We start from the raw sequence: 133,567 nt of genomic DNA, 5'->3' as shown, positions 1-133,567 counted from the left end.
ACAGGTAATCTATGGTAACAGCATTTAAATTAGAAAATATGTATGAAATAAATATTACCCATAATCTCACTTTTCAAAGATAACTACGTAACATTAAGTTCACACCTTTCTGATATTTTTAAATAATAAAATCGGCCATAAAGATACCATGTGCTGCAAATTTTTTTTTTTTTTAAGTTTTAGGTTTACAGTAAAATATGAGGAGATGCAGATGTTCGTCTATGAGGAACATAGAGTTCCACTATACCACCTGCACCCCCACATGCATGGCCTCCTCCACTGTCAACCTCCAGTACCACAGTGGTACATTTGCTACGATCGAACGTACACTGACAAATCACCCGAAGTCCATAGTTTACACTAGGGTTCACTCTGGGTGTTGAACATTCTATGGGTTTTGGCAAATATATACCTCTTTGGCAAATACATGATGACAGGTATCCACCACCATAGTATCATACAGAATAGTTTCACTGCCCACAAAATCCCCTGTGCTCCGTCTATTCATCCTTCCCTCCTTCTCCCTGAGTCCCTGAAAGTCACTGACCTTTTTACTGTACTCTTAGGATTGTTACCAAGTCCAAGCTGCACCGCAGGCCAATAAATCAAGAGACGTTCTTGGGGCAAGAAATAGCGACTTAACCCAGAAAACCAGCAGACCGAGAAGATGATGAATGTGTGTCCCAAAGAACCATCTTGCCTGAGTTAGAACTCAGACTTCTTTTACACTAAAAAAAGGGAGGGAGTAGGGTCAAACACTTCCTGGTTCCCCTCAGCCTCTGGAGGGGGTATGTTAATTTCTTCTTCCTGCAGTCATTCACCGGTGGGCCTGGTCAAGATGTTTCCTGTGAGCTGAAGAAAGGTATTTTAGCTTAATACACATTACCTGGGAGGCAGAGGTTCCCAGAGATGGTCAATTATGTATAATTTAAGCTTATAGGCAACATCCCTTTAGTGATTAACTTGTAATAGAATACGAAATTTCTTCCCTATTACACTTTCGCCTTTTCCAGAATGTAACATAGTTGGAATCATTCAGTATGTAGCCTTTTCAGATTGGTTTCTTTCACTTAGTAATATGCACTTAAAGTTTCTCCATGTCTTTTCATGGCTTGATGGCTCATTTCTTTTTAGCACTGAATAATATTCCATTGTATGCATGTACCACCACTTATTTATCCATTCAGCAATTGAAGGACATCTTCGTTGCTTCCAAGTTTTGACAATTATGAATAAAGCTGCTATAAGCATCCCTGTGCAGTGTTTTGTGTGGAAATAAAGTAAGTTTCTCATTTGTATAAATATCAAGGAACACAACTGTCAGATTTTATGATGAGAATATATTTAGTTTTGTAGAAACTGCCAGACTGTCTTCCAAAATGGCTGTACCATTTTGCATTCCCACCAGCAATGAATGAGAGTTCCTGTTGCTCCACACCCGTCAGCATTTGGTGTTGTCAGTGTTGTGGATTTTGGCCATTCTAATAGGTGTGTAGTGGTAGCAACTAGTTTTTAATTAAAACAACATATAGTCTCAAAAAACTACTGTTACTGAACCAAACTTGGGTCTGTATGCAAACAGTGAAGCCAGTCTATTGATACCAGGCTGTGGTGAAGGAAAGTGCAGGGTTTACTGCAAGGCCAAGCAAGGAGTAGAGGCGAATAATGCTTAAAACACTGGAATTCCCCAATGGCTTTTAGGGAAAGATTTTTAAAGACAGGGTGAGGGAGAGGATTGTGGGGTGTGGAGTAATCAGCTCATGGACATCCTTATGATTGATTGGTGGCGAGGTAATCAGGAGTCAACATCATCAACCTTCTGGTTTCAACCAGTTTGGGGTCTATGTGCTTGTGGTCAACATGTAGTTAACTTCTTCCACCTGGCAGAGGTTTCAGGATTTGCGAAATAGCTCAAGGATATGGTTCAAAATGTTATCTATAGCCCTTGCGAAGGAACTAAAGGTCCTTGAGTTTGTTTAGTGGCCGAACAATTATTATTTTGCCTTGCTTGACTGTTTCTCTTTGTTTTTGTATTTTCTCACTTCTCTGATTAAATTTGCTCTTTGGAACTTGGGGAAGGCCTACAAGGCTAAAGTTTTCTACAAACAAGAGGCAGGCAGAGGACATTGGTGGGGGCAGTTCTCTCCTGGGAAGACCCTATCATAGGGTTCTGCTCAGATATATTACTTGTACATCAATGTTCATAGCAGCACTATTCACTACAGCAAAAAGATGGAAACAACCTTAGTGCCCATCAACAGAAGAATGGATAAATAAAATGTGGTATACACATATAATGGAATATTATTCAGTCAAAAAAAGAATGAAGTTCTGGTACATGCTACCACATGGATGAACCTTGAAAATACAAATGAAATAAGCCACATACAAAAGGACAAATATTGTATGATTCTGCTTACATAAAGTATCTAGAATAGGCAAATTCATAGACAGAAAGTAGAGATTGCTGGGGACAAGAGTGGGGGAAGGCATGGGAGTTACTGTTTAATGGGTAGGGAGTTTCTATTTGGGATGATGAAAAAGTTCTGAAAAGAGATGATGGTGATGGATAAACAACACTGTGAATGTGCTTAACACCACTGAATTGTATACTTAAAAATGGTAAATTTCATATTATATATATTTTACCAGAATTTAAAAAAATAATAAGCTGGGTTGAAGTGATTGTTGCATAACTCTGTAAATTAATAAAACTCAAAGTCTCAGCAAGGTATTTCTGTTATTTATTGTTTGTACCCTTTTGATTATTTTTTGTTTGATGGAATAATTCCATACTTCATCAGAAAGAAAAACAGAATACTCAGGATATTTTTTTAAAAGAGAGACTAATAACTATTAGATATAAAAATGTATTACAAAGCTAAAACATGAAAACTTTTTAGTACTGGCTCCAGAAAAAAAAAAAAGACTCAAGTGTATATACTAATTTTTTCACAGCACTTGTGAAAGATTGGAATTTTCCATGATTGTTCTTGGGCAACTAATTAACAATTTGGAGGAAAAAAATGTTAAACTCCTAAGACTGCATATTAGGACAATTAAGTATAAGCCGGATTCACGATTTAAATTTTAAAGTGAAAGTATCAAAGTAGTTGTAAAGAAATGATAAGGGAATGTTTTTTATATTCTTTGGGTGAGAAGCTATGACACCAAAGGCAGAAATCATCAAGGAAATAACTGACAAATTCAACTATAGAGACAAATTTTGAAAAAAATGCTATAAACGAAGTGAAAGACAAATAAGCTGGGCAAATATACATGGTACATGAATGAAGAAAAAGGGTAGTCTTAATTTATGAACTCCTCTTATGTGTTAATTTAACCCCATTAAGAAAAATAAGCTCAGTATATGAAGAACCAATTAAAGATGAAATACACAGAATTTATCAAAAATGTTTTCTCTCTACTCAAAATCAAAGAAAAGCTATATGATAACATATGTAATATCATTTTGACCTATAAGTTTGGCCAGTGTTTAAAAGGGTAATGAGACCCAGGACTGGAACAACTTGGAAAAATTTTTTATACAATTCTGGTGGGACTATAGTACATAAAATCTTTCTGAAGTCCTCATTGTATCAAAAGTTAAAAATTTTAAATTATCATAGATTTTAATCTTGTACATGATGTATATACATGAATGTTCTCACATTACAGCTTATATCTGCAAAACACTGGAAACAGTCTAAAACTCTTTCAATAGATGTAATTAAGTTGATATGTAAATGGAATTTGGGGAGACATTGAAAATGATAATGTATACTAACTCCATGGGGGAGGTGTCTAATGAGTTGAGAAATGAAAAAATGTAGATCACACAAGAGTATGTAGAGTGTGATCCTATTTTTGTAAAAATTATGCATAAAGACTAAATACTGAAATGTACAAAAAGAAGAAATATACACTCTTCCCCCAATAAACTGACACAAAATAAACTCCCTACTGCCTTATGCATAACAGCATAGAGTACTGTGTGCATGGACTGTTTCTGAAGACCGTGCAAAGTTCAAAACCACATTATTTTCTATTAATTTCCTCTTAGGAATAAAGGAAAAGTATAGAGGATGTTTTTTAAAAAAACATATTGCATATTTTAATTTAAATGTTGCTTTAAATTTTTTTGAACTTCCACTAAGGTTTCACTCTCTTCTCAATCAACTACCCAGCATGTCCTAGTGGTTGTTTGATCTTCCGAGCATGTTGTAATATCCACTTCCGTTCCAACAAGCACTGGCACCAACAGTAAGTACATGCTTGTATGGCACTGTTATTGGATGTAAAGAGATTTTAACTGTTATAATAGTGACTGTTTAAAGTGGAGCAAATATCCCAAACCTCATAAATAACAGTGTGGTTAGCTCATAGATATTGACAAAAAATTTTATTTTTGTTTACGTGCTCAGATGACATTCCCATGGGTCATAGACCCTAGATCATATGATTTTATCAAAGAACTTGTATACTCTGTTATATTAAAATCCATTGGTCTTTCTTGTACTTTGAATGGATCATTTATCCAGGCATGATTTTGTAACATCATGCCCTGGTCTTTGAAAAACACTGGCTTACTGAGTCATAAAGATCTTTGAAATGTTGATACATTTTATTACAAATAGTATCAAATGACCATAATAATATCACCACTGGTCTCATCAGAAAAGCTTTAATAAGTATTGGGAAGCAGAATCAGGTTTTTGCCAAAATTCAAATTTTTACTTGAAAGCTCCTTTTATCATTGGGCAAGAAATATAGTCACTTGTTTTCCTGGAAATGACAGCTCACTTCATTCATTTTTGAGAAAATGTCTGCCAAACACCCGGCCTTTGTTTGACTGTCAGCCATTCAAGTAAAAATGTTTCATGAGAAAAGCAGCTAGTTCAGCTCACGACTCAACCGCACAAGTGGTTTTCCTGGAGACAACGTCTTGCTTCTGTGTGTGCAGCAGAAGTACTTTGTATGTACTTCCCGTTTCATCAGACAGAATATTAAAAAGACATGCGCTCAAAGGTTGAGACAATACAATTAATCGTTTTTACTGCTCCATTAAGGTCATTCTTAAGTGAAACTGGCACTTCTTTCCTGCAATTGCGTGAGAGCGCAGAAAGCAGTGACTGCCAGGGAATTCCCTGATGGTCCAGTGGTTAGCACTCCATGCTTCCACTGCAGGGGGACATGGGTTCCATCCCTGGTTGGGGAGCTAAGATCTTGCAGGCCGCAGCGCTGCCAAAAGAAAAAAAATAGGTAGTGACTTCCAGTGCCGCTTGGTGCCACTGTCTGGAATCCTGCTGTGGCACCAGCAAGCTCCCCCACCAACTGCTTTTGCACCGTCAGTGCAAATGTCAACTCAACGAAATAGGAAAATAATGCCGAAGTGTTGTTATTAAAAGAGCCTTGACCTCCTGGATCCCATGCAAGGGTCTTGGAGACCCCAGGGGCCTGTGGATCACACTGTAAAGCACAGTCACTGTGCGCCATTATCACACCTAAAATATTTTAGAAGTTTCCTTAATAGTATTCAAATGTCCAGTTGTTGTTCATATTTCCAAATTGTTTCCATGAACATTTCTTCAAATTTTAAAAACTCAAGATCCAAATGAATCCACATCCCACGATTAATGTCTTTTAATACATAGGTCCCCCCCTCCATATCTTTTTTTGTTTTTTCTTTGCCATTTATAGGCTGAAAACACTGGATTGTCTATTCTGAAGAACTTCCACACAGTCTGGATTCTCCTGATCACCTTAAATTTTAATTATCAATTTTCTGTTACTTCATCTAGACTCAGAACCTTAGAAGGTCAAGGTTTAAGAAGAATTTTTGGCCAAATTCTAACAGCAATTCCTTACTCCTTGCCAGGTTTTAGAACAATTCTTTTTCTGAGTGAGAGGTTCAGGTTTTTTCCCCAAGCATCATTATTTTCTACTCCTTTATTCAGCATTCCTGCCATCAACATTTGTCAAGCACCTGCTGGTGGCAGGCACTGTGCTTGGGCACAGCTGTGAGCGACCCATAGCTCTCTCCCCTTATGAGCTTACATTCTACTTAGGGAGACAGGCAATAAACAATAAGTAAAACATAGAGCATGTCAGATGGAGTTCACTGCTAAGAGGGTCGTATCAGGAGTGTCGGGGTGTGTGTGCATTTTTGAGTAGAATGGCTAGAGAAGACTTTACTCAGCAGGTGAGGTTTGAGCCAAGACTCCATAATCACGTATTAGGCTCCATAATCCCTATAATCATGATTCCAAGACTCCACAATCAGACACCTACCAGTGGATGTTCCTTTCCTTGTATTATTTCCAGTGTCTGACAACACCACTCCATCTGGTCACCAATTTCTCCCAGCCAGTCGACCTGCCTCCCTCTTTTATATACCTGAGATGATGGAAAGGAATGATATCTAATCACAGCCTTTCCCTCCTCATTTGGGGCTCTGAGAAGTGGCCTCTATTTTTTTTTTTCATGGCAAAATTACACAGACTTCCCTGGTGGTCTAGTGGTTAAGACTCTGTGCTCCCAACACAGGGGGCCCGGGTTCGATCCCTGGTCAGGGAACTAGATCCCACATGACGCAACTAAGAGCCCGCATGCTACAACTAAAGGGCCCACATGCCGCAACTAAAAAAAAAAAAAAAAAAGACCCCATGTGCCACAACAAAGATCCCATGTGCTGCAACTAAAACCTAGCGTGAAATAAAAAATAAATATTTAAAAAACAAAACAAAATTACAAAGTAGGGAGCCTGCAAAAATTCTCCTTATTTGGAGCAAAGTGAATATCTCATGCTATCTTTCCTTTGTTTTTAACATAAATTAACTCTGGAGAACGGAACCAACCTGAACCTTGAAAAATTTAGTTATCTTAACTGAGTGTTTGACAAGGCCATCTTTCACCTCAGTGAATGAAGCGATCTTACATGGTTAATGGCTTAGAAGTCTTCATCAAGGATCCTCCGGGCATATAAGGACTGTCTGTCTCATTTATTGAGGCCTTTCCAGCACTGTGCTTGGTATAGATGAGGAATGAATGAATGACTGAGGCAAGTAGTAACGACGCTTGAAACCCAGCTACTATCAGTATCATGCAGTTCTGTAGTCCTGTCCACCTGAGCGTACCAAGTGCTTGCCTACGCATCCTGCATCCTGCTGGAGTGGGTAGCTTCCAGCATCGTCCAACTTTTCAGGGCTGCCCACCTCAGGGGAACGGTGGTGGCCCCGCATAACACCAAGGTAGGTAGCTGCTCCTTCAGTTCTTCTTTCCTGCTAGCCGGGTCTTGGGACTGCAAAGAACTCCAGCTAGTTCCTTGCTATATCTCCTCCTTGTGGAGAGACACCTAAAGAATATCCTGTTCATCCCACCTTGGGGAAAAAAAAATCATAGTCATTTGGAATCAGGTTTATTACTGGGTGCATTGTTTTTTATAGAGAATTTAGAGATAATTTCATACAAGTCAGAAAGATGTGGGTTTGAGTATTATTGGACAAAGTATTATTACAAAATAAAGCAACTGCATCAAAGCTTCCCCTATTTTATGAGTAGATCCATACACAGAATAGATCAGGAGGCTATTGGTCCAAATACCTGTTTACAAACAGAAAAACAAAAGCCTGGAGAAGCCAACAAGTTTTAATTCTGAAAAAGATAATCTGTCTATGGCTTCAAAATGATAATATGACTGTTTTAGGGGGTCCCACAGACCATGCTCAGGTTCAGTTTTTCCTTAGAAGGACTCAGAACTCAGCAAGCTGCTGCACTCATGGTTACAGTTTGCTGCAGTGAAAGGACACAGATTAAAATCAGCAATAGAAAAATGCACAAAGGCCAAGGTCCTCGAGATACCAGGCACAAGATTCCATCTGTCCTCCCTCAGTGGTGTCATGCATACATCGCTTGATTCTCCCAGCAATGGTATGTGACATCACACATGGAGTATTGCTCACCAGAAGCTCAGGCAAGCCTTGGTGTCCAGGGTCTTTATTGCAGATTGGTGCTATGGGCATGTCTGACTGCCCACACGGCTGACCTTAGTCTCCAGCCCCTCCCCAGGTCGAGCTGATACCATGTGGACCGAGGGCCCCAGCGTAAAGCATCTGGCTGGTTCAAGGTCTCCAGGTAAAGAAAAACACTCTTATCAGACAGGATATTCTACCAGCTTAGAGGTTAGAAGTTACCTCACAAGGGCTGGGCAACAGTCAAGCCTTCCTTTGGAAGGTACAAGGTTTAGACAACCCACACTTGCTAAGTTAACCCTTTACTGCATAAGGCCCTACACTGCTTTTTTTATGCCATGGGAAATTGGTTTTGTATTTTGTTTTTCCAGGAAAGCAATCCTGAAGAACACTGAGGTGTTCTTCATACACAAGCTATCATTTCTTTGTGTCCAGCCATGGGTCACATTTTGCTAAATAGCTTGAAGGAAGTTTATTTCTGTATCAGAAGTAGTTGATATCTCAGTGGGATTTAGAGGTCATTATGGAAAAGGAGTGGCCTCAATTACCACTTGACTTTGCAGGTCTTCTTATCAGGAGGTGCAGTCTATTTCCCTGCCTCTTGAATTGAGGCTGGCTTTGTGACTTGCTTGGCTACAAAGCTATGAAAATCATGATATATTGGCCCTCACAGATTCCTGCTTTCTCTTAGAATGCTGTTGGAACACGAGAAACCACGTGGAAGAGAGCAAGTTGTCCTTCTGAGTCCCTTCTAGACCAGCCTACAGCCAGCTGACGCCCAGATATATGAGAAATTCCAGTTGAGATCAGAAGAGCTGCCTACCCAACCCCCCAAATTAACCAAAAATGCACAAGTGAGACCAGCCACGACCAGAAGAATCACCCAGCTGACCTATAGACTCATGAACAAGAATAAATGTTTACTGGACTTCGCTGGTTTTCCGGGGGTTAAGACTCCATGCTTCCAGGTTTGATCCCTGGTTGGGGGAATTCCGCATGCGGCCAAAGAAAAAAACAAAACAAGACAAACAAAAAAAAGAATAAATGACATGAATAATATCAATGTTTTCTTAGGTCAGTCTCCCAAGGCAATAGAAATAAAAACAAAAATAAACAAATGGGACCTAATCAAACTTACAAGCTTTTGCAAAACAAAGGAAACCTTAAACAAAACAAAAAGACAACCTACAGAATGGGAGAAAATATTTGCAAAGGAAAAGACAGACATGACAAGGGACTACTTTCTTTTTTTCTTTTTTTAAATTATTATAATTCTTTTTAATTTTTTTTTATACAGCAGGTTCTTATTAGTTATCTATTTTATACATATTAGTGTATATATGTCAATCCCAGTCTCCCAGTTCATCCCACCACCACCACCCCGCCCCTTCTTTCCCCCCTTGGTGTCCATACGTTTGTTCGCTACATCTGTGTCTCTATTTCTGCCTTGGAAACTGGTTCATCTATACCATTTTTCTAGATTCCACATATATGCGTTAATATACGATATCTGTTTTTCTCTTTCTGACTTACTTCACTCTGTATGACAGTCTCTAGGCCCATCCACATCTCTACAAATGACCCAATTTCGTTCCTTTTTACGGCTGAGTAATATTCCATTGTATACATGTACCACATCTTCTTTATCCGTGGGATTACTTTCCAAAATACACAAACAGCTCATGCAGCTCTATATCAAAAAAACAAACAACCCAATCAGAGAATGGGCAGATCTAAATAGACATTTCTCCAAAGAAGACATACAGATGGCCAAAAAGCAGATGAAAAGATGCTCAACATCACTAATTATCAGGGAAATGCAAATTAAAACTACAATGAGGTATCACCTCACACCAGTCAGCATGGCCATCATTAAAAAATCTACAAACAATAAATGCTGGAGAGGATGTAGAGAAAAGGGAACCCTCCTACACTGTTGGTGGGAATGTAAATTGGTGCAGCCACTGTGGAAAACAGTATGGACATTCCTCAGAAAACTAAAAATAGAGTTGCCATATGATCCAGCAATCCCACTCCTGGGCATATATCCAGACAAAACTATAATTCAAAAAGATGCACACACCACTATGTTCATAGCAGCGCTATTCACAATAGCCAAGACATGGAAACAACCTAAATGTCCATTGACAGATGGATGGATAAAGAAGATGTGGGGGACTCTCCCTGGTGGCTCAGTGGTGAAGAATCCGCCTGCCATTGCAGGGGACACGGGTTCGAGCCCTGGTCCGGGAAGATCCCACACACCGTAGACCAACTAAGCCCGTGTGCCACAACTACTGAGCCTGTGCTCTAGAGCTCGCTTGCCACAACTAGTGAAGCCCACACACCTAGAGCCCGTGCTCCATAACAAGAGAAGCCACTGCAGTGAGAAGCCTGTGCACCTCAACAAAGAGTAGCCCCCGCTCACCGCAACTAGAGAAAGCCCACACCCAGCAACGAAGACCCAATGCAGCCAAAAGAGTTTAAAAATAGAATGTATATATATGTATAACTGAATCACTTTGCTGTATAGCAGTAATTAATGCAACATTGTAAATCAACTATACTTCAATTTTTAAAAAAAGAGATCAAATAAAAGAATAAATGTTTATTGTTTTATGCCATGGAGTTTTAGGTGCTTGTTAAACTACAGCAATAGCTAACTGATACAGGGGGGTAGTAAATGGAGGAAAAAAAGTACTTTTTGAAATAAAAGTGTATTAACACAAATCAGAGAACTGTCAACCAAACATTTCTGGTTCTAAGGAACGTGGCAATGAAGCCTCAGCAATACTTGTTGTTTAGTTAAAAAAAAAAAACACACATATATATGGAATTTAAGAAAAAAAAATGTCGTGAAAAACCTAGGGGTGAAACAGGAATAAAGACACAGACTCACTAGAGAATGGACTTGAGGATTTGGGGAGGGGGAAGGGTAAACGCTGACAAAGCGAGAGAGAGGCATGGACATATATACACTACCAAACGTAAGGTAGATAGCTAGTGGGAAGCAGCCGCATAGCACAGGGAGATCAGCTCGGTGCTTTGTGACCGCCTGGAGGGGTGGGATAGGGAGGGTGGAAGGGAGGGAGACGCAAGTGGGAAGAGATATGGGAACATATGTATATATATAACTGATTCATTTTGTTGTGAAGCTGAAACTAACATACCATTGTAAAGCAATTATACTCCAATAAAGATGTTAAAATGAAAAAAAAAAAGGGGGTCTTTCATCATTTTACTTGTCTACTAGATCTTTAAAAATTTTTTATTAAAAAAATTGTTTTAAGTGTAAGAACACTTAAAATGAGATCTACCCACTTAACAGATTTTTAAGTGCACTGTGTACTTATATACAAGCACAGTGCTGTACAGTAGAGTTCTAGAATTCATTTCACATAACAGAAATTTTATACCTGTGATTAGCAATCTACTGGATCAACACATTAATTCCAAAAATGCCGTTTTCTTCTAATACTTTTATGATTTCATTTATTTACATTTAAATATTTTATCTCTTTGGTATTTACCTTGGATACGGATCCAATTTTATTTTTCTCCCTGATAACGTGTTAATAAGTCCATTTTTACTACACAGACTTAAGGTGCCACTTTCATCATACATAAAATATTTGTGTGTATTTGGTTATATTTCTGAACTTTCTATTCTGTTCCATTAGTCTTTCTGTCTATTCATGCAACAATACCACACTTTTCATTATTGTGTCTTTTGGTATGTTTAGTTATCTACTAAGATCCAATCCCCCCTCATTAATCCCCTTTTTTATTTATATTTTTATTAATAGACCTAATTTTTTCAGAAAAGTTTTATATTTACCAAATACTGAGCAGATAGCAGAGTTCCAAATATGCCCCCACAAGAGTGCACAGTTTCCATCTACTTTTTTTTTTTTTGGCTGCATTGGGTCTTCATTGCTGCACGGGCTTTCTCTAGTTGTGGCAAGCAGGAGCTACTCCTTGTTGCGTTGTGTGGGCTTCTCATTGCGGTGGCTTCTCTTGTTGTGGAGCATTGGCTCTAGGTGCATGGGCTCAGTAGTTGTGGCTCACAGGCTCAGCAGTTGTGGCGCACGGGCTTAGTTGCTCCACAGCATGTGGGATCTTCCTGGACCAGGGATTGAATCCGCGTCCCCCAAATTGGCAGGCAGATTCTTAACCACTTCACCACCAGGGAAGTCCCTATTTTTTTTTAAGATTTTTTTGATATGGACCATTTTTAAAGTCTTTATTGAATTTGTTACAATATTGCTTCTGTTATGTTGTGGTTTTTTGGCCGTGAGGCATGTGGGATCTTAGCTCCCTGACCAGGGATTAAACCCACACCCCCTGCACTGGAAGGCAAAGTCTTAACCACTGCACCTCCAGGGAAGTCCCTCCATCTATTATTAATTAACATCTTATATTAATTAGTATGGTTCATTTGTTATAATTAATGAGCCAACATTAGTATATTATTAACTAAGGTCTGTAGTTTTCTCAGATTTCCTTAATTTTACTGAATGTCCTTTTCTGTTCCCGGATTCCATCCAGGATGCTACATTACATTTAATCTTCATGTCCCCTTAGGCTCTGCTACAGACTGAATGCTTGTGTCCCCATAAAATTCATATGTTGAAACCTAATCCCCAATGTGATGGTATTTGGAGGTAGGGCCTTTGGGAGGTGATCAGGTCAGGAGGCCAGATCCCTCATGAATGTGATTAGTGTTATAAAACGGACCCCAGAAATCTCTCTTGCCCCTTCCACCATGTGAGGACTTAGCAAGAAGACAGCTGTCTAGGAACCAGGAAGCAGTTCTTATCAGACACCAGATCTGCCGAAGCCTTGATCTTGGACGTCCTGGCTTCCAGAACTGTGAGAAATAAATATTATTTAAGCCAATAAATATTGTTCATGGGTTGCTGAAGTCCATTCAGCAGCCTGAATGGACTAAGGTGGGCTCTCCTTGGCTGTGGTTTTTTCAGACTTCCCTTGTTTTCGATGACTTTGACAGTTTTGAGGAGTACAAGTCAGGCATTTTGTAGGATGCTCCTCTATTGGTACATGTCTGGTGTTTCTGTCATGGTTAGACTGAGGTTATGGGCTTTGGGGAGGAAGGCATCAGAGGTAAAAAGGACCATTTTTATCATACCATATCAAGGGTATTATATTAGTTTCCTAGGGCTGTTGTAATGAAGCATAACAAACCAAGTGACTTAAAACAACATAAATTTGTTTTTTCACAGTTCTGGAGGCTAGAAGTCTGAAATCAAGGCCTTGGCAAGGACATGCAGCATCTGAAACCCATAGTGGGGAATCCTTCCTTGCTTCTTCCCAGCTTCCTTGACTCACTTGAGCTGCAGCACCTCAACTGCTGCCTGCATGGTCACGTGACGTTTCTCTCCTCACGTGTCTGTGTCTCTTCGCCTCTTCTTATACGGACACCAGTCACATTGGACTAATGGCCAGCCCTACTCTAGCAGGACCCTGTCTTAACTAATTACATCTGCAAAGACCCAATTTTCAAATAAAGTCCATTCTGAGGTCCTGAGAAGGACATGAATTTTGGGAGGATGCTATTCAACTCGGTACAGGTACATACCATCAATGTGGTTTTTGACTGTTGATGTTGACTTTGATCATCTGGCTGAAGTAGCATTTGCCAGGTCTCTCCACTATAATGTGACCCTTTTTCTTTCCCCCTTTCTGTACTGTACTTTGGAAGGAAGTCACCTGGAAAAGCCCACATTTAGGGAGTGGGAAGTTATGCTTCCTCCCTTGAGGGTGGTGTAGCTGCATAATTTATTTGGAATTCTTCTGAATGGGAGACTTGTCTCTTTTCCCCATTTACTACTTTATTCAATCAATCCAGTTACACGTAAAGCTGTATCAGAAGTGTTAACTCGTACCCCTGTGGGAAACAACTTAACTGATTAGAGTACAGTGCTTATGAGCCATTCCTTTTGCCTTTAGTCTAATAAACTCCATTCATTTAGGTCAGCACCTGTTTCCCCCACCCTCTTCAGTGAGGTCATTTCATACATTTAGAAAGATAGAGTTAGACTGTCTTGTCACAGTCTGCATTCTTTCCTGGGATCCGCCAATCTCCTAAATGATTTTTTTAGAAATTTGCCTGGGGACTTCCCTGGTGGTCCAGTGGGTAAGACTCTGTGTTCCCAATGCAGGGGGCCCAGGTTTGATCCCTGGTGGGGGAACTAGATCCCACATGCATGCCACAACTAAGAGTTCGCATGCCGCAACTAACAAGCCTGCATGCCGCAACTAAAGATCCCGCATGCCACAACGAAGATCCTGCCTGCTGCAACTAAGACCTGGCACAGCCAAAATAAATAAATATTTAAAGAAAGAAAGAAAGAAATTTGCCTGCACTAAGGTTCACTTTTGGTGTTGTAAAGTTCTATAGGTTGTGAAAAATGCATAATGTCGTGTATCCACCATTACAGTATCATACAGAATAGCTTTACCACCCTAAAAATCCCTTGTACTTCATTTATTCATCACCAGCCCCCTGGTCTCAAATCCCTGGCAACCACTGGTCTTTTTACTGCCTCCCTAGTTTTGTCTTTTCAGAATGTGACATGGTTGGAATCAGGGTGTAATTTTTTCAGAATGACTTCTTTCACTTAGCAATGTATATTTAAGGTTCCTCCATGTCTTTTTGTGACTTGACAGCTTATTTCTACTTTTAGCTGACAAATATTCCATTGTATGAATGGACTGCCGTTGCTTTACCCATTCACCTTTGGATGGACATTTTGGTTGTTTGGTTGTTGACATTTTAGTTTTTGGAGATTATGAAAGCTGCTATAAATATTTGTACGCAGGCTTTTGTATGGACAGAAGCTTTTCACTCAATTGGGTAAGTACCTAGAAAGACGATTGCTGGATCACATGGTAGGATTATGTTTAGCTTTGTAAGAAACTGCCAAACTGTCTTCCAACGTGACTGTACCATTTTGTATTCTCACCAGCAATGAATGAGAATTCCTGTTGCTCTGTGTCTTCATCAGTACTCGATGTTAGTTTTTAAAATTTTAGTCATCCTAATAAATGTGTAGTGTCATCTTGTTTTGTTTTAATTTGCAATTCTGTGATGACATATGATATTGAGCACCTTTTCATATGCTTATTTGCTATCAGTATATCTTCTTTGGAGAAATGCCTGTTCAGACCTTTTGCCCGTTTTTATTTTTATTTATTTATTTATTTATTTTGTGGTATGTGGGCCTCTCACTGTTGTGGCCTCTCCCGTTGTGGAGCACAGGCTCCGGACCCGCAGGCTCAGCGGCCATGGCTCATGGGCCTAGCCGCTCTGCGGCATGTGGGATCTTCCCAGACCTGGGCATGAACCCGTGTCCCCTGCATCGGCAGGCGGATTCTCAACCACTGCGCCACCAGGGAAGCCCAGACCTTTTGCCCGTTTTTAAATCAGGTTGTTTGTTTTCTTATTGTTGAGTTTTTTTTTTTAATAGATCTTTATTGGAGTATAATTGCTTCACAAAACCGTGTTAGTTTCTGTTGCACAACAAAGCGAATCAGTCATATGCATATACATGTCCTCATATCCCCTCTCTCTTGAGCCTCCCTCCTATCCTCCCTATCCCACCCCTCTTGGTCACCGCAAAGCACTGAGCCGATCTCCCTGTGCTATGCTGCTGCTTCTCACCAGCCAACTATTTTACATTCGGTAGTGTATATGTGTCGATGCTACTCTCACTTCGCCCCAGCTTCGCCCTCCCACCCCATGTCATCAAGTCCATTCTCTATGTCTACCTCTTTATTCCTGCCCTGCAACTAGGTTCATCAGTACGATTTTTTTTCTTTTTTTTTTAGATTCCATATATATGCGTTAGCATACGGTATTTGTTTTTCTCTTTCTGACTTACTTCATTCGCTATGACAGACTCTAGGTCCATTCACCTTACTACAAATAACTCAATTTCATTTCTTTTTATGGCTGAGTAATATTCCATTGCATATATGTGCCACATCTTATTTATCCATTCATCTGTCGATGGACATTTAGGTTGGTTCCATGTCCTGGCTAATGTAAATAGTGCTGCAATGAACATTGTGGTACATGTCTCTTTTTAAATTATGGTTTTCTCAGGGTATATGCCCAGTAGTGGGATTGCTGGGTCATATTGTAGTTCTAGTTTTAGTTTTTTAAGGAACCTCCATACTGTTTTCCATAGTGGTTGTATCAATTTACATTCCTACCAACAGTGTAGGAGGGTTCCCTTTTCACCACATCCTTTCCAGCATTTATTGTTTCTAGCTTTTTTGATAATGGCCATTATGACCAGTGTGAGGTTATACCTCATTGTAGTTTTGATTTGTATTTCTCTAATAATTAGTGATGTTGAGCATCTTTTCATGTGCCTCTTGGCCAACTGTATGTCTTCTTTGGTGAAATGTCTATTTAGGTCTTCTGCCCATTTTTTAACTGGATTGTTAGTTTTTATGATATTGAGCTCCATGAGCTGTTTGTATACTTTGGAGATTAATCCTTTGTTGTTTCGTTTGCAAATATTTTCTCCCATTCTGAGGGTTGTCTTTTTGTCTTGTTTATAGTTACCTTTGCTGTGCAAAAGCTTAATTATGTCCCATTTCTTTATTTTTGTTTTTATTTCTGTTACTCTAGAAGGTGGGTCAAAAAAGTTCTTGCTGTGGTTTATGTCAAAGAGTGTTTTTCCCTAAAAGTTTTATAGTGTCTGGTCATACATTTAGGTCTTTAATCCACTTGGAGTTTATTTTTGTGTATGGTGTTAGGGAGTGTTCTAGTTTCATTCTTTTACATGTAGCTGTCCAGTTTTCCCAGCACCACTTATTGAAGAGGCTGTCTTTTCTCCATTGTATGTTCTTGCCTCCTTTGTCATAAATTAGGTGCCCATATGTGCATGGGTTTATCTCTGGGCATTTTATCCTGTTCCATTGTTCTATATTTCTGTTTTTGTGCCAGTACCATACGGTCTTGATTACTGTAGCTTTGTGGTATAGTTTGAAGTCAGGGAGGCTGATTCCTCCAACTCCATTTTTCGTTCTCAAGATTGCTTTGGCTATTCGGGTCTTTGTGTTTCCATATGAATTGTAAGATTTTTTGTTCTAATTCTGTGAAGAATGCCATTGGTAGTTTGACAGGGATTGCATTGAATCTGTAGATTGCTTTGGGCAGTATAGTCATTTTCACAATATTGATTCTTCCAATCCAAGAACATGGTACATTTCTCCATCTGTTTATGTCATCTTTGATTTCTTTCCTCAGTGTTTTATAGTTTTCTGAATACAAGTCTTTCACCTCCTTAGGCAGGTTTACTCCTAGGTATTTTATTCTTTTTGTTGCAATGGTAAATGGGAGTGTTTCCCTAATTTCTCTTTATGATTTTCATTTTTGGTGTATAGGAATACCAGAGATTTCTGTGCATTAATTTTGTATACTGCAACCTTACCAAATTCATTGATTAATTCTAGTTTTCTGGTGGCAACTTTAGGATTTTCTATGTATAGTATCATGTCATCAGCAAAGAGTGACAGTTTTACTTCTTCTTTTCCAATTTGTATTCCTTTTATTTTTTTTCTCTGACTGCTGTGGCTAGGACTTCCAAAACTATGTTGAATAAGAGTGGCAAGAGTGGACATCCTTGCCTTGTTCCTGATCCTAGTGGAAATGCTTTCCGTTTTTCACCATTGAGTATGATGCTTGCTGTGGGTTTGTCATATATGGCTTTTATTATGTTGAGGTAGGTTCCCACTATGCCCATTTTCTGGAGAGGTTTTATCATAAATGGGTGTTGAATTTTGTCCAAAGCTTTTTCTGCATCTATTGAGATGATCATATGGTTTTTATCCTTAATTTGTTAATGTGGTGTATCACATTTATTGATTTGCATATATTGAAGAATCCTTGCATTCCTGGGATAAACCCCACTTGATCACGGTGTATGATCCTTTTAATGTGCTGTTGGATTCTGTCGCTAGTATTTCGTTCAGGATTTTGCATCTCTGTTCATCAGTGATATTGGTCTATAATTTTCTTTTTTTGTGATATCTTTTTCTGGTTTAGGTGTCAGGGTGATGGTGGCTTTGTAGAATGAATATGGGAGTATTTCTCCCTCAGCAATATTTTGGAAGAGTTTGAGAAGGATTGGTGTTAGCACTTGTCTAAATGTTTGATAGAATTCGCCTGTGAAGCCATCTGGTCCTGGACTTTTGTTTGTTGGAAAATGTTTAATTACGGTTTCAATTTCATTACTTGTGATAGGTCTGTTTATATTTTCTAATTCTTCCTGGTTCAGTCTTGGAAAATTGTACCTTTACAAGAATTTGTCCATTTCTTTGTGGTTGTCCATTTTATTGGCATATAGTTGTTCACAGTAGTCTCTTATAATCCTTTGTATTTCTGCAGTGTTGGTTGTGATTTCTACTTTTTCATTTCTAATTTTATTGATTTGCGTCCTCTCCCTTTTTTTTCTTGATGAGTCTGGCTAAGGGTTTATCAATTTTGTTTATCTTCTCAAAGAACCAGCTTTTAGTTTATTGATCTTTGCTATTGATTTCTTCGTTTCTATTTCATCTATTTCTGCTCTGATCTTTATGATTTCTTTCCTTTTACTGACTTCGGGTTTTCTTTGTTCTTCTTTCTCTAATTGTTTTAAGTGTAGGGTTAGATTGTTTATTTGAGATTTTTTTTGTTTCTTGAGGTGAGATTGAATTGCTATAAACTTCCCTCTTAGAACTGCTTTTGCTGCGTCCCAAAGGTTTTGGGTCATTGTGTTTTCATTGTCATTTGTTTCTATGTATTTTTTTTTCTTCTTTGATTTCATCAGTGAATTCTTGGTTATTTAGTAGTGCACTGTTTAGCCTCCACGTATGTGTGTTTTTTACAGGTTTTTTTCCCTGTAATTGATTTCCAATTTCATAGTGTAGTGGTCAGAAAAGATGCTTGATACAATTTCAATTTTCTTAAATTTTCCGAGGCTTGATTTGTGACCCAAGATGTGATCTATCCTGGAGAATGTTCCATGTGCACTTGAGAAGAAAGTGTATTCTGCCACTTTTGGGTGGAATGTTCCATAAATATCAATTAGATCTATTTGGTCTATTGTGTCATTTAAAGCTTGTGTTTCCTTATTTATTTTCTGTTTGGATGATCTGTCCATTGGTGTAAGTGGGGTGTTAAAGTCCCCTACTATTATTGTGTTGCTGTCGACTTCTCCTTTCATGGTTGTTAGCATTTGCTTTATGTATTGAGGTGCTCCTCTGTTGGGTGCATAAACATTATAATTGTTACCTCTTCTTCTTGGATTGATCCTTTGATCATTATGTAGTGTCCTTCCTTATCTCTTGCAACAGTCTTTATTTTAACGTCTCTTTTATCTGAGACGAGTATTGCTACTCCAGCTTTCTTTTGATTTCCATTTGCATGGAATATCTTTTTCCATCCCTTCACTTTCAGTCTGTATGTGTCCCTAGGTCTGAAGTGGGTCTCTTGTAGACAGCATATATATGAATCTTGTTTTTGTATGTATTCAGCCAGTCTGTGTGTTTTGGTTGGGGCATTTAATCCATTTACATTCAAGGTTATTATCGATATGTATGTTCCTATTACCATTTTCTTAATTGTTTTGGGTTTGTTTTTGTGGGTCTTTTTCTTCTCTTGTGTTTCCCGCCTAGAGAAGTTTCTTTAGCATTTGCTGTAAAGCTGGTTTGGTGGTGCCGAATTCTCTTAGCTTTTGTTTGTCTGAAAAGCTTTTGCCTTCTCTATTGAATCTGAATGAGATCCTTGCTGGGTAGAGCAATCTTGGTAGTAGGTTTTTCTCTTTCAGCACTTTAAGTATATCCTGCCACTCCCTTCTGGCCTGCAGAGCGTCCACTGAAACATCAGCTGATAACCTTATGGGGATTCCTTTGTATGTTATTTTTTGTTTTTCCCTTGCTGCTTTTAATATTTTTTCTTTGTATTTAATTTTTGTTAGTTTGATATATATGTGTCTTGGTGTGTTTTTCCTAGGGTTTATCCTGTATGGGACTCTCTGTGCTTCCTGTACTTGGGTGACTATTTCCTTTCCCATGTTAGGGAAGTTTTCCACTATAATCTCTTCAAATATTTTCTCAGACCCTTTCTTTTTCTCTTCTTCTTCTGGGACCCCTATAATTCGAATGTTGGTGCGTTTAGTGTTGTCCCAGAGGCCTCTGAGATTGTCTTCCATTCTTTTTTCTTTATTCTGCTCCTCAGCAGTTATTTCCACCATTTCGTCTTCCATCTCACTTATTCATTCTTCTGCCTTCATTATTCTGTTATTGATTCCTCCCAGTGTAGTTTTCATTTCAGTTATTGTGTTGTTCATCTCTGTTTGTCTGTTCTTTAGTTCTTCTAGAACTTTGTTAAACATTTCTTGTATTTTCTCAATTCGTGCTTCCATTCTATTTCCGAGATTCTGGATCATCTTTACTATCATTACTCTGAATTCTTTTTCAGGTAGATTGCCTATTTCCTCTTCATTTATTTGGCCTTCTAGGTTTTTACCTTGCTCCTTCAACTATGACATATTTTTTTGCAGTCTCATTTTTTTTTTTTTTTTTATGAGGGGGATTGTGTTTCTGTTTTATGGGTTGTTTGGCCTGTGGCTTCCAACACTGGAGTTTGTAGGCTATTGGGTAGAGCTGGGTCTTGGTGCTGAGATGAGGAACTCTGTGAGACCTCACTCCAATGAATATTCGCAGGAGTCTGAGGTTCTCTGTTTTGCAATGGTTTGGACTCGGAGCTCCCACCACAGGAGCTTCCCCCCCGACTCCGTGTTGGCAAATCAAGATCCCACAAGCCGCGTGGGGTGCCCCCCCAAGAAAAAAAGAGAGAAGAATAACAAAGTAAAAAATAAAATTAGACTAGGAAACTAACAGATATGTTAGAAAGAATGTAAAAGTAAAAATACAGATGAATCAACAACCACAAGGTATGTCAGTATCATAATAGTAAAAAAGAGGAGGAGGGAAAAGAAAAAAAAAAAAAAAGGAGGGGGGAAAGGCCTTGGCTGTGGAGAGTGGGGCCTAAGAAAGGGCGAGGTTTGGGTGATGGGCGGGGCCAATGCTCAGGACCTACAGGGCTGGAAAACCCTGGGGGCTGTGGGCGGTGGGGCTTAGGCTCCAGGAACAGAAGGGGCCCAGGCGTGCCCCCCACCCCTGGTCTCAGAGGGCAGGGCACCTCACCAGGGAGCCCAGCAGGCTTCCTGGGCTCGAGTGGGCAGGGCAATCATCCTCCACTCCTCTCCTGCTCCTCCCAGAGGGCCCCTCCTGCCTGCCTCTCCTGATCCCCCCGGCCTCCCTCCTATGCTCCCAAGGACCCACGCAGCCTGGATGGGCCTTGGAGGGCAGGGGATCGGCCTGGGAGCTCAGCAGGCTCCCCATGCCCCAGTGGGCGGGGCAATCGCCATCCACTCCTCTCCCGCCTGTCTTTCCTGATCTCCCTGGCCTCCCTTCTAAGCCCCCAGGACCCACACGGCCTGGAGGGGGCTTTGGATTGTAGGGGACCGGCTTGGGAGCTCAGCAGGCTCCCCGGGCCCCAGTGAGCAGGGCAATCGCCCTCCACTCCTCTCCCGTGCCTCCCGGAGAGTCCCTACCACCTGCCTCTCCTGATCTCCCTGGCCTCAGGGGTGCCGATCTGGTCTGACTTCCAGTTCTCCTCCCCCCTCGGTCCCCCTACGTCCTACAGGTTCACTCTGGGGTTCCTCCTGTCTCCTTGGGGGTTAGAGTCCCCACCAGCAGCTGGCAGGCGCCCTAGTTGTGGGGAGACGCTAACTCCACGTCTTCCCACACCACCATCTTGACTCCTCCTTTTGGGTTTTAAGAGCACATCTAGCATCCAAATCTTGGTTTCTAAAAACTATTCCTGACTAAAAGGAACAGAACTCCTTGGAAAAGCAGTTGATTACTGATCTGGGCAGGGAAAAGACAAGATGAGCCTGGAGCATCTTATGGTACTACAATGTAAGACAGTGCTCATAAAAAGGTAAGGGCCAGTCTAAAGGGCAGACAAGCCTATATGACAGAGGCCCCCAGTGACCAAAGCTGGGATAATCTGAACAACAAAATAAATAATGATTGTATTAGATTATAACCTATGGAATAAAAAAAAAATCCATGAGTCTATATTGGTAATGTACAAATGATTCAGTAAATAAATAAATGAAGCAGAAGGGATGGCTCTTCCTTAGAAAATAATTCTAACTAAATAATATCAAAGAAATAAGAGACATAGAAAATCACTGTTAGAATGCCATGACAACGATGAAGGCAGGCAAGATCCACCAATGGACGCTACAAATCATGAGTGAAAGTGAGGTGAAACAGGATATTTGCAGCCTTAAACTTTCTACCCTGGTATATTCATTAACTACAAAGAGAAAAAGAGTAACTTCACAGCGCAGAAACACCACAGACATGAACTAAACTCAATGATCCAGGCTATTGCCATCAGTAATAAGACATACTGACCCCTTACACTGCTGATATGATATATTGAGAAGGGAACAACACTTCTGTAGTATTCTTGCCAAAAATGCATGGCCTCCATCTACTCGTGAGACAACATCAGACAACCCACCCTGAGGAACGTTCAATACAGTAACTGATCCATACTCCTCAAAACGTCAAGGTCAGAAAGACAAGGAGAGACTGAGGAACTGTCACAGACTGTAGGAGATGAAGGAGACAAGACAACTAGCACCCCAGAAAACCAGAGGACATTAGTGGAAGAACGGGTGAAATCAAATTTGCAGTTTAGTAATGTACCAATTCTCTAATTGTATCAATTAGTATTTTACTAATTAGTTTTGATAATTGTACTGTGGTTATGTATAATGTAAACATTAGTGAAAACTAAGTGAAGGGTATACAGAAACTTTCTGTACTATTTTTGCAGCTTTTCTGTAAGTCTAAAATTATTTCGAGGGACTTCCCTGGTGGTCCAGTGACTAAAACTTCGCGCTCCCAATGCAGGGGACCTGGGTTCGATCCCTGGTCGGGGAACTAGATCTCACACGCCGCAACTATGAGTTTGCCTCAACTACAGATCCCACATGCCACAACTAAGACCTGGTGCAGTCAAATAAATAAAATAAAATAAATAAATATTTTTAACAAAAATAAATAAATAAATGAAATTATTTTGAAATAAAAAGGTAAAAATAATTTGGATACTCACCCTTTATCCGTTAATCATATGAAAATATCTTCCTCTTTGGGCACTCTGGTTGAGTTGATGCGTCTCCGAGCTGGAATGTTAGCTGTTCCTTCCAAAGGCCATTCCTTCTATTGCTCTGTCAGGTCGGCGGCCTCAGGATGGGGAGGTAGACATTAGGATTAGTGGATCCCGTGGTCATCTGCCCATTACTGCACCCGCCTTTGCTAAAAAGTGGATCCCTTGGCCTGAGGGGATGGTATGTGATATACCATGTCGGTGGGTCAAACACTGTGTGAGCCTTCAGATGCTGGTGCTGGCTGAGGCCATGCAGGCAGGAGAGGCTAACCCATACGCATAATATGTACTGCATTGATTTCAGTCAAGATAAATTGCTCCCTTTCCAGAGTGGAAAGGGTCTGACGTGGTCAACTTGTTACCAAGTGGCTGGCTGGTCTCCCTGAGGAATGGTGCCATGTGGCAGATCCAGTGTCGCTGTAGGGTGAACACTCAGCAGTGGCAGTAGCTAGGTCAGCCTTAGTGAGTGGGTGTCCATGCCGGTGGACCTGTTACTAGCCTCTCCCCTACTGCCATTGTGCCAGCGCTGGGGGGGTCTTTCACAGCGGCTGGCCGATGACTGCTGGCTGAATCACGCTGTTTACTTGGTTTAGTCTCTTCCATGGTAGATGCTCTCTGGTGGGCGTTAACATACGATACGTGTGCTATAAAGACCTCACTTTGTGTCTGGTCCTCAAGATCCATCTATGTGCCTCTTCTCCAAACCTCCTTGACCCTGATGTTCCAATCTCCTCATAGGCCCCTGACCAACCAGCCAAGACATTCACCACTGCCCATGGGCCCATATATATTCTTCTATTGGACCCCTTTCCTTTCTACAAAAGGGGATGACTAGGTGCATGACATGGAGCTCTGCCAATCGGGAGGATCTCAGGGTTACTCCCAAGTGGGGCTGTAGTACAACAGTCCATCTTCAGCTCAAACCCTCATATTGAGCCGATCCATTCACGAATCAAGCTTGAACTTTTTCCTCCTCCATCAGCTGGTCATAAGAGTTCCCCCATACGGCTGTAGGTGTGAGCTGAGGGAAAGGTACTGGCCAAGCAATGGTGGGTGACATGGGGGTCTGGGCCACCTACTCATGCAGCTGACTTTGCCCTCTGGCCCTGCTTGTGCCCAATTTTCTTGCTCCCCTTTTTGTTTTGGACCTGCCTGACTTTATGACTTGGTGGGTCTGATAGAAGACAGGTCATGACAGCCAGCTCTGGCCACATGATCACTCAATGGTATCTTGTGGTCACACTCACCATCTTAACCAGGACCCAGTAGTAGGCCAGGGCAGTTTTTTTGTATAGTGTGTAGGTCTCTGTTGCAGATGTCATGACCCTGCTCCAGAACCTTAGGAATCTCTATCATGGCTCTTCTTTTTAGGGTTTGCCACAAAACTCTACCTGGCATCTCTCCTCCATCCATAGATACCTCTAGTACCAACAGCTACATGTGGCTAACGGTTACCATATTGGAAAGCACAGATACAGAACATTGCTATCAGTTCAGCAAGTGTATTAGACAGTACCACATCTAAATGTAACAGTTTACAAGAAGTACAGAATCTCACAAGGATACAATCATCCAAAAACAGAATGCGGAAAATTCTACAGAACAAGTGACCCAGTTTCTTTAACAAATAAATGTCATGGAAGAATGGGGGAGAGGGAAACTGTTCTAGATTAAGACGCTTATGAGACACATTAACCAAATACATTCTGTGGACTTTCCCTGGATCTTGATTTGAACTAACCAACTGTAAAAGAGATGATTTTTGAGATAAGCCAGTTAAGCAACACACTGAGAATGGAAATGTGGGCTCATTCAAATGTGGTTGGGGAGAAGGACCCAAGTAGGAGTTTGTATTCCTGGTTTGACTGGGAAGAAAAACAAAGCCAGAAATAGCTTTATCTCAGTAATGTTAGCAACACGCTTCTTCAAATTTGCTGTGGGAGGAAAACAGAGCTTGGAATACTTTCAAGAGCAGCAGCCACCTCACTCCCCTCGATCCTGGGATATGCCCAGTGGGAGAGTGGAGACAAAGGGATGCAACAGTCTTTTCCTTGGCTGATCTGGCAAACTGTTGCTCATCCTTAGCACTCCTCTTCCAGGAAGTCTTCCTGGCTTGCCTTACTGCCCTACCCCCATCCTAACTCCCAAGAGCCTCCCTGTGCTTTCCTCCTCATAGCCCCGATCAAGGCCTACTCTAACTGTGACACCGGAGCTGGGACTTGCAGGGTGAGAAAAATCAAGGGTGTGCCCCAAGCCCCTGAGCCTTGCTGGAGCTCTGGGTATTCGGACCACAAGAAGCCACTGCATAGTCTTAAGCCAGAAGTGGCGGCTGTTCTGTTTCCCTTTGTGCTCAGTAAGCCTCACCTCTTCTTTAAGAAGTACTGACTCAGCAAGGGCTGGCAGGGCCACCTTAAGGCTGTGCCACCTTAAGCAGCCCTGCCCCCAGCACAGCCAATAGGCTGGGGTGGTCACCGGCTGTTGCCCAGCTATGGCCAGCCTGCTCCGGGCTGCAACTTGGGGGATGTTCCCCTGGAGGGGCTACTGCTCCAGGGGGACGCAGGTAGGTGGGAGGAGAGGAGCCCTTTAGAGGGTGGGGGGCCCCCGATGCCGAGTTCCGGCCAGACTCTGTGCTGCCCCAGCACCAGGAGACCTTGAGCAGAGGCTCGCTGGGCTCACCCCAGGTCAAATGTGGGTGTTCAGTGCGCTGGGCCGAAGCCCTCACAGCTGCCATGAGTGGGGCTGGGGGGTGTCAACTGAAAGATTTGTGGACTCTAGGGCACCCCTTTGAGGCCCCGGAATACACACACGTTTTGAAAGAATGCCTGGGAGGCAAGGAGCTGGGTTCTAGGCCAGGCCCTGTCCTGGACTTGCTGGCTTCTTTTCCTCATCTGTAAAATGGGAAGAAATCCCCAGAAGGGCTCCAAGAGCCCTACGAGCCCCCGGCCGAAGCGGGGTAGGGGTGTGGGTGCCTCTGTTCACAGGCAATGGAACCCCCACTCCCACCCCTCCCACTGGCCAGGTGGCCCCAGGTATCTTTGAGTGACCCTGCCAATGTGTTTCTCCCCTGCAGGGTGAACTCAGCGAGGGCTTTGTGGAGGCTTTGAAGGCAGTTGTGGGGAGCCCCCATGTGACTACTGCTGCTGTGGTCCGGGAGCAGCACGGGCACGATGAGTCAATGCACAGGTGGGCTCCGCCACTCCCCTGCATCAGAACCCCTGGCTGGGAGTGAGGGTCCTGGGTTATCTTCTGCCCCTCAACCCCCGCCATCTGTTTTTGGGTGATCTGGCATCCTCCACCTCTCCTCTATGCCCCCAGAAGGGTGTTCTCTGCCCCTCGCCCACTGTGCAGCCTCAGGCCCTGCCATATCTTCAAACTTGAGCAGGACCAGAGGGTACCACACACCCCTACATTGCTGAGGGTCTGGTTCCAGGTGCCAACCTCCGGACGCCGTGGTGTGGCCCCAGAATGTGGAGCAGGTCAGCCGGCTGGCAGCCCTGTGCTATGGCCAAGGCGTGCCCATCATCCCATTCGGCTCGGGCACCGGGCTTGAGGGTGGAGTCTGTGCCGTGCAGGTATGTATGGTGGGTGGACAACTCCCCTGGCCAGGCTCTAGTCCCACCACACTTGTCACACCGGCAGCTGCCTCCTCCACCACACCAGCCTGGCTGGCCAGGTCCAGCCCTCCTTACCTGCCATCCCGGGGCTCTGGTCTGGCTGCTGGGAGGTCAGCCTCGAGCTGGGGTCCTGGGGGCTGTGTCCTGGCGAAAGATCTAGGTCAGTAACCGCTTGAACGCCCTCCGCCAGGGCGGCGTCTGTGTCAACCTGACCCACATGGATCGAATCCTGGAGCTGAATCCGGAAGACTTCTCTGTGGTGGTGGAGCCCGGCGTCACCCGCAAAGCCCTCAACTCCCACCTGCGCGACAGCGGCCTCTGGTTCCCTGTGGGTAGGCTGGGGCTCCAGGACTTTCCTGGGCCTGGAGGGCTCCCTGGTGGCAGGGGTGTTTCTGGGGCTTGTTGGGACCCCTCTGCCCACGGGCACCCGCCCCAGGCTTCCTTCTGCCTGCCCTCTGCCCTCCAGACCCAGGTGCAGACGCCTCTCTCTGCGGCATGGTGGCCACCGGCGCCTCGGGCACCAACGCTGTGCGCTACGGCACTATGCGCGACAACGTGCTGAACCTGGAGGTGGTGCTGCCGGGAGGGCGGCTGCTTCACACCGCGGGCCCGGGACGTCACTTCCGGTGAGCGCCCTCTACCGGCGGCGACGGGGGCCTCCTGGAGAGGCGGGTCATGAAACTGCCCTGTGGGCCAAAGCTGGTGGTCCGGAGGCCTATTTGGGCTGTGCCAGGAAACGGCTGCCTGGGTGGCAGTCTGCACAGAGGCGGGTGAGCCCAGACCTCAGGCTCAGCTCCCCACCTGGCTTCTGGCCACAAATCCGTCGTCATGTGGCCTGGGCACTCACCTACCTCATGTCCCCGGGGACCCAGGAAGAGCGCAGCTGGCTACAACCTCACCGGGCTGTTTGTGGGCTCCGAGGGGACGCTGGGCCTCATCACGGCCGCCACACTGCGCCTGCACCCTGCCCCTGAGGCCACGGTGGCTGCCACCTGTGCCTTCCCCAGCGTCCAGGCGGCCGTGGACAGCACCGTACACATCCTCCAGGCTGCAGTGCCCGTGGCCCGCATTGGTGAGCCTGGGATTGGGCCGTCCAGGTGGGCTCCCCTTTGAAGGCCACGCGTCACCTCACGTGGCTTCTCCTTGGTCCCAGAGTTCCTGGATGACGTCATGATGGATGCCTGCAACAGGCATAGCAAGCTGAACTGCTGCGTGGCGCCCACGCTCTTCCTCGAGTTCCACGGCTCCGAGCAGGCGCTGGCAGAGCAGGTGCAGCGCACAGGTGTGCTGGGGTGCTGTGGGCGGGGCGGGGCGGGGCCTGGGCTGCCCCAGAGTAGGGCCTGGTGTCAACCCCCCGCCCCCGACAGAGGAGATCATCCGGCACAATGGAGGCTCTCACTTCTCCTGGGCCAAGGAGGCGGAGGACCGCAGCCGGCTCTGGGCAGCGCGGCACAACGCCTGGTACGCTGCCCTGGCGCTGCGGCCGGGCTGCAAGGTGAGCGGGCTGGGGTGGACACGGGAGCCTTTCCTCAGCCTACTGCCCTATTGTCCAGGGCAGCAGGCAGAGGCCCCGGCAGGCAGGACTGCCAAATCCTCGGGAGGGAGCCCCTGCCCCGAGCCAGGCCCTGGGTGCAGGGACCAAGGAGGGGCAGTGTGGACACAGAAGGCAGGCTTCCTGGAGGAAGAGGTGGTGAAGCGGAAGGGGAGGCTGGGCTCCAGGTGCTGGGGGGCCTGCACGGTAGCGGGGGTGGGGAGCAGGATGACAGCCCTGGGAGCCTAGCTGGGCCAGTCGCCTTGTTGCACAGGGAAACTGAGGCTTAGAGACGGCAGGCACGTTCATGTGAGAGGCCGAGCACCCCGAGCCCATTCGTACCCTTGACCCCTTACCTCCCGGGCAGGCTGGGTGAGGGAGGGAAGCTCACCGGCCTGCCCCGACTCAGGGCTATTCCACCGACGTGTGTGTGCCCATCTCCCGGCTGCCGGAGATCCTGGTGCAGACCAAGGAGGACCTGCAGGCCTCGGGACTCACAGGTTATGCCTGCCCCATGTGGGGCGCGGTGGGAGGGTGGGGGCGGGGCTGGGGCAGCAGCTGTGTCCTCTGGGCCCCCAGGAACCATCGTTGGGCACGTGGGTGACGGCAATTTCCACTGCATCCTGGTGGTAGACCCAGAGGACCAGGAGGAGCTCCTCAGGGTCAAGGCCTTTGCAGAACAGCTGGTCAGGTAAGGGCAAAGCGGGAAGCAGGGTAGGGGAGAGCTGAGGGAAGTGGGAGGGGCACCCGCTGAGGACCTCTTCCCGCTGCTTCCCAGGCGAGCACTGGCACTCCGTGGCACGTGCACAGGGGAACATGGCATCGGTCTGGGCAAGCGGCAGCTGCTGCAGGAGGAGGTGGGCACGGTGGGCATTGAGACCATGCGGCAGCTCAAGGCCACGCTGGACCCCCGAGGCCTCATGAACCCAGGCAAGGTGCTGTGAGGGGCTCGGAGCACCTGGCCCACAAGCCCCCAGAGAGTGGCACCTCCCGTTCCGGAACCTGTTTTCCTTCCATGGAACAGCTCTGCCTTTGCCTGGACCCTGCAGGGGTCTTCGCCAGCCCGCTAGCCCTTTCATCCAAGCCGAGGCCAGAGAGAGGAGGGAGAAGCCTGGTCGGCCGTCTTCTCCCTGGCCCTTTTGCTGACCTCAGGAGCCTTTGGTCCAGTAAATGGCTCAGGGTCATTCCCGGTGAAGCTGCTTCCTCTCTGCTCGCTTACGCATCCTGTAAGGTGGTGTGGGTCAGTCACCCCAAAGACGAGGACGACTCCCCTCCAGCTTAGCCTCCCCACTGCCAGGGCAGGAGAACAAAGGCTGGGGGCCCCAGCACCTATAGCCCAACTCCATCTGCCTGGTGACAGGAATGCTCCTTTGCTGGTGGGGGAAGGGACCTTCCGCTCCACACTCATAGACCCCCAAAATAAACCTGAACCCCACGTGCAGTTGTCTGGAGATGAGCAGGCAGCACCTGTGAATGAACCCCTGTGCCTGCCCCCCCCACCTCCTCCAAGTTCTTTGTCCTTTGGCTGGTGACGTCCTCGTCCCTCATCCTGGGCCTGCCCTCTGACTTGCTGCAGCCTGAGGAGGGGCAGCTGCTCTGCCTCTCAGAGCCCCAGGGCCTAAGGACTTGCCCATGTCCATCATCACTTACCACAGACTCCCCCACTGAGCCCCAAGTGTACTCTAGAACATTCTGAACATGTCCTTCAAGTGGCTGCTACCAACCATTGCAAATGGAAGTGGTTTTCCTGGTACCACACCTCTCCACAGTGTGATGTATTATACTACCAGCTTTTTTGCCTCAACCTCAGGCTCAGTCCACCCTGGGGCCTGCTCCTGCCTCGGTCAGGATTCCTGATTAGAGGACCTTGTCCGGGGTACCTGGCAGTTGTTCCCCCTAAGCCCACGAGAGGGCGCCCGACACCTCAGAGCTTAGACACCAGTATCTGCTTGGGGCAGTGGTGCCCAACACTCACCTCTGCAGGGACCTGCAGCTCTCAGCTCTGGGCCCCCCACTTCCCAGGGTCTAGCAGGTGTCTGGAGTCCTGGAAACCAGTCTCTAAGCTCTCCACGCCCCTGCAGGTCCCAGGAGCCTCTAGTGCAGGCCCATCTCCCTCACCCCGAGGCCTTGGCCCTTAGGAAAAGGGCTGGGCGAGGGGTGCAGGGGAGCCAGGGGCACACTCCATCTCGCCTCACTCCCATTCTCCCAAGCCACCTCTGAGCTCCTTCCCTGCCTCCACTCCCTCCGCCCCTCCCCACATCTCCCCTCAGCTGTTCAGGCAGCCACTCTGGCTCCTGAGACCAGCTCGGTTCTTGGAACCCCTCCTTTCTGCTAACTTGGGGCTGAGCCCTGAGTTCGCTCCTCTGTGACGTTTCTGTCCCTTGGATGTGCCAGGGGGTGGTGTGGGGCAAGTCCCATGGGCCCTCCCCCACAAGCACCCAATAAAGCGGACTCGAACCATCTAACCATCAGCCACCAGTGCCCTCCCCTCCACGCAGGCAGCCCACCACCAGCAGCCCCCCGGGGCAGCATTCTGCAGGGGCAGGCTCCTCCCCTACAGGGCAGGGCTTGTCTCTGATGTGCCCCTCAGTGCCTGGCAACTAGTAGGTGTTCAGCAAATGGCCACTTCCCCACAATTCTTTACTAGGAAAAACTCCAAACACGCAGGACAGTTGGAAGAACAAGTACACTGTTCACTGAAATACTAGCCACTGAAGATTCAACAATGAATATTTTTGCCTTACTTGCTTCGTGCGTGTATTTTTTGGGGAACCATTTGGAATTGAGTTACAAATTTGTTGACATCATTCACCTATATAATTCAGCATCTATTCCCTAGGAATAAGGACCTAAAAACCTCGACACCATTAAATGGCTCCTAGATGACTGGTTTTAGTGAGGTGCCCCTTTCCAGGAAGCCCCCTCCCCTTCACGTGTGCTGGGCCCTTAGCAGAGGGAGTGGGTGGAACCCACCTCCCAGTGCCTGCCAATTCCCTCCCCTCCCGGAAAGGCAGAGTTGAGGAGAGCTGTTGGGATGGAGGATGACAGACACCAGTTCCATCTGGAAAGCCCGGACAACCCCGGTCCTACCCCCGCCCAGGAGCTGGCAGTCTGGGTCTGAATTTGGAGGAGACGGCAACCAGCAGAGGGCTGCAGTGTGCCAGGTGGGAGTGAAGTCGCTGGGGGTGGGATAGGCACCAGCCCCAGGAGCCTGGAATAGCAGCCGGCGTGGGCTCCAGCCCTGCCCCAACCCAGCTCGACCCCTCAGCTCACCCAGGGCGCTGCCAAGGCTGCCAGGCCTAAGCCACCGAGGTGGTCACAGAGGCCTCCTCTGCCCGCAGGCCCAGGGGTCAGGCAAGGAGATCCTCAGGGCCAGCTTTGCTGGAGGAATTAAATATAGAACAGGCAGACATAGTTGCCAGGCAGAAGCAGGAGGTGCTGTGAATAGAACAGTGCTCTTTGCGGTGACAAAGCCACGAGCGAGCCTGCTACGCACGTGCCAGGGGCTTCTGGGCAGATCCTCTGACCCTCACGGTGGCCTCTGAGCCGCCTGACTTTGTTCCCACTTCACGTGTGGGGCATCTGAAGTTCAGATGAAGTCCTTTCCCCAGCGTGGTTCTGCCAGGCAAAGGAGCCCCATACAGACAGTTTAGAGCCCAGGTTTTTGCCACCATGGCGACTGCGGGTACCCGGGGTCACTACCCCACAAGCTCAGACCCACAAACTCCTCTTGAGTATTTCTCTGAAATGCTGAGCGTGCCAGTGCCTTGGCTCAGATTTGCCCACCAGCCTGCAATGCCCTTGTACAGAGCAGGTGCTTCAGCAAGTGTCTGACAGAAGACAACTGCAGAGCCTGGGCCTGGTGGGGTCAGAGCCCATAGAGGCAGCAGCACACAGGAGGCCCGAGAAGGGGCGGAGCAGGAGTCTTCCTCCACAGCTTTCTTCACAGGCTCTGCAGGAGGCTCTGGAATGCCGCTCCGGGAGCCGGTCTGGCACAGGGACAGAGGCGCCAGGTGGGCACTGCTACCTGCTGCCCTGAGCTTCCCACCCAGCCCAGGGTGTGCCAACTCGTGTGAGCCCTGAGTGGCTGGTTCTAGTTCAAGGGCTCTGAGCTGGCTCAGCCCCAAACCAGGGCCTCATTCTGGGCCTCAATGAAGGATGCCCATGAGTCAGCACTGAGATGTGGCCGGAGCAACAGGAAGGGCAGGGTGTGGAATGGGGAGCCAGGGATTGGGCGGGGGGCGGTCTGGGCCAGTGCCTGGAAGAACCCGCATCCTTGCAGCCTCCATCCGCTGCAAGGTCTTTGCCCTGCAGATCTTTCCAGAAGAGTTCTGTCACGACCGCTCCACAGCTGATGGCAGATAGATTCCACGAGGCTTGAATGGGTCGTAAAGCTGCGGGACTCCGGCCTGACCTGCCACGTTCCCTCACCCGGGCGTGATCGCTGAGAACCACATCACACACCTGTAGCCCCGATGCTAGCCTGAAGGAAGGCTAAGGAGGTAGGCAAGGGAGCAGGGGACAGACCGTCAACGCCCATTTCTTGATTGTGTAACAATACTTGATTAAAATGAAGTCACACAGTGCATCTTTTATTAGACATTATTTTAATACCATATCAAAACACCTTGACTAATGAAGAAAGCCTTTTCCCCCAGCTTTGAACGTATTTTTAAACATTTTATAAGGTTTTTTTTTTTTTGTATTTTAAAATATAAATACAGAAACCTATCTTGCAGGGGCTGATGCCACATGTGAACATCAATGGCTAGAATGTTCTCAAACAGAATGCCTGAAAACAGGGGCAGCTGTACATATCCCTTTAATAAGTCTTTTGTTTGTCTAGGTTTTCTGGAAAAAAAAAATCCACAAGGGTCTAAGAAAAACGTTCAGGCATTTTTGCAGGACACTTGTGATTGTTAAATCCTCTGAACTGACCAGAACCAGGAGGGAAGAGGGGAGGAGAAATGGAAAGGAGGGGGGGAGAAGGTCCTCAGTGAGTTGGTTTTTGGCAATGAAGTCAAGATATCAGGGTCCCAAGGGGAGAAAAGTGCAAAACCAAGCCAGAAAATTGGGGAAAAAAACCAACCAAACAACAACAACAAAAAAAACCAAGGCAGAGCGGTTGATGGAGAGACCGCCGGGTGCCGGGCACGGGAGGGCTGTGAGCTCTGCTCTGCGAGTGGCGAGAACCCGGCTCTGGTCGTTTTGTCACTGAGCGGGTTCTGGCCGGGCAGCAGACGGCAATCTGTAAACATCACGAGGGAAAACACCAGTCGACACTAGACATTTTTTTTTTATAGTTTTTTTTTTTTGTAAACACTTTAGAGACAGACCCACAACGCCTTTCAAAGGTGAAAAAGAAAATGCCCTTTCCCTCCTGAGATGAGGATGAGGGGAAGGATATTGGGTGATTCTTTCTTCTCTCAAACTCGCTCTCATTCAATCTGGTGTCCTCAGGGAGAAAGGGAGAACCATTCTCTGGAAGTCAGTGCAGGAGGGGTGCCCTGTTCCCACTGGTGTCCCCAGCTCAGCTCTGCCCCAGTGTCCGAAGCCTCCTCTCAGGAACGGGGGCCTGGCTGTCCCTGTGGGGACCGTAAGATGTAAGTCGTGCTCCATCGGGCCCGAGGCCAGCCGCGTGCATCCCGCTGAGGCCGGGCAGGGGCACCTGTGGTTCCGGTCTGGGGGCCCCGAAGCCAAACATCATGCCGGGAATTTGGACTTGCAGCCAGCACCAAGCTCCATTCCCTCTGCCTCACGCTTCCCCTCGCCTTTTCTTCACCCCACGTCCTCAGTTTTTGAGGTGAAGGTAAAAAGGGCAAATGTCCCTGAATAGTTTGACATCATCAGCTGTTCTGGGAGTTTACTTGGAATAAATAAAATAAACCTAACAAAGAACAAAAGAAAACAAAAAACGAGAAAAAGAGGGAGAGGGAGGGAGAGAGGGAGAGAGAGAGAGAGAGAGAGAGAGAGCGCAAAAGAGGCCCCGAGAGAAAGAGGGAGAAGGAGAGAGAGAGGAGAGAGAGCGCAAAAGAGGCCCCCAAACCCTTGGATTCACGTGAGGTGAGGTGGGTTTTGGTTTCTCATTTGGCAGAAAACAGAAGAGTGCCAGCCCAGAACTCGAGAGGGCCAGCTAGGATGGGGACAGGAGAGAATGGTCAGCAGTAAAGCAGGGCGCCTGCGGGAGAAACTGGGGTTGGACGACGGTGACAGGGGAGCACATGTGCGCATCTCGGGAGAAAGCTGGTTATGCTGGTCTGCTGTGCAAACAGGGACTTGGGTGGCGGGGCCCCAGGTCTGGCCTGGAGGCCTCAGATTCATCTGGAAGGGGGTGAGGGCGGTGGGTGCAGGCGGGAAGAACCAGCCAAGCTCTGACTGCTGACAAGCGCTGCAGGGAATGAGGCGCCGTCCCACACTCGGTCTTGTCCAATGAGTGTGCTGTCCACGTGGGGACGCAAGAGAGATTATCCCGTCCCCAAAGAAGCAGCAGAGACACCCACGCCACCGAGGGGCAAGGACCTGCCCCGGCCCCCCAGCAAGCACGAGGCACAGCTGGGGTGCAAAGCAGCATCCTGTCCCAGGGCTTGTGCTGCTTCTCCTGCCCAGCACTTTCCAAGGGACCTTCCTGAACCTTCCTCGGGGAGATTTGCCCTAGACACGGGGAACACGAGGGGCCTTCCCCCAACTCACCTTCCTCTACCTGGCAGGTTCTTCCTCGCAACGTGCGAGTCTGGACTCTCATCCTTCCCAGGAACCCTCCCCACCTCACGGAACCCCTGCTGCTGAGATGCTCCCCTCACCCCCGACCCCTCTTGGCCGGGGGAGGCGGGGCGTGGGGTGCCGTGAGGGCAGCTCAGCCCCCCTCTCCGCCTCCAGGCCCCAGAGCAACGCGACCCCAACCACGGGCTCACCTTTGAGAGGAGTCAGCAAGCGAGCCCAGCAGGGTCAGTCCGCGGGGTGTTCTGGACAAGATCTGTTCACTTCAAACCATGAGTCTATGCAACTGAGGGGAGACGGCAAGGGAGACACATCACCGGCTGGCCAGGCCGCTCCCTGGGGGCTAGCTCCAAGCGTCAGGAATGCCTGACGCTCACCTGCGGGGACCCCACATACCCACTGTCTACTAGCAGGAGGGAGGACACCCAGGGGGGACCTGGCACAGCCGGAGTCCCGGTGCAGTGCGTACGGGCTTGGGCTGGACCTAGGCACTGCAGGAGGCAGGGAGTGTGCCCTCGCGAGGGACAAGGCCTCAGGGGCACGGAGCCCAGGAGGACGGCAACAGCTACGGGTCAGAGGGTGAGAGTGGGGGGCTGCCCAGGGCAGCCAGTCAACTATCTCCAAGGCTTAAAGGGCAAAGAAGTGGGAACAAAGCCCCGGCAGGCTGGTCACGGCCCTGAGCAAGCCCTCTCCGGAGTCACAGGAGCAGCCTGAGGCTCCCTCCCTAGTCTCCCTCTCAGGAGGCCCCCAGGCTCTGCCTGGCTTGGCTGGCTGTGGTGGGCAGCCAGCATCTAGTCCTCCTTCCTGGAGCAGGTGGGCCAGGGGAGGACTGGCCCTGTGGCTTGGTGTCTTTGCTCAGGAGAGCCAGACAAGCGGCCAGCGGGGAAATCCTGGTCTCTAGTGTTTACAGAAAGCACTGTCTGAACAGAGAGGGAACAGAAATTGGCCCAAGACAGCTTTCTGTAAAACATCTGGGTATTTTCAAAACAGGAACCAGACAGATCATTTGCATAAGTCTCTCCCAGAGCTGAAGATTCCCTTCTTCTGGCTCTGGTCAATGCTTCCCTGGGACACTGGAGCGCTGGGTGCTGCGCCCAGGCCAAGACCCCCTCCCCTTAGGCCTCACTTGCGCCTTTCTGACACCAGCCACATCCACGTGCTGCCCCGTGGCCAGTGGCCCCGTGAGTCAGGCTTTGGAAAAGCCTGTGTGTCCGGAAGCAGCTCTGGGGCTCCAGGGGCCGAGAACAGGTGGAGGCCGCGGGCAGCACAGAGCGTCCTCCTGTCCTGGGTAAGGAGGTGTCTTCTTTCCAGTTGGAAACAAGAATGAGGCTCATGCTGGAGCCTGAGGGCGAATCTCAGTCCTGCTAATTATAGCCGCTCGCAGCACTGGGGCCCACAGGTAGTGGCTATTCCTGCCTGCTGGGCCTCTGGGGAGGAGGGGCGGGGCCAGGGCAGCCAGCACACCCCTCTGTGCTGACCACCACACCCCCACCAGACCAGGGTCTGCACACTGGAGCAGAGGGGCTCACAGAGATGGACGGGGGCTCAACCTTCCAGGGGGCAGGGGCTCCACAGGCCTCCCCGTCGGGCCCACCACCCAGGCTCTGCGCTCAGCATGTCCAGAACTCCCCACCTGCTGACCTCTGCCTCGACTCCACTCAGAGTGCTGGGGGACGGGGTGGCTAGTGACAGTCTGCCCTTCTCTCCCCCCACGCACAGGGAAGGGGCCCTCTGGGGTCTGGGGTGCAGCTAAGCTGGCCCTGCCGGCCCTCTCGTACCTTTTGTGATAAATGCACAGGCAGGGCAGCCTGGCTATCGTGTCCCCCTGAAGCAGCTCCTCCAGGCAGATCACACACTCACCCGCATCTTTAGTCAGCACGTCATCTGCAAAGGGGGGACAGAGGAGAGTGGGGGGTCAGTCACCAGCAGGCAGGGATCTAGGAGCTGCTTGGGACTGCATGGGTCACCTGAGTCAGCGAAAGCCCAAGAGAGACCTTGATGTAAGGGTCCTCACTGTGGACACAAGACACGCAAACCACACACTAACTACCTGAAGACAAAATGGGATTAATCACCAAGTAAGCCGCCCAGGCGATGAAGGACGAAAAAGGCTTGGAGAGGAGGAGACATGCAGCAGAGGCAGCACGAGACAGAATGGTTCCCTGAACAGACTTTCCCCCTAAACATACACACCGACCAGGTGCACTGGATTTCTGGTTTGGAAAAAATGGTGATGAGGAGAGTGGTACGAGGCAAGGGTGAAGGGAAGAAACGGGTACCCCAGCAAATACACGTACATGTGTGTCCACGGCAGCATTATTCACAAGAGCCAAAGGTGGAAGCAACCCAAAGGTCCTCCAGCGGATGAATGGAGAAATGAACCGCGTGGACCCACACAACAGCGTATCCCCTCAGCCAGGAAAGGGGTGGAGAGCTGACGCCTGCTGCAACGTGGGTGCACCTCGAAAACATGGTGCCGAGTGGAAGGAGCCAGATGCAAAAGGCCACCTGCTTTCTGATCCCGTTTATGTGATATGTCCAGAGGAGGCAAATTCAGAGACAAAAAAGTAGGTCAGGGGCTGGGGGCAGGGGGCACTAGGGAGTGACTGCTTAATGAGTAAGCGATTTTCCTTTGTTTTTCTTGTGGTAACGTGAGATCTCTTAACATAAGATCTACCCTCTTAATAAAAATGTAAGAGTACAGTCTACTATTGTAGGGAAGCCCCATACCTGAAACTTTCTGCCAGTTGAATAGCAATTGCCTGTTTCCCTCTCCCCTGTCAACACTTCTACTCTCGGGTTCTATGGGGTTGACTGCTTTAGCTCCTTCATGTGAGTGGAGTCACGCAAGGAGTTCCTTCTGGGATGATGACATGTTTGGAACTAGACAAGAGATGGTGTTGCACAACATTGTGAATGTCCCAAATGCCACTGCACTGTACACGTAAAAATGGTTACTTGTGTGTTATACAAATTTTAACTCAGTTAAATATTTAGAAAAGACACCCCACACCCCACCAGAAAAGAAGGAATGGAAGGGAGCCGCTGCCCACCACGGCCCCAAGCGAAGCCGTGGCCAGGACAGCCCGAGCACAGCAGGGGGCCGAGCCAGCATCCCCTACGACACTTCTATGACATTCTGGGCACTGGCGACTCAGTGAATAAGCCACGGTCTCAGGATTCAAGAAACTCATAGCCTAGCAGGGGCGGTTGAACAAGAAGACGGAAATGAACAGCACAGGAATTCCTGGAAGTCTTACGACACACACAGATCCAGATGTGAGAAGTACGGGAGATGCCCAATCGGGGTGGGGACTGTTCAGGGAGGGCTATTCCGGGCAAAGGGGACAGCGTCTGTGCACCTGGCAAGGCAGGATGTTTGCTGTAGTAGGTGCAGAGTCCTGGGGCCGTGGGGGGGGGGTAGGTGAGACCCATTTCCTGAGGACGGACTTGTATCCTGCTGTGCTACCTGGCCTTTATCTGGGTCACTGAAGGGCCTTGGAGACGCACTGATCACATCTAGTCTCCTGAAACTACTGGAAATGACTGGAAGAGCCCACAGATGGGGAGCCTGCTATGGAGGCTAATGCCGGGTGCAGGAGAGATGAACTCAAGGCCGGCACCAGCAATGGGGGGAGGTGGATGGCATGAATTGGGGCAGCTGGGCAAACGGGGGCCAGGGGAGGGGAGCGCACACTTGTCAGAGCGAGAGGGAGCCAGAAGGAGGCCCAGCTTGGGAAGTAATGATGAGCTCAGAGCTGGGTGGTAGGCGCTGACCGGGCGTCTCCCCCAGGACGCGCTAATGGAAACCTGCTGGAGCCCATTCAAGTCCAGATCTGGGGTTTAGAGGAGAGATGTGGGCAACAGGGGTAGATGTGGGATAAAGAGCTTAGACAAAGCTCAAGAAGGCAGACGACTGAACCCAGGTGAATTCTGATATTTGAAAGGCAGGTGAGAGAGGTGAAGTCAGCAAAAGGTTACCCGGAAGTTCTCAAAACCATAGGAGAAGTACCCTGAGAACAGGTTCTGGATGTAAAGAGAGCAAAGCCTGAAGCAGGGCAACTCCCCACTTTTGAAAGATTTTAACTGATCGTGAGCACTGCCAATGACACACACTGAGATTTCACATGTGTTCAGTGCCTCAGGATCTTACAAGCCGGGCAGGGTACACGGTGTCATTCCTGTTTTGCAAAAGGGGACACTGCAGCCAGAGAATCAGACACCTTGCCGAAGTCAGAGAGCTCGTGAATGGGGCAGGGCCAGGGACCCTCTGTGGGGCTGCCCTCCACCACTGCGGTTTCTTTGTGCCCTCTGATAACTTTAGTGGAAGGGGAAGCATCTGGGGCCCATAAAATGAGGATTCTTCATGGCCTAGAAGGGTATGGTGACTCAGAGCCCCCCATCAGGAACCCCAAGGAAAACAACTAAGATAGAGTCAACTCAATACTTAAGTCCTTATGCACAAGAGCTGGGAGAGAAGTCACTTTCAGCTTCCAGGCCACCAGGACAGCCTGTGGTCATGTTCTCTGTTAAGATCTGCCTAACCCAAAGCCCCAGAGCCCACCTGAAAGGGCGACGTGGAGGGAAGAGCAGACAGCACACAGTCGGTCTGCCACTGGAGTGTCACCTCAGACTCCAAACGTGGCAAGGGGCACATCTGTAAAAGGGTATGATCCCATTTTTAAAAAAGCACTAGATACGATACACATTTAAATATTTGTGTGTGTGGAAGCACAGGAAAAAGTCTGGAGGGAAACACACACTTTAATAGTAGTGGAGGAAAGGAGGATTAGAAGAAAAATATTTTTATATATTTTTGAACTGTTTGAACAGGCATTACTTTTATAATTAACAACCCCCAATAAAGAAACAGACTAGTGTTTTCGTTTCACTCTGAAATGTATCGAAAGGATAATACGGATTGGTGGGTGGAGAGACATGTGATAGAGCAAGTACAGTACAATGCACACTCTAGGTGGGGGGTATTTTGGGTTTTACTGCAAAACTCTCAACTTTGCTGTACGTTTGACATTTTTCATAATAAAATACTAGGAGGAAAAAACTCCAATAAAGACGGGAGGAAAAACAGACCAGCTCTGAGAAGGCAGTCGCTGCAGACCTTCTTGGGCATTTATTCCCACTCTCTTTGCCTCCGGCATCTCATCTGTAAAGTGAGGATCTGGGATACAGCCCCTTTTCCGTGCTTCCCTCCTCACTTATGATTTCCTTGGGAACACAGCAACATTACTGATTCCGAATCAGCGTCCCCTTCTGATTGGTGAGTCAGCTGGGAGCCCAGGGGCAAGTCAGAATTCCCTCAGTCCCAAACAGTTTTCTGCATGAGCTGCGCTCTGTCTGTCCTGTCAGGTCCAGGCTGGGATAGGGGGCGGGAGCCAGGCAAGGGGATGAGACCTGGGGCTTGCTTCTTCAGCGGGACTGGACTGGACTCTCCTCTTTTCTCGCTAGGTATCACTAGGGGAAGGGGAAGGAGAAAGAGGCACGAGGGCGGTTCATCTTCTTATCAAGGACTCAGACTTGAGCACATGGAGGCTAGACACTGGACTTTTCTTACGAACAGTCGATCGCCACCACACAACCCATTACAGAGCATCTTCACGCACACTTAGCAGCCAGCCTGGATCTGCAGCACGGATGGGAAGAACTAAACCGCACAGCTGCCTGCCAGGCTGGCACAGTGGGGAGCACATTTCACCAGCACCCAGAGCCCTGGCTGCAAAAGGCTGCCTGAGGGGTCCTGGGATGAAGAGGAGCCAGGGCTGGGACCCTGAGAGCACGGGGCAGCAGGGAGTGCTCACACCCAGCGCAGTGCCCGGGGAGCGACATCTCCCCACAGCGGAAGGCAGGAGCCCAAATCCAGCCACAGGCCTGAGTGGGTTGGGTAAAACTTCCCGTCCCGATCCCTGGGCTCTAGGAGTGAGCAGCCCCCAGGCGTCCCTGGGCGCCTAGCAGGCGAGGGGAAATGGCTGGAGCTGAAGCCTGGCTATCACCCAGACCCTACGAGGCTTCCGCACTGTTGTGATGGGAGCCTGCTGTCTGCTGTCGGAGGACCTTGCAGTCTGAAGCCGGGGCACAAGTTAAGGCCACTCTGCAGATGGACCCAAACGCCCCCGGGCACCCGAGGTCCCTAGAGGAGGGGGGCTCAACCGATGCTGGCTGATGAGAACACAGACCCAAGCTGTGCTTTCTTCCTTTTTCTTACGGCCTCTCAAGCACCCACAGCCGCCAGCTGCCCGACACCGTGTGCAAAGCCAACGGCCCTGCCCACGGGGGAGTGCGGAAGTGTGCCTGGCCTGAGGGATGGTGCTGACGGTGCCAACGCCTGGCCCTCTAGCCAGCCCAGAGTGGCGGGCGATGCTCTCTGTGACAGCGCTGCGGTGGGAGGCGATGGCACACTTCTGCCCCCTCCCTGACAGCTGCCGTTTATCTGAGAAAAGTGATTGAGGAGGAGGAGGAGAAAAAGGAGCCCTCACTTCTTTGGGGCCAGCTGTATGCCACAAATGTCGCACACACATCTCAGTGAGTCCTAAAGACCCTGGGGGTGGGGGGGGTCTGTGCTTCAGCTCAGGCAGCTGGTAAGTGGCCATGACTCCCACGCCAAGTTCCTTCCACTTGGCCACCCTGCCTCCTTTCCTTAAAAGACCAGGCGGTAGAGTCTCTTCCTTGTGGCTGGAAACCACCACCCATCTCACAGACAGCTTCAGATCTTCCTCTTTGTGAACTTGGTGGAGGAACCTGGGTGCTCAGCATGAACAGGCCAGGCTGAGGGAGCTGTACTGCTGCCCTGCAGAGAGCACAGGCTCGACGTCCCCCGAGGGGACCCGCAGAGCTGCCGGCGGCATGGAGGGAAGGCTGGTGTGGTGCAGCTGAGCGGTGCCGTACAGAACCCACTTCCCCTGCTGCCTGATGGCAGTCACAGTCCTGGGAGGAAGGAAGGTGGGAGCCAGAGGGAGAATCCCCAGCAAATGACTCAGAAACAAAGTCTCCACCGCCAGCCTCATTTCCAGCCTACGTGTGGAAGAGCCCAGGCTTGAGACCCTTCGGCATGCGCAGAGCTGCTGGCCCAGCCTCCTGGGGGGACAGGAAGGGGCAGTGCTACCACTGCCAGGCGTCGCCAGCTCCCCTCTTGGGAAATCTCCAGGCAAAGGGGAGACTTTGAGTAGACAGTTCCCCTACCAGCAGTGGCGTCTCCACCGCAACCCACAGACTGTGAGGCACGACCCAATTGTTCTGGATCCAATTGTTCTGACGAGATGGGCTGCGATCACAAGCAGAGCGGCTCCGCAGGGCTTCATGTTTACGGAGGCTGCCCTGTGACCCCATTCAGTCCCCTCTCCTCCGGTCTCCCTTCCACCCACTCCTCATTCACCCAGCGGCCTGCTGGGAGTCCTCCTCCCTTCCCTCCTGCAGGGAGAGCGCCCAGACAGACACCTCCAGACAGACACCTCGCAGCCAGACTCAGCCGCTGCTAGGCATCGAACAATAGCTCCTGGCAGTGCCCCACTGGGCTGGGCACACTCCCCGGCCAGAACCTGGCTCCCCAAGGCCCAAGAAAAGGCACTGCCATCCCAACCACAGGATCGCTGGGAGCAGAGACACAGGCCAAACAAGCACTATTTACACAGGTCTGCTGGCTGGGGCTAAACTAGCAGGAGGCATTCCTGCTTTGGGGGGAGCCAGATTCCCTTTCCTTTAAAGAAACCTTGTGTGACATTTACCATTTCAAGAGCCCTGAAGTTGGGGGCAATGACTGTCAGTAGAGAGGAGGGATGGATGGTCAGGACCTAAGAAGCAGGGCATGGGTCTGCGCCCCAGAAGAAAGCAAGGGGGGGAAGGAACTTTTGAAGCTGCTTTGACAGCCATCAAGCTCTCTTAATACTGCTGGCAAATGGACCTGCCACACGCCAGACTCTCCCAGAGCCAAGGACCCCTGGCTGATCCTGGAACCAGGGTCTCCTCGGCTTTCAATGGACAATCAGTCATCTGTCACGACCCCCCTCCACTCCAGTACTGTGACTCTCTTCTGTTCATAGCAGAATCAGGCCCCTCATCTCGAGGCTTGTTTTGCTGGCTGACCAGTATGATGGTCAAAACCTGAGTGCATGTTCTTGAGAATGCAAGTTCCTGCATCTCAGAACCACAAACAGATATTGGAAAGGAAGAGAAATTACAAGGCCCAATCATGCTGACCACATTTACCTGCAGAAAGGGGTCCCGGTCCCCCCCAGCTCTCTCTCATCTTTGAGGGGTCCTGGGTTCAGAGCTGCCCGCCGAAGAGAATGGAGGATAGAAGATTCTGCGCTCTGCGGTGCAGCTCCCTTCCCTACCCCTCCGAATGGGTCACCAGGACTCACAAACCAGGTGCCTGCCAAGAAGCACCAGTTACTGGCCTTCACATTTCTCTTGAGCACTGGGTAAACCAGTTAAACTAGTCTTGCCTTTCCAAAACTGGCTTTTTTTTTTTTTTTTTTAATCTGGCAGGTGGCTACTGGAGGCCTTCCAACCCACGGCTCAGGCCAACCCTCATAATAAGAAAAATACTACTTTCTATCTGTCTCATTTAGGAGGTTTCTACTCCCCCCCCCAACTTGGTGGTTAACTAAATTTCATCTTATATAACCGCTATAAATTTCCTAAAAATTTCCCCAACTGGTGCCAGCAGCTACAGGGAGGGTGTGTGCGCGCGTGTGTGCGCGTGTGTGTGCGCGCGTGCGTGTGTGTGTGCATGTGCGTGTGTGTGTGTGTGTGTGCGCAGATGGGAGTGACCAGGAATCCCAGTGAATTTTCACAAGAATATAGCACTTCTTAATCCACTAAGGAAGTCTCAGATTCTCCCCTTTCCAGAAAGATTCTGGGAGTTCTACACCTCACAAATGCTTTAAGTCTCTTCACTTTTTTCTTTTTTGGTAGAAGAGATAAAGCGAAGCTGGGGAGCTCAGGATGATAAGAAATCATTGGTAAATTACGTTACTGGCAAAACCAAAATAAATACCTAGAGGTCCGACCTGGGACTTCGGCCTAAGGCCCGGAAAGGCCTGTGCCTTATCTGAACTAAAACAGGCCCTAGACCAGCCCGGAGACTCACACTCCATATACAAACCCCAAGTGACAAATGCCTTTCTCTTATCCGGAAGGGTTAGGTGTCTTTAGAAAAGACAAAGGCTGAATGTGAGGAATCCAGCTGTGATGGAGGGGCCAGGCCACTGTTTCTGAAGCACTTTCCTCACCTTAAGACACATTCCACTGATGGGACCAGGAACAACATGCCTTTCTTTGCCTCAGGTGGTAAAGGACTGGTTTTTGCAAAAGAGATCGTCCAGTTTAAAGCTTCTAATTTACACTCACACTCACACACTCTCTCTCTCTCTCTCACACACACACACACACACACCCAAAGAGGTAGCTTTTCAATGAGAGGAAGGAAGAAGTGAGAAGAGACCAAGAACAGCCATGGTTATGCCTCAGACTGGTTGGCCAACCTCTGCTTCCTCTAAGGGGACTCCGACTCTGAGTGTGGCTTCTGCAGGCGACCTGTGCTCGGGCTGGGCTGTCAGGACTGCTCTCCAGGGCTGCCTCTCTTTGGAGGCAAAGAGGAAAGGCAAGGAGGACACCTATGGGGGCACTGGCACATACGTGCTCACATGGAAGAGGCGCTGCAGGTATCCCGGGCAGTTCTCCGGGAGAGAAGCCCATGCCCTCACCTCCCCCACTGTCCAAGCCGGGCATGTGGGTCCTCCTTACAGAGTGGCCCCAAGAGCGCTCTGCCCTCCACAGCTGCCCTGCAAAGTTCTCCCTCATGACGCCAAGAGCCCAGGCCTGTCGGGTGAGCCCACTCTGAGGCTGCTTTGTGTTCTCATGACAGCAAGGCAGTGTCCACAGAGAACTCTGCCCAGCGCCCCACGGGACAAAAAGCAGCCTTCACGGGGGTGCTGTGCACGTGGGAAATAAGTGAACACGGTTTCTGAGGCCACGGCGGGGGAGGGCTGTCAGCCGCGGGAGAAGACTCAGTCATCTCCCTCCCTGGTCCCAGGCAGAGACAAGGAACGAAGTGGAGCTGAGCATCTTCGACGAGCCTGACGGGGAGCCCAGAGCTTGAGGGACGAGACTCAGAGACTCAGCATCAGTCAGTCCCCAGGGATGCGACAGGCTGTCCCCTGGGGAGAACGGGGGCTCCCTGGACAACCAGGGAGGAGAGGAAAGGGAAGGACACCTGGGCTCAGAGATGGCAAAGGTCACCAGACCACGTGTATCTGAGACAAAGGGTAACTGGCCAGCCGGCCCATGTCCAGAATCTGTTGGCGGTGCAAGAAAAGAGATCAGAGAATAGCAGGACGTGTCTTCAGGAGAATCAGGTAATCAGATTCGCCAGATTAATTTCGCAGGAACAATCTGGAATTATCTGGCCTACACAGGTGGGTCTGAGGAGGCAGGAGCCCAAGGAAGGTCTGTAAGGAGAGTCGACCTGGGAAACTTTCACGGACAGGATGGGGGTCAGGTGATGCGGGCCCACCTCCTGCCCAGCCCTGGGGCCCTGAGAAATCTCAGTGCTGTTTTCCTAAGCATCGTCGTGACTCTAACCTACAAGGCAGGCCGGGGTTGGGGTCAGGTCGGGCACACCCCTCTCAGATCCAGTGCCCATTCTCGTAGAAGACACAGTTCTCTGAGGAACATGGTTTGAAGACCAAACTAAGCACGTAAGGATGGAAAGCCCAAGAGTCACTGGCAGCACAGGGTGCAAGGAACTCAAGAGCAGACAGTCCACTTCAGAAAAGGATGAAAAGAAACCCAGGGATGGCCTTGCATCTCTCAGGGCGGCTGTAACTTCCTGAGCACTGACCATGTGTCAGGCTCCGGACTGAAAGCTTTTATGTGTAATATCTCACTTTATTCTGACAAAAATCCTACGAAGCCTGTACTGAAATCCCCATTTTAGGGACCAGAAAACCAAGGCTCTGCAAACTGAGCACTTGTTCAAGACCGCACAGCCAGTAAGTAAGTGGCCAAGGCAGGCTCTGAACCCAGAACAGTTGAGCTCCAAGCCTCCCCCAAAGTAAACCAGGCAGGTGCTGACCCTCGTTCTGTCCACAGAGGTGCCGTGGCAGGGGCGTTTCACGGAGTCCCCCGTTGTACTCACTGCTCAGCCCCGCGGCCGCCTCCAAGGCAGGAAGCAGCACAGCCTCGGGGCAGCGATGAGGTGGCAGGTCAGCATTCTCAATCCCCAAAGGTGTCCACAAATCACACCTACTCTACTGTGGAGAGTCAGGCTGAAGCACTGTGTGCAAGGCACAGCCCAGACTCCCTTCCCCACAGAGGGCTGGCACTCCCGCTGGGCCCTCTGCTGTCAGCTGTGTGACCAAGGCCTGTCTCCCAACCACAGGGGCAAGGAACTAAGTGGGTGGAAGAAAGGGCAGGGCTAACTGGCCACCCAAGGGACTTCCAGACCCCGTCCCTATGCCTTCCTCCCTGCTCCACTCCTCTTGCCGGAAGGCGGGGTGGACATGCTGCCCAGAGCCACAGAGGCTGCAAAGACCCTTGCTCAGAGCTCCCCCCACACCTCCCGCCCCAGCTAAGCTCTTACCGTTGTAGGAGAGGCGAGGTTTGCTCAGACACATTATAAAGTGCATTTCCATCTCGTCGGAAGCCACAGACTTAGAGCAAATGGGGCACTTGAAACCTGAAAAAGAGGAAATAGAATGAAATGTTTTTTTCCAAACCAAACATATCCATCATAAATGTGGAAACTCTTAGGTGACTCTGGCCATTGTGGGGTCAGAGTCAAAATGGCGAATTACAGTCTAGATACATCCTACCGCCTACTTCTTCATTAAAGGCAGGTAACATGTTGTTTTCTGATTACAGCCTCCAATTCCCATTTTTTCACTGGGGCTCACCCTTGTCATGCCCCTTGCTGAAGTTTATCAGAAGTCACTGACAGCTGATTTGAGTTTTATTTTCTTTTAGACCCTTTCCCCTTTCCCAAGGGGGTCCAGTGGGCAACGGGGACAGGGAGGCATCGATCTAATCAAGGCAACCAAATAATCTGTCTTTGAATAATAAGAGTTAAATTTAACATCCTTCCGCCTCCCAGCCCTCAAACCACTTGGCTGGATCACCTGTGGCAGGAATCCCTATAGTCCTGGGCACCTCCGTCCCTCATCCAGAGCATCTTTCCTCCTGTGGCTCGGGCAGCTGTCCTCCGAGAGTGTGCGAGCCACAGGCGGCCCTCCAGAGCGCTCCCAGATGCCACACATGCCTTGGCCATATGCCACCAAGAGTAACAGCTGTTTCACAACGATAGGCGACAGACCCTGCTGTTTTATTCCCGAGGAAGTTTGCTTATACACCCAGGGAGCTTCATCGGAACTGTATCAGTATTGGAGACTTTGGTTGAGAATCTTCTGAGCTGAACTCCATTAAGTAAACCTAGTCCTTTGATCTATTTTTTAATAAATTATTTTTTGACTTATTTTTATAGATAAATACAGATCCACTATTTTCAATTTCCCCCATTTTACTTTTATTAAAATTGCTTTCAGGGCTTCCCTGGTGGGGCAGTGGTTGGGAGTCCGCCTGCCGATGCAGGGGACACGGGTTCGTGCCCCGGTCCGGGAAGATCCCACATGCCGCGGAGCGGCTGGGCCCGTGAGCCATGGCCGCTGAGCCTGCACATCTGGAGCCTGTGCTCCGCAACAGGAGAGGCCACAGCAGTGAGAGGCCCGCGTACCGCAAAAAAAAAAAAAAAATTGCTTTCAAATGGGGAATTCCCTGGCGGTCCAGTGGTTAGGACTGTGTGCTTTCAATGCCGAGGGCCTGGGTTTGACCCCGGCTCGGGGAACTAAGATCCCACAAGCCGCACGTTGCAGTCAAAAACTAAAAAATAAAATAAAAATTACTTTAAAATGGATTACTTCTTTTCCATTCTACCAAAAAGATTGAAAAGTTATCTATTTACTTGTCCACATTGAATTTTAAACATCACAGCTGCTCCCTTTTGTGACCATAATCCCTACTTTCTCAGTCTGGAATTCCTAGGTCAAATACAGCACACTAAAATATTGTTGTGAAGATCAGACTCTTCTATTAATTTGCAGTCAAAATGTCCCACGCACAGTTTCACTGGATGCTGGTAATATCTATCAGCAATATTTACTATGAGGCGAGGGTTCATGTTGACTGTTAGCTGCTCCAGGAGAAGAGGAGTTCACACCTTCACCAGTGTCCTTCCCGAGGGGAGTCGCTCATTCTGTATGGAAAGCCCTCCACTCTGGCAGCTGGTGGTGCTCAGACAGGAAGCAAGCTGGCTCCCACGTTCCCGTGTAGGGCACAAGCACTTTGCTTGAAGTCTTCTCCAAACCCTCCTCTCTTCAGTGACAATGCTCTGAGCTACAGGACCAGACAGAAAATCCACAGTCCGGTTCACTCCAGGCAATGTGGACCTCAGACTCCGTGGCACTGTTCCCATTCCTCCAACCCCTTTCCTCAAAGAGCTTTAGCATCTAAGTGTCTTGGCTAAAAATTCTTGGAAGTGCTACCATCCCAAGGACTCTGGCCAAGCTTTGAGAAAGGGCTGTATTTTCTGATCTCTGGATGCTTTTGAATCCATTAATGACAAAACCAGAAGACAGAAAAGAAACGTGATGGGGGAGGGTCCATCCCCAGTTTCCTGGCACAGGTGAGTAATGAACTCGAGTCTGGTAGAATGAGGATGCTCTTCACATCTAACCTAAGTCCCTCTGTACCCTTGAATCTACCCTCATGGCTGTGCCCTGCAAATAAACCAATACTTAAATAACACTCCATAGAATGACCAGCCATTGGGAGATTTGTTCACCCTTTTTTCTGACTCAAAAGACCAAGGTTGGGTCTTCCCTGGCGGTCCAGTGGTTAAGACTCCGCACTTCCAGTGCAAGGGGCACGGGTTCGATCCCTGGTCGGGGAATTGAGATCCCAACATGCTGTGTGGTGAGGCCAAAAAAATAAAAATAAAAAATTTATTAAAAAAATGTTTTAAAAAGACCAAGGTTTTGCAACCCTTTGACTACAGGATGCTTCCACTTTAAACTTGCTAAGTTAGCACGCTGTCTGCGGGCTGAGGGCTCAGGGCTGCAGGCAGGCCAGGATGGACGTGCTCCTGACAGGTCCTCTAACACTATGTCCTGATGCAGCCACTGGGAGGTGGTAAAGTGATTTCTTACTAAAGAAAAGCCCTTCACCTTGTACATTTACTCACTTTTCTGATAACTCAGAACAGAGTCATTGTTGTTGCTACAATAGCATCATTCAAACCCTCACATCCCAACGTGATTCCTTGAGTACAGGAGAGGGGTCGAGTTACAGCTACGGTGCTGGGAAGAAGGCCACCCCACAAGAAGGTCTAGGAAGGAATGTCACCCGATGTTTATGTCCTAGGAAAAAACAAGTTGAGACTCACAGGTTTAGACCAATCCTCTCACTGTACAGATAAAGAAAGAGACACCAGTGAGGCCATCAGTCAAACAATTTAGGGGCGGAGCTGAGACCAGAATCAGATTTCTTAGCTCCCAATCTAAAGTCCTTGCCATTAGGGAAGAAAAAGCTGACCGCAGGTGTGATATTGTGATTTATAGTCAGAAGTATACATTTGGTCTTTGTCCGGTTTCTGGCATAGAGCTCCTAAAACCCTTGGAATTCCCTAAGACCAATTATATTTGGTTTTCTGTCATCACTTCCTGAAATAGCTCCCCAGAGCCAAAGGTGAAAGGATGAAAAGGAGTGTCTTGTTATTCATAACCAGCCCCTTTCAACCACACCAGAGTTTATGTTAATGAGGTGACTTCTGGAAAGCCCTAGTTAACCTACGGATGGGGGCTGGTTGCCAAGGGAACCAACCCTGTGATTAGAGGACTGGAACTTTCAGCCCCACCTCTGGATCAATCACCAATGGCTAATGGTTGAATCAATCATGCCTATGTAATGGAGCCCCCATAAAACTCCAAAAGGACAGGGTCTGGAGAGCTCCCGCGCCGGTGCACACATGGAGATCTGAGGAGAGTGGTGTGCCTGGAGACAGTGTTGGCCCTGTGCCCTTTCCCCACACCTTGCCCTGTGCTTCTCTCCCCTTGGGCTGTTCCTCAGTTACATCCTTTTATAATAAACCATTGATCTGGTAAGTAAAATGTTTCTCTGAGTTCTGGGAGCCACTCTAGCATATTAAACAAATGTAGGGGGGGGCATGGGAACCTCCAATCAATAGACAGTTGGGCAGAAGCAGAGGTGACAACCCGGGCTTGTGATTGGCATCTGAAGTAGGGGCAGTCTTGTGGGACTGAGCCCTTGACCTGTGGGATCTGATGCTATCTCCAGGTAGATGCTATCAGAATTAAGCTAATTGCTTGGTGGTGTTGGGAAACACATCTCAGAACAGGGTTTTAAAAAAGAGGTGGGCTGGGAAATATTATGTCTTGCAGGAAGCACCACTATAGTAGGTAGAGACCTATATTCTAATGAAAGCAGGGTCATTACCACTTGCATCACCTAACTCTGCATGTGTGTGTGTGTGTGTGTGTGTGTGTGTGTGTGTGTGTGTGTGTGTGTGTGTGTGTGTGTGTGTGTGTGTGTAAGGCTCAAAAAAATAACTCAGGGTCTGTCATGAGTGGGAAAGACCAAGATAACCTGGCTTTTCCAGCCTCAAGACCTTGGCAAGTTATCTACTCTCCCTGGACCTCAGTTCTTCATCTGAAAAAGAGACATTTACCTCCCTTTTGAGGATCAAATGAGATGAGAACCTGAAAGCACACTAAAAAGAAGCTAAACAAATGAACAGTGGTATCATCATCATCAAGCCAGGCAGTGCTTGACGAGGAGGAAGGAACAGGCTGGAGAAGGGATTTGGGGGGTGGGCTGAGAGATGGGGGTGACGGACCAGCAGGGCACATTGGCCACAGGTCATGCAAAAGTGTGCTGGGGGTGGCCAGCGGCCATCACTGCTGGTCGCATCTCTTCAGAGCACAGAACTTTGGAGCACTGTGTGTGGCACTTTCTGTATAGCTGACGTGGCACTGAACACACTGAGGTCCCGCCCACTTGTGCACATGATGATAAATAACAGCTTGCATTTACGTTGCTATGGGAAGCCACTGGGCTTTACGTGTCTTCTCATTTGCCTGAATATGAGGTAGGTACTAACGTTAACTCTGTTTTGCAGAAGAGGACACCAAGGTAGGTCACTTGCCCAAGGTAACGCAGCCAGAGCACCAGAGCTGGCACACAACCAGGAAGTCTGACCACCCAGTGTGCACCATGTTCCCTGGGCTGTGGGACAGGCTGACTGGTACAGAAGGAGGAGACACATGGCAAAAAGGATGTGAGGGCTTCTCTGGTGGCGCAGTGGTTAAGGATCCGCCTGACAACGCAGGGGACACGGGTTCAATCCCTGGTCCGGGAAGATCCCACATGCCGTGGAGCAACTAAGCCCGTGCGCCACAACGACTGAGCCTGCGCTCTAGAGCCCACGAGCCACAACTACTGAGCCCATGAGCCACAACTACTGAAGCCCACGAGCCTAGAGCTTGTGCTCTGCAACAAGAGAAGTCAGCGCAATGAGAAGCCTGCACACTGCAATGAAGAGTAGCCCCCGCTCGTCGCAACTAGAGAAAGCCCGTGCATAGCAACGAAGACCCAACACAAATTTTTATAAATTTATAAAAATTTATTTTTATAAATAAATTACAAAAAAAAAAGAATGCAAAATGCTGCAAAGACACAAGGTAGCACCAAATATTCACCTCAAACCTTCCACATCACTCCAGCAATTTCTCCTGAAGCACCCATGGTCCTGGATAATCTCATAACCTGTAACAAAACTGATAATTTTTTCCCGGGAATTCTGTTAATATGGAAGGACAGAGCTCTGCTTTCCATTCGGGCACTGAGCCTATAGCATTGGTTCTAAGACACTGAGTTTGCAAATTACCTTTTAAATGGAAAATAAAGGGCAAAAGGTAAGAGGGATGGAAAAATATGGAGAGCCTCGGGGCGGGGGGGTGGGGAAACTAGTGTCCCCACCTTCTTTCCCAAGAGGTCATCCAATGATCAAAATGGATGTTACCACTCTCCCACCCCAATCTTTTCTCATAACTGTCCAGTCACGATTCAGCATCAATAGCCCTATGTAATAATAAATACTATGATGTTTACGAGCCATCTGAAGGTTAAAAGAATTCTAGGAAATTTTGATACCATTTTGGAAAAAAGTCCCAACTGAATTAAAATCAGCCCCGCAAACAAAGACCAAACAACGGTCCCCAAAGTCATCCGATCAACACGATTTCTGTCAATTTTCATGAGACCTCATCAGCACTCAGAAAACACGGGTAAGAGATGCTTCGTGAGAAAGCAAGCTACAGGTGGAGTTCTCAGGACACTCTCCAACTGCGCTGAGACTAGACTCTACCCATCATGCCCTGGAAGCCAGGCGAGCAGACAGCACGTGCGCCCAGCTGCCTTCCTCTCTCCCGCCTAACCTCTTTTCAGAGGCAGCCCTGCCCGCATTCTGTCCTTAACATCTGACAGCGTGAAGGGAGGTGTCGGCTAGCTCAGGCTTGCCAGCCAAGTCTGACACCGGTTCCCCTAAGCCTTTGCTCCCACCAGGCTGTGGCAGAGACAGGGAACTCACCCGGTTCCTAGTCCTTTTCTGCCAGCCTCTCAAAATGAGGGAGGAATGAATGACAGAGCACCGAGGGGGAATTTGTCTACAATCTCCCAATTCTGTGCTGGGTGGGCTCTAACAAGCAAATGCTGCTGCAGGATCCCCCCACCCCCAATCAATGAGAGAGAGAGATCCTAATGGAGACCTCATCTTCTTTCTTCCTCTCATCATCAGATCAGCCCAAGGTTATGCAGAGAGGTGATCAGCCAGAGCCCAGTTGCTTCCTGTCTTTCAACAAGCGTCTGGCTTAAGTGGGGGAATCCTTGCCATTCGACCGGCTGGACCAGAAACCGAATCTCCCGAGAAAAGACAAGCCTGCACCTGGTGCAGGGCCTTAACCCTGTTACCACCGGGCCAAAGGGAGGTGGTGTCAGGCAAGTGAACCAAGAGTGACCCAGGAATGCACACATGGCCATGTGCATCCAGCGTCTTCCTGGGTCAGGTTAACTGGGCCCCTTGGACTTCACCCAGGTGCTTCCATTTGACTGAGAGAGCAACTGAGGAAAGGTCGGGGCAAGCGGCTCAAGTTACAACAATTCTCTCAAGCCTCTACAGAATTTATCATGCAATACAAAGTTTTTCTCATTTTCCAAAACGGCAACCTTCTCCTTTAAGACCTGATTCTTGGGCAGGCAGGACATGTGCTCTACACGTTGCCCCAGTTCCCTCTCAGACCCTCCCTCCTATGCTGATGCGCTATTTTAGCCCTGCCCCAGTTCTGCCTGTCTCTGGGATCACCTAAAGGGAGAAGAATCAAAAGGAGCAACCAGGGTAAAGGAAGCCACGCTATGCAGGCAGGCCCTATGTCTGGGTGAGGGGCTGATGTAACTTCTCTCACCTAGGGGCGCAGGCAGTCCCACCCCCATACTCCATCCCTACCATCCAGTTCCTAGTTTCCAGTGTAGACTTTTTCCTCTCACATCCTTGTGGTGCTTTGAGACTTGACTAAATGAATTTTATTAAATGGGATTTATTACAAATAAAAGGTCAAGGGTAATACCAGATGGCTTTCTTTTACAATTCTGTACCGAATGTGTCCCCAAGAGCAGAGGCTGTATCACATTCTACACACACACACACACACACACACACACACTCTCTCTCTCTCTCCCTCTATCAAAGAAATAACTGGAAACCAATGCACAATTTATCAGTTGCTGATGTCTGGTTCAGTCTCTCCCGGAAAACATTCTGGACTAGGGACAGGCCCACCAGTTCTGACTGTTGCTTCTTTCAACACCTCTCTTCTGGACTCAGCCTCTAGATTCCATTCTAGGGTCTGGGGCTCACCTGTTGCCCCAGAAGCCAATAAAATTCGCATAAGCAGGTATGAGGAGAGAGCCACACTGATACTTAAAATCAATTTAATACATTAGTGTGTGTGTGTGTCTGTGTGTGTATTTAACTTATCTGTTGTGTTGGTCAACTTTATGTGTCAACTTGACTGGGTCATGGTGTGTGCAGATACTTGGTTAAACATTATATCTGGGTGTGTCTGTCAGGGTGTTTCTGGATGAGATTAACATTTGAATCAGTAGACTGAGTAAAGCACATTGCCCTCCCTAGTAATGGCATCATCCAATCTGTGGAAGACCTGAAGAGAATAAAAAGGCAGAGGAAGGGAGATTTTGAGCTCTCTGCCTGTTTGTTTGGGGACACTGGTATTCTCCTGCCCTTGGACTGGGCTGTATACCATAGGTTTTCTCCTGGTTCTCAGGCCTTCAGACTCAGGCTGGAACTAAAGCTGGTGGGCTTTCCTGGGTCTTCCGCTTGCAGACAGCAGATCACAGGACTTCTTGCTACCATAATTGCATGAGTCAATTCCTTATAATACCAATAAATCTCTTTATCTATATCTCCTATTGGTTCTGTTTCTCTGGAGAACTTTAATACATTTGTTTATTAAAATGCCAAACATTAAAATTTAAAAGATTGACAACAACAATGTTGGTGAGGGTGTGGACCAACTGGAACTCTCATATTGTTGGAGGGAGTGTAAAAAGACACAAGCACTTTGGGAAAAGGTCTGGTAGTTCCTTGTAAGACAAAACACACACCTAGCCTAACCCAAGAATTCCCATCTAAATATTACCTAAAAGAAACGAAAACATATGTCTACAAATAGATATTTATCAGAATGTTCATCACAGCCTTATTCTTAACAAGAAAACCCAGGAACAACCCAATTGATCATCAACGGAATGGATAAATAAACTGTGGTATAATCATGGAATGCAATAGAACACTACTCAGCAATAAAAAGCATGAACTACCGATACATGGAACATGGATGAATATTAAAAACACGCTGAGTGAAGGGCATGAAAGAGCACATATAATTAGAATTGTACAAAGTTCTAGAACAGGGAAAGCTAACCTCTGGTGGAACAAATCAGACCAGTGGCTGTCTCTAGGGGGTAGCAGTTGGGGCAGAGATTGATTGAAAAAGGGTTCAGAGAACCTTTTGGCAGGATGAAAACGTTCTGTGTCATGAGGAGGGTTTGGGTTACACACATGCATGCATTTGTCAAAATTCAGTGAATGTACACTTAAGATTTGAGATTTCATTGCTTGTAAATTTTACCAATGAGAAAAAAGGTGTAAACAAATACTGAACTATAGTTAACGACAGGCTGAATGAAGCATTTAGAGGGAGGTGTACTAATGTCTGCATTAGAACAAAATGCATCAAAAAGTAAGATGCATAAGTTAAACTTCTTTCCACTTTTCTGTATGTTTGAAATTTTCATAATAAAACACTGGAAAAGGTGTCATTTGATAATTTACTTTTTCCTTTCTGATTTTGGATGTGTTTTATCTCTTTTCTTGCCTAATTGCTATGGCTAGGACTTCCAATACTATGTTAGATAAAAGTCTGTCTGGGTATAGGATTCTTGAGTTGCCTTCCTTTTTTCCTCAGTGGTTTGTAGATAAAATTCTACCACCTTTCAGCTTCTTGGTGTTGCAAATAGAAAATCTGATGCCAGTGTGGTTCTTTTTCCTTTGTAAATAATGTGTTCCTTTGGCCTGAAAGCTTGGAAGACTTTTCTTTGCATCCTAAAGTTAAGAAATTTTACTAGGATACACTTAGATGTATTTTACTTATTTCCCCTAGTGGTAAGTCAGGAGTGCCGTTCAGCAAATATTTCTAGCTTTCCTCCTTCCATCTATAGGGGAGGACCATACTTCCTTCCCTTTGAAGTTAAAAGTGGAGTTGTGATTTGCGTTGGCCAATGAAATAGGAGCAGAAGTGATCTGTGCACTTCCAAGCCAACTTTAAGTACTAGTTCATGATTTACCATGTTGAGACGAAGCCTCTATCACCTTTTGTTCCTGAATAACAACAATGAGCAGAGCCCCCTCCTCCCAGACCTATACTGGCTACTGCATTATGGGGGAAAAATAAACTTGTTGAGTTAAACTACTAAGGTTATGGACTGTTTGCTATTACATTTTAACCTAGTCCTAGCCTGTCCTGACTGATATGCCCTTCCTTTACCTTTTTCTCCTTTTAGCACTCCTATTACTGGTATGTCAAGTGTCTTGGTTCCATCTTCTGGGTCTCTTGCCTCCTCTTCCATAACTTCTCTGTCTTAGCATTTGCTCAGAAACTCAGCCTTTCTGACTCCTCTGAGCCCCACCTGCCCCTGCTTGCTGAAAGAGGTCAATGGTTGGCATCAGAATCAAAGAGATGAGACATGCGTTCTGGTCACACCTTCCCAGAATCCTCTCTGCCTGGATATCCATATTTCCCTCTTTTAAATACACATTCTCTTTGTATCAGCAACAATCCACACACCTGTCATTTTCAACGTCTATGCATTCTATAGTGATAATATATTGTGCTTAGCTATTTTCTTCTGTGGGTGTTTAGATTCCCAATTTTTGCCTACTATAAAGATTCTCTCAGTAGTGATCTCTATTCTCTACTCTAAGCATGGTAGATTCCACTCCCAACAAGATTCTCTCAGTAGTGATCTCTATTCTCTACTCTAAGCATGGTAGATTCCACTCCCAACATATTTTTGCTGTTTCTGAATTGTAGGCTGACTGGTTTGGAAGAAAGAAAATTATATTAGGAGTCAGAAGAAACAGGCTCTCCCAATCACTAAGTCAGGTGGCCTTGTACAAGCTCCTCAGCAATATTTGCATAGTGTCCTGCCTACTGTCCAATATAGTTCTAAAACCCAACCAAAGGTGGATGTGTGAGTGCTCTGTGCAGAGCAAAGCCATGTGAAATGTGATGTGGCCATTTTACTTGGCTGCATCCAGTGCAACTTGAATATACTGAGGCTTGCTGGTAAATCTGGCTATTTGAGGAAATTCACAAATTCTTCAGGCAAAGAACTGCAAAATGAGCTGACACTACACAATGTATTTTGTGGACTCTAAGATGCCATCAATTTTAACAGGCACCAGTATGACGCTCCGAGAGAGAGAAAAAAGCTGTCAATTATAATTTGAACATGTGATTATATGACACATCCTGATTTTAAAGTTAAATTGTGTTTAGTTGTTAAACTGTGACATGGACGTGCCTTAGAATCAATGAATATATGAAAAACACATATGTAAATATTTTAAAAATATACAGACTGAATCCCAGTCACATACTCAATACGTCTGTCCTGTTCATTTACTACAAAGGAGAACAGGCTCAATGACGTATCTACAGTGGGAACAAAGGGAAGAGCTGCAGGCTGTGCACATGGACGTGTGCCTGGTGACTTCAAACCCACCTGCTGCCACGGCAAGTCTGGGCTGCGCTCCTGCCAGGTGGAGCCCAACACCAGCATTCCAGCCAAGAGAAGAATGGGCAAAGCGTTTGCCAGGAGCAGGAACTACAGCTACTAATTGGTCTTGTTCCCTTTGACCCTCTAACCCATTTCTTCCAGAGAGAGGCCCTGGAAGGACTGTTTAGGAGAGGGATTATGGGGAGGGGGGCAAGTAGGGACATGATAGTCTGATGATCTGGGCCTGAGCAGGTACAAACACAAAAAAGATGAAAGTCGCAGTGTGAGAGTGATCAAGTTCCCAGCTCCTGAACAGGAAACATGAATGTCAAATGATAATCCCTTGTCACATGGCCTACCATGCTTGGGCAAGCTTAGGGGCATCCAATCATGACTCAAAAAGTGTGGATGTGGTTTCCAGATGAACATCTGGCTTTTATTTTAGAGATGTCTTAATTAAAGGATAGACTATATGTTAAAAGAGCAAGATGGTCTAGTATCCAAAGGGCAAGCCAGAATTTCTTCAAATGCTTAAATATTAGGGATTACCTAAAGCCAGGCAATAGGATAGACAAGTCTGGCCAGGAAATGTCTAGTTACTTAGCTGGATACCATGCTTTCCTCTCAATGGCCATCCCTCCTTCATTCCAATCCTCAACACACCCATGCCCCCTGGATCCAACACCCACAGCCGCTGCTGGAGGGGGCTTTCTGGTGTTTGGGCAATGCCAGAGCACATCTTAGGAGTAGGCAGAATTCCCCAGCCTTTTCTTCACAAACTCAACAGCACTGAGTGGGGCCAAGGACCACCTTCCCTCAAAAAAGACAAAGTGAACGTAAACACCTGGGTTTTAGGCAAAGAAGGCAGTTATCTCCCCCAGCGGAGGTGGACTGCCTCCACGTTAACTACAGAAAAGGAGCCTCACTTCTCTCGATTCTAGAGGGGCATGCGGTCTGCGCAAGACACCAGTCATGCAGGTCTAGCCTCACTCACAATAGTTGCCCTCAGCAGACTTTCCCAGAGAAACAGGCCTATGCTGGGAATTGCCCTATTGCTGGCCTATATCTTTTCCAAGTCCTGGGGCCTTTTTTTTTTAACATTTTAATTTTATTGAAATATAGTTGATTTACAATGTTGTGTTAGTTTCAGGTGTACAGCAAAATGATTGTTATACATATACATATATTCATTCTTTTTCAGATTCTTTTCTCGGGAATTCCCTGGTGGCGCAGTGGTTAAGAATCCGCCTGCCACTGCAGGGGACATGGGTTCGACCCCTGGTCCGGGATGATCCCACATGCCACAGAGCAACTAAGCCCACGCGCCACAGCTACTGAGCCCGCGCGCCACAACTACTGAAGCCCGTGCGCCTAGAGCCCGTGCTCCACAACAAGAGAAGCCACTGCAATGAGAAGCCCACACGCTGCAACAAAGAGCACCCCCGCTCGCCACAACTAGAGAAAGCCGTGCACAGCAACGAAGACCCAACGCAGCCAAAAAAAAAAAAAAAATTGGCTACATTAAGAATTTAAAAAAAAAGAAGATTCATTTCTCATATAGGTTATCACAGAATACCAGGTAGAGTTCCCTGTGCTATAAGTCGTGGGGTCTTTGTTGATATACTTAAATTTTCCAACCTTCAAGTAACTTTTTTTTTTTTATGGTGTGTTTGTTTGGAGGTGGAGGTGGAGGAGAAAAGGAGATTTAGGAAAGGGAAAAGGACAAAAAAGGAAAGTTTCACACACAATCCATACAGGACCAAGAGTTTATTTCTGGGTTCCTGAAGGCATTGTCCATCCCCATGCCCATATATATGCCTGATAGAGATTTTTCACTGACAAGAAGGAAAACACTTGAACACACTATTAGATCATGTTCAGCCAGTATCTGACTCACCAGGTGCATGGACATGACACACATCTAAGTGACTGCTCATACTAAAAAATGCCATTTTCCTAGCACTGCAGAACTTGCACCTGTTCATGCCGACAGCCCTGGCCTTCGTGTCACCGGAGGTCTGCTAGAAGGCTCCACCACAGCTCCCAATATAATCTCAGGATGCAGAACACGTGCTGCTGTATTCACTCCATAAAAACTATCAGCTCTGGCTTGGGCCCTGGCATGCAGCAACACTGCAGGCTGAGCTTGGTTATGTTATTTAGCAAAATGAACACTGGCTGGCTTCTTGCCTGGACCTAGACCTGGTCCTTTCTCAGCAGGGCATCCTCTGGAGGAAGGAACTCAGAGGATACGGTCCTGTCGGCCCCAACTGTGCTTTGAAATGGCACCTAGGGCTTCCCTGGTGGCACAGTGGTTGAGAGTCCGCCTGCCGATGCAGGGGACAGGGGTTCGTGCCCCGGTCCGGGAAGATCCCACATGCCACGGAGCGGCTGGGCCCGAGAACCATGGCCGCTGAGCCTGTGCGTCCAGAGCGCTCTGCAACGGGAGAGGCCACAACAGTGAGAGGCCCGCATACCACAAAAAAAAAAAAAAAAAAAGACACCTAAAGAGGCAGAAGCCAAGAGAATAGAATGGAGTTGTTCTGAGAGCTCAAGAGCAGTGGAGTGATCAATCCTATGAAAGAGAACTGTCAGGGTAAGAGAAGACCTTCATGCTTCAGTGTTTGCTTTTCTGTCATCCACAGCTTTGAGTACCACAGTGAAAGAGACGGGGAGACCCTAGAGAGCTATGAGGTACTGACCAGTGAGTTTAAAAAGTATTTCCCGTGGACCCTCCAGACACAAAGCATGGGCAAGAAGGGTCATCGATTCTAAGCTCCCTGAAACAGTGAATGACTTCTATCAAGACATGGAAAGTGCGCTATTATACTAGACTGGTTCAGACTACTTGGGAGCCTGGGAGACAAAAATGGGAGCGGGGGATGCAGGGGAGCAAGGAGGGCAGAGGAAGAGATTCCAACGTGGTAGCAAGAACGCGGCACTACCTCCTAAATCTTTACTCCTAATAGTTCCAAGGTTAAAAAAAGTCTGGGATCTCCTAATGATACATTGGCTGGCTGGCTGGCAAGCAAAATATTAGTAATATGCTGTTAACATGAAAACCAAGTACATGTTAGTGGACAAAATAGTAAGCCACTAAGCAGTCTCTGTCTTGGACCTTACACATGTATGTTTATGGGGAATGGGAAGGCCACGCCAACTGGGAATTAAATTCTTTCTTCACTTTGCTATTTTGCCTCGATAACTATGTTTACATAGGTTTTGACATTCCCTTATTTTGTCAAGTCAGCACATCGACTTCCCCAAATATTGGTGTCAAGAACCTAAATATTGACAAGTGCCACGAACTGAAATCTATGGAAGACAGGAGAACTAAAACACAAGCAGCCAAACAGAATGGAATGAGGTGGACAGGAGTCAGAAGTTCAGCATTCAAGCCATGAATTCTGGGGCCAAGGGGAACTGGCCTAACCTCTCTGACCTTGCACTTTCTCCTGTAAAACAGGAATAATTTTACCAACCTAGCCACTAAATGAGAACATACGTGTAAAGAGCTATAGAAATGTCTGGTTAGCAGAATAATGGTCCCCCAAAGGTGCCCACATCCTAATCCCTGGAAGCTGCAAATGTTATCTTGTATGGTGAAAAGGGCTTTGCAGATGTGATAAATTACGGATTTTAAAATGGGAGACTATCCTGGATCACTGAGGTGGGCCCAGTGGAATCACAAGGCCCTTTATAAGGGAAAGGAGACAGAGCCAGGGAAGCAGATGTCAGAGAGCGATTTGAAAATGCTGGCTGCCGGCTTTGAAGACGGATGAAGGGGCCATGAACCAAGGAAAGCCGGCGGCCTCTAGGAGCTGGAAAAGGCAAGGGAGTGGGTCCTCCTCTGGAACCTCCACAAGAAATGCAATCCTGGCAACACCTTGACCATTTCAGAATTTCACCTCCAAAAACGTAAGAGAATAAATTTGTGTTGTGATAATTTGTTACACCAGTAACAGGAAACCAATGCAAAATATAATAGGAGATGTGGTTATTTTCCTGAAGGATCAACTTTTGTTGTTGTTGTTGGCTGTACTGGGTCTTCGTTGCTGCGAGTGGGGGCTACTCTTCGTTGCGGTGCGCGGGCTTCTCATTGCGGTGGCTTCTCTTGTTGCGGGGAACGGGCTCTAGGTGTGCAGGCTTCAGTAGTTGTGGCACGTGGGCTCAATAGTTGTGGCTCGCAGGTTTAAGAGCACAGGCTCAGTAGTTGTGGTGCACGGGCTTAGCTGCTCCGTGGCATGTGGGATCTTCCCGGACCAGGGCTCGAACCCATGTCCCCTGCATTAGCAGGCGGATCCTTAACCACTGCACCTCCAGGGAAGCCCCAAGGATCAACTTTGTAAAGGCGGAAGTTACTGGGGTTCCTGGCTCTACCGAAAATTACCGAAGCGTGGCATCCTCTCTTGTGCATCACTGACAAGTGTACAGCTACGTATGTGCCACACTCAAGGAGGATGAGCAACTAAGTGAGTCAGTCTGCCTGTTCACTCATTTTTATTCCAGTTATTATTAAGTGGTAAGGAAACAAGCCAAGACATTAAATATAATTTCTCCCCTCAAGGAACTGATGATCTAGAGAAGAAGAGAGAAGACAAGGCCTCAGGGCTCTCATTTTTTCCACCATTTTCAGAGCCTTAAGTGACTGATGGTGTAGGGAATGTATCCGACACGCAGCCTCATGACTGGACGCTCCTGGAACAGACGTCAGAGGATCCATCAGCCTCCTGAAATAACATGCCAGGTTCTGCTGATAGCTGTGTTTTTCTCAAGAATGAATCTGTAGATTCAGATTTAAAACCCAAAAGTTCAGAACCATTTGGAAAACAAGAGGAAGATTGTAAATAGAAGATGAAAGCATGTTAAAACAGATATTTGAGGACAGTCCGAACATTTGTGACTTACTTTTAGCCTGGAGAAGAGGGAACTCCAAGGGAAACAGGAAACTGAACCAGGGCCTCCCCTCCCTCATGATCAGGGCTACTTAATATTTGCTAAAGCATACCAGAGGGCCGTTTACAACAAGTTCCATTAGATGCATTTTCCCTCTCTACTGAGTCAGCATACATGCAGTGGTCCCCATCTTCTACAATACTCTCAATCCCACCCCCACTTTTAACAACTGTCCCATTTACAATGACAAGCACCTTCAAAGAGTTGTCTGCAATGGCCTTCTTCACTCCCTCTCCTTCCATTCCCTCTTCAACTACTCCAATCCCCCAAATCGTTCTTACCAAGGTTACCAATGACTTCCACATGGTGGTATCTGAAAGTCAATTCTCCAGTAATCAGCAGCATCTGAGAAGGGTGACCCTCCTCCTCTCCCTGCTCCCCCCATGTTGCTGCGCTTGCTTTTTGGTCCCCCATAAAGACTCTCTCTCTGACATCTGCCCGTTCCCGCTCACCTTCCTAGACAACCACCTAAAACAGCCACCACTCTTAACCCACTCCCCCTTCAGTTCACTTTTTCTTCTTAGCACTCACCACCACTGCACCTGCTGCCACTCCCACTACAATATAAGCCCCCTGAAGGCAGTCTTTTTCTTTCACTTCTGTGTCCCTAGAGTGTGCATATGATAGGCTGGCTCTCGAAAACATCTGTTGGATGAATAAATACCGCACTTTGTGGAACTGTGTGAAAAAGGTCCAGCTGTATAACCGGAAAGAGAGAACAAATTAAGCGGATGTCAGACTGTTTGTTTGAGTCCATTCCCAGCAGAGGTTACCCTCTACCACTCAAGGCTCCAGCAACTGCTATACCACAGTGAGGGTTAAGTGGGATCATGTCGGTTAAAATGCCACTGCAGTCATGCTGCTTCCTGCCCAACCCCGTGGTCCTGATGAGAGTGTGGAAAATAATCACACGTGCATGTGCACAGACTGCAGGCACCCCTGCCACCAGCACTGGGGTGTGGAGCGGATGTGGTGCTTCGGTTGCCACCTGGGCAGGCCTTGAAAGTTCTGGCAACAGGAAAAAGGGCTGACCTTTTTTCCTGCCCCCAAACCAAGCCATGTTGAGCTAGAACACCCTCAAGTTTCTCATTCCTCCTACCAACAACAGCAGGCAGGGCCCCACCTCCCCATTCTGCCCCCGAAGGGCAGTGCCCAGAGGCGGTGGAAGAGCAGCATGGGGTGACCTGGGATTTCTACCCCAGGTAGGGGCTGCCTAGGAACCCAACAGCCATTTCCTGTACAGGAGGGCTTCTGAATGCTTCAGCCGTCTGACAGATACACTGCCTTTTCTGCGGTACGCAGGCCTCTCACTGTTGTGGCCTCTCCCGTTGCGGACCACAGGCTCCGGACGCACAGGCTCAGCGGCCATGGCGCATGGGCCCAGCCGCTCCGCAGCATGTGGGATCTTCCCGGACCGGGGCACGAACCTGCGTCCCCTGCATCGGCAGGCGGACTCTCAACCACTGTGCCACCAGGGAAGCCCTACACTGCCTTTTATGAAGCCTTTTTATTATGGAAAATTTCAGACATACAAAAAATAGAGGATATAATGAGCTCCCAAGTACTCATCACCCAGGTTTAACAGTGATCAACTCAGGATCAATTCTGTCTCATTTTCCCCGGGATGTCCTTGTCTTGGTTTGCAGGGACAACCATGGTTTAAACTTGTCCTGGTGTAATTAAAAGCCCCTCTTTTCAGGATGGACTGGTTTGCTGGGCAGAAATTGAGACACAGATGTGGAGAGCAAACATATGGACACGAAGGGGGGAAAGCTGTGGGGGTGGGGTGGGATGAATTGGGACATGGGGATTGACATGTAGTCACTAATACGTATAAAATGGATAACTAATAAGAACGTGCTGTATAAAAAAAAATAAAATAAAATTCAAAAAAAGCCCTCTCTTTCAGTCTCAAACATGCCTGGGATTGGACAACAAATCATATGGTCACCTGATCTTTACCTCACCCACTACCCCCAACACCTGGATCATTTTGAAGCCAATTACAGACAATAAGTTTATCCATAAATATCTCACCATGTGAAAGGTTTTAATACAGCTCAGCACTCTTTAGACACCAACTCACTGACCACTGTGTTCTCTCCTCTCAACACTCTTGCCGGAGGCTTTTGTGTCTCATAAGTGGCGAGCCGAGAAGGGGGAAGAGGTATGGGCCCCCCGAAAGGCTCTGTGCTGTATGCCCTTGCACTCGGGCCCTCCACACCCACTTTGTGGCCTGACGGCATGACTCCAGCTCATGGACTGGGCTGCCAGGCACGTGGAAAAGTCAAACGTGTGCTTATGCCGGCCCAACTCCGTTGTATGGCCTCCTTCCGCTACACCATGCTGCCTCCATACAAGAGGTCTAGAAACAGCCATGGACAACAGGACACCAGAAGAACCCTCAGCAGTCGCAGATCATTTTGTATGTGGACACGAAAGGAGCAGAGTGAGTCTGAACTATTCAGAGTAAAGAAACTCAAACTTCAAACTGACCCACAAGAGACTAAGCCCCAACCTTTGTCTCTTCTCTGGACGGTATCACTGCAAGACTCCAGAGCTAGGCTAAAAGCTACAGCAGCCTAAGCAACATACCTTCCTAGCACTTAGGAGAAAATGGAGAGAAATGGGATACAACCACCTCTTTTGAATCCCCAGAAGAAATGATCGTAGAAAGTTCACTGGTCTATGATCCCGCAAGCCCACTTCTGGTATGTTTCCCTGAGAAATCCTCCCACAGGCCAATCAGAAGGCAGCAGAGGAAGTTTACCGCAGCACAGAGCAGGGTAGCAGTGAGCTGCAGGCAGCCCGGATGAGGAACGGGAATGGGTAAGTGCCACGTGGAGCCTGTACCCTGTGAAGTGGTGCGCAGCGGGCACCAGCAATGGACTAAACACACACACAGGAGAGAGATGAACACAGTGCCGAGTAAAGATACACAAAGGATCTGGAGCACCAAGACAGTTAAGTTAAAGATGTGTGTACGTGATCAACAAAAATTCAAATCCAAAACCAAAAACTCCACATATGCACACAAAGCAACAATTCCTAATACGCCAATAAGACAATATATATCAAGCACATTTGCATGGTTGGCTACAGAGGGGAGGGGAATGGAGAACAGGAAGAAATGCGAGGAAATCAATGTAGAGGTGACTAAAACCAAGAGAACAGCCTTACCCAGACCAAGGACAATATGCCACAAATTGAGCAACAGCGTTAACTCAACCCTCTGCACCAGAGGGAGGTTTAAAAATAAAGACAAAAAAAGGAAAGGAAAGGGAAAAAAAAGTTCATTATTGCAAAAGCCAGCAAATGATCAACTTGTGAAGGGAAGCCTGGTCCCAATTTTTTTTTAATTAATTAATTTATTTTTGGCTGTGTTGGGTCTTTGTTGCTGCATGCAGGCTTTCTCTAGTTGTGGCGAGCAGGGTCTACTCTTCATTGTGGTGTGCGGGCTTCTCGTTGCAGTGGCTGCTCTTGTCGCGGAGCATGGGCTCTAGGCACACGGGCTTCAGTAGTTGTGGTACATGGGTTCAGTAGTTGTGGCACACAGGCTTAGTTGCTCTGCGGCATGTGGGATCTTCCCGGACCAGGGCTCAAACCCGTGTCCCCTGCACTGGCAGGCAGATTCTCGACAACTGCGCCACCAGGGAATTCCCCTGGTCTCAATTTTTAAAATGCCATCTTTCACCCACCTAGATAACTGGTGGACAAATGGTCCAGGACTGGGGAGGGAGAGAGCAGAGGGACTGTAAAAGGAAGCCTCACTCCTCGCTGCTGGCACACGGGAAGGGTAAGAATGGCAGCACCTGGGCTTCATCACTGGGCCAACAAGGTCCCTGCATCTCAGAGGTGAAGGCAGGAGTTCCATCCACTGCAATGCCTCCTCTCAGTGTGGGCCTGGGACTGCTGGTCCCAAAGGCGTCGGCTTCCAGTTGGATGACTCATGCCAGAGCTCTGTTTACATTTTTTACCTGCAAAAGGATGGGGGGTTGATAGGACAATCTAAACCTAAAACTGCTCTCTGCTCTAAAACTTGGTGCTTTTGTGTGAGTGCATGTGTGACAACATAGCTAATCCTATGTGTTAAACTGTTAATGCTCAATTTTATGCATAGGCCACTGTCTCTAGTGGGTGGACATTGGAGGATGAATCTATTTTCTACAGTTAGGGGGCTGCTCAGTCATTCAGGCCAAAAGTCATGTGAATGGAGAGAAGCAGGCCTGGGCCAGGCTATGCTGCCAACCCCTGGTAAACATTAAGGTCCCCTGTGCTACTGGGACCTCTGGGCTGGCTGCCCAATGGGCCATCTGGTGGATTCAGAATCCAGAAAGGACCTCTGGTCGACTCAACTCTGAACAATTATTTATCTTGATTACCTATTTTTTTGGTGTCTCCTTACACGTTGTGCCCAATCCTGGTGGAAAAGTATATGGATTAAAAACATCTCAGGGGGCTTCCCTGGTGGCGTAGTGGTTAAGAATCCGCCTGCCAATGCAGGGGACACAGGTTCGAGCCCTGGTCAGGGAAGATCCCACATGCCACGGAGCAACTAAGCCCGTGCACCACAACTACTGAGCCTGAGCTCTAGAGCCCACAAGCCACAACTACTGAGCCTGTGTGCCACAACTACTGAGCCCATGTGCCACAACTACTGAAGCCTGTGCGCCTAGAGCCCGTGCTCCACAACAAGAGAAGCCACTGCAGTGAGAAGCCCGCGCACCGCAATGAAGAGTAGCCCCAGCTCGCTGCAACTAGAGAAAGCCTGCGCACAGCAACAAAGACCCAATGCAACCAAAAACAAACAAACAATAAATAAATAAATAAAAAACAAAACAAAACATCTTGGGGACCTCCCTGGTGGTCCAGTGGTTAAGACTCCGCACTTCCAGGGCAGAGGGCACGGGTTTGATCCCTGGTTGGGAACTAAGATCCCACATGCCGCGTGGTGTGGCCCAAAAAAGAAAGAGAAAGATTTCTAATGGATTAATTCTCTTGGATTTTTTTATCCTAGAAGTGAGAGGAATGAGTGCAAAAGTAGTTAACAATGATGATCAAGTTTCTGGCTTCAGAAATTGAGTAGATAGTGGTTTTCATGGACATACGAATCCTTGAAGGAGGATGGCTAATAGAAAGGGAGGGCAGGGATAAAGATGATGGTTCAGTTTGGGACATATCACATTTCGGGAATGTGAGGGAAATGGAAATAGAGCTATCTGGTGTATCTGCTGTAAGGAACTGAGGCCCAGAGAGAAGATCTGGACTGGAGATATGGATTAGCCTAGAAACAGTTTTTTTAAAAAAAAAAAAAAGGGCAAAAAAAGCCATGGGAACAGATAAGTCCAGTCCAGGAGAACATATAAGGATCCAAGTCTGAGCCTTGAGGGAAAGTAACACTTAAGGGACTGCACTTAAACACGTGTGCAAATATGGTGGCTACCAGAAGTAAAGGGGAGCAGCTAAGAATATTTAGAGTACATATCCCTGGGGTCCAGAACAAAAAATAAAAACACAAATGAAGTTCTCCAACTGTAGACATCTATCTGTAAAGCAACTCTTCTTGCCTTCTTTCTTTTTGTTCTTTTTTATTTCCCACCTTTCTCTGGCCCCATTGGTCCTCCTCAGGCATCAGCTTGATTCCATCCACTTGCTGAATGAAACCAGGGAGGAGGGAGTGGACCCCCATGTTTCTTGGGTGCACTCAAAATAACTTGGTGAGGGAGCTTCAGGTCCATTTCACAGAAGAGGAAAAAGGGTCAGACAAGTAAGGAAATAGATACAAGGTGAAAAGGGAAGTGTGTTCTTACAGCCTTAGCTACCAGGGCCAACTCCTAAACTTGGATTAGGGAGATTCCATTTCAAGCCCTGGAGGGAGGCAGGATACAGGGCTGGAGATGCGGACCTTGCTGTACAGACTCCAGACCCTAGAACAATCCTGGGCCTCCATTCACGGCCTCGGCTGGTATTGGAGACCCTCGCACACACCTGGGGCTCTCTTCCTCCAGAGGTCACACTCCAGAACTAGATCACTGGGTCTTTAACTTTTTGGGCTGACAAATGTTTGAGTTTCGCTTTAATAGGCAAAATCAATCAACCAGATCAACCATAAAAAAGGAACAGCGGGTATGGATTAGAACCCAACTTGGCCTCCTGAGAAATGAATTCGTCACAGGAGTGCGGCTGCCCCACTGCCTGCTCTCCACACAGACTGAGACCCCTGCCCCGGCCTGGCAAGCCACCTTCTTTCTTTCCACTGCTGGATTTTCTTCCCCAATCACTTAAGCATATGACGAAATGTTCGCCAATTCTAACTGCCACCTTCCTCCAGCTAAAGGCTTTCCCAGTGTGCTGCCCTCTCGGGGAAAGCTGGCACTGAACTCTAAACTCTGAGGCCAGTTTTATGTGACAGAAAAGGGTTTTATTTTTAAAATATATTTCTGGATTAAAATATTTATATCTTAAGGCTTTTTTTTCTTTACATCTACACTATTTTGAGATCTACTTTTTCATTTTAAAATACATTTTCTTCCATGGAAATGATATAATCGCCCTCATCTCTTTTAAGAAACGGTTATGTAGGACCCTACTGTATGGAGGCAGAATTGATTTAGCTGATTTCCTACAGCTAGACATTTAGCAGTGTCCTCAGTTTTTCAGTAACAGAAACCACGCTGCGTCTTGGCAGCACCTGAGCATCTTGGGCACTTGTCCAGTTTCATCCTTGGGTGAATTTCACAAAGGAGAACGGCTTAGTTAAGGCACAGATACTTTACAACCACCACGAGTACAAAAGGGGAAAAGGACAGGTCCCCACTTCAACTCCCCAGAGGTAATTATTGATAATTATCTTACATTTTGACACCTTGCAGATGGCTTTATTCTACCCTCACGTGTCTGTGAGCGGAGGCTGGCTGACTGGTTTCACAGCAAGACGTCAGGCGGCTCCTCCGAGACCTCTGTTTCAATCTTCCGGTGTGCCGGCTGATTGGATCACGCTGCACAGTTTACGGCACACTGGTCTGGGCGAGGCCTTTCTCTTGCGTCCTTTCATCCCCAGGGGTCACTCCATCCTGCTCCCTGCAGACCTTCTCCCCTGGGAGCGACCGTTTAAATCTACTTTATGTGCATCCTCTGGTTTACAGGTGTGCTTGCAAAATGTGGGTGGTTATTCTGGCCTATGCGACTTTCTTATTTTTTTTTCCTCTTTATCCTTCCCATCAGCAAACAAATATGTTAATATGTCTCTAATTTTGGAAAAATGACTTCTCTTAACTCCGCTTCACCTGACAGCTATCTTGCCGTTTCTCTGCATGGCTTTGTATCAAAAACTCCTCCAAAAGGTTGTCTATACTCGATAACGCCTTTCTTCCCTCTCACCCTAAACCCATTCCAATCAGATGTTTTTCCCTTTACCACTCCATCAAAACTGCTTTGTCAAGGGCACCACTGGCACCCACGCTACCACACCTAACAGTCACCTTTCGGTCCTCGTCTACCTGAGCTCTCACAGGAGCAGGGCCAGGTCATCTCTCCCTTCTCGGTGACTCACTGTCTTTACTTGGCTTCTAAACTGTGCTCCTTTGGTTGTCCTCTCACCCCACTGGTTGCTCTGTCTCCTTTTCTGTTTCTTCCTCTTCCTCCCAACCAATAATAATGGTCTATGCTTCAAGGCTCAGTCCTGACACCCCATTATTCTCTTTCTACATCATCTCCCTTCTGAGTCTCAAAGCTTTAAACACCATCTGTGTTTTTTTGCCTTATTTGTGCTTTACAAAGTTCCTCCTTGCTCCTGTGACACAAAGATACTCTGCACTTTTCCCTACTTTTTTATAATCCCTTATCTGCAAACCTCAGGGCTAGAGGAGTTTTGGAATTCAGATGGTTCCAGACTTAAGAAAGGTGATGTCATGTAATACTCCTGAGTAACGTCTAGGACAGCACATATCATACACATTAATAGTTTTGAAGTGACCCACCAAGGAAATAATTGATTAAGGTAAGGATCACCAATGGATAATAAAACCATTAGATATTATCATCAGAACACTAAAAATAATTTGGTTGTTGGAGAACAGGATATTTGCAAGTCACCAATGAATCTCCCTGTAAGTAACTTGCTAACTGCAAAGAGAAAAAAAAAGTACTTTTACAAGGCAAAGATCTGGCAGTCACCATCTTAACCAAATTATCAAACTTAACAGAACTATGGTGGAAAAACCTGACATTCATTACGTGTTTCCTTATGTCATACAATATGAAGTACATAGCAACACCACCTATATTCTTGTCAAAAATGTTTAAACTGAAACTAATCCAGACCTCGCCTCCAGCTGACAAAGCAATACAAAGGATAGTATCTAGAGAAACAGGTTAAATGATACCATGAGAAAACAATCAGACAAATCCAGAATGAGGGACATTCTATAAGTCAGTTGGTTCTGGTCATCACAAGAAGTCAATGTCACACAGACACACACACACACACACACACAGACACACACACACACACACACACACACACACAGACACACACACAGAGTTCTGGATCAAGAGAAATGAAAGAAACATACCAACCAAATACAATGTATGAACCTTGGCTGGATCTTAGTTCAATAAAACCATATAAAAATGTATATTTTGGGTCTCTTTAAGGCCAAATATCCCTCAAATTAGAATCACTCTAAGGTCTGAAAAGAGAGAGAATGAGTTAGGACCAGGAGGAGGATTCAGCTGTTTTCCCAACACACTATAGCAGGAGGAAGGCTCCCTTCAGAAGGAATCGATGATTCCTTGCTTCATGTCCTTATAGTATTTTTCTGCCCGTATTATGACACTTACTGCAGCCTGTCCTGCGTCATATTTTTTTGTGTATGTTTGCTTCTCCCACACTAGATTGTTCCCAAGGAGAGCGAACACATCTATTTTTGTATTTTTCATAGTGACTTACAACAGTAGGTGTTCAATAATGTTCACTAAACATTAGTCAATGAACAGTAAACAAATAATGTTCAAATGCTCAAGAAACATGTGTTGAGTGGGGAAAAACATTTTGGGGATAATTGGGGAAGTCTGAATATGGGTATTAGATGATATTATGGAATTACTGTTAACTTTTTAAAATGTGACTATTATGATTCTGTAGGAAAATGTCCTTTTCCTTGGGAAATACCTATTCTTAGCAGTATATACAGATGAAGTATCACAATGTTTGCGACATTTCAAATGGTTCAGCAAAAAAAGAAAAAATATATACATATACACATATATAGATAAAGCAAATACAGCAAATTGATAAGCACTGAGTTGAGGTAGTAGATATACAGGTGCCCACTGGACTATCCTTTTAACTTTTCTGAATGTTTGAAAGTTTTCATAACAACAGTTTGAAAAAACACTGCAGTGAAATATGTGACATTCACATTAAGCAGGATAAATAAATGATTACACAGAGCCTCACCTCAACTCAACTTTTGCTGCCATGTGGGTTATCAAAGAGCTTTTGGTTTTCAGAGCTTTCTGCATTTCACATTTGTGGATAAGGGATACTGGGCCTCTATTAATTTTGTGGTGTTATCACTTTCATTTAGGCCTTTAATTCTTCCAGAATCTACCATCGTATGGGATATTACGTGGCGATCTGGTTTATGTTTTTCCATCTAGTAAGCTAATTTTCTCAACACTATCTACTGAGCAATCCATGCTTTCCTCATTGATTTGTGGTAACTTTTTATAGTATATTAAGTTCTTATATATACATGGGTCTATTTCTGAGATCTTTATTCTATTCCGTTTTTGTCTATTACCTGTTCTTGCATAGATACCATACTGCTTTTAGTACGATGGCTTGGTAGCTTACAGAGTATCTGGTGCAAAAGTCCCCTTTTTCTCTCTAAAAGTTGGCTTTGTTATTTCAAATGCATTTAAGAATAAAAGTTCTTCCCCCCAAAATTCAGTGATAATTCTGAATGGAACTGCAATTTGGGCAGACTCTGTTTTCCAAAGATGGCTGCACCATTACATGTTTCATCCCACATGCTCTTTTTACAATGATATTAACATTCTTCTATTGATATATAGAGTCTATGTTCCCTTCCCTTCTCCCTACAGTGACCTTCACAACCTGCCTGAATCAATAATGTGCAGAGGTGATGCTACGTGACTTCCAAGGCTGCATCCAAAAAGGCTTCCCCCTGGTTCTCTCTTAGGACAAGGGATGTGGGAGCCCTGAGCCAACGTGTAAGAAGTCCAGCTACCCTGAAGGTACCATGCTGGGGAGATCAAGCAGAAAGCTTGCACATAAACAGAGATGCCCACGGATCCCCAGCTGTTCAAGCCCCAACTGCTTGAGTCTTCCCAGACCAGGCACTGACATGTGAGTGAAAAGCCTTTGCAATGGTCCCATCCACAGCCATCATCTGATTGCAACCTCATGGGAGGCCCAAAAGACAAAAATGCCTGGGAGAGCTGACTACCAAAAGTTGTGAGAGAGAATGATTATTCTTGTTTTAAGCTATTACGTTTTGAAGTAATTTGTTACTCCATAGTTACTGGGATAGCACTGAGTTTATAAATCAATGTGAAAGGAAGATTATGATCTGTATAATATTAGATCTCATGCAGGAATACAGAATATCTTTCTATTTATTTGACTTTCCCATAGAGGTTCTATATATTCTTGTTTCTGTTAATTACCAGAAACTTTATGGTTTCTTCTGTTATTATTTCTTAAATTTTGAGTTGATTATTGTAGCATAGGGAAATACAATTTAATTTGATAGATTCATCTTGTATCTGATTATATCATGTGAAAATAAAGTGTTATCTCTTCCCTTCCAACTCCTACATTTAATTTCTTTTTCTTTCCTTAATCTGTTGATCAGAACCTCCAGTAAATGAAACAGTTTCTTCAATTAAATATAATGTTTGCTATAGATTTCTGTTATATAACTTCTGTAAAACTAAGGAAGTTCCTTTTATCATTATTTTATTGAGTATTTAAAACATAAAATGCTACTGAATTTATCAATTTATTTTTCTGTATCAACTGAGATCATGTTTTCCCTCCTTTTGTCTATTGATATGACAGGTTTTCTGATGTTAAACTATCCTAGTAATTTGGGGGAAAACAGTACTTGTTTGTACATGTTCCCAATACACTATTGAATTGGTTAGCTGATAATTTATTTGGGGATTTTGGTAACAGAAGTGCCAGGCAGCTTTTTCATTTGTGACCAGACATTAGTATCTACAGATCTTTCCTCTATAGTAAGTTCAGTTTCTTCAAACACAGATCCTTCGAACTCTTGCCTCTACTCTAGGAGTTCTGGAATTGAACAGGACAGGAAGTTTGGAGCCTCTTGGTACAGTTCGGATTCTCATCCGATCTTCCTGCCTCTGGTTTGGTACCTCACTCCCATCTTCCCTTCCTTGGTGTCTGGCCAAGTCCATAAACTCCCGCTCAGTTTCTCTAGAGATGACATCTCCCAACTGTTGCAGAGCTGGGAAAGTAGCGTCACCTGACGGAGGAGAAGATCAGACTTCAGACTTTCACACTCTCCTTATTCAGACTTTCACACTATCTCCTTATTTTCAGGTTAATGGAGGTCTGGTTGATAATTTGTATAATATCCATATGATAGGCTATTAGACAGCCAAAATAAAAAGGTAAAACTTCTGTATACTAATTTGTCCACAAATTGAATTAAAAAAAAAAAAAGCAAGTTGCAGAACAATACGTAGAGTGTGACGCCCTTAAAAAAGAAAGAAACCCACAAGCAACTCACACATGCTTGCAGAAGCATAAGCACGGACACATGTCTGCAGACACACCCACGTTTCACAGTGGCTACCTGGTCACCCACAGACCAAGAGACTGTGACGGGAGAAGAGACACAAACTTTTACTTTCAACACTGTATTATTTGATTTTGTGATAATGAACTCAGATTACTTTCATAATTACAAGAACCAAAGAAGATTTTTTTGTTACGTCCTCCCGCTCCCTAACCCCCACCCCAATTATCCCTGGATCTCAGTGAAAATCATAGTGGTTGAAACTGCTACTTACTAAGAAGGCAAAACCAGCGGTCTGGGCCCAGACGAACGACTCCAGCTGAAAAAACCTGGGGGCGTGGGCACAAGGTTGCTGCTTAGCACAACCAGCTCTGTAACAAGCCCGGGCAGGAGCAGCGCAGAGCTGCCCCAGGCTTTCGTATCATTTCTGCTTCCCTCTTCCCCATTTTCAGCCCTGGCTGCCTGCCTTTAGCACGTGTTATACTATAATTACCAAAGCAATGGGATTGGTATAGCTTCTCGCTCCATGAAAGTGCATTCCCTTCTCCCTTATTTGAAGGCACAAGAGCTACTGAGCAAGGGCCACGGCAGCAAGGCCCATCCCTCGCTAAGATAAGGTGAGAAACACCCCGTGCCCCAGGAAGAGCAGCTGCATCATCTGAATTCACTGAACACCACATGCCCGAGTGACCAGCTCCGAGCCCCGCACACCAGCTGGTTTTCCCAGCGCCTTTCCCAGGGCCCTCCGTGGGGCACGGGACAGGCACATGTGGTGCGAGGGAGGACGCACGGTGAGCCCAGGGCAGGGAGGCGCAGTCGGTCCTTCCAAAGAGCCACTCTGGCTCTCACCGATGCAAGACACGCCAGTGCCAAGCGCTGCAAGAATGGCCAAGAGCAGCGAGGAAAGGGCTCAGGGCTCTTACCACAGCAGCTCTGAACCTGCTCCTCATGCAGGGCTTCCATCCACCCAGGAGGTCGTTGGGGGAGGAGGAGGACAGGAAAATGAGAGCAGTGGCCCGCACTTCCGGAGCCATGCCTGGCACGGGTACTGGGCGCTTTATTTGCACTACTGCATGTAAGCCCTTGAACCTCTGTGCGGGGCACCATGATTATTCCTACTTTACAGGTGAGGAAATCGAGGCTCAGGGAGATGAAGGTCAGACAGTTTCAAGTGACTGGAGCCGAATCACAGCCCAGGCAGACTGACCTCAGAACAACATGGAGAACCAGATGGAGAAGTAGGATGGGGAGGGAGGAAGGAATAAAACAAGTCGACCAAAGCTCTGACCGGTTCCTCCTTTCCAGTTAAGGACAGAGCAACTGAGTTTTGGTTGAAAATCAGGCCCTTAAGTGGGCTTCCCTGGTGGCACAGTGGTTGAGAGTCCGCCTGCCGAGGCAGGTGACACGGGTTCGTGTTCCGGTCCGGGAGGATCCCACATGCCGCGGAGCGGCTAGGCCCGTGAGCCATGGCCGCTGAGCCTGCACGTCCGGAGCCTGTGCTCCGCAACGGGAGAGGCCTCAACAGTGAGAGGCCCGCGTACCGCAAAAAAAAAAAAAAAAAAAAAAAAAAATCAGGCCCGTAAGTCAAAGATTAGCCAATGTGAAACTCAAGGTAGGGGAGAAATTGTCAGGAATAATACTCCTATACTGCTTTGGGTATCTATAAGTTTAAAGGAAGAACTACAAGGATAATGTTTTAACAAAAATCCTAAGCTGGGAGACAACCTCCACTCCTCCTCTAGTCCACCTGGCAGGAGGCAGACACACACAGGCAGGTCACAGCCACCTTGTTCCCACCTTTACCCTGAGGACAAAAGCCTCAGGTGAATCTTTGGGCCCAAAGTTTCCTCCCCTCATTCTGATAGGAAAGGGTCCCTCCCTAACCAGATGAGCCGAGTGGCAGGGGGACAACCCCACCTCTCTGACAGCTGCAGAACTTCAGGGCTCACAAAGTGACCTCCCAGACTTCATCATCCACTCTCAAAGCCACCAGTGCACTGTCTCCATTCATTTATTAATTCAAACATTTACAAGTATAGATCAAGATCTTTGGGCTGAAATCTAAAATATACACATGAAATGCCACCATATATTTTTTAAAGTAACATAACATGAACACCTATCCAAGGAAAAGGTGAACCCAGCAGGGTGGGGTGGGAGGGGAGTCGGAGATGAAGGGGGATAAGGTAAAAGTAAAACCAAGTAGAGCCTGGCTGTCAACACCCACCCCAATCTAGGCTGGAATGTACCCCTGGCCTCCAGAAATGTGAATACCCTCACCACCGCCAGGCTGGAGACTCCTTCCCGACCTCCCTGCAGGCACTCCTTGTGTATCTCGTGGCTCCAAGTGCCCAGCTTGCAGCCTGTGTGGTGGGAAAGGGACTGAGCAGGAAGCTAAAATATGAGCATTCTCATCAAGGGGTAAATCTTGACATTTCTTTTTTTTTTTTTTTTTTTGGCGGTAAGCGGGCCTCTCACTGTTGTGGCCTCTCCCGTTGCGGAGCACAGGCTCTGGACGCGCAGGCTCAGCGGCCGCGGCTCACGGGCCCAGCCGCTCCACGGCACGTGGGATCTTCCTGGACCGGGGCACGAACCCGTGTCCCCTGCATCGGCCGGCGGACTCTCAACCACTGCACCACCAGGGAAGCCCTAAATCTTGGCATTTCTGAGTCTCCACTTTTTCACCTGTAAAGTGAGGAGACTGGCTTATGCATCAAGATTCCTTCTAATTCTAAGGCTTATGGATTTAAAGTTAGTGATGACTGTGGGTCCCCTTCAGTTCAGGAAGGCCCTTGGTTTCTTCTGCCCCTGAAGAAAGGCAGTATTATTTCCAGGTAAACTAAAGGAGTTGGGTAGCCCCAGGCCTCACACATGGTAAATATTCTAAAATATTTTCAGAATTGATACCCCTGCTTAAAAAAAAAAAAATTGGAAAAATTGTCCCTATTAGAAAAGGCAAGGAGGTATTTGCTATTCACATGCTGACTGTTAAACCTCTCCATGGACCAACATGCATCATCCTTCCCCCAAACCCCCTCACGAAGCCTCCATCACCTACAGTCACCTGAAGGAGAGATGGTCTCACAAAGAACTCAGGTGCATGCGGCCAAAGCTGCTATGAAAAGGTAAAGACATATTCCATATTTGCACTCCTTTTTACTTAGCTCTTTTAATCAACCCTTTCTGACAAATAATTCGTCTCACTTCAGCAACTGTCAATTTTAGTAAAAGGTCAAAGCATTAACCTTGCGCTGCTGTAGGAGGGAACTTCTCCAGAGGCCTTCAGAGAGGCCTAGAGAGGTTCTATGGAGGGAGCAGTATTTCCCACAAGACTAAGAAACGCATATTCCGAAGAGACGTGGGGTGTCTGCCTCTGATACCCTAAACTCCCAACTGCTTCCTAATGGAACAACTACAAGGCATTACCTTCTTCTGAGATGCTCTTAAACAAATAAGGTTCTAAGCATGTTATTGTAAATGAGATATAACAGGTCTGTCAAAGCAGGTTCTTTAAACTGTCTCGATTCTTTTGAAGTCACTGAACAGACATTTGCTTAGATCCTTCTAAGCAGTGTAATAGCGAGAACATTGATACTGTGTCAAGTCAAAAGTATAACCTAATTTTATGTTTCACAGATTAACTTGAGGGAAATACAATACAAACCAGTGTCTTCCACTGTCTCAGCAGCTAGGCTCTTCAGAAGGGGAGCTTCTCACCGTAATACTGAACTTAGGCCAATTTTCATTAAAAGGCCTCAGCCAGGTCAGAAGCCATGACAAAGCTGATTCTTTGAATTAACACTTTAAACCAAGATGATGGCAAGATGATTAATTCTGTTAAGAAAGCTGGTGAAGTGGAAGTTATACTTGGGTACAGGGATCAATTGCAAAGTTCCCATACTTTTCATGTCCTCCTCCTTCGGTCACTTCTGACTAAGGCATCACAAAACCTGCAGCGGGAACACCAGAGTGTCACTGCACGTCTGAATTCACTGTGTCCCCTGAAAGGAGGTCACCCTTGGGCAGCCTTCCTGAGATCTTCTTGCCTCATTTTCTCAGCCTCCTCCTTGTGTAGTTAAGAAACTCCAGCCCCCTCATAGAACAGAGGAGAAATTAAGAGATAATCTCAGAAGTCTTCCCCCAAATCAAGGGTACAGCCGAGACTAATATCCCAGTGTCTGGACTCCTAAACCTCCTTTGAGGCTGGTGTGCTAAGTGTGGATTTCATGGTCCTGGTGCTCAAATGTGTAGACAGAATTTATCCCCCTACTCCTGGCCCAGGCAAGGTTGGATCAGCCTAACTTACCCAGGCTATCTAGTCATATAATCCTGTCCCAACACTACGTCACTAGACTTTGTAAGTGCAAAGGAGAGATGGGAGAAATGAGGACGGGAGAGATGAAGGAACGTAAACAATAGGACTTCCAAGGGTCAGATGAACCAAAGCCAGCCTGAAGGAGAGGGGAGAGCAGTCAAATCTATCAGCCTAAGATCTTTAGTCCATTTTAAAACTGATTTATGGGAACTTCCCTGGTGGCGCAGTGGTTAAGAATCCGCCTGCCAATGCAGGGGATACAGGTTCTAAGCCCTCGTCTGGGAAGATCCCACATGCCGCGGAGCAATTAAGCCCGTGCGTCACAACTACCGAGCCTGCTCTCTAGAGCCCGCGAGCCACAACTACTGAAGCCCGCGTGCCTAGAGCCCGTGCTCCGCAACAAGAGAAGCCACTGCAATGAGAAGCACGTGCACCGCAATGAAGAGTAGCCCCCCGCTCACTGCAACTAGAGAAAAACCCACTTGCAGCAACGAAGACCCAACACAGCCATAAATAAATAAATAAAATTTTAAAAATGATTTATGGGAATTCCCTGGCGGTCCAGTGGTTAGGACTCCACGCTTCCATTGCAAGGGGGCACGGGTTTGATCCCTGGTGGGAAAACTAAGATCCTTCAAGCTGTGTGGCGTGGTGAAAACAAAACAAAAAAACTGATTTATGCAACTTCCAGTCATTACAGGGAAAGTAAAAAACTCAAGCTTTGAGCTCCAAATACTTCTCTACTCACATGGAGAACTGAGAGGATCAAATGAGACCTAAGGACAAACTTCAAGAACCAGAGTCTTCTGATGGCACAAAAACTGGTTCCTAGGTGATCGAAGCCATTTCACCACAAACAAAATAAAAAGACTCTAGTTTTTTCTGATACCCTCACAGTACCAGAGATTTATTATAATTCGTCTTGATTTATTACGCTGCTCTTTTTCAAATCCCACGGATATTTGATGCCAAGTCTGCAATGGGGAAGGTAACCGCCAAGGGTCTGTCATGAGTCCCAGTGTTTAACCTGAAGACAGTTGAGAGCGGGCTCTTCCTGCAGCAGCAGGTCTGGGACATTTTGAGGGCTTCCTTCACAGCTCCTACATGCTACGCAGGCTGGAGATCAAGGCCAGTATCTAATCATTTACATTTAAACGTGAAAAGCCTAGCAGGCAGCAGCCCCTGGGATGCAGCAGCTCAGAACCAGGACAAGGGAAAACCAGTATGGTCGAAAATCTCAACAGAGGTGTGCAGAAAGCCTGGTGCAGCTTCTGGGTGAAGAGACTTGATTTATTTAAAGGAGAAAAGGAAAGGGGACAATTCCCCTGGCTCCCACCAGCCAAAGCTGCGCCCAAAGCAAGCAGAAGGCCTACTAGTTACTGCTATCTAACGTCTTACCGGTTATCAAACTCAATCCAAACACTTCTGTCCAAAGCGGCGTGATAAGAGCTGCTGCTTGTTTTGTGCCCAAGTGCAACACGAAGGGCTGGGACCCCCACTGTCCAGGAGGGCTCCAATTCCCCTTCAGGTTGCCCCCAACTTTAACCATTTCTCTCACTCTTCTGCGAGGCCTTTGGCAGGCTTTTCTTCCTCAGCCTCTGCTGCCTGCGGTGCTGCTGGGCCAGCAGGTATGGGGAAATAATCCCTGGACTTAACTGCTACTGTGGTGTTATTCTCAGAGTGCCCCTTGCTACACTGCTACTGAAAGCCAAAAAAGGAAAAAGCTGCACACCGCTGATGAGAACAGCCCACCTAACAGGACAGCCTCAGGCTATCATCGGATCTATACACTCCTGCAGGGAAAGAAAAGGGAAGGGGGCAGGTCAAGTATCAGAGTACTTACAGGCCGAGAGAGGCAGAACAAGAGGTTCTTCTCCCTCAGACCCCACATTTGCTGAGGGGTTTACAGTGGCCTCCACCCCCTCCATACTCAGCTCAGGGCTAAAACAGCGCTTCCCAAGGCAGACAGACAGCAGCGACTCCACCAACTTCCTCGCAAAGCAGCTGTGGATGACCATTCTGAGGCCTGTGCTGATGAATCCTGTCTACGAAGTTTTCATTTTCTCCTGTAAAGTTATTTTCAATCCTACTTCCTAACGCTTTTGACTCTGGAACTTGAACTAGAAGAAGGTTCAAAACTGACAGAGACCCAGAGAAAGCAGAGGAAGGAACAGAAGAAACTGGGCCATCCTGCTGCCCTGAACCGGCCAACCTCCCGGCTAAGGGAAGGCTCTTTAGCCTTGGGGCTGAAGGGGCTTGTCTTCCTCAAGCCCCTCTCAATCAAGGACCAAATTAAATCATTTAAAATCATTAAAAACGGACTTCCCTGGTAGTCCAGTGGTTAGGACTCCGTGTTTTCACTGCTGAGGACCCGGGTTCAGTCCCTGCTCGGGGAACTAAGATCCCACAAGCTGCATGGTACAGCCAAAAAACTAAAATCTGCCCCCACCAAAAAAAAATCATTAAAAACCATCTCCAGGTATTGATCAAACCTGGTGATTCTTGCTGAGCAAACAAGAAAACAAAACTCTGTCGCCATCTATATTTGTACTGGAATAACCCACTGAATTTCTCTTTAGATCAAAAGTCTGCTTGGCGTGAATAAGCACAAAACAAACAAGCCTTCGAGTTACACAGGAGTCAGAGGAGCAGGGCGGTGGAGGTGGCTGACAGGGAGGAGGTTTTGCAAAGAGGCCCCAGAGCCATCGGATTCTGAATGAAGGAAAAACCCAGGAGATTCTAACCAAATCGGAAAGAAAACACAGATCAGGACTCTGTACAGAGAAATGCCATCTTGACAAGGACCCTAAGTCTTGAGTTCCAACAAGCCAAGTAACTGAACGGGAAGATGCCACGGGACTGAATAAATGTGCTGGGGAGAAAAGTTTTCCTGAGACAAGTGAAAAGTTTAAACGAAAGCCAGGGGTCTGACAGGTGGAGCCACGACCGTCCTCGAGCAAGCTTGGTCCACGGGTTCATGAGGGGATTCTCACCTGCCCTTCAAAGGCTGAACACTTCACACACTTACTGGGGTGTCACTCCAAGAACCAGAGGCACGCCCGCCGGGAAGTTTTACCTCTGAACGAATGGGAGGACACAAACTGATTCTCAAAGCAGTAAACCTGGAGATACCTTGACGCATTCTCACTTTGTCTAGCTACCGAATGAACGACGTCTGTGCGCTGCAATCCTGTTTGCTTTCTTTTTCTGACAATAAAATGACCAGAGCCGGAGAACACTGGGTTTTCCAGTTGCTTCTCAAGGGACTTACCAAGGCGGACGGTTGAACTTACTGGTATTAAAAGTCTCTTCCATGAGACAAGTATGTGGCAATTTCTCCTCCCACGCACTACTTGTGAACTTCAGTCCCTTTAAGTCTGTACAAGGATACAGTTCCCACTCTTTTTAAAGAGTGCTAATGCCACGTTCATTCTTTAACCAAGAAAGGGAAACACTGACATCAGACAGAACTATATACCTGACTTTCAAACCTGTTCCGGCCACGACCACTAGAACTTATGAGCAGTATTGTCATCGAAAATGGTGGAACCCTCAGCCCAGCACCTTATTTCCAGGGTCTCTGACCAGAGCCGCCAGATAGACACATGAACTGACATTACAGCCACTGGGACCTATGGAAGGAGACAAATCCTTTCACAGTCGACTTCCTCAAGCACGGACCTCTGAAGAGGAAGATTCTAATTCATCTTTATGGATCCCTCTATTTCAAATATTAAAAAAAAAAAAAAAAAGACTTCTGAAGTGAACTGGGGAGGGGGACCTATAGAAATAACCAGCAGCTACTAATAGCTAAAATGGCTGCAGCCCTCAAAATTTTCTGAAGCAGCAAATAGTCCTCATTACATATAAATATAACCTGCCAGCTCAGCAAAGGAATGGATCCAGATTCTAAGCAGCTCCGGGATGGCTCTGGGTCACTGGCTAGCAAATGTCTTTATTGAGGAAATACCGGAGCAGAATCACTACTTGTTTTCCCCAAAGCTTGCGATGCGAATGACATGGTCTCGGTCCTTCGAGGGTACATCCAGTGAGAGGCGAGGCTGACTTGCCCAGGGCAAGCTCAGTTCAGTAGGAAAGGCAATAATCACCCCCTACACACTATGTGTTTATGCTGTTTCTCTTCTGTAAAATCAAGATCCTTTGTCTCCAAGCTCACCTGAAGCGGTCATGAACAACATTCCCGTGCCTGTCTAGCAGAAGTGACTCTCCACAGACCGGCAGGAAGGGGTTTCTTGCTCCAGACGGAGCTGCTGTGTCCACGATGCCTCTGGCTTTGTGGGCAGAGGAAAAGGCTCTCTCCCAGAGGGAGCAGCTGTGCCGTCATCAAGCCTGCAGCCTTTCCAAGAAGACCTCACTGTCTGAGAACAGAACAGGACCTGCAGCTGGCCCAGCAGCACGGCAAGTGCTGGGGACCAAGTTCTTCCCAACAAGAGACACCCAGGACCTTAAGTCAGGACCCTGGTTCCGCACAAGAAGGGAGAGATTCTAAATCCCAGGTCGGGGACTGGGAAAGTGGAGTGAATATGCACAAAGGGAGGGCCGGTACTTAGTTCTAGTTGGCCAGCACTACCACGTTATTCAAACCAGAGCAATAGTTCCTTTAGAAATCACTACAATGGAAGCAAGGGGCAAAACCCAAATGACGTTCCCACACTTCTCAGCTCTCTTCTCCCATCAGTGCTGCACGGGACGACACCTGGCCCTGCCTGCTGGGAGAGGGAAGCCAGCTCTACAAATGAACAAGGACATCGGCCCACCTGCTCTGCCACTTAGAAAGCCTTCTTTCTGCATTTGCTCTGGGAAGCTGATAAGATCACAATAATAGGTTCATCCAGACACCCTGCTCCTTTAATTACTGTTCTAAAACAAGAGAGCTACACAGGAGAACCGACCAGGAAGAGAGTCAGACCCTCTTGTTTGGACTGGACCAGTATGAAAGGCCAGGTGTGAGAGACAAGGAGGGGCTGAGACTGTCCAGCTGATGGGGGCAGTGAAAGCCAAGGCACCATCGCCACAGAGTTAGTCTGGCACTCCAGAAGAGGCAACGCTCCACGTGAACAGGTGAGGCCAATCCCCCAGTGGAATTAATAGCAGGAGAGGAACCAGGCACAGTGCGGTAATGCCATCACAGGATGGGCATGGAGGAGATGGTCAGGGAAGCACAGAACGCTGCTCTTACTGACTGGTCAATTATTAAATCACTTCTTAAAGTAAAAAGCAATGATTCTAGACCCTTAAGTAGACGTGCCTGATTCAGAGATCAGAATAGGGGCTGAAAATCCAGCACAAGACCTGAGAAGCCCACAGTGATCTCCTCTGTGTCAGCTCTACCCGCTGTGCCCTCCCCACTCTTTCTCTCTGCCCAGGATCTTAGACCAGAGACCAAGAGCTAGTGCCTAGCTTATCCCTGGACCCACGGAGGCCAGCGAGGTGGCGGCAGAACACCCAGGGAATCAGGAAGGCAAAGGGGCGTCAGCTTCTCCCTGGAAGGCCATGACTGGACTTCCAGAACCAGACCCCTGAAAGTACACCGCCCCTCACAACAACAGTTGCTGGGTTTTATTTTCCTTCTCCAAACCAGGAACCACATTTCTGGATCAATACAGTTAACAAGGCGCTTCACACTCTGGAAGACAAATTGTACATGAAAACGCTACGCTGTTGAAACACACAGCAGGCCGATTATCTTCCACAGGGCTCCGCCATTTCCACAGGAACCCCAAATCCAGAGGGAACTAAGTAGTCCTGCTGGGAGGAGAGGGGGTAAGAAGTGAACTGTCAACAAGGAGGGAAGAAATGATTTTAAATGGAAGCAAACCTATGGGTTGAAGGAAGTTAATTCAATGAAAAGCGAAGTTTTGCCACCGAAGGGAATATAACAGAAGAATGTGAGTGAGCTACCATGACAAGCCAAACAAGCCAGTGGACGATGCTACAGCAGAGGCAGCCTGCACAGGGAGCCCAGAGCAATCAGGAAACCCCTAAAGGATTGTTTCTAAAGTCTAGATTTTCTTGAAAATGTGACATGTCATCCCAATGCACAAAATGAAAAGACATCATCTGAGCGCATGAGGAAAACTCTATTTCTGTGAGTCAAGTCTGCTTATTCAATACTTGCGCTGTGTTTTGCAGCACGAGGCACACCTGTGACGGGAATTACAGATGCAAAGAGAGGAAGACCTCTGGGCCCACAAGTAGCCCTTGATGGCTGCAGTTTTCATCTCTCCAGCTGGAGTCCTCAAGCTGGAGAATACAATTCTTCTCTGACCCTCTGTTCCCACCTTACACATATATTTAGATATTTGGTGTTTAACGTTAGGGTTCTAGCCACCCACCCGAACTCACTGAATTTTATAAGGTGAGGTGGGTAGTGAGATAAAAATCCCCGAGATTTCCTCTGGGATCTATGAATAGAGCTTCAGGAAGGCAGTCGGCCTACCTGGGGCAGGACTTTAAGGAAAAGAAAAGCCCGTTTCCTCAGGAGGTTCCTCCCTCACTTCCAGCACAGACGCTTCGTGGAGCCAAGTCACAGGATGTCTAGCCTCTGGAACACACGTGCCATATCCCTGATGGCAGCAAACGAAAATGCTTTTCCCATCTGCGGGCTCAGATTCTCCTCATTTTCACATGGGTCACCCGCTCTATTTTAATTTTAAAAGTTGGTGCCACAATGGAGCAGAATCACAGAGGAGATCATGGGGAGATTAAAACTGCATTTGGTGAAATGCATCGAAACGATAAGATGGGCCGATGGAGGACTGCACCGACGGAGAGTTTGTGATAAAGCAAATACAGGAAAATATTGATTGTAGAGTCTGGGTGGTGGTTATGTGGATGTTCACTGTATAACTCTCTTAATTTCACTGTCTCTGGCGGATCCGTCTGCCTGAGGATGGAGGTGGCCTTGCAGGAGCGGGGGCGCCCACACTTGTGAGATCAGAAGCCCTGGCTTCACCTTAAACATGCCTGCTGGCCTGAAGGCGGCTTGTCAGGTCAGCAACGGTACTTTACAAAGGCATACATCAGCATCAGCTTCCTCAGAGTCAGGGTCCTTTACAAACGACTCATGCTTGGGCCCCACTCTCACTCTCCTGACCCACAAGCTGAGGCTGGCAGGGTAATGTACTTTTTCTATCTCGATGGGGATTTGCATCGTTCTTGCGTATACACTGTCAAAACTCAGTGAATGTCTACTTCAGATGTGTGCATTTCACTGTATGCAAATTTTATATCAAGAGAAACTATAAACAAATACTGAACACCAGTTAATTGTATGCATGTTTAAATATTTAGAGGAAAGTACACAGATGTCTGCATTTACTTTGAAATGCGTCAAAAAACAAGATTGATGGATAGATAGAAGAGTGGCGAGATGAAAAGAAATATGATGACAAAATAAGTATAGTAAAAAAGACGTATTTGGGGTGGGTAGTGACAGCGGTGGTGTTATGGCTGTACCAGCAAACAAGTATTTTTTAGAAGTTCCTCAGGGGGGTTAAACAAACTGTGGTCCATCCGAACTGTGGAATACTGCTTAACAAAAAAAACAAAACAAAAAAGGAATGAAATCTTGATATACACAACAACTTGGAAAGGGTGGTCCAGTGGTTGAGACTCTGGGCTCCCAATGCAGGGGGCCCAGGCTCGATCCCTGGCCGGGGAACTAGATCCCACATGCCACAACTAAGAGCCTGCATGCCACAACTAAAGATCCCGTGTGCCGCAACAAAGACCTGGTGCAGCCAAATAAATAAATAAATATTTTTTTTAAGAAAAGAAAAAAGCCAATCCTGAAGGTTATACACCTGTATGATTCCATTTATAGAGCATTAACAAAATGACAAAATTATAGAGCTGGAGAATAGATCAGTGGTTGCCAGGGGTTAAGGATGGGGGGGGGAAGGGATGGGTATGATCTTGGTGGTGATGGAACATTCTATAGCTTGATTGTGGGGGCTGGTACTCCAACTTACACATGTGATAAAACTACACAAACTACGCACACACACACACACACACACACACACGGGTGGATGTCAAGTGGTGAAATCTGAAGGTCTGTGGATCGTCCCAAAGGTACCAATGCCAATGTCCTCGTTTTGATATTGTGCCACAGTTACATAAGATATACCACTGCAAGCGAACTGCATGAAGGTACAAGGGACCACTCCATTATGCTTACACCTTCCTGTGAATCTATAATTATTTCAAAATAAAAAGTTAAACAAAAGTTCCTCAGACGATTCCAAACTTCCCTAGTTAAGAACTACTCATTTAGTCTGACCACTTACTGTAGAGAAGAAAAATCAAAAGTCTATAGAGGTCTCTTAATCACAAAAACTTCATCTTCTAATTCTAAAACTAAAGTAAACTTAATCAATTACCAAAAATGTTTATTGATATTTCTGAGCCATTTGTGCCTAAAGACATCATCCCTTCCTTCCTTGGGATAGTAATCTTGGCATTACATGAAATATTAGGATTGAGATAATCCAAATGGGTAATGTGGGGGAAAAAGAAGTAGGTCAAGTGGACCAAAAGGAGAGGAGAGGGAAAAAAAAAAAAAGAGAGAGAGAGAGAGAGAGATGCTTTCTAAGTGACATTGGAGCAGGTGCAAATTTGCAAACTAAAAATTATAGAGTTTTTAAAAACTGAGTGTTTCACACCCATCATATCAAAGCCTAGGTTTGTCAAAACAGGGTTCTCTCAGTTTTCAGAGCTTCTAAACCATTATTTGCTAGTAAATTTCATGAGACGCAGAAGGGGACATGCTCTAGACACAGCTGTTTCCATCTGTTGTTGAAAATAAGATCCTGTCTAAAAAAAGAAAATGTTAAAAAGTCATAAATCCTTCAAACTACAACCTCAGCAGGGGAGTGAACCGCAATTCTTTTCATCTTTTAAAATGTAATAACTTTGCTCTAGCTTGATCGTATAGAAAAGGAAACCATTCTGACACATTTAAATGCTGATGTGCTGATGCCCTTAAGAACCGGAAGACTAAGCAAAACAGGGCCCTCGGGGCTTCTACAACTTAACAACTTCATCATCCTCCCTGCTGCTTTTCACCACCCCAGCCCTTCTCCAACCCCCAATCATTAAGAAAAAATAACCGGTAAGATCTTTGTAATCAGGATTAATAATGATTTGGGAGCTAAGAATCCGGGACTTGTTAAATCGTGAGAACGATACCAACTTGAGTCACTTGCTGAAAGTTCACAGGAGAGTAAACCTAAGACTTAAAAATTATTTGAAGGGCCAAGTCTCAATTCCCAAAATTAAAACCAGGGGAACTTCCAGTTACAGTAATATGATAGCCTAGAAAACCAGAAAACCCTACTGCTACAACTACCTAATACTATTGGAAAACAAAAGAAAGAACTGGAAATCCCCAAGTGCCAGAAACCAAGAGAACTGAAAAGAGAAAGTGAGGGTTGGGGGAGGTTGGTCTGCTTGTGCTACAGAGGAAGAAAAGCCTCTCCTGAGCTCTGCAGCTGCAGGCCTGTACCTCCTACTCTGATGATGAGGTTGCAGTCAAAAATTACAAAACACAGAGGGAAACAATCCACCAAGGGCAAGACTCCAAAACAGTACAGTCTGACAGATCCTACAAATACGTATACAGTAACGTCTACACCTTAACTTTTTTTTTCCCTTCGGCTACGTTGGGTCTTTGTTGCCGCATGTGGGCTTTCTCTAGTTGCGGTGAGCGGGGGGCTACTCTTCATTGTGGTGCGCAGGCTTCTCGTTGCGGTGGCTTCTCTTGTTGTGGAGCACGGTCTCTAGGCACGCGGGCTTCAGTAGTTGTGGCACGTGGGCTCTAGAGCGCAGGCTCAGTAGTTGTGGCCCAGGGGCTTAGTTGTTCCACAGCATGTGGGATCTTCCCAGAGCAGGGACTGAACCCGTGTCCCCTGCATTGGCAGGCGAATTCTTAACCACTGCGCCACTAGGGAAGTCCCTACATCTCAACTTTTAAATTGTTCAGAAAAAATTATACATGAAAGAGATAAGGGAGTGAGGGAAGAGAGTTCAAATATGACAAAATGTTAATTGGCTAAATCTAGGTGAGGGGAATATAGGTATTTGTTGTCCTATTCTTTAAGATTTCTGTAGGATTTAAATCTTTCAAAATAACAAATTGGGGAAAAGAAAAAATATATCTTATACATTTATAAACATAAAACCAATGTCTCTATCAAGGCAATTAAATATGGCAATGAATGTGGGGGTTAAAAAAGATTGAAAGAACTGGAGGCACTTAATGAATGATTTCATATGGTTCCAAGCCAAGTAACTTATAGAAAGAAGTAAGTCCCCAGGAGATCATTTGAGGGAGAGTTAGTTCATTTATTTCAGGGGATTTAATTTCCATACTACTTAGAGCAGATAATAGTATGCATTTGTATTGGATCATCTAAGGAAATGTAATTGCCAACCTCACCAAAAGATCTCAGAATAATATTTTCACTAGATATTCTACAGCCATGAATCCTGAATACTAAATTAGCAAAAGGCTTCTTATGTTAACGTCAAAGTGATTTTTAGAAAGAAAACAATACAAGGGGATAAAAAAATAATTCATCTGTGGATTAAAAGAGCTTGTGGGACAGCAAAGCAGAACCTATGGGAAATTTAAAATGCATATACTAGAACAGGCAAACCTATACAGGAAGTATTGATAGATTGCCTAATTCTGGGAGACTTGGGTTGGGGGGGGCAGAGAGAAGATGTGGAGGGTGCAGAGCTTCTTTCTGGGATAAATTGATGGTGATGATGGTTGCACACCCTGAATACACTAAAAAGAACTGTATACTTTAAATGCATGAATTATATGTGAATTGTATCTCAATAAAGTTGTGGAAAATGCTGGACTTCCCTGGTAGCACAGTGGTTAAGAATCTGCCTGCCAATGCAGGGGACACAGGTTTGAGTCCTGGTCCGGGAAGATCCCACATGCCGTGGAGCAACTAAGCCCATGCACCACAACTACCAAGCCTGTGCTCTAGAGCCTGCAAAGAACTACTACTTCACAACTACTGAAGCCCGCGTGGCTAGAGCCCATGCTCTGCAACAAGAGAAACCACTGCAATGAGAAGCCTGCGCACGCAACAAAGAGTAGCCCCCGCTCGCCGCAACTAGAGAAAGCCCACGCGCAGCAACGAAGACCCAACACAGCCAAAAATTAAAAAATTTATATTAAAAAGTTGTGGAAAATGAATATACGAGAAAATGATAATAACGTAAAATCATTATTGAGAGTGTCCAACTCAAAAACCTAGGAAAGAACTACAGAGCAAACCCAAATAGAGGGAAAGGGAGGACAAACTGGCCAAAAACACAGCGCCCAGCAGAAAATGACCATGGTGTTTAGGCATCAAAAAGGTTAACGGTGGCAGAGTAACATGGAAGCTAAGCTTCTGAGGACAAGGCCAAACACCGTACCACAAATGGACCAATGAGGAGCCTCCCATCTCGGGGACAGTTGAGAAAAACGCCACCATCATACCCCCCATCCCCGATGCCATTTACATGCTAGAATTTGACCCTGTCAGCATGCCGCCTCCATGGCCTCAAGTTAACTGCTCTTTCCAAATTAGCCTTGGGATGGGGCCCAGGTCATCTCTCTGGACCCTGCTGTGAGGAAAGCCAGGCATTTAAGTTTTCTGAGCTCTAACGGATGAAAGCAGGCTCTCATGAGGTTGGAACTCCAACATCCATCCCTGAGGGCAAAGAAGGGTCAGAAAGGACCTTCTCTAACCCAGTGAAAAGCATCTACAAAGCCACAGCAACGATCACTTTCGGTTGTGAAACTTTAAGAATGTTCTCTTTAAAATCCCTCTGCGGTCAGGAACAAATCAAGGATGCCCACCATAACTGCTTCCATTTTGTGGCGTATGAGACAGCTGAGCCAGCGTAGTGTTACAGGCTGAACCGTGTCCCTCCTAATTCCTATGTTGAAGTCTTAACACCCAGTAACCCAGAATGTGACTATTTGGAGATAGGGCAGTTAAGGAGGTAATTAAGGTTAAATTAGGTCATTAGGGTGGGCCCTAATCCTATATGACTAGTGACCTTATAAGAGGTGGAGATTAGGATACACACACAGAGGGAAGACAGCCATCTACAAGCCAAGGAGAGAGGTTCAGAAGAAATCGACCCTGACGACACCTTGATTTTGAATTTCCAGCCTCTAGAACTGTGAGAAAATAAATTTCTGTTGTGTAAGCCGCTCAGTTTGTGGTATCTTCTTATGGCAGTCCTAGCAAACTAACACAACAAGAAAAAGACGCAAAAGATATAAGGACCAGAAAGGAAGAAACGCAAGTGTGATATGATTATCTGCGTTAGGAAAGGCAGGAGAATCTACAAACTGCTAGAACTAATACAAGCTCAGTAAAATTGCCAGACGTGAGATCTACATACAAGAAAGTCAACAGGACTCCTCTTAATATGCCAACAACAATTAGAAAACAAACAGGTATGTTCATTAACTGTCCCTCACTGTGCAGACAGATGAAAAAGTTGAGATATATTTGTCCACATATCAAGGGAACACTACAAAGTAATTAAAATAAATGGGCTGGATCTGCACAAATACATCTCAAAAACACAAGTCTGAATTAAAAACCAAAAAAGCCAAGTTACAAAGAAACAGATACTTTCTATCTATTCATTTTTAATACACACACAAAATCACGGAGATGCATATAAGTACAGAACAGATAAATCCACAGCAAGGGTGTTTATGTTAAACATTTCATCTTGGTGATAGGAACATAGATGTTTGCCATATTATTTTCTGTACTGTCCTGTATTTTTGAAAGGCTTCATTTTTTTTTTGGATAAAAATAAAAACCTCTTGAGGTCCAGAAAAATGCAAACATTAAATTCTAAGGGGCTCATGATGTTTAAAAAGTCCCACAACACGGTTCTCTACTATCTGTACACACATGCTTTTTCAGGGGACTTTAACCTCACTCCCACACTACTACTACCCCAGCAGGAAGGGAAAACCAGCAAAGAAAGCGATTTAATTTCCAAGACATTGATTTTCAAGTCAGAATAAAAACCAACTTTAGGTAGTGCCCTTTTCTCAGGGCTGTGATCCACTATAATCTGAAAGGTGTCAGGGATAAATATACCACATTCTCCACCTGGGAGTAATCAGGGAGATCATTAAAGAGAAGATTCAGCCTAGTCAAAAGAGCAACGCAGGATTATAGGCACCAGGTGCAATACGGTTCACATTCAAAGTCAAGTTAGGACCACGATAGGGATCCCTTGGATAAAGCCAGGGATTGATAATGTCATGGAACCTTTATTGCTAGGTTAAAAAAGAAATCTTAGATCCAGTTAAAAACCTGCACTGGCCCCACCTATGCTTATTAGCAGTAACCTTCCCCACTCATCCATCCCCTCTCTATGCCTAGGATAATGACTCAAGCTTCCACTTCCCAGCCTTTTCCTAAGGGGAAAAAACAGTCAAGAATACCTAATAAAAAACTGTAGTGCAAAGGGCAGGGAGAGTTCATGTGTTTAATTTTAGTCAGTTACCAGGTTTTTCTTGAGCCCTGGCCAGAGTTATTCTGGTTCTGGCATGGGGAATCTATTTTGCATGGGTGTGGGTTAGATTAAAAACAAAGAAATAAACAAAACTCTCAAAACAGGCACTCAAAGAACATGTCCCTAACTGAATCCATGAGGTCACCAGACAAGCACTGACCACTGATCCAACCAGGACACCTGCCAGGACGTTCTGGTAAAGACGAGGGTTTCCCACGACACAGAAAGGGACAGGGGAGGCAGCTAACAGAATCACCGTCTCAAATCCTCTGCCACTGCCTCCTTCAGATGGAAGTATTAAGCAGTGTTGGAGAGAAAAAAAAAAAAATCCCACTTTCAAGAGACCCATGGATGAAAGAGAACCATGTTAAGCTCCCCTGGAAGAATAAAATATTAAATAACAGATGAGGTGCTTAAAATATTATGTTACTCCATTTATAAGTGTGTCACTATTGGTTCATTTGTTATATATACAGCCCTTTTTTTCCAAGGGAAAGCAGAATGTCCATTAAACAATTTGATCCTTGTAAAATCAATGGCAGCAAAGTGAGTCAACAGGACGAGGACGCCTGTCCTTTACCCAGCAAGGTTGATAGCTAAACCACTGCAAAAGACTTCCAAGGATTAAATTGTGAAAGCCAAGATCTGGGTTTTAAAACATGCAGCAAAGGTAGCTTCTGATTCACAGCAGATTCTTTGGAAAACAGTACTCCATTCAACCCCGAGACCCTCCTCATCTCTTATATGCTCCCTCCTATAGCTATCTGTGTACTTTTACTACACACTGTCTCTTTGACCAGAGCGTAAGCTCCATGAGGGCAAGAACCGTGTTTTGTCCATTTCTGCACATCTAGTAGGGCCTAAAATGATACCCTGCATATAGTCAAATGCTCAATAAACATTAGCTGGGTTTAAGCAAATCCAGCCCAAAGAGGCCTAGTGAAAGAGAAGGAAGATAAGAACTACAGTCTGGAAGGAGGCCTGTTCAAAAGAAATACACATTTAAAATGTTAAAAGATGAACAGCCATCCTTTGCAGGCCAGAGATAAAATGTTCCTCTAAGTAAAACTGAGGAAGGGAAGTACCAGAGTTTCCTCTGGCAAGCTTCTGAAAAGATAAAAGAATGTCTGGTTTGAGTGATAATGTGTTACAGGCTTAAGCAAGAACAGGTGAAAAAAATCTGATAAAACCATGAAGCTGCTGGTAACTCAACGAAGAGGGAACCAGGCTTGGCCAGGCTGCTTCACAACTCATGGCTACAAAGGTGGCTTTAAAATATGGAAGGCTCAAAAAGAACAGGGAAGATAAAGGCATTATCCTCAACTCGTTCTTTATTGTACATGGTCTCTTACTCCTATTATGTATTTATGGAGTGCCAACTACTGGTGAGCCATCGAGGTTAAGAGAAACACCCCAGTCATCGCTACTCAGGAGTTGGCCTTGCCTTGTGTTCTCATTAGCTGTTCAACCCGCTATACGCCTAACCTGGAGAGAGGCCGGTACATCAAGTGTCTCTCAGGAACCGTTTATTATAACCTCTCAAAGAGCAGTCAGTTTCAGTTGCTCTCTGAGAAGTCACAAAGACTCCTGAATGAAAAACATCAGGATTCAAAAACAGATAACCATTTTGTAGAAATGGACAAGCTGATTGTAAAAATTTAGATGGAAATATAAGGACCTAGTATAGCTAAAAAGATTTTGAAAAAGAACAAATTCGAAGAACATACACTACCAGATTTCAAAACTTAACTATAAAGCTGTAAGTAACCAAGATAATGATAGTTATATAAATCAATGGAACAGAATTGAGTCCAGAAATAATCCTTTACATTTATGGCCAGTTGATTTTGCCAAGTGAATTCAGTGGGGAGAAAGAATGGTCTTTTCAACAAATGGGGCTAAGACAATTGAATGTACAAGTGGTTCTTTAAAAAAAAAAAAAAAAAGGAGCTGAGACCCTTACCTCATACCATACCCCAATATTAACTTAAAATGGAATAGAAACATGTGTAAGAACTAAAACTATAAAACTTCTAGATGAAATCACAGGAGAAAATCTCTGTGATCTTTGGATTAGACAAACATCTTTTTACATATGACAACAAAAGCATGATCAATAAAAGAAAACCATTGGGGGCTTCCCTGGTGGTGCAGTGGTTGAGAATCTGCCTGCTAATGCAGGGGACACGGGTTCGAGCCCTGGTCTGGGAGGATCCCACATGCCGCGGAGCGGCTAGGCCCGTGAGCCACAACTACTGAGCCTGCGTGTCTGGAGCCTGTGCTCCAAACAAGAAAGGCCACGACAACGAGAGGCCCGCGCACCGCGATGAAGAGTGGCCCCTGCTTGCCACAACTAGAGAAAGCCCTCACACAGAAATGAAGATGCAACATAGCAAAAATAAATAAATAAACTCCTACCCCCAACATCTTAAAAAAAAAAAAGAAAACCATTGATAAACTGGACTCAATCAAAATTTAAAATATTTGCCCTTTAAAAAACACCATATAAGAAAATGAAAAGACAAGCCATATATTGGGAGAAAATATTCTCAAATCACATATCCGGAATACACAGGGAACTTTTAAAACTCAGTAAGACAACAGCCAACCTGGTAAAAAACAAATGGGCAAAGGTATGAGTAGACATTTCACCAAAAAAGATATATGAATTGCTATTAGGCACACGAGAAGAGGCTCAACATCATTAGTCACTGGGGAAATGCAAATAAAAAACCACAATAAGATACCACTACCCACCTACTAGAATAGCTATAAATTCATAAGACTGACAATACGAGGTGTCTTGAGGATGTGAGAAAATTGGAACCCCTATCCACTGCTGAAATGTACAACCACTTTGGAAAAGTCTGTTTCTTAAAAGGTTAAACAAAGACCTGCCATGTGGAAACACATATCCACATAAAAACTTACACATGAATGTTCACAGCAGCATAATTCATATTTGCCTTAAACTAAAAACAGTCTAATTGTCTACCACCTGGTGAATGGACAGACAAAATGCAGTAAGTTCATACAATGGAAAACTATTTAGCATTAAAAAAGAACAACACGCTCAACATGGAGGAACCTAAAAGAAGGAAGCCAAATGCAAAAGACTTCATATTGTATAATTTCATTTATAAGAAATTCCCAGAAAACACAAATCCAGGACAGCAGATCAGTGGGACTGAGCAGGGACTGACTACAAACAGATATAATGTAACTTCTGGGGGGATGGAAGTGTTACAAAATTGGATTTTAGTGATAGTTGTACAACTCTGTAAGTGAAAATCTTTTGGGATACTTTCTAGTAGAAATGGAGTTTTCAGGCAGAGAACTAAGAAAGGGATTTCTCTATAACAGTGCTTTTCCAACGTTAGCAAGTATAAGAATCACCTGGAAAACCTGTTAAAACCCAGACACCCCAGATATCCTCCCATCCCAGATATGGATTCAGAAGGTCTGGGATGGGGCCCATGACTTTGCATTTCTAAGAAGTTCCCAGAATACTCAGTAAAATTAGATTCCAAAGTCCCACCAGAGATCTATTACACAGCCTCTTCAGGAGAGGAGGGCCTGGGAATCCACACCTCTTACAGGGAGAGTCACCCCCGGTATCCATCCACAGGGGATTGGTTCCAGGACACCCTCACCCCCTGCCCCCGCAGCGGAAACCAAAATCCATGGATGCTCAAGACGCTTACATAAGATGCATAAAACCTACATACATCCTCCCATACGCTTTAAATCATCTCTAGATTACTTACAATACCTAATACAATGTAAACACTATGTAAATATTCAATAGCTACCAGTGAGTGGCAAACTCCAGTTTTGCTTTTTGGAACTTTCTGGAATTTTTTCCATGGTTGAATCCATGCATTGGGCACCTGCGGACAGAGAGGGCCAACTGTATAGGGAGAATCCCATGCTGAATCTCATGGTTCAGCACTTCATGAACCACAACACTCTCATATACAATTAATTCCAGTAGTTTCAAGAGTAAAACTTGTGTGTTCCTGTTTTGAAAATGATAAAGTAAATGTCCTCTATTTTAAATGGTTCAAAATCAGAAGGGGTTCTGCCTTAGGCCTTTCTAAATAAAGTAATGTGCAGAGAAGTAAATTGTATTTATTCAAGGCATTCTAAATATGCCTCCACATTTTTAAAAAAAATTTCTCCTTTAAAAATGTTTAGGCCACTTTTCAGGCTGAATCTAATTTTAAATCTGTTCAGATGCAAGATCACATGTCTTTCTGAATTCTTAACAGGGATGTGCAATTGTCTGATCCATAGGCTCACAATTCTGGCTACCACAGAAAACCCTCAGCAGCAGTGGTGCCATTTTTAATGGTTCAACTCAGTAACTACTGGAGTCCAATGCTCTGCTATCACAGAAGACACAGACACAGAAGACCAAGCTCGTACTTGGAATTCACCATACTTTTTAGTATCATAAAAAACAATAGTACTAAACATCAGCGTGTGCGGGAACAGACGGGGGAAATTTTTACAGAGGTAGGACTGTGTTCTAGAAAAAAATGAAACAGCGCTTAAATTATTTTCAATTTCTCTGATCACTATGGTTCAAAGGAGAGGGAGTGGTCTCGCACATCGTATGCCATGTTGCAGGAGCCAGAAAGAGCCAGGCTGAGTGCTTAGAAGAGCACACACGGGACTTCCCTAAGAGCACCTCACCTCACCGTTTCTTCAGATTCTGACTGAAATGGCCTGGGGTGGGGCTCAAGCTCTCCAGAGGAAGGATTCAATGATAAATTATATTTCTAAAGACAGTCACAACAATACTGTCCATCCCACAGGCTTCTCTGCAATGGCCCCTCTCCTAGCCCAGATTCCTGTTTAGACCCACAGAATGTGGAGGAAATGACAGCAAGTAACTTCTGAGGCTGGACCCTAAGAGAACGTCAGCTCTGCTTTCACTGCTTGGAATGCTTGCTCTTGGATTCCAGCTCCCAAGTAATGAAACCCAAGCTAAACAAGTGGTGAGAAAGCTACTTGGAGAGGGAGAGATCCTTGCCTCCTAGCCACGCCCACCAAGGTCCCTGTCCTGTGAGTGAAGCCATCTTAGATGTTCCACCCCCCCCATCACCATCAACTACAATCTCATGAAATGCCCCACCTGTGACCACACAGAGACGAACCAGCCAGCTGAGCCCTGCCTCAATTCCTGAGACACAGAATTATGAGCAAATATAAAATGGCTGTGTTCTAAAGCCATTAAGTTTTGGGGTAGGTTTTGTTACCTAACAATAGAGTATAAAAATAGGTTTCAAGTCTGCTCTCAAACGTTTTTCTAGGTAAATGGTGTGCAGACTGTAGTTAACATGTATGGACTTGGTCTCTATACACCTCAGGGGTGGGAGGAGTCTGAAATCTAGCTACCGGGGAAAGAAGATAAGTGTTCATAAGTCAGTCCCAATCTGCTTCACAGACTTTTTCACATCTGTCGGCAAAAGATTTTGTTGCTTCCCAAATAGTATATTAAAAAATCAAGTTACATGAATGTTTTATGTTTTTCTAAAGGCCAAATCAGACACAGGACTGCCACTGCACACCAACCTATCAATGTGATTCCACTCAAGAGTTTACTGAAACAGAAGGAACAAAAGACCCTAAAGACATAGCTTTCTACAGTATCATCCAGTCTGCTCTTCCCTCTGTATACCAGCACCCCTGTCAATTTTACAAGAGGGAAGAGAATTTAAACCCTATCACATCTAAGATGCGACCCATCACAAAGGCTGCACAAGCAGATGCTGAGTCAGGCAGATTCAAATTCTGGCTTTGTTGTTTCCGGTCTATAAGATGGGAAGTTTGGCACTGAATGAGCACTCAAGAAATGTCAAGTTCATGTTTACCTTCTCTCTTCCCTCCCAAATCAATGCAACTGAACCTATAAAGTATTGCATAGCCCAAGGATTTTCTTGAACATCTAAGCAAACACGATAAAGAAACTGAATCACATATGGCTCAGTTCATAGTGCTCAGGGGAATTAAACATAAGTATCCAGGTACACTGAATAAATCTTACTGATCCAAGTACCATACAGGTATTACTATCCTTTCAAGTGTTTATAATTTCAACATCTGAGAAAGAAAATTAGTGAAGTTGCTTCCATATTTGTAGACAGGTTGTCCAAAAATTTTTAAATGACAGAGCAGATAACTTAGCTGCCAGAGAACAGGCCAGTCTTGTCTAGAGACAGATCCTTAAAAGGAGAAGTGCAGAGATGAGCTCTGAGCCTAAAGCAGCTATGCAAGTCTTAATGATCCCAACTCAAAACTGAGAGCTGGCTAGTGAACACTTCAGTGCTGGGAAGTAACAAGTCCTTGAGTTTATGGCTTGAGAGAGAGGAAGGCTTTGGTTGAAACAGGACAAATAGTCTTCATATTCAGAAGGATGCTAACAGGTAGAGGAGCTTAGTTCTGCCAGGGTTTAGGAGACCAAAGATTCCCAATATGATCCCTGATTCTTATATAAGGTAGTAAGTTGAATCTTCTACTCTAACTGGCATCAAATTGATACTGGCAGCCTCCTACTATTTATAGCTCAGTCTTCACCTGTCTCTGTTATACTGAAATTTCCTCACCCTTATAGTCACCTGAACCACAGAACCAGAAAAATAAGACTATATGTGCTTTCAGGTCTCAACTTAATATGATTTGCTCAAATCTTATAATGTCTGCTCTATGAACTGTGAAATCTCAATTTTATTATTTAGGGACTACTCACTCACCCTCCTCTCAGGTACAGTAGTTGAACTTGAGGCAGCAGTGAAGGACTTAGAAATCTTCGGCTGAAGGCAAATAAATGGAAGAATACTGTTGCAAGGTTCTTAGCCTATCCATGAAGTAGTATAAGACTAACTGAAGATACACTATGGTAAGTTAAAAATGTAGGATGTAAAACCTATAGCAACCCCTAAAACAAAAATAAGCCAAAGAGGTAAAAAGCTAACAAGCTCATAGTGGAGATAAAATAGAATAAAAAATTCTCTTAGTCCAAATGAAGTCAAGCAAAGAGGATAAAAAGAAACAAAGAACAGAGACAGAAAACAAGCAAGACGGTCAACTTAAACCCAATCATACTGATAACTGCATTAAATGCAAACATTCCAGTTAAAAGGCAAAGATAGTCTGGATAAAAGCAACACAAAATTGTATGTTTTCTCTAAGAAACCCATTTTAAACAAGAAGATACAGATAGATTAAAAGTAAAAGGATAGAAAAAGATAACCACGTGAACACTAATCAAAAGAAAGGTGGAGTGGCTACAATTATTGCTGGAGATTTTAACACTCTGCCCTCTATCACTGATAAAACAAGTAGACAGAAAATCAGTATAGTTCCAGAAGACCTGAAAAACACCATCAACCAAATTGACCTAACTGACATTGATAGAAGATCTACTCAAGAACAGCAGAAAACACATTCTTTTCAAATGCATGTTGAATGTTCAGCAAACTAAAACATATTGAGTCACAAAACAGATCTCAAAAAAATTTAAGAGGATTCAAGTCATACAAAGTATGTTCTCTGATCACAACAGAATTAAACTAAAAACCAATACCAGAAAGTTATCTGGAAAATCCCTAAATATCTGGCAATTAAATATGATACTTCTAATAACCTGTAAGTTATAGGGGGAAAAAATCACAAAAAATTAGAAAATATATTGAAATGAATGAAAATAAAAGCACACTATATCAAAATTTATAGAATTCACAATATTTTTAAACGTTAAATAAAATAGTGGGTTTTTTTGTTTGTTTTCAGCAAAACATTCTCTTATTTTATTTTTATCTCAGCAAATATTCTCATTTGGCACCTGACCGGCATCAAACCAAAGCCCTTAGGCCAACAGGCGTGGCCTGAGACCATCTGCAAACTTCCCATGTGTAGGTCTCAATGGCTATGCGCCTCAGAGCACCTGTTCCACTCTCTGGTCCCTTAGGGTGGCCTAAAGGTCTCAGGTGCACTATGCCGGCCACGAGGTAGTGGAAAAGTCGTGACACTGCAATCTGCTGGGATAGGAAGACAAGCAGCGCATTGAAAGCAAGTTCTTTTCTCAGGCAACAGATATCCAGATAGGGTCCCGATCATGCTTATTCAACATACTCCGGGCTGCCTGGGCTGGAATGAAGAAACAGCCATCCTTCCCAGCGCAACTGGGGAGGAGACACAAGCGGGCTTACACTTTTTAGAGCTCAAGCATCTAAGGAAGTCTTGTCTGGGCAGATGGGGCAGTAAGCTCTCAGGTCAGCACTGCTGGCCAGGGGAGATCCGAGTCCAGCTTTGCAGCCTTTGCACAGTGGGTACTTTCCCAGGAGCCATGAAAATACTCAGAGCCCATCAGGACATTTTACTTATATGCAGTTTCCAACTGTCAGAGGAGTTCAGGACTGTCTGGCCTTCTCAGGATCCTTCTCAGGATCTCAATTCAAGATTAGCTATTCAAAGCATGAAATAAGAGGGGATACATTTTAAGAATCAAGGCTGCTCTTTTTAGCCCTGCTGAGGGAACAATTTCAGAGATGACTGATAGAGAGAAAGCTGGGCACCCAGCAGGGCACAAGCTGGCTTTCAGACCCAGAATTCTCCTCTGGTGCAGCAGGACCTCAGCCTGGGGTCCCGCCTTCTAGCTTATCTTCTGCGAGGCTAGTTGACCCGGCAGGCACGGATCATGAGCAGCTGCAGGAGAATGAAGACCGGAGACGTGATCAGGCCGAACCAGAGCTCCCGAGTCGGCTCCACCAGCTTCTGGCACAACAACATCTCGAAGACGAACTTCAGGCTAAGAACCGTGAGGAACCAGAAAAGGCGGAGCATGGCCAGCCGCTTCTCTCCATCCTGAAAGAGGCGCACGGAGATGATAGTGGTGATGTAGGTGCTGAGCCCGTCAGCGGCGAAGAAGGGCACGAACACGTTCCACCAGGAGAGGCCGGGAGCCAGGCCGTCCACACGCAGGGCCAGCAGCACGGAGAACACCAGCAGGGCCAACAGGTGCACGAAGATCTCGAAGGTAGCGAAGCCCAGCCACTGCACCAGCTCCCGGAGCGAGAAAAGCATCGCGCCGGTTGAGCGCGGCCGATGGTCCCACCCGTCAGGCTGCGCCGCCACTCCCCAGGGGCCTCGCTGGCGCCTGCCGCTGTCGCTGCCGCGGCCAGCGAGAGGCAGAAAGCGGCCCCGCCTGCCCCGGCCCTCGGCCCCAGTATGCAGCCGATCCCCCGGCCCCCGCCCGGTACCCAGCACTGGCCACCAGCCGACGACCGCCTTGCTCGGATGCCATGCCCCGCCGGGCGCGGCCCAAGGGCCTAAAATAGTGTTTATAGGGAAATTCATGGCTTTAAATGCTTATTTTAGAAAAGAAGAAAGGTCTAAAATCAGTGATTTAAACTTCAAGCTTTAGAAGCTAGGAAAAGAAGAGCAAATTAAACTGAAAGAAGGAAGAAATAAAAAGCAGAAATCAACAAAATAGAAGAGAGAAAAACAATAGATTCAATCAATGAAACCAAAAGCTGGTTCACTGAAACAATTAATAAAATTGATAAATCTCTAGGCAGACTAATCAGAAAAAAGAGAAGACACAAATTTCCAAAGTCAGGAATGAAAGACGGGTAAACATTCTTACAGCCGCTAAAAGTATAAAGAAATATGACAAACAACTTCTTGCTGATAAATTCAACAACTTAGATGAAATGGACAAATTACATGAAAAAGACAAAACTACTAAAGCTTATTTGATAAGAAACAAATAAACTGAATAGCCCTATACCTGTTAAAGAAATTAAATTTTTAGTTAAACTTTTCTAAAAAGAAAATTCCAGGCCCAGAAGACTTTACTGGTGAATTCTATCAAACATTTAAGAAAAAAAAAATACTACACAACATCGTCCAGGAAATAGAAAAGAAACACTTCCCAAATCACTGTATGAGGCCAATATTACTGGTACCAAAACAAGACAAAAACATTACTTGAAAAGAAAATTACAAATACTCCTTATAAGCATAAAAGTAAAACTCCTTAGCAAAATTTTAACAAATTGAAATGAATAACATATAAAAAGAATAATATATCATGACCAATTGGATTCTTTTACTCTTAGAAAACAATGTTATCCATCATATTAACAGAATAAAGGAGAAAAATCTTATGATCATCACAACAGATGCAGAACAAGCATTTGACAAAACTCAACAGCCACTGAAAATAACAACTCTCAGCAAACCAAAAATAGAAGGAAACTTTATGAAACAGCTAGCATCATACTTAATAATGGGAGACCGAATGCTTCCTCCTAAGGCTGGGAACAAGCCAAAGATGCCTGTCTCACTACTTCTGTTCAACATTGTACTGTAGATCCTAGCCACTGCAATGAAGTAATAAAGCATACAGATTTAAAAAGAAGTAGTAAAGCTGTCTTGATTTGCAGATTATGTAGTTATGTGTGTAGAAAGTTCTATGGACTACACAAAAGCTACTAGAACCAGCAAGTTAACTTAGCAAGGCCATAAGATACAAAATCAACACACAAAAATCAATCATATTTATATGGCAATAAACTACAGGAAAATGAAGTTTTTTAAAAAAATATTTTCCTTATTTATTTATTTATGGCTGTGTTGGGTCTTCGTTGTTGCGCGTGGGCTTTCTCTAGTTGCAACGGGAGAAGGCTGCTCTTCGTTGCAGTGCGCGGGCTTCTCTTGCGGTGGCTTCTCTTGTTGTGCAGCACGGGCTCCAGGCACGTGGGCTTCAGTAGTTGTGGCACGTGGGCTCAGTAGTTGTGGCTCACAGGCTCTAGAGCACAGGCTCAGCAGTTATGGCGCACAGGCTTACTTGCTCCGCAGCATGTGGGATCTTCCTGGACCAGGGCTCAAACCCGTGTCCCCTGCACTGGTCGGCAGATTCTTAACCACTGCGCCACCAGGGAAGTCCCGGAAAATGAAGTTTTTAAAAGTACCCTCAACAGATATGACACCAAAAGCACAGGCAACAAAAATAAAAACAGATAAATTAGACACATCAAGATTTAAAACCTCTGTGCATCAAAGGACACAACAGAGTGAAATAGCAACCTACGGAATGGGAGAAAATATTTGCAAATCATATATCTAATAAGGGGTTAATATCCAGAATATATAAAGAACTTCTACAGCTCAACAAAAAACAAATAGCCCAATTTAAAAATAGACAGAAGACTTGAACAGAATTTCTCCAGAGAAGATATATGGATAGTCAACAAGCACATGAAAAGATGCTTAACATCACTAATGATTAGGGAAATACAAATTAAAACCACAATGACCTATCACCCTACACCTGTTAGGAAGTCTATTATCCAAAAGACAAGACATAACAAATGCTAGTAAGGATGTGGATTAAAGAGAAGCCTCGTACATTGTCGGAGGGAATGTAAACTGGTGCAGCCACTGTGGAAAACAGTATGGCAGTTTCTCAAAAAATTAAAAATAAAATTACCATATGGTCCAGCAATACCACTTCCTTGTATACATACAAAAGAACTGAAAACAAGGTCTCAAAGAGATATTTGTATATCCGTGTTCACAGCAGCATTATTCACAATAGTCAAAATATGGGAGCAATGCAAGTGTCCATCGATGAATGAATGGTTAAACAAAATGTGATATGTGTGCAACAGAATATTAATCAGCCTTAAAACGGAAAGAAACTCTGGCACTTGCTATAAATGGACAAACTCTGAGGATATCAAGCTAAGTGAAATAAGCCAGGTTACGGAAAGACAAACACCATATGATGTAGCAAAGACAAACACTTACATGAGGTAGCAAGAGTAGTCAAACGTATAGAAACAGAAGTACAATGGTGGTTTCCAAGGGCTGGGGGAGGGAGAAATGGGGAGTTGTTGTTTAATGGGCACAGAGTTTCTGTTTTTCAAGATGAAAAAGTTCTGGAAATTGGTCACACAACAATATGAATATACTTACCACTACTGAACTGAACCCTTAAAAGTGGTTAAGATGGTAAATTTTGTTATGTGTATGTTCACCACAATTAATTTTTTAAAATAATTTTAATGTGAAATTCTTAGAGATAAATGTTTAAAAATGTGTGCAAGACCTTTATTCTAAAACTGTAAAAGATTGCTGAGAGAGATTAAAGATCACTTAAATAAATGTAGAGAAAATCACTTTCATGGATTGGAGGTTGCGATATTAAAATTCATTCATAAATTTTACTCAATCCCAATCAAAATTCCTGTAGGCTTTTTTCCTAGAAACATATAAGCTGATTCTGAAATGTATATGGAAATTCAAAGGATTGAGAATACTCTAAACAATAATTTCAAAGAATAAGGTAGAGGATTTACAATATCAATATTTGATTTCAAGACTTACTATAACACCACAATAATCAAAAGAGTGTGGAATTGGCATAAGGACAGACATATAGAGCAGAACAGAATAGAGTCCAGAAGTAGGCCCACAGATGTATGGTGAATAGTTTCTCTTCTTTTCCTTATTCCTTTCTTTCTTATTTTGGTAACACTGGTTTATAACATATATAAGTTTCATGTGTACAACTTTATATTTCTACATCTGTATACACTATAGCATGCTCACCACCAAAAATTTAGTTGCCCTCTGTCACCATATAGTTGATCACTTTTACCAATTTTGCCCTTCCCCTCTCCTCTGCCTCTTCTTCTCTGGTAACCACTAATCTGTTCTCTGTATCTACGCGCTGGTCTTCCTTTGGTTTGTTCTTTTTTTTTTTTTTTTTTTTTTTGCGGTACCCGGGCCTCTCACTGTTGTGGTCTCTCCCGCTGCGAAGCACAGGCTCCGGACACGCAGGCTCACGGGCCCAGCCGCTCCGCGGCACGTGGGATCTTCCCATACCGGGGCACGAACCCATGTCCCCTGCATCAGCAGGTGGACTCTCAACCACTGCACCACCAGGGAAGCCCCTGGTTTGTTCATTTTGTTTGTTTATTCTTCATATTCTACATATGAGTGAAATCATACAGTATTTGTCTTTCTCTGTCTGACTTATTTCACTTAGCATAATACTCTCAAGGTCCATCTATATTGTAGCAAATGGCAAGATTTCATCTTGTTTTATGGTTGAGTAGTATTCCATTGTATATATACCACATCTTCTTTATCTGTAAATAGAGTTTTTACAAAGGTTCCATGATAATTCAATAGGGGAAAGCACAGTATTTTCAACATTTGGTGCTGAAACAACTAGGGGGAAAAATGAACCATGAAAGCAAAGACAAAGCTTGTACATCAAAAACTACAAAACAGCTGAAAGAAATCAAGGAAGGTCTAAAAAACTGGAAAGACATCCCATGTTCATACACTAGAAGACTTTAATGTTGTTAAGATGTCAATACTCCCCAAATTGATCTAGAGATTCAATGCAATCCCTATCAAAATCCCAAGTGCCTTTTTCACAGAAATGGATAAACTGATCCTAAAATTCAAAGGAAATTGAAAGCAACCTCAAAAAGCCAAAACAATCTTGAAAAAGAAGAACAAAGTTGAAGGACTCATACTTCCTGACTTCAAAATTAACGACAAAGCTATAGTAATCATAACAGTATTGGCATAAGGATAAACACATAGACCAAAGGAATAGAATTGAGAGTATAGAAGTAAACCCAAATATCTATGGTTGATTGACAAGGGTGCCAAGACCATTCAACTGAGAAAGAACAGTGTTTCCAATAAATGATGCTGGAACAACTGGATATCCCCATGCAAAAAAATGAAGATGGACCCCTACCGCACACTACAGACAAAAATTAACTCAAAAGGGATCAAACACCTAAAACTATAAAACTCTTGGAAGTAAACCCAGGTGAATCTCTCTGACCTTAAATTAGACAACAATTTCTTAAAAGTACAAGAAACAAATGAAAAAAACAAATTAAGCTTCACCAAAATTTAAAACTTTTGTGCCTCAAAGGACACTATCAAGAAAATGAAAAGCCAACAGAATGGGGAACTTTTGGCAAATCATGTATCTGATAAGGGACTAGGATCCAAAATATATACAGAAAGCTTACAATTCAACAACAAAAAAACAAACAATCGAAATAAAAAATTGTCCAAGGACTTGAATAGACATTTCTCCAAAGAAGATATACAAAGGGGCAACAAATGAGAAAACATGCCTGACATCCTTAGGGAAATGCAAATCAAAACCACAATGAGATACCACTTCACAACCACAAGGATGGCTATTATCAAAGAAACAGATAATAACAAGTACTGGAAAGGATGCAGAGAAATCAGAATCCTCATGCACTGTGGGTAGGAATATAATATGGTGGAGTTTCTTTGGAAAATAATCTGGAGTTTCTCAGAAAAGACCAAACATAGTAACCATATGACCCAGCAATTTCAATCCAAGGTATATGCACAGGTGAAATGAAAACATATGTCCACACAAAAACTTGTACTTGAATGTCCTTAGCAACATTGTTTTTAATGCCCCCAAAGTGGAAACAATGCAAATGTAAATCAACAGATGAATGGATAGACAAAATCCATTGGAATATACAATGGAATATCATTCAGCCACAAAAAGGAATGAAGTACTGATATATGCTACAATATGAATGAACCTTGAAAACATTATGCTAAGTGAAAGAAATCAGACACAAAAAAAACACATATTGGGCTTCCCTGGTGGCGCAGTTGTTGAGAGTCCGCTTGCCGATGCAAGGGACACGGGTTCGTGCCCCGGTCCGGGAAGATCCCACATGCCACGGAGCGGCTGGACCCGTGAGCCATGGCCGCTGAGCCTGCGCGTCCGGAGCCTGTGCTCCGCAACGGGAGAGGCCACAACAGTGAGAGGCCCACGTATCGCAAAAAAAAACACAAAAAACAAGAAAACCACATATTACATGGTTCCATTTTTATAAAATGTCCAGGATAGGCAAATATATACAGGTAGAAAGTAGATTAGTAGTTGTCTAGGCCTGGGGTAAGATTGAGAGAAACAGAGTTACTGCTAATGGTTATGGGGTTTCTTTCTGGGGTAATGAAAATGTTCTAAAATTTACTGTGGTGATAACTGCACAACTCTCTTAATACACTAAAAACCACTGAATTGTACATTTTAAATGGGTGATTGGTATGGCATGTGAATTACATCTCAATATAGCAGTTAAATAAAAGAAAAAGTCAAGGGAGAAATCGGAGCTGGAGAGATGAATTTTGGAGTTATCAGCATATGTACAGTACTTATAACATTAGCCTCAAAAACTTCTCCAGGGTTGCGCTATACAAAAGAATGAGAAGTGGTCCAAGGACTAAGCCTCTATGTCCTTCAGCATTAGAGGTAGAATGATAAGGAGGAATCAGCAAAGGAGATAACATCAGTGAGAGAGGCAGGAAGAAAACCAGGTAAGCGTGGTATCCTGGAAGCAAGTGAACAAAGTGTTTCAAGGAGACCAACTTGTCAAATGATTCTGGCTTCCCCAAACTGAGAACTGAGAAGGGACTACTGATTTAGCAACATGAAGGTTCTCGGTGACCTCGAGAAGAGCAGTTCTGATAGAAAAGTGAGGGCAAATACATGATTACAGTGGGATCAAGGAGATTGGAAGGAGAAAAATCAGAGAATCAAGAAAAGAGAATTCTTAAGGAGTCTGCTCAAGAAGGAAGTAGAGAAACGGGTTGGTATCTGGAGGAAAAGTAGAATCAAGAGAATCTATGGTTGCTGTTTTCAAGATGAAAGAAACACCAACAGTTTTATGCTGATAGGAATGTGCCACTAGAGAAGTAACTTTTAAGAGAGAGGGGAGGAAGGCTGGAGCAACACTCTTGACTCAGCAAAGAGGAACGAAACCTAGTGCGCAAGTGGAGGCCTTGGGCTTTGCTGGGAGCATGGACGGCAAAGACCTACTAAATACAGGAAAGGGGAAATAGCACAGATGCAATTAGGTGCATAGATATGGCGGTGAGCGCCAATAATGTTTTCTCGATTAAACAGGAAGTAAGGTCATCAGCAAAGGCTGAGAAGGGACTTTTGAGAAGAGAGGAGAAGGTCTGGAACAATCCTCTAGGAGGGCAGGAGAATGAATAAACTGTAGAAATACAGCAGGATTCCCAGGCAGCACTAAGGGTCTCCTTGAGGTTAGTGATCGTGAATCAACAGTGAGGCCAGGGAATTCCCTAGCGGTCCAGTGGTTGGGACTCCCCGCTCTCACTGCTGAGGGCCCAGGTTCAATCATGAGTTGCGGACTAGGATCCCACAAGCTGTGCGGCACAGCCAAAAAAAAAAAAAGCAACCAGCGAGGCCAGAGAACATGTTCAGAGTTCCCTCCAGCCAAGGAGAACACCCACAGAGCACGCAGAGATTTGGATTCGACCGGAGTTGTGGTTTGGCCAAGCAAGTGTGACAAAGCAAAAGAGGGCAAGGGGACTGATAGTGTACTAGAAGAGGCAGTGATTATAATGACTGACTTGGAACTTAACATTATTTAAGGAGAAGAGTAAGGGCATGAGGGGGTGAGGGATGGAGAAGGAAATAGGATCAATGGACTATAGGACCTGTTGAGAGGACTGATGTTATGACAAAAAGCAGAAAAATGCAGTCACGGGTGGCAACTCTCACAGTTGACACGGTAAAGAAATGTGTTTTATTTCTCCATCATTTTATGAAAACACAAAGAATGCTATAGGCATTGGTAGTACTTGGTAGGAAGCACAGAGGGTGGAAAAAGCCTCCCATAATTTAATTTCTGATGGCCAAACTGATTGCAATCTAATAACAATATGAGATACCATTTATTAGAGTCATATCACTTTCTACCTAATTAGGCTTGTTCCCTAACTGCTGGGGCTCAGTTTTCTCATCTGTTAAATGGGGATGATAACCATAACCACTTCCACAGGTTGAGGATTGAAAGAGTTAATATATGAGAAGTTTTTACAACTCTGCCCGGCACTTAGTAAGCAATAAATAAATGTCTGCTATTGCTAATACTGCTATAACATACTACTGTTTAAGATTGTGCATGTTTCTTATTTTTAAAAGCTGCAATAACCAACAAAAACAGACTGTTATAAAAGCAACAGTCTCAGTAGGGAAGAGTTCAAAGACTCAAGTATTAAGCCCGGCTCAGGCTCAAGTCATTACAGAATTCTTCCAAGTACTTTTCCCACTCTGCTCCAAGTTTCTCCACTTTCTGGGGACATGGGAGAAATAACACGTGCCATACAAAAGGGCTGTGAGCTCACAGGAACTCTACAAACATTAACTTAGCTGTTGGATAATGGGTTCAACTTCATCCAATACTCAATTTCTAGGTTCTGTGCCAGCTCCTTTACTTCCTACCCACATGGGTGGCCTTGATAGTCACATGGAATAGCAACATCTTAAAACAAAACAAAACAAAACACACACACACGAAAAAACCACCTTAGGAAAGGGTGCTTTTTCTTATTTAGGAACATTTCACATGTCCATTTAGAAACACACCAGACTTCTTTTACAGTTCAAATGAGATGCCTGCTTGGTTACTGGTCATTTTCTTACTCCATAGGTCACTGGAGGAGGGAGGAGAGTCAGACATTCGCCTGCCGGTCACCTGACAGAGACTCCTCTGTGGGATGTAATCCCAGACATTGTCCGGGTCCCCGTGGATTGTTACAGGTCCCACCAGCATGCTGCCTGTTTGAAGCACCCCGAGGAAGCAAAAGCACCCATTGAGTGCAGAGCCCTAAGATTAGCTGCCTTGTACAGGCCTGGCTTGAAATGTCTCCACCCCTGCCTCCCACCTGTTGTTTTCTTTTAGGGCGGCTCAGATTGTGGATCCAAGGTAAAATTTTCTTATGCTCTAAGTCTAGCTATTGGCAGAAGCAATCATCCCATCAGAAGTAAAAATGGGAAGAAGCAGTGAACTCTGGAACGAGTTGGACATACTCAGATCGTCTCAGGATTGAGGGTGAAGGAGAGAAGAACAGGGGCCCTATGAATCCTATTGCCTGGTGTTATATATTTACCAAATATTCTCTGCATTTGGGGCTGAGCTCTGGGCTCTTTCTATTCTATAATTTAATTGCTCTACTGAGAACAAACTAAATTAACAGGAGGGGATATGTGATCTTTCCCTGCGGCATTCTTATAACAACTTACAGAGAAGTGTGACCAAATGAAAGATATGGTCTCTCTACCAAAGAGGTAAAAGGGTGAAAGCATTTTGGGGGCAAACTTCTTGGGCATCAACCTATTACATCATGAGTTCACCCAAACAGGCACGATGGCTGGGAGGTGGGCGGGGGGGATTTGCTCTGAATAGGTCCCTCCTCGCAGGTACAAATTTCTGGAGATAACAACAGAAACAAAAACAAAATAAAATCTACACATGCACATGGAATGACATGGAACAATGAAGAAAACATTAAATAAAAGACAGAGGTTGGGCTTCCCTGGTGGCGCAGTGGTTGAGAGTCCGCCTGCCGATGCAGGGGACACGGGTTCGTGCCCCAGTCCGGGAAGATCCCACATGCCGCGGAGCGGCTTGGCCCGTGAGCCATGGCCGCTGAGCCTGCACGTCTGGAGCCTGTGCTCCGCAACGGGAGAGGCCACAACAGTGAGAGGCCCGCATACCGCAAAACAAAACAAAAAACAAAAAACAAACAAAAAAAAAGACAGAGGTTGCGAAACAAGATAAGCAGAATGTGATTTCTACTGTTTTAAACATATCTACTAGTCCACGGGGGCAAAAATCTGGAGAAATACATACCAAAGGAATTATGGGGAACTTTTGCTTTCTATCAATACATCAATGTTTGAAATCTTTACAATGAATATTCTGATTATTTCTGTGATCAGGAAAAAAAACCCAGGAAGAATCCATGCTTCCAGATTTGCTTGAAAAACAAAAAACTGCTAACCTGGAAACCACAAAGGTCTGTTAACTTCTCTATTTCTGCAGAGCATCTATTAGTTCGTCCTTTCCAACTTTTCACCTGCTATAGGACATATTTCTCTTTTACAGTTTCTTCTTTTTTCTTCTACAAATGCTGCCTCTGAATTCTTTCTAAATCCTTCCCAGTTGTCTTACAAGCCATCTTTTTCTTTTGGATTAATTTTCTTCCAGAAAGTCAACTCCAAGCTACCCTACAAATTCCACCAGGATGAACTAATAAGTAATGGATACTTTCTCATAAAAATTACCTTTATCTTCACCTCTAGAATTAACTTCCTTTTCCATGTGTATCTTCAATGAACAACTTTTATTTGGGTACCTACTCTATACCATGAGCCATGAATACTCCAGATAGAATTAGAAAAAAAAAAAAAACTTCCTCAACTACCATATTTGGTTCATAATGGTACTCTGCAATCAACGAGAACAATGTCCCTTCTCAGAATAGCAAACTCCAAACCTCAAATCCCTAACAAAGAACAGTAAACAGGTTTAGTCTCGCATGCCAACTTCAGCTAGTTAGTCTGACTTGGGGACCCAAGTACTGTGTTGAGAAGGATTCTGAGTCCATGTAGAGCTCCATAATAAAGAGTGAAGTACGTTTTTTTAGCAGTTCTTTGTCATAGGCAAAGAACAAGGTTGGGGTCACTGGCTCTTCCTTCTCTTCGCAACCTGTTGGGGCCAGGCTGGTATGACCCACATTGTTCTTATTTTTGGTCTATCTTGAGTTCAGTCGCTGTGAAATGTTGCTAAATTTGAAGAAGGTGTGGGTGTGTATATGTTGGGGGAGGGGGGGTTGGAGGAAAAAGGTACCTCTTTTCTTCTCTTGAGAATCTTTAACTGTTCTACTGCAACTCAGGAGAATGAGATGGCAATTTAAGGGGGTGGAGAAAGATGATTTCACTACAGGGAATTTCCAACCTGAGTCAAATTTCAAGTAATAAGACCTTGGGCTGGTTATCTCCAGTCACTAATGAACCCATCGTCCCTATTCTCAGTTTAATCACAATTGCATAAAATCAATAGACCCATGCAGTAATTTTTCTCCATGTTCCCCAAAGTTTATTCAACATCAGGTTCATTCACCTCTCTACTTACCCTCTTCCCGTGGTATCAAACTACAGGTAAGACAAGTAGGCTTGGGTTTACCATTTCATCCCGCAAATCATTCTCAGAATGCAATACCCTCTCTGAATTCTTCCCACATATAGACAGTACAGAATGGTGATAACTCTAAAGAAAGCCTTCTAGTTTCTGGTTATCAATAGGTTCACTTGATCTATTTTCTGAAACTACACACTTATCAATTCTCTGTCTACTGTGAGAATACTATGGAAGACTTCAGAACAGCACAGTCCGATAGAACTTTCTGCAATGATGGAAATGTTCTATATCTGTGCTGTCCAATTACAGTAGTCACTAGCAATTTGTGGCTACTGAGCACTTGAAATATGGCTAGTGTGACTCAAAGGAAGTTTTACATTTTAATTAACTGTAATTTAAATAGCCATAGGTGGCCAGTGGCTACTATACTGCATAGCGCTACTATACAGGACAGAAGAAAGAGAATAAATCCAGGCTCCCTGGAAAATGGAAAGCTCTAAAAGTTTATCCTGGAACTTCCCTCTGCATATCCTGAGTACAGAGGAAGAGTTAAGTCTTCTGTTGCCATAGAAACAGATCCTTGCCACAGCTGTGGGCCCCCAAGAGGTACAGTGCTCAAAGATTTCCCTATATGACTCAGGAGCTGCTCTTCCTCTGGGAGTAGAGAACAAAATGATGATGGGCTTACAGCTTCCTGCTTCCCTGTTCATAGTGCTTCTTTGCTCCACAGTGTAATGCCAGTGATAGGGCTTTACGGGATTTCTGAGCAGAAAGAGAACAGAAAGCAGCTAGCCAACCGCACTTACTTTCCCAAAGAGAAAAACAAACCATGAAGGTAAGGTGACTTACTCATTTAAAATTTTTTTTACACAATTGAAGGTAAAAAGTAAACAACCCACAAGGAATTTAAAATGTAGTTCAATGAAACATAAAACTCAATGAACAGGTTGAAAAACAGGTGAAGAAAGAATTACTATACTGAAAGGTAGAGACAGGAAATTACCAAGAGTGCAGCATACAGAAATAAAGAGTTAGAAAATATGGAACTGTTTAAGAAACATGAAGGATAGAAGAAAAAGGTCCAATACATGACTTCTAAGATTCCCAAAAGGAAAGATGGGAGAGAATAAAACAAAGGCAAAATTTGAAGAGATACATGGTTGAGAATTTCTCAGATTCTTTGAAAGACATGAACTCTCAGATTCAGGGACAAATAGCAAGCAAGAAAAATAAAAATAAATCAAACCCTGAACACACAACACAACAGTAAATTTGCAGAATACCATGAACAAAGCAAAGATTATAGGGACTTCCCTGGTGGTCCAGCAGTTAAGACTCCACACTCCCAATGCAGGCGGCCGCGTTAGATCCCTGGTCAGGGAACTAGATCCTTCATGCCACAACAAAGAGCCTGCATGTCGCAACTAAAGATTCTGCATGCCTCAACTAAAGATCCCACATGCCACAACTAAAGATCCCACATGCCGCAACAAAGATCCCACACTCAGCAATGAAGATCCCACATGCCGCAACTAAGACCTGGCACAGCCAAATAATAAATAAATAAATAAATAAATTTTTAAAAAAAGAAGAAGCGGGGCTTCCCTGGTGGCGCAGTGGTTGAGGGTCCGCCTGCCGATGCGGGGGACGCGGGTTCGTGCCCCGGTCCGGGAGGATCCCACATGCCGCGGAGCGGCTGGGACCGTGAGCCATGGCCGCTGAGCCTGCGCGTCTGGAGCCTGTGCTCCGCAACGGGAGAGGCCACAACAGTGAGAGGCCCGCATAACGCAAAAAAAAAAAAAAAACCAAAAAAAAAAAAGAAGAAAAGATTGTAAAGCAGCTAACAGAAAAAAACAAATTAACTGTAAGATCTGAGAATCAGACTTCTTAATTACAATATCAGATGCCAAAAGATAATGAAATAGAATAACTTTGTCCAACTGCTGAGAAAAAAATAACTGCCAACCCAGATTTTTATACCCAGCTAAATTACCATTCAATAGTTACAGCAAATAAAAACACTTTTTTAATTTGCAAGCAAAAAAAAGTGTTTATGCTTAATAAATTCTCACTGAAAAAAAACTTAACACCTACCTCTGGAAGAAGGAAATTTAACTCAGAAGGATGAAGTATGATGAAAGAAGGAACAGTAGGCAAAGAATTTGCTAAGCAGGTGGGTGACTCCAAACAAGCAGACTTTATCAAATAAGAACAGCAACAACTAATTCTAGAGTACAAAAATGAAGTGGAATTAGAATACTGAATCTTGGACTTCCCTGGTGGTGCAGTGGTTAAGAATCCACCTGCCACTGCAGGGGACACGGGTTTGAACTCTGGTCCAGGAAGATCCCACATGCCATGAAGCAACTAAGCACATGTGCCACAACTACTGAGCTTGTGCTCCAGAGCCCGTGAGCCACAACTATGAGCCCATGAGCCACAACTACTGAGCCTGCATGCCCTAGAGCCTGCGCACCGCAATTAATGAGCCCATGCGCTACAACTATTGAAGCCTGCATGCTCTAGGGCCCACATGCTGCAACTACTGAGCCCGCATGCTGCAACTACTGAAGTCCATGCACCTAGAGCCCACAACAAGAGAAGCCACTGCAATGAGAAGCCCACGCACTGCAAGGAAGAGTAGCCCCCGCTCACCACAACTAGAGAAAGCCCGCGCACAGCAATGAAGACCCAAAGCAGACCAAAAAAAAAAAAAAAATACTGAATCTCAACAATGTGTAAGACAAACTGTGGGTTCTTTTTTATTTGGGAAGAGAGTAGAGATACTGATTTAACATTAGATTTTTTTTTCAAGTATGCAAGCCAAAAATTTAAGAGTAGCCTCTAAAAGAATTGAAAGCTTCCAGATGGTGATAAAGAAAACCCAAGTTATCTAACAGAAGGCAGGAAAGGAGAAAAATGCAAACAAAACATATGGTACATAACACAAAACAACATATTAAATAACAATATATTTAATAAGATATTAAATAATATATTTTATACTAATTAGATATTAAGTTAACATATAGTGGTATTCAGAATACTTTTTAAATGGATTTGGGACTTCTCTGGTGGTCCAGTGGGTAAGACTCCACTCTCCCAATGCAGGGGGCCCGGGTTCGATCCCTCGTTGGGGACTAGATCCCGCATGCCGCGGCTAAGAGTTTGCATATCACAACTAAGAGCCCGCGTGCCACGACTAAAGATCCCACATGCCGCAACTAAGACCCAGCACAGCCTAAATAAATAAATATATTTTTTTAAAAATGGATTACACTTGCAAATTAAAAGTCTCAGATTAGGTTGAGGGGGGCTTCCCTGGTGGCGCAGTGGTTGAGAGTCCGCCTGCCGATTCAGGGGACACGGGTTCGTGTCCCGGTCCGGGAAGATCCCACATGCCGCGGAGCGGATAGGCTCGTGAGCCATGGCCGCTCAGCCTGCGCGTCCGGAGCCTGTGCTCCGCAACGGGAGAGGCCACAACAGTGAGAAGCCCGCGTACCGCACCAAAAAAAAAAAAAAGTCTCAGATTAGGTTGAAAAAAAACCCAACTATCTGTCATTTACAGGAGACACATCTAAGACATTGGGAAACAGGGACTGAAAATAAAAGGACAGGAAAAGATACCAGCAAATAGTTACAAGAAGAAAGCTGGCATTAATACGAAAGAAAATAGACCAAAGAAAAAAGTATTACTAGAGATAAAGATGTTCTCTACAAAAGCAATTCTCCAGAAGGACATAAACAATTCTAAACAACCATATACTTGAGAAAAGTTCAAATTACACACAGCAAAATTTGACAAAATTATAAAGTGAAGTTGGCGAAGCCATGGTCAGAGAGAGTTTAACATAGTTCTCTCAGGAACTGGTAAATCAAGAACACCAAAATTTAGTAAGATAAGGAAGATTTGAACAACACAACTGATAAGCTTGATCTAAGGATATCAGAATCAAATTTCACCCAACAATCAGAACACAATCTTCTCAAGCATGAATGAAATATTTATGGAAACTGACTATGCAGTGTGCCACAAATCAAGCATCAATAAAAACCAATCAGGATTATAGAGACTGCTCTGTGACTATAATGCAATCATGTTAGAGGCCAACTTAAAATTTTTTGGAAATTTTAAAATATACTTATAAATAACTCACGAGTCAAAGAAATACTAAAAAGTAGAAAATACCTAGAAATGAATGATAAAGGAAACACTACAGATCAAATATCATGGGACCCAGGGACTTCCCTAGTGGTCCAGTGGTTAAGAATCCATCCTGCAATGCAAGGGACACCAGTTCGATCCCTGGCCAGGGAACTAAGATCCAATATGCCGCGGGGCAACTAAGCCCACATGCCACAACTAGAGAGGAGCCCATGTGCCACAACAAAGAGCCTGCACACCGCAATGAAAGATCCTGTATGTCGCGACTAATCCCCAATGCGGCCAAAAAATAAATATTTTAAAATATCATGGGACCCAGTTAAAGAAGTGCTCAAAGGAAAAATCTAGAGCCTTAAATGACTATATTAGAAAAGGAGATTAAAACGTAAATGAGCATAGGGTACACTTAATAAGTTAGAAAAGCATAAACAGTAAGCCCAATGAAAGTAGAAGGAAAGATAAAATACAGTTAAGAGTATAAAGCAATGAAATGTGGCAGGCAGAGGGGAGGCAATGGACAAAACCAAAAAATGCTCCTTTGAAAATAAAATAATAAAAAATAGGTCTGGCAAGACTTATCAAGAATAAAAAGAAAACATACAAATAATATTAGGAATGAAAAGGGGGACATAATATAGAGATAGACACAGAGGCTGTCTTGAAATATATGACACAAGAATAGAAAACCTGAACAGGCCAGTAACACTGAAGAACTTGAATCATTAGATAAAAGCCTACTCAACAAAAAAAGTCCTAGGTCCAGATAGTTTTACAGGAGAATTCTACATGTAAGGTCCACCAAGCATTCAAAATACAGGTATTTCCTTTGCCTTTATCTGTTTCTTCCAGATCCACTTTCCTCTCTGTTAGCCTTCTCTCCAGAAGAATAACAAGTCTGGACACGGTTTCCTTGCCTCCCAAACTTCTGTTGCATTTGGCCAATGGGAATCAAGAAACCTGAGGACAAGATGATAGAGAGACTGGGGGTACTTATTACCTGGTGCTCTCTGCGCTTTGCCATGGTATGGCAGTGGTTCCTTTCTCCTATGTAAGTCCACAGTTCTGTGGGACACCTCTCCCAGGGTTACAGTTCTCATCATGTTTGGTAATGGCTCCCTCCCCATGCACTTCAGATCTAGGTGTTATAAGAACTTCCCACTGTGGCCAGTCTCCAGATGCTTCACCATCCACTGTTAGTTCCTTTAATCCTGGCCACACCTTTGTAAACTGTCTGTTCAATTAAATTGGAGTGTGCCATCTGTTTGCAGCCAGAACTCTACTGCACCTTTATACAAACTCTTTGAGAAAAAAATGAACATACACTCCTAACTGCCTTATAAAAGGTTACATTAATCTTAATAACAAGAAAAAGAGAGTATAAAAATTATGAGTGAAATTTTATAACATATGCAGAAATCCCAAGTACAATATTAACATATTAAATCTAGCAATGTATAAAAATAGAACACATCACAACCAAGTAGGGTTTATTTAAAGAATATAACGATAGTTTAACACTACAAAATCTATTGATACAATTCACCTCAGTAATGAATTAAAGGAGAAGGACGATGTGAATAAATGTAAGGGAAATTTTGATAAAATAACCATTTGTGATATTTAATTTAACAAATTAAGAATAGAAGGAAATAAAGGCTAGCCATCGAAAACATACACAATGCTTCCAATGCAAGAAGCACTTCCTTTAATAGGAGGAAAACAAGGATGCCTATGGTTATAGAGTCAAATAAACTTTTTCCAGAGGAAATTGCCAGCAATCCTAAGGTAAGGAAGAGGAGTGACACACAAGAGAATTAGAAAAGGAGAAACAAAACAGTTATTATTTACCAACGTGATTCTCTTGGATTTTCTCTGTAGATGCTTTCCATTAAAACTATTAGACCTATAAGAGTTCAACAAGTCTGCTAAATATACCAGAAACCTGAAATAATTATAAAAAATTTTAAAAATACTATTTACGGCATAAACCAAAAAACTATAAGGTACCCAGGGGTAAATCTAACAAAAAAGATTCAAGATCTTTAGATAATTACTAAGCTTTACCCAGAGACATCAAATAATAATAAGAGGTTGCTTTCACTGATCACTTACTATCTGCTGGGCAATGTTTTGAGTGATGTGGATATATGCCTATAAGCTCATTTAATTGATACAACAGTACTGTATGATAGATATAATTATTATAAGCCTCACTTATCCTTAACCGCTACCCCACGCTGCCTCTCCTAAGAAGCGGTTTCACGTGTGCGTGAGTGGTATACTGGTGAGCACAGCTGCCTTCCAAGAAGGGGTGTCTCATGGCTGGCATCTCCTATGCAGGCACCTCTGGCTCAGCCAAGCCAAGCCTCCAGAAGACATTCTCAGGTGATACTGAGGCAGACTTGACCTGAACTACCCAGGCTCCAGCTGTCTGAGACTCTCAATTGAAGGGCAAGAAGCCCTTCTTCCATCAGATGAGATCACAGCACATACCGTGGGAGCAGAGCTTGGGACTTGATCTATTTCCAATCACATAAGGATACAGACCAACTCTGAAGGAAGTAGATCTCCATATTAGGGCTAGCCACCCTTCAGACACCATGTCACTTTAAGTTCATGTGGCTTTCCCATTCCTAAGAACAGGTCCATGTAGATTCCTCAGACTTGAGATGTTTTATTTATTAATACTTTAAGCTGCTTTGCAGAGTTAAGAACTTAATGGACATTCGACTATTTGTCTTTTCAGTAACATTTGAAGATTCTGGCTAACAGAAATGCAGTTTTTATTTTGCATTTTTTGCAACTTTTCTGTAAGTCTGAAATTATTTCAAAGTTTTTAAAAATGTAAAAAAATTTTATTCTTACATCTGTAAGTCCGTTCCCATCAGGTTCACGGGTAGACCCAATTTTATAAGACGGCAATTGCTAAACTCAACATAAAACTCCAGTAAATATCCTAACAGTTCTTCCCCCATAGAAGTTGACAAAGCTGATTTTTAAATTTATCTGGAAGCAAAAAGCGCCAAAAATAGCTAAGCAGTTTCTGTTGTTTTATTGTTGTTATCTGTAACATACGGAACTGTTTATTCTGCTGTTTGCAATACAAAGACATGGGGAAATGTTACTGTTTGTGCAATATAGTAGGGGAAAAAATGTGAAACTGTCCATTAGGGTCGGTTTGCCAGATGTCCTCATTAAGAATAACAGCTATAGGGCTTCCCTGGTGGCGCAGTGGTTGAGAGTCCGCCTGCCGATGCAGGGGACGCGGGTTCGTGCCCTGGTCTGGGAGGATCCCGCGTGCCGCGGAGCGGCTGGGCCCATGAGCCGGGGCCGCTGAGCCTGCGCTCCGCAACGGAAGAGGCCACAGCAGTGAGAGGCCTGCGTACCCGTAAAAAAAAAAAACAAAAAAACCCAGCTATAAACAGAGCAGTTCCTGGTACTCTGTACTTCATTTTGTTGATTCTACCTGGATTCCCTTATTTGTCCCTAGAAAGCTTTATTTAGACAACACAGCTTTGAAAGAGAATAAATAACAATATGAAAGGATTTGCCCTTCTACACAGCAAGACAAAACTATAGTAATTAAGAAAGTATTAGCACAAGGATAGACAACTTGACCAATGGGACAGAATAAAAAGCCCAGGAACAAATCCACGCCTGGAAGGAAACTTGATATTTTGATAGAGGTATCTTTTTCTTTTTTTTTTTCTATGCGGGCCTCCCACTGCCGTGGCCTCTCCCGTTTTGGAGCACAGGCTCCGGACGCGGCCATGGCTCACGGGCCTAGCCGCTCCGCGGCATGTGGGATCCTCCAGGACCGGGCACGAACCCACGTCCCCTGCACCGGCAGGCAGTAGGACTCTCAACCACTGCGCCACCAGGGAAGCCCGATAGAGGTATCTTGAAACTTGATAGAGACAGCTTTGCAAATCAGTAGGAAAAGACTTTACCATTCCTCACTTGCTGCTGGGAGAGCTGGTTACTCATATGGAAGAAGGAAAATATATCCTTACCTTACTCCATTCAAACAATTTAATTCTCCATAGATTAAGGACTCAAATATGAAAGGCAAAATTTTAAAACTTTTAGAAGAAAATATAAGACAATAATCTTTACGACCTCAAGGAAAGAAAAATCTTTCTTAGGACACAAAATGCACAAGCCATTAGGGAAAACACTGGAATATTCAATTATATTAAAGGTAAGTTAACCGTAAGAAATCGCAAGGAGAATAAAGAGATAACCCATACACTGGGATATACAGATGTATATCTGGAAACAAAATGAAATAAAAACACAAATTCATACAAACTAGTAAGAAAAGGATGAACCATCCAATATAAACATGGATAAAAGACATGAACAAGAATGATGATTAAATATACATCAGTATATTAATTATATGTAAATATGTATTATATCAAGTATATAAATAACAAAAATCACAACGATATACCATTTCACACTCACCAGAACTTGCCAAAAATTCAAGTATGACAATATCAAGTTTTGGCAAGAACACGTAACAAGTGAAAATATGCTATTTGGGGAGTATAAATTGGTACAAGCACATTGGCAACCTACTGGGCAATATTTAATCAAGAGTTGAAGGTATATATATGAGCCTGTGACCCAGCTATCTCAAGACTAAGGATGTACTCTAGAAAAACTCTCATTCAAGTATACAAGGAAACAGCAAAACATCCTCGAAGTCACTGAAAATAACTTTAATATCCACTGATGAGAATGGATTGATAAATGGTGATATCTGTGGTATATTCTTACAATAGACTAGAGCAGCAAAAATGAATGTGCTATAGCAGCATATAGTACAATGGATTTACAGATCTCACATCCATTTTGGGTTATATCTATAAACAGAGATATGAAAGGATAGAGACATTATAAAGTTTACATAAGTTAAATACTGTTTTGGATAGAAACAGGCAGTGAAAAGTATGAACACATACAGGATGATCAACAGGAGAGTCAGGGCAGTGGTTACTTTTGGGAAGGGAAGGAGAAAAATAGGAATTGAGCGAGCTCCATACAATTACATCTGCAATGTTCTAGTTAGAAGATGTTATGGGAAAACCCGAATGAACTTTTTGGCCAACCCAATATTAATCTGCTTGGCAGGTAAGTACATTATCTCTTTTGCATGCCTGAAATAGTTCATTTTTTGAAAAGATTCCAAGAGACAAGAACTCCTATTCAGAGTCACACCACTATGTGATTTCCTAAAATGTGCAAGTGAAACCAAAATTGAAATAGCACAAACCCCTGTGACCCTCCCATCTTACAGTCACAGGACTTATAGAGTTCATCTAATATAGGTGAATGGACAGGAAAAGGAAGGGTCAGGATCCAGCTTGGATCCCATGACAAGATGTACCCTGGGGACCCTCAGGGAAAAGAGAGGAAAGTTATTCCTGCTCTTTTATAAAAGTGGTAATTTTTTATCACTTTTTTCTTAATTGTTTTGAGCTTCTTATGTAAAAGATACTTTGTAATTATGCCATCAATTAAAAATGTTGAGCCTCCACTATATAACCTAAGGGAAATTTGTCCTCTCAGAACAGAGGTTCCTACTGCTTTTTTCTTGTTTGAAGAAGTTGGTTAAAGTCATCTCTGCAGGATGTATCTATAATCCTAGAGACCTGGATACCTTCAAGGCCCAGAACTCCCCCTCCCAGTTCCATGCTTCTGCCCTTTTCTCTTAGTTATTGCTGGCTCTTAGGCATCAAACGCTGGCTTCCTGTTCCCCTTTATTGAGCTCTGGAGACTTGGAACTGGTAAGAGGCTTTGAAGAAAAGTACAAAGCCAGGAAAACACAGAATGGACACAACTATGACTTTCCAAAGGAAAGCAAATCTCAACAGTTGTAATAACATTTTAGACTTTCCTCTGTCTGTAGCTTACGTAAGACGTGGCTCAGACATGAGGACCTAAGAAGTACTTAAGTCACTGAAGTTGGAAACAGTGAAAACTCAGTTTCCGGCGGGCAGAGAGGCTGAGGACAGGCTTTTTTTTTTTTAATTTTATTTTTGGCTGCATTGGGTCTTCATTGCTGCGTGCGGGCTCTCTCTAGTTGCGGTGAGCGGGGGCTACTTTTCGTTGCAGTGTCTAGCCTTCTCACCGCAGTGGATTCTCTTGTTGCAGAGCACGGGCTCCAGGCGGGCGGGCTTCAGTAGTTGTGGCACGCAGGCTCAGGAGCTGTGGCTCACGGGGTTAGTTGCTCTGCAGCATGTGGGATCTTCCCAGGCCAGGGCTCGAACCTGTGTTCCCCCTGCGTTGGCAGGCAGATAGATTCTTAACCACTGAGCCACCAGGGAAACCCAGGGGACAGGCATTTTGGATGTTGGTATTATAATCCTGGCTTGTTCTAAACTCTAAGTATCTCCAGCATGCCCTTTTCACCATCCTATAAAGACACTGGGTGAACTGTTCACTTTGGGAAACATTCTAAGTGCTTTATTAGACCTAAATTCTTCAGAGCACAGACTCTGTAGAATCCTCTCTATGTGAGGTAGTCCCACAGTCAGTGCCAAGCACCATGCCACCATTTCACAATATGGAAAAAGGAGGCACACTCGTGGCTCTTATATTCTCATCGTTAGGCCTGCAGCCATCCCTTAATCCAGAAATATGATGTTGTTCTTGTAAATGGCCTTGGGCCCTCTGACCCAGGGCCTCCATTTCATGATCCTTTTACACTACAATAGTGTTTTAATGAACTGACTTTGAATGCTGAAACTCCAGTCTCGTTGGTCATGCTACTGGGACAGTTCACTGAGCACAGCCCTCCCTATTCTATTCTGCTGTCCTGCACTTTGAATTCAGGGCTTGCTGTCAGCACGGAAAGCACCAGAGTTCTGATATGGCAGCCTTTGGTTATGTTCAACCGAGGGATTTATCTTCCACAACCTACTCAAAACCCTCCTCCAAAAGCTACCAAAAATTCCCCTGGTGAGAAATGCTATTATGAGAAGCAGCGGCTGCTTTCTGACTCCACTGTTTCATTAAAAAGATTTTTTTTTTTCAAACAAATGTTCAGTAGAAGAATCCAAAGGTTTCCCAAAGTCACAGCAAAAACAGAACAGCTCATAATACTATTTCTCAAAGGTCTGTCACTTCATAGGAGATTCCTATACCTCAAAATGCTGGAGATGCTTAGATTCACTATCCTTTTACATTGCATTTGGCCTCTGGGCTGAGAGGAGGTAGGAAATGGATGCATTAAACTCAGCCAACAAGACTGGGCTCATCAGATATTAAGATGGAAGGCAGCTAACTTGCAAGCCAGCCCTGGGCATAGGCCTTGGACTTACCAGAGTTCGCCAGGGCTGGCTGCAATAGTTTTGAATGTTTTAGCCATTTCTGACCAGGATTGAGGAAATCTAATAATACGTGTCATACTTCGTAATGCTTATCACAGTAGTGGGCAGTGTTACCACAAAGTTTCTTTGAAAAGCTGACTTAGGTGGTGCTGTGCCTCTGGGGGCATTAAAAGTGTGTATGGGGGCTTCCCTGGTGGCGCTAGTGGTTGGGAGTCTGCCTGCCGGTGCAGGGGACGGGGGTTCGTGACCCGGTCCGGGAAGATCCCACATGCTGCGGAGCGGCTGGGCCCGTGAGCCATGGCCACTGAGCCTGCGCGTCCGGAGCCTGTGCTCCACAGCGGGAGAGGCCACAACAGTGAGAGGCCCGCGTACCGCAAAAAAAAATGTGCGTATGATTTAAAGAGAATAGACCAATATTACAGAAAGCTCACTTGTATTTATGGTAGACCAAGTACTTCATTGGTTTAGGCTGGAATCCCAAGGGCTCCCTCAAATCCCTGTAGGATTCCTGGAGTACTTAAGCAGGCATCAAGATAAAAGAGTCTTAATATTTCTTAGTTTTTCTCTAAGGAAAAGCACCTTCTCAGTGCGGGCCGGGGGGGGGGGGGCGTGGTATTTGAGAGGGAAACAAATGAAAAGATCTCCAGAGACTGGAGAAATATGGGCAAAATGACCAAGCTGGCCGGAGTCTTGGAGTCTCAGTCCTGCATTCTCCTCCTACCTCTGTCTCAGATCATCTGGATTGACTCTAGATTTAAGTTTCTCCCACACATAATAAATCAACTTTGACCTTAAAAGATACTGTACAGTACAGAGGTGGCTAATTTCAGAACAACTCCTTTTGAAGCATGGCTTATTCAATTACCCTTTGTAGAGGGCTGAAAGTACTACCAACCAGCAAGCTGGAGCCACGCTATGCAGAGTCTAATTCATCAAGACCAAAAGGACCACAGATGCCGAAATGTAACGAGGGGTTTCTCCAAAGATTATCCTTCAGAGAGTAAGGTATCACCTTACAGCCAAAGTCTGCATAAAGTCTTTCAGCATGGAACATTTCCCTACATTCTGTACTTTGGGCAAAAAAATACTCAACTATAACACAGATTTAATAATTATTCCAGGGGGGGAATGACATTTCAGTCACTACTGCTGCCTATCATAAACAAGGCTTTAAAAATTACTTAAAACAGCACTAAAGTGTCAATGTCGTGGAGCTCAGAGACAAACACAAGACCAAGGAGGAAAACTCTTACATTTCCTTATGTACATTTCGGCCTGGGATAAATTTTAGAGAGATGGGTTTAAAAGGCGGTGGATCAGGCTTCTAGAAAACAGTGTTCAGTGACCAGAAAGAAAAGTGGCTCTAGGGATGACAAAGATACTGAAGTCAAAGATAATGAAAAAACAGTTTTTCTTTTGATATTTTCATTGAGAAGATAAGAGGACCATTTATATTGGCACATATGAGGAATTTCTTCTTACCAGGCACTTGACTGGAACCACAAAGAAAAGATCACCTGCCCCAGCCCAGATAGAGGATTTAGTTAACAAGGAATAATGTGAGTGAAGAGTAGAGAGGAGATCATCCATGTAGCAGCCTCATGGACAAGCGCCTGAATTTGTTTATTCAACAGAGGAACTGATGAAGAAGGTAAGATCTTCCACAAGCTGCAATATTCAGACTTTCTCTTAAAGGAGTAGGGAAGCAAAAATTCTTAGAAAGAACAAAGTAATGCCAATCACCTTCATAATAAATATACATTCCCAGCACCTAGCACAGGTCTGGGTATACTGGAAGCACTCAATCTCAGTTGAATAAATGAATATCTTAGCTCAACAGATCTACACACACACACACAAAGTCTCATACTTTCAGTCAGCTAAAAAAAAAAGGGTATTTTGTCCACTTTAAAGTCTGGATTCATCCTGAGATCTTGTACTTGTCTAGCTGGGGATGTAAGAAAGAGGATGTAACTCAGGAAGCCCTTCTGTAGCACAAGGATAGGGGACACTGCCACAACTACCTTCTGTTCGGAGCAACTCGGGACCAAGGCAGATTGGCTCAGGCCTATCTGTAGGAGAAAAATGCTTAGTACCATGTAAAAGAAAACAGCCAAAGAATGAACAATGCTCTTGCTGGGTGGATCTACCCTCTGGGAGCAATAGAAAAGAAGATTTGTATGTATTCTGCCTGGGAAATATCTGACTAGTTTAGTGATACTGAAAGTGATGCTAATGAATGCATGAGAAAAGAATTCAGAGTTCTTTCTCTCTGTTTATGGAGAGAAGAGTTAAATCCATGGTAGGGGTGCACTTCAGATATAGACGGTATTCTGACTACATTTGTAGAATCATTTGTTACAAATTCAGATTCTCCTGAACTCTGGGAGCGGGGTCCTGTCCCCTGCATTGTTAATGAGACCCTAGAGAAGACTGGACAGAGTCAAGCTTGAAAACCCTTTGAACCATTCACAGAGATCAGGAGAGCTCTTGTCTCCATCTGCCTCCTTCTCCTTACAGATCCGGGAGTGCACCATAAATTCTTGCCATGCCTCCTTTTTACGGGGCACAGCGAATTCCTCCTTCCTCTCTACTCCCAACAGAGGAAGGCTGTACTCTCAATTCCAACAACTCGAGGGAGATCTCAAGGTAAGCAGTCTCATTAGCCTACAGAGTACCCCAGCTGCGGCTTTCAGATTAAACCTGGTTCTTTATTTGCTTCGCACTTGAGGGTTGGTCTTCAGGTTACGCACCCCTCATCCATTTAGCCTATCCAAATCAGGAACCCAACTGTTGGTTTCAAGGATAAACCTGTGTTCTTATAAGGAAATAAGATTCAGAGGTGAAAACGGCCAGGCCTGTAAGAAGTCCATTCTCATACTCAAGCCTACACCCACCATAATCACCAGGAACCATCTGACGGAGACAAGGCCGTGGCAAAGCTTGGAAAAGAAACAAATGGAAATGTGTACACATCCATCATTCTACAAGATGGGGAACAGCATTTAGGTTTTGGACTCACTTCAAGATTTTGGTACCTCAGCCTCAGTGACCCAGTCATTAAAAACACCCCCTACTTAAGGGTTAGTAAGAGCAAAACCAAGAGCTTAAGTTACCACCACTTCCCTATGACTTTTTTCCAATTTTGAAACTGTCAAAATTGAAGTTTAGTTTTAAAATTGGGTTTGCTAAAATGTAGGTGCCCAATAAGCTTGGGTTGAATGTCACATCTGTCAAATACAAAGCATGTTCCTTTCCCCAAAAGGAACTGGAGTTGCATTTCTGGTAAAGAGTGGCTTGGCTCAGAGAGTATTCCTCGTGACCTAGTTGGGGTGTGTCTTTGTTTAATGGCAAAATGTACACATCCCATAAAACACACACTTTAAGAGTGAAACCACTGTTTCTTGCAACACCTTTCAAACCCCAGTGAGGCAGAATTAACTGTTACCTTCAAGAAACGATCTTCTCCTCAAGGGAACTGTTTTTTTCTTTTATAGAAAATAAGCCCTCATGGTAATAGCTAAAAAACTCTGCTTTTTAAAAAGTCTTCCAAGAAAACCCAGTCTTCATTAAGAATAAAACTTCTGCAGGGCAGGGACCCATCATGCTCTTAGGAGGCCACAGAATGCTTTTCCTTTTCCAGAAACGATGGAGAGAACCATTACATCTAGCACACCTATAGTGAGGCACAAAGAGGCTTTCTGATCCACTCCGATGGAATTGGCAACTCTCCCTATTTAAGAACAGAGAAAATTAAATCACTTGAGAACCCTAGAGTGGCAGCAAAGTAGAACCCATGAGATATCCTGCTGGCACGTTCAAAGACTTACCAAAAAGTCACCATCTATCAGCCCCTGTTGATGGCTTGGTAACAACAGAGAACAGTTTCGTTTTCTGCACGTGCACGTGTATACATGCATCTGACTAAGAAGTTGGAGGGAGACCTCAATGACCAGCCATTTTATATTAGGGCCCAGGAAACAGGCAACCTCTTCCTTCCAACACAGTGGAGCCTCTATATTTTTTCCCCCACATCTAGAAATCTGTATTCTGAGATAAACAGGACTACAAATGGATGACCAGACCTCCAGAATACCACCCAACCATTAGGAGTTAAACACCTTATAGCAAAACGCATTTTATGTGGAAAAGAAGGGACTCTACTCGGATTCTATGAAGCAGCTCTTCTCAAGTGGCATTCTTATTATGGACGGCCCCCACAATACAGGTCAGATTTCAGTAGAGAACACTAGCTTCCATTTCGGGGAAAGAGTTCACACGATCCTAAATCTCTCTGTCCAGCAACTTCTGAAGAGATGAAAGAAGGCAGAGAACTCTAGAAGTGTCCCTGTAAGAACACCACTTCCCATTTCTATGTTATTTGGCTTTTGTAAACACCATCTCATGAGACCACGACAGCGACCCGGCAAGGTAAGCAGAACAGGTATTATCTCCATCTTACAGGTGGAGAAATGGTGACTCTGAGGCTAAATGACTCACTTGCACAAGGTCACAAGACAGGCAGTTAACTAGCAGCCTAACCGCAGGAGGAGCCTAGCCCTCTGACACGCAAGCAGTGCAATTTCCACGACGCTATCCAGCTTCCTCATGTTTTAGGTTGAGAGGCAGTAGAGGGTAATGGCTAAGAGACCAGGTGGATTCTGATGCTGGCAGAGCTGCATTTCAATCCCAACTCTGCCACCTATTAGCTATCTGGCCTTGTGTAGGTTCCTTAACCTCCCTTTACACCTCAGTTTCTTCACCTGTAAAATGGGAATTAAAACGTTTTACCTCCTAGAGTTATAGTGATGATTAAATGAGCCGATGAACATACGGCACTCTAATTCATTCACTCAACAAATATTTGTGCCTGGCACATGGAGTGCAGGAGTTACAACAGTGGTCAAGAGGCACAGTCTTCCTCTCATGGAGCTTAAAATTTAGTCAACTTAAAACAGAAAGAGTAAATGGATAAATACAATGTGTTAAGTGCTATTAAGGTAACAGGCGAGTGACTGGAGAGACTGACAGGAGGGAGCCAATTTTTAAGAGTGGTCTCTAAGGAGAAATTTAAGTTGAGCCCTAAGGGATCATAAAAGGCTATCCCTGGGCGGAATGGAAGGAAAAGCATTCCAGGCAAAGGAAATAGGGCGTGCAAGGGTCACAGCCCAGAGAAGGCAAATGTGACCGTGTGTATCCTCGCAGCATTTGGGCAGCAACTTTTACAGGCTGGCTGTATTTGTATTTTAAATTTTACAGGCTGGCTGTATTTGTATTTTAAAAATAACAAAGACAAGGCTCAAGAGAGGTGAGGTGTCTCGTCCAAGGTCACAGCTTCTCCAAGGAGGAGCTGAGACCCCAGTATTCTACCTCTTGACATAACATCAGCTCGCGCCTTTTGAGGAAGCCTCTAGCTCACTGAACTCCCCCACTTATTTCACTGACAGCTGTTTTCTGCGCCTATGAAGAGTTCCAAAAGCACCTTGAGAACACAAGCAACAACATCACATCAACTTCCAGGCATCTAGTCAACTGTGCACTGAAATCTTCACTCTTCTACTCTTAAGACACAAGAGTGAAAACTGCTGAGACCTTCCCCAAGGCTCCAAAATTTCTCTTCTTACAGCAACAAACAAGAGAGGAAGAGGATGTCCTGGAAGGAAGAGCCTGTGGCCTGTTGCAGAAGGTGAGATAGAACCACCATTGCAGAAGAGCGGAAATATCAAAGTTCCTCTCAAATGAGCTGCACAGGAAAAACTAATTACTTTATTTGAATAAAACAACAAATCCCTAAGGAGGTGGTTCTCAATCAGGCGATACCCCGCCCCCACCAAGAGCACTTTGAAATCTGTGGGAGTATTGAGTGGGCAGGGCCAGGTATGTTCAATGTCCTGCAAAAGGACAGGATGGTCCTATAACAACTATATTACCCAAAATATTAACAGCGCCCCCCATTTAATATTAATCCCTCAAGGGATTAATATGCTCCAACTTTTCCTGTAGTCCCTGGTTCAGTGGCTCTTCCTAACCTCACTACAACTAGATTTAAAAAACTTGAGGTTTTATAGCTGAGGAGTCTGTTTTGGAATCCAATTTTAAGCTCATAGCTCCAGCATGGAACTTGGTAGTGGAATAAGGAAAAAGACGTTTCTAGTAAGAGACAGACAAGAAATTTCAGCAAGGGAACTCCTTCTCCAGAGAAACCTCTATAAGATTACATTTTTGCAACACAAAATTTCTACTTGTGCTTTTTGAGAACCTCCTTACAGTACTCTTCAGCTTAAAATCAGACACTAATGACAGTTCTTTTAAAAACTTAACTACAATCATCTCAAAAATACACCTGACTCCTTCTGGACCAAATTTTATAAGAAATATTATTAAGTTCAAGATGTCTAAGGGAGGGAGATGCAAGAGGGAAGAGATATGGGGACATATGTATATGTATAACTGATTCACTTTGTTATAGAGCAGAAACTGACACACCATTGTAAAGCAATTATACTCTAATAAAGATGTTTAAAAAAAAAAGATGTCTAAAGCTGATCAAATGTCTAAAAGTACCAAAGGTAGTCATGCCTTGCATCTCATTCAGGGCAGAGTTGGAGGCATGCAGGTCAGAGAAGCTCCAATGATATCTAGAGGTCTGTTCAGGGATTAAAATTCCATCGTAGCAAAAAAAAAAAAAAAAAAAAAATTCCATCCTAGCAATTGAAAGCCACTTTCAAATATTACCCTAAATTAGTCACTAATTCTCCCTAAAAATGATTTCACAATTATTTTAAAGAACTGAAAAAAAGATTAAGACCGTTTACAGAAATAGAGATACAAAAAGTCTACCCTATTTCACAATAGCTAGAACAGTGATCCAACAAATAAATCTTCCATAAAGCAATCTTTCTTCTACACAATATCTAAATTTTCTGAAGTCTCCCAAAGGAGTATGAATATGTTAACTTCTTCACTGCAACTTGCCAATTAGCAAATAGCGGCCCCACACCCCTTCTGACCAATTTTCTAGAAGCCTAACCTGGCTTCTCAGGTTAGCTAAGCAGACAGACCTGTTTTCCTCCAGAAGCACCGAGCAGTGCCTTTTCTGCCCTGCCTGTTACAGCCTGGGAAATCCTCCTCCAGCTTTTCGCTGACCTGTCACCAGAAGTTCACAAAATGAATTCATCCAGGTTCTTTGAATCCTCCTTTCCCCCTGACATGTGCCAACAGTCAGGCAATAAAATGCCACCTCTTGGTTAAAAAAAGATGCAGAATACCCAGAAGACCAAGCACTTAGCATGGAGGGGGAGAAAAAAGATGGAGGGATGCAAGAGTCATTGAGCCAAGGCTACTGCATGCAGCACGGGTAACCAGGGCCCTGGTCCTGCAAAGCCTCCCAGGGAGGCTCCCGGCTGGGCCCTCCATCCAGCAGGCCACACCTGTCTATGACAGCAGCCGCTCCACTTTAAACAATCCAAACAGATTTCCAGCAGGGTGGCAAACCTGGGCACCCGTCTCTCCCAGCAAGAGCAAGAGCCCTAATCCAAACACCACTTGGCCCCAATTTTTTCACACCCTTTGTTTAGGAGACACCGCTTGGTCAAATTGGATCCTTCTCTCTCTGTTACCGGTGAGGCAAGCACAATGCAGCAGTTGCAGAAAGAAAGCTTCGAGGCCGACTTGCGATAAGCCAGACAAGACCTGAGGATGGGGATGCCAGTGCATGAGACTTCAATAGGCATCCATAAGTGAACCAACACCTGAAGCCCTAATACGCCCGGCTCCGCAGCCTCTCAGAAAGCCTCTTTTCTAGAGGGTGGGTATCCCATTCATCCCTTGGCTTCGGAAACCAAGGGGAAGGCAGACAGATCCAGGTTGCGCACTCCACCTCCAAATCTTCGCACACGCGCGAAGGTGTGGGGCGCCCCGGCGCGCCCTCGCTTGCACTCCACCCTCTGAGGCCTCCACCAACCGCGGACTCACCACTGTGCGTGCTGAACCACCTGGGTGCGATGTGCAGAGGTAGAGCATCCGCCAGCGAGGCTCGGGAGCCCAGGTACAGCATCCCGTCTCTATGGTGACCGCCGCCCGTCTCCTGGTAACCATTGCCGTGGGCATAGGTGGAGTCGGACGCCGACCCTCCGCCGCCGGGCGCCCTCTCGGAGTCGCCGGTCCCCCGGGAGGCGGGGGTGTAGAGGCCAAAGGGCACCCCCCCGGCCGTGCTGGGGTCCATGCCCATGCCCGCCACCGAACTGACCGAGCGGCTGCGCAGCCCCATGGCCCCGCCGCCCGCCCGGTAGTGCCCAAAGTGGGGCGCCCCTCCCGGCGGGGGCACGGCGCTGTCATCGGTGGAGACCCCCGGGAAAGGGCCCCGGGAGCGGGCCGCCGTGCTCTGCTTGCCCCCCATGCTCGCCCGGGCCCCGGTGGGGCGGGAACCTGGAGGCCGAGACCCTCCCCCACTTCTCAGCAGCGGGGGGAGGGTTGGGCGAGCATAAAGGGGGAGGGAGTCAAAAAAGGAGACCGGGAAAGAAAAAAGGAAAAAAAAGAAAAAAAGAAAAGAAAACCCGCGGGCGGAAGAGGCAGGCGAGCGGGGATCCCAAACTAAGAATTTAAAACGATCCAAGCCAAACGCATGTTTCCCCTCAAGGTCCAAAGAGGCGCAGTCCGGCGCGGGCTCGGCGCGCCACAGGCCGCCCCCGGGCCCCCGAAAGCCGGGGGAGCTGCAAGGAAGGAGGGAGGGAGGCGGCGGGCGAGCGGGCGGGCGGGCGCAGGGAGGCGCCCGAGGAGGCGGCCCGCCCGACAGCAGGAGGCGGAGGAGGGCTGGGGGCGCCGGGCGCGTCCCCCGCCTCAGGACGCCGCGACCATGGACGGCGACCCGGACCCCTCCAGGCCTCGGGCGGGCTGCGGCGCTGGGCAGCCAGGCGGAGCTCGGGAAGCCGCGGTCGCGTGGCGTAGCGCTCTCGCTCCAGCCGCAGCCGCCGCCGCCGCCTGCCCCGCCAGCCGCACCGCCCTGCTCGGTCCCGGGCTGCGCTCGCCGGCGCTCCTCGCCGCCGTGGAGACAATGGAGAGAAGCAGAGCGCAGGCGCCGCCCGCGCCCCCTCCCCCTCCCCCTCCCCCCCCCCCCCCCCCCCGCCGGGTTAACCCCTTCGCGGCCCCTGCAGCGCCGGGCTCTGACGCCCGAGAGGTCCCACCCACCCACCCAGCCCGCCTGGAAACTGAGTGGCCTGAGACATGGGGCGTCAGGAACAGAAGCAAGACGTCTTTCCAAAAAAGCCCTCTTTTAGCCCCTGAAAGTAGCTGATGATTCAGAGGGGAACCACCTATGGGGGGAGGGGCGACCATGGTTCGAGGTGTGGGAAGGAAACGCAGGGAAGAATAAAAATTACTCTAGGCGCCTACCTGGCTTTGAGGGTCACTGGTCAAGCTCCCCTCCCGGCACAAATTTGCCCCCACAGCGCCCTCTGGTGGACGTGCTGTCAGTTCTATCGGAGTTCCCCATCCTAGAACCCCTAAAGTCAGGAAGCTTAGCATTTGGGGGATTTTTAGTTTTTCGGGGATACTTTTCACTGGGGCACTTGTGACTCCAGATTTTGCTGACAGTAGATCAGAACTTCCTATTTGGGGCTTAAGCAAATGGGTAGATTTCTTAGCTAAAATGTGATCCTGAAAATCATTAGGTGTACGATAAAAAGTGAAAAGATATAGACATGGAAATGGAATAATACAGCTAGAACTAGTGATTTTAGAAACTCCCTAGTCCAAGGCGGGACCCCTGTTTTGTTTACCATTTATCCTGGCACGCACCACAGGGCCTGCGACACAGT

At 45.5% G+C, this 133,567-nt stretch overlaps 3 protein-coding genes across 4 annotated transcripts; 1 reads left to right on the top strand and 2 right to left on the bottom strand.

The window, feature by feature from the left end:
- The first annotated feature begins 25,690 nt into the window (after positions 1-25,690).
- LDHD (lactate dehydrogenase D) lies at positions 25,691-31,090 on the top strand. The gene is made up of 11 exons (XM_060288445.1): positions 25,691-25,801; positions 26,312-26,424; positions 26,672-26,813; positions 27,046-27,187; positions 27,322-27,481; positions 27,728-27,927; positions 28,009-28,137; positions 28,223-28,350; positions 28,796-28,886; positions 28,966-29,077; positions 29,165-31,090. The coding sequence occupies exons 1-11, from the start codon at positions 25,730-25,732 to the stop codon at positions 29,328-29,330; spliced, it is 1,455 nt and encodes a 484-aa protein (XP_060144428.1). The 5' UTR covers positions 25,691-25,729; the 3' UTR covers positions 29,331-31,090.
- A 2,143-nt stretch (positions 31,091-33,233) lies between these two features.
- Positions 33,234-132,785, bottom strand: ZNRF1 (zinc and ring finger 1). Of its 2 annotated transcripts, none has more exons than XM_030863345.3 (5): positions 131,727-132,785; positions 46,700-46,795; positions 36,882-36,987; positions 35,298-35,389; positions 33,234-33,971 (listed from the first exon to the last, which is right to left on the bottom strand). In XM_030863345.3, exons 1-4 carry the CDS (start codon positions 132,148-132,150, stop codon positions 35,332-35,334), a joined length of 684 nt encoding a protein of 227 aa, XP_030719205.1. In that variant the 5' UTR covers positions 132,151-132,785; the 3' UTR covers positions 33,234-33,971; positions 35,298-35,331. The 2 variants fall into 2 exon arrangements, with proteins under 2 accessions (XP_030719205.1, XP_030719206.1); XM_030863346.3 differs by having other exon boundaries at positions 33,234-33,634.
- LOC132594072 (transmembrane protein 203-like) lies at positions 100,831-101,280 on the bottom strand. The gene has a single exon (XM_060289830.1). It carries the CDS (start codon positions 101,278-101,280, stop codon positions 100,870-100,872), a length of 411 nt encoding a protein of 136 aa, XP_060145813.1. The 3' UTR covers positions 100,831-100,869.
- Positions 132,786-133,567: the final 782 nt, after the last annotated feature.

This window comes from Globicephala melas, chromosome 19 (assembly GCF_963455315.2).
Source record: "Globicephala melas chromosome 19, mGloMel1.2, whole genome shotgun sequence".
NCBI lineage: Eukaryota > Metazoa > Chordata > Mammalia > Artiodactyla > Delphinidae > Globicephala > Globicephala melas.
The sequence above is the reverse complement of the archived record's forward strand: the minus strand, read 5'-3'. Positions and strand labels throughout refer to the sequence as shown.

Coding starts and splice junctions, on each gene's coding strand:
- LDHD (XM_060288445.1), top strand. CDS start 25,730: ATGGCCAGCCTGCTCCGGGCTGCAACTTGGGGGATGTTCCCCTGGAGG. Junction 27,188..27,321: donor CGGCCTCTGGTTCCCTGTGG/GTAGGCTGGGGC, acceptor TCTGCCCTCCAG/ACCCAGGTGCAGACGCCTCT. Junction 28,138..28,222: donor AGAGCAGGTGCAGCGCACAG/GTGTGCTGGGGT, acceptor CGCCCCCGACAG/AGGAGATCATCCGGCACAAT.
- LOC132594072 (XM_060289830.1), bottom strand. CDS start 101,280: ATGCTTTTCTCGCTCCGGGAGCTGGTGCAGTGGCTGGGCTTCGCTACC.
- ZNRF1 (XM_030863345.3), bottom strand. CDS start 132,150: ATGGGGGGCAAGCAGAGCACGGCGGCCCGCTCCCGGGGCCCTTTCCCG. Junction 46,796..131,726: donor GTGGTTCAGCACGCACAGTG/GTGAGTCCGCGG, acceptor CCTCTTTTTCAG/GTTTCAAGTGCCCCATTTGC. Junction 35,390..36,881: donor CTGTGCATTTATCACAAAAG/GTACGAGAGGGC, acceptor GTCTCCCCTCAG/TTGCATAGACTCATGGTTTG.